This window comes from Zingiber officinale, chromosome 10B (assembly GCF_018446385.1).
Source record: "Zingiber officinale cultivar Zhangliang chromosome 10B, Zo_v1.1, whole genome shotgun sequence".
NCBI lineage: Eukaryota > Viridiplantae > Streptophyta > Magnoliopsida > Zingiberales > Zingiberaceae > Zingiber > Zingiber officinale.
Window position 1 is genome coordinate 79525634 of NC_056005.1, and position 144179 is coordinate 79669812.

At 39.1% G+C, this 144179-nt stretch overlaps 2 protein-coding genes and 1 non-coding gene across 3 annotated transcripts; 1 reads left to right on the plus strand and 2 right to left on the minus strand.

Moving 5' to 3' along the window:
• Positions 1-53966: 53966 nt before the first annotated feature.
• LOC122029208 lies at positions 53967-88273 on the minus strand. The gene is made up of 3 exons (XM_042588147.1): positions 87752-88273; positions 56623-57053; positions 53967-53970 (listed from the first exon to the last, which is right to left on the minus strand). The coding sequence occupies exons 1-3, from the start codon at positions 88271-88273 to the stop codon at positions 53967-53969; spliced, it is 957 nt and encodes a 318-aa protein (XP_042444081.1).
• On the plus strand, positions 79178-79283 carry LOC122030757. Its single transcript, XR_006125595.1, has one exon. It is a non-coding gene; the product is annotated as a small nucleolar RNA R71 (small nucleolar RNA).
• Positions 88274-120296: 32023 nt separating the features above from the next.
• Positions 120297-123686, minus strand: LOC122029491 (probable endo-1,3(4)-beta-glucanase ARB_01444). Its single transcript, XM_042588493.1, has 2 exons — positions 121198-123686; positions 120297-120561 (listed from the first exon to the last, which is right to left on the minus strand). Exon 1 carries the CDS (start codon positions 123446-123448, stop codon positions 121214-121216), a length of 2235 nt encoding a protein of 744 aa, XP_042444427.1. The 5' UTR covers positions 123449-123686; the 3' UTR covers positions 120297-120561; positions 121198-121213.
• Positions 123687-144179: the final 20493 nt, after the last annotated feature.

A 144179-nucleotide genomic window follows, 5' to 3' on the forward strand; every position in this document is an offset into this window, starting at 1 on the left:
GTGCTAACTGCTCAATAGAGTAGGATGTTTTGATTGCTAGGAAATGAATAGACTTGGTCAATCTATCTACTATTACCCAGATAGCATCATAACCATTCGTAGTTCTGGGTAATCCTACTATAAAGTCCATAGATATATCTTCCCACTTCCACTCCAGAATCTGGATCGGCTGTAGAACTTCGCCTGGTCTTTGATGTTCTGCTTTAACCCTTTGACACATCAGACAGGTACTGACGTATCTAGCAACCTCTCTCTTTATTCCAGACCACCAGAAGAGTTCCTTTAAATCTTGGTACATCGTGGTGGAACCAGGATGCATTGCATAGGGTGTTCCATGGGCTTCTTCTAGAATCTTCTTTCACAGTTCTTCTTGATTAGGGACACAGAGACGATTACCATAATATAATATCCCACGGTCTGATATTTGAAACTCCCCATTTTCTCCTTCTTGTATTCCCTGCTTGATCTTCTGAATATTAGGATCTTCATCCTGTCCTTTTTGTATATCGTCAAGCAAGGTTGACACTAGTGTCAAAGTGGAGAGATGCCCAGTAATAATTTCTAGCCCAAAGTTTACTACTTCCTTCTGTAGGGGTTGGGACATAGAAGATATGGATAATAAAGTTGAGCAAGATTTTTTACTTAGTGCATCTGCCACTTTATTCGCCTTCCCTGAGTGGTAGAGGATTTCACAGTCATAATCTTTGACTAACTCAAGCCATCTCCACTGTCTCATGTTCAGGTTTTTCTGAGTGAAGAAATACTTCAAACTCTGGTGATCTATGTAAATCTTGCACTGAGCTCCATATAAGTAATGCCTCCAGACTTTGAGAGTGAAGACTACTGCTGCTAACTCAAGGTCATGAATAGGATAGTTCTTCTCATAATCTTTGAGTTGTCTCGAGGCGTAGGCAATGACTCTACCATTCTTCATCAGTACAGCTCCGAGCCCCAATTTAGAAGCATCGCTATACATATCGAAACTCTCGCCATTTTCTGGAAGAGTCAAGATTGGAGCACTGGTCAGTCTTCTTTTTAGTTCAATGAAACTCTTCTCACAATCCTCTATCCACTCAAATTTTCTATTCCTTCTGGTAAGTGCTGTCAATGGAGAGGCAATCCTTGAGAAGTTCTCAACAAATTTCCTATAATAGCCTGCTAATCCAAGGAAGCTTCTAATTTCACTGGCATTCCTGGGTCTATTCCAGTTACTCACAGCTTCTATTTTTGTCGGGTCTACCATAACCCCATCTTTGGAAATAATGTGACCCAGAAAGGACACTTGATCAAGCCAGAACTCGCACTTAGAGAACTTTGCGTACAACTGGCTCCGCTTAAGAATTTGTAACACTGTCCTCAGATGTTTTGCATGTTCTTCATGGGTTCTGGAGTAGATAAGGATGTCATCTATGAAGATGATCACAAACTTATCCAAATACTCTTTGAGCACTCTATTCATTAGGTCCATACACGTAGCCGGAGCATTCGTCACTCCAAAAGGCATGACTACGAACTCGTAGTGTCCATACCTCGTCCAAAATGTTGTCTTCGGTGCATCATCAGCCTTCACTTTCACTTGATGATATCCAGACCGCAAGTCTATCTTGGAAAAGGTTGTGGCCCCCTTTAACTGATCAAATAGGTCATTAATTCTTGGCAAGGGATATCGATTCTTAATTGTCACCTTATTCAGCGCTCAGTAGTCCACGCACATTCGCATGGACCCGTCCTTCTTATTTAGGAACAACACCGGAGTTCCCCATGGTGAGTGACTAGGACGAATGCAGCCCTTGTCCAGTGGCTCTTGTAATTGTCCCTGAAGTTCTTTCAATTCTGCCGGAGCCATTCGGTAGGGTGCCTTTGAGATTGGATGGGTACCAGGAATGAGTTCAATCTCAAATTCAATTTCCCTATCTGGAGCTAACCTTGGCAACTCTTCCGGAAACACTCCTGGATAGTCACATACAACTCTAACTTCCTCTACCTCGTGATCTCTTTCTTGCTGGGTATTAACCACATGAGCTAGAAATTCAGTACATCTATCGGCTAACATTTTCTGGGTCTTCATGGCCGATAAAAATTTCTGGGTTCTCTTCTTTGAATCCCCGATGAACTCAAACATAGACTCTGCCTCAGGTTGGAATAGAACCCTTCGCTTATGGCACTTGATGGAAGCACCATACTTGCTCAGGAAGTCCATCCCAAAAATAACATCATAATCAGACATGTTCAGCAAGATTAGATCACTATACAGTTCTCTGTCTGAAATTTTGACTGGCACAGCTCGCAGCTAGTGCGTAGATGTCATTATCTCTCCCGAGGGTAGTGTCGTCAAGAATTGTTCGCTTAGGACCTCCGGGGGTATACCTATTCTTTCAGCAAATACTATGGAGACAAACGAATGGGTTGCCCCAGTATCAAATAGCACAGTTGCATATTGATTAAAAATGCATATCTAACTTGTGACAACGGTGAAGGCGTTTACTACCTCCTCTTTGGTAAGGGAGAAAACTCGAGCGTTTGTAAAACTTGGTGGAGCTTCCAGTCTACCTTGGCTAATATGAGGACCCTCCAACGCAGCCTGCATCTGGTGTAGCTATGCCTGCTTGCCTCCATATTGCACATGTTGTGCAGGAGGAAGGTTGATCTTGGTTGGGCAATTTTTGGCCATATGCCCCTCTTAGCCACATGTATAATAGCCACTCATGCCCTTGCAACAGATTCCAGGATGCATCTTTCTGAAGATGGAGCATGTAGCATACTTAGCCTGCTTGCTTACGGATCCTCCCTTCTTATTACTCCACTGCTTCCTCTTGGAGTTCCCATTCTAGGTTGACCCATGTCTCTGGGGTTTCTGAGTACTCAAACCCTTGACTTTTATTCTCCATTAGTGTTGGCTTCTGCTGCTTGATACTGTTCATATAATGCTCTGTGATCAGGGCACTACTAATCAACTCTTCTACAGTATGCGGTCTATTAATTCTGTCAGCTACATTCAGAGCTATCTCAGGCCTCAGCATCTTGAGCATTAGTCTTACCCTTTCTCTTTCTGTGCTAACCAGCATGGAACATAGGCGAGCCAACCTATTGATGTTCTTCACGGTTTCATCTACTGATAAACTTCCTTGTCGGAATTACGTGAACTCATCATAATGTTTGTTCGTGACTCGCATATGAAAGAATTCTTCGAAGAACTCAGTCTCGAAGTCAGACCAGGTCATTTGATCTACTTTTCATTTTTCCTTGACACGTTCCCACCACATTCTTGCATCACCAGTAAAACAGAAGGAAGCGCATTTTATCTTTTCTACTTCCGGCCAGTCCAGTAGCTCCATTATGCTCTCCAGGGTCTTGAACCATGCTGAGCATCCCATGGTTCATTGGTGTTAGAGAAGTTCTCTGGTTTCAGTTTTTCCCACTGGATGAGGTATGCTTCTTGCCTCACCACCTTTGCTGGGGCTACAGGTGTAACGGATGGTACTTCAGTTATAGTAGGTGTTACCATATTGACTTCCGGTGGAACCATAGGGGAAGCTTGCTGGTTAGCAGTTAGGGCGGCAATAACTTGCTGTTGCTCAGCCACTTGTCTCTGAAGATGAGCTACTACTTCTAACAGGTTGGGTTGTGGTGCAGACTCATTTTCCCCTAGTTGGGGTTCATTAACCCTCGACTGTCTAGCTGGTCACCCTCTAGTCATTCTACATATCATAAGTCAAAACCAGTGAAAATATGAGTCAGCCACTCCTCCTTCCTACTTATTATAATTACTACTTTCATCTATAAGCATGTTGAATATTAATAAGAATTTTTTTACTAATCATAACAAAAATAAAATGCATAAAAGTTGTGAGCAGATACTTTCTTACTTGGAAGCTACAGGATCAATACTTGATGTGTGTGTGGCGGAAGAGTGGAACTGGCTCTGATACCAAACTATAACGACCGCCTTTCTGAGTTCCCTAACTTAGGGCATGGACGTTACTTTTTATTTTACTTTTTTTTTCATCTTCGTCTTCCTATGGGAAGATTGGGAGGTCTACTCCTTACTTGTTCCTATTGGGAGGTCCACTCTATGCTTGTTCTGAGTGATAGGGTGCTATTTCGAGCCAACACAAGTCCTTAATGGAGTCTGGAGCTTTTCGAGTGCCTCGACCGTGTGGCACACACGGCTGGGTAGCCTTACCCGAGAAGGGAAAGGACATGGCCGTGTGTGGCACATGGTCGTTCAACCTTTCCAGAGGCTAAGCCTTGCAGGGCTGTGTGTGGCACATGGACGCACAAGCTTTCCAGAGGCTAAGCCTTGCATGGTCGTGTGTGGCACACGGTTGTGCAACCTTTCCCGAGGCTAAGCCTTACATGGCCGTGTGTAGCACACGACCGTGCAACCTTTCCAGAGGCTAAGTCTTGCATGGTCGTGTGTGGCACATGGCCGTGAAACCTTTCCCGAGGCTAAGCCTCGCAAGGTCGTGTGTAGCACACGGTCGTGCAACCTCTCCAGAGGCTAAGCCTCGCATGGCTGTGTGTAGCACACGGTCGTGCAACCAGGGCCAAGAGGGAGAGAGTTGGGGCCGTGTGACTCCACACGATCATGTTACGGGCCATGTGGGGGTCACACCCTACACCCCAAAAGGCTCAATCTCTCCTTTTTACTCATCCTTGGCTACTACACAATCCCCTCACTTGAGGGAGAGTTTTTTTTGACATACTAATTACTATCAAACTGAAAATTCATCATAAGAAATTCTTAGTGGCATTACTTGCATAGTCAAGAGGTAGGAAAGTACACACTAAAACCAGGTTTAACACATTTCTTTGCACTAACAAGTTCCAGGATCTTCTTCCATGGTTCCGTCACAAACACACCACCAAGCACTGCCCATGCCGCCTCCTCTTACTCGAGCTTTCCTTTACCTTTATCTGCCATATAAGGAAATGCAAACTATAAGCCAAATGCTTAGTAAGTACCGTCTACTCACAAAAAAATGCATTAAGAAGAGTACATGTTTTTCAAACTGCTTGCGGAAATACAAAACATGCATTTAACAATCAATCATGCTAAAACCCATATCTCGGGAATATGTATATGACATGCATTTTTAAATCAGTTGATCGTGCAAAACATCCACTTAAAACCATGCTCGTAACATCAACATGCAAGGGAAAACATAAAACATGCTATGCTATAGAGATCAAACACTGCACTCTCTAATGCTAGTTCTCAACTCAACTATGTTTCCACTTAACCAAATCAATAAGCTTTGAAAACTTTATAATACATACTAGTGAAAATAATAGTCAACTTGCTTTGGGCCCGGCATTGTACCACTTTGTGTGCATCCTTAATAAAGTCCGAAGTAGCTAGTGCCGAACCTATTAAGGTACTACTAGGCGATCTAGGGGCCTAGGGGCGTTTTAGGAGCCCACCCATGGACCTTGTGTCCAGTACATGCCAATTAAAAGTAAAATACTTTCTTTTACTTATTACTTTCTTATAATTGCACTTGTTTGTCATTTTGACAAACACCTTATGTGCACTTAATCCCCCACACTTATAGGAAAGCATCTTAGGGCACTTGATTATGCTTCTTAGTCCCAAAAACTTAATGGGAAGCAAATCAAAGTACTCATATGCTCTTAATTCCCGAAACTTAGGGGGCATCTCACATATCATAACATGTATCTTCATAACATGTATAAAACATATCATAGCATGTATTTTCTTTAGCATGCAAAAATTATTCTAAAACTACCACAAGGAAGTTTTCACATACATAATCGTAACAACTCATATTGCAGGTGAGTAGTACTTACTTCCTTTCTCTATATCCTACTATTCTAGATGTAGAGAAGACAACCTCCCTTATACGCTTCAATCTCAGGATACCTTTCCCCGCGCGAACTTCCTCCTTGCGGGAGACCTTCCCTTTGGATTCTCCCCTTGAAAATCTTTACAACTTGAAGCCCTAGGGTTCTTGGCCGAACTTGCAAGGAGGGATAGGAAGAATTCAGCTAGAGAGGAAAAGAGGGTGATAAAATCTAGGTTTTGATCTCATTCATCCCTTTTTATACTAAGTGAAAGTTGAAGCATCTCTTTACCCAAAAGATCTACTTATAATCAATTATTTTCTATTGCCAATGTGATGTTTTACCACCACCCTAATGGCAACTTCAACTAATCTTAAATAACAGGTCTTGGGTTCAATCCTGCCTAAGGCCATTTTTAAATCTATTATTTTTATTTCTTTTATCTTCTATTTCTTTTTACTCTTTTGCAATAGAGAAAATTTAAGGGTGTTACAACATTTATGCAGAAAAGATGGAGTTTGTTACTTATCACTTACAAGTCTAGGGCGCCACTTGGTGGAAATGTGGGGTATGGCAATTGGGGGAATAAAGGATCACTTAGTGATTATTTCGAGAGGCTTTTTAGAAATATAACTTCTCTACCTCCTTTTTGTATAGCTCATCCTTAGGAGTTCCTTAATCTTAAGTAGAGCAGTCATAACATAATGGATATCAAGGCAGAGTTTAGTTAACTCATCGAATGTGAGCCCCACGTAATAGCTCAAGACTATGTACTCTTGAGGAAAACCTAGTTACAAAAGACCTGATCACGGAAGCAAATTGATCATGATTCATGGTTCATCCAGGAGGTACTTATATGCATCAAGACCTGAAATGCTCCTACCAGTGGAATGATATGAAGAAGGGCCTTGCAAACTTTACTGCTCGTCAACAAGCGAAGACATAACATCAGAGAGATGCAGTATAAGTGTTGTTGGCCATAACCCACAAACAGCATCAGAGACTAGCAGGTTTCCTTTGGAAGATTTTTGTACCTAAGTGGAAAGAGAATCATAGTATGATGGATTTTGGAGGGTGTATGATTCAAATTGGGTCATCGTTGATCGATTAACTAAGTTTAATCATTTTCTACTAACACACTAGACTGATTCTTTGGATCACTTGGTGGTGTTTCCAACGAGTCATGTGTACATAACTTTATTTTTGTGTAGAATTTTAGACAGACAAATAGATGGAATGTACCATTCACTAATTGGAGGACTTACTTCAACCATACAAGATGGACATTAAAGGCAACTATAAAATCATTTATACTTAATGGATTCTACCCACAAAAGGTAGTTAGACGATAATGTGGGTGTAGTAGAAGTATGGTGGGCTCATAACTCAGAAAGTAGTGATAACCTACTTTATAATAGATCATTATATAGTTATAAGGAAATCATATTCCCTAATATTTAGGACCTCCCATGGTATTAGAATGGACTAGTATAAGGGTGTCCTTCTTAGTTGTTACACTTAGATGATAATACCTTAGTATTACAATTTGAGTAGTAAATTTGGTGACCAAATTTTTATTAGTGAGAGAGAATATAAGATATCCAAAAATATATCTATAATAATGACTTAAAATAATTAAAATTGGAACTAAATGAATTGATTTAGGAAAAAATAATAATACAAAATGGATAATTAATCTAGAAATAGGTTTATATGAATTTATAGAATTTTTGAGATTTTTTTTAGATTTAAAATGAATCTATTTTATATTCTATGGGAATAAATGGATAATATATATGCCTTGTTTAGAATACATATTTAAAGTTGGAGTTGATTAAAAAAAACCTAAACCCTAAGTCTAAACTCGGCCACTATTCACCTCTGCTCATGTCATTCTCCTTCACGCAAGTGCACGCCCGCCCGTGAGGATGACAACGTCGTCTCTGCTTGCTGTCCACGGCTTTGTGTCCCTCTCCTCCATCACCATCGCTCGCCTTCTGATCGCCTTAATTGTGGGTTGCCGCCCCTCTCTTCTCCGACCCTCACCCCACGCAAGTAGTGTTGTCCACCTCAATAAAGACTGTCATCGCTCCCTACACACTGACAGTTGGCACCACTACTCCATCTATGCAAGTGGCTAACACTAGCACCAAGTCCTTTTCCTCCCCTGACCATAGACGTTGCTTGGTCTTTGGTCGGGTTATCTCCCTCGCGAGTGCCATTTTTACCCAGTCTTCGGCCAACCGGGACCAATGCCGCAACCGCCGCTAGCCACTGCCTCTACTGGGCCACCGTAAACCCATGCAAGCCACCGTGATTAGACCTCCCCTGTTGTCCACACGTGCGCGCATGGCTGCTACTCTCAACGCAAACTAGCTACCACCACCGCTATCTCGGCTATCGAGACGGTTAAGATTGGTAACAACCTTACTATCCTTAAAAGTGAAATACGAATAAGATGAAATTAAATAAAACAAGTATACCGACAATCTTAAGTTGTAGACTTCTGCATGTTTCTTAGAGTTGAGTCTCGGCGTAGCATTGGCATTTTGGGAGTGAGACCGCAGTTGGAGCACTTGGAAGATGTTAGAAAATGTTTTCTAAGCTCTTGGATGAAGGATCTTTATATAGGTTGACTCTAGGTGCCAAGAATAGCTCCAAGTGCCTCCACTAAGGCCTATCTGATCCCCTTTCGTGCTAACTTATCCATATCCAGGCGTTGGGCCACCTCAGGGCGCCTAAACTACAGATGTGGTTGCATAAGGGAAAAGCTATATCTGAGTTGCCTCTATCCCTTCCCAAGTGCTCAAATCCCAACTCAGCTGCATGCCTAGCTGGATTCAGGTATATCTAAGAACTTAGACCTCCATGTTGGAGCAATTTCCATTGGTCAAGGTTGACCAATTTGACTAAGCTTGAGTTGGCTCAAGCTTGAGTTTTGATGTTTAACAATATATAGAGATTGTAGATGCAATTATCCATTTGGGGAGATTGTTAGTGTAATTCTCCTCTTGTCAAGGTTTGACCATTTTGATATGAAGAAGAGTCAAGTAGGTCAATGTTAACCAAATACTTGACTAGGAAGTCCTAACTAGAGGTTAGGAAAGGAAAGACCAACAAGAAGTTTTATAAAAGAAGAAAATCTAAGTGAGTCAATGTTGATTAGACACTTGATGTGAAAGTCCTGGTGAGTGAAGTCGAGTAGTTGAAAATGTTGGTGCAGGAAGTACCAGATGATCTAACATGGGTTTTGATTATGTCAAAGGGTCCAAAGTTAAGTTGTCTAGGGATCTAATAAGGTTGATTGAGCTTGCAGAAAAGTTCTAAGTTGTCTTAGGAAAAAGTCCTAGTGAATTCTAGGCAGGTGGAAAACCCTAAGAGGAGGTAACCCTAGGTCCTAGGGAGCGGTAACCCTAAGTGATGGAAAGTCCTAGCTGCGGTTAGGTAGGTGGAAACCCGTAGGGGGAGGTAAGCCTAGGTCCTAGGGGTGGTAACCCTAGGTTATGGAAAACCCTAGGGGGAGGTAACCCTAAGTCCTAGGGGGTGGTAACCCTAGGTTATGAAAAATCCTAGGGGGTGATAACCTTAGGTCGTAGGGGGTGGTAACCCTAGGCGGAAAGTCCAGTTGGTCTGGAGGACCGGTCTGGCAACAGGTAACTTCTCCTGAGAGGAGTAGGTGAGGACGTGTTCCCTGTTTAGGAAATAGTAGGCGTCGGACCTAGGGTTTCAAGAGGAAATCCAAAGTCAGAACCAGATAGTCTGAAGGCTATCAGGTTAATGATTTATATATTATCTGCTATGTGCTAACTCTATTTTGCAAGAGACTAACACTTTGTGCAGGGTTAGATTTGATTGGGATCAGTCGACCAAACGTTCGGTTCAATCGACCGATCCTCCAAGCAGCAAGATCAGAGTTCCAATGAGTGGACCGGGTTTAACCAAGGGATTGGTCGACCGAACCTCGGGTTCAGTCGACCGAACCTCGGGTTCAGTCGACCGAACCTCGGATAAGCGACAATTGGATCAAGCCAGGTTGATTGGGACAAAGATATCGGTCGATCGATCAACTGAATGGTGGGATCAGTCAACCGAACGAAGGCTTACCCGAACTGGTAAAATCTAGATGGGAAGCGGGTCTGATCCAGGAGGGATCAGCCCACCGATCAGCGATGAGTCAAACTTAATCCTGAGATTAGTGGATCTGGATTAGGTCTAGGTTGATTATAAAAGGAGAGCTCGACCAATTGCTTCAATAAAACTAACAACACAATTTCCGAGATCAAGAACGAACAACTACTACTCCGACGCTACTTCGACAATCGACGAAAGACTTATATATCTATTGTTGTCGGTAACTTTATTGTATTGCAATTGTACTTAATATTTGTACCTATTTGTGGATCTATAGTGATTGCCCAACGTAAGCGATCAATGATCACAACCCTTGGAGTAGTAGTCACCACAGGCTCTAAACCAAGTAAAAGAAACTGTGTTAGCATTGCTTTTGTCTTGTTCTTTATTCCACTGTGTTACTTTGAGTTTTCTGAAACGAGTGAAAATGCAACGAGTGCTATTCACCCCCCTCTAGCACGTCATCGATCCTACAATTAGTACAAAAGCAAGGCCACTCTGATTTGGTGAAACCACCAATCGAGCAGGGGGTTCTTCTTTGAAAAACAAAATCATATATCATTTTTTCTTAAAAAAAGATTTTTACGTCTTTCGTTTTTTCCCTCCAAAATTATTTTTGAAAAATTTATTTTCATCTTTTCACCATTGGTCAATATTAGCAAAATATCACAGCTACCAAAATCTATAATAATATATTTTTAATATTTTATTAATATTTTATTATTTTTTCGAAATTAGTGAATTACTATTTTTTCTTTCTCTCGCACCACTAATGGCCCACCAAGAAGGTTACAACACAGCTCGCCTACCTCTTTTCTCTAGTGAAGATTTTGGGTATCGGAAAGGTCGAATGAAGTATCACCTCAAGACGTAGGTGGAAATGTGGATAATTATCCAGACAGGGTTCACATTTCCCACCGAAGATAGCGTCCTTGTCCCCTACGACAAATGGGGTGCACCAACCTGCAAGAAAATTGAAGCTGATGCCAAAGCAACGCAAACTCTTCAATGCGGCCTAACCAAAGAAGAGCTGAACCGGGTTGGTCCCTTCCACAGTGCAAAGGAGTTGTGGGAAAAATTGATCAAGCTACGCGAGGGCACTTCCGACACAAAGGTAAGTAAATGAGACTTAATATTAAATAAACTATATAATATAAAAATGCAGGAAGGTGAGCCAGCGAGATAGCTACATGCTCACATATAAGATCTTCTGAACGGACTCAACGTGATCGGACAGAAAGTAGAGAACTGCAACATCATAAGGTACGCACTGAATGCTTTTCCGAGGAACACCTTGTGGGCATCAATGGTAGATGCTTACAAGGTATCTAAGGACCTTTCCTCAATTAGACTTGATGAAATCTTTTTAGAATTTGAACTTCATGAACAGACTAATGCGTGCTCGGCCGAGCAAGGTATTGCTTTGATTGAAAGTACAAGTAGAAAGAGGGAACCAAAAATCAAGCGTCCAACTGAACCCGAATCCGAAGATGAATCGGATCTCGAAGACGATATCACCATCGAACTAGTCAAACTAGTTTGAAAAGCACTTAAGAAGAAGAAGGTGACTCAATCGAACTCGAAAACCAAGTCTAGAGTTATCTGCTACAGCTGCAACCAGAAGGGATACTACAAGCTTGACTATCCAAACCAGAAGCAAGGAAAAAGGAAGGCATTGAAGGCAATGTGGTCTGAGTCATTGGAAGAGTCGGACGAAGAAGAACACAAGCAAACAAGCTTCCTTATCCTACTGATACAAGCGTACATTGCCAAAATCGAGTCTGAGTCTGAGGTCGAAATTGAGAGCAAATTGGAAACCAAATTTGAGAGAAGCCACGAATCCATATCCATTTCCGAAGGGCTAAACAACAATGTAAGATCCCTAATTTCTGGTACTCAGATAGATGACTTACAAAATTTAGTTGCATATTTATTTAAAAAGTTAGCCAAATCCAACATCCGGATCAAGTCACTCCAAAAGGAGGTAACAACCCTTAAGGAAGCGACTAATTCGAGCTCTTTGACTGAGCAAGTTCAGGAAGAGAATTCCAATTTAAAAACTCAGGTCAAAGAACTCAATGACTCATTGGAACGGTTTACTTTGGGTTCCAAGAACCTTGATCTGATTCTTGGAAAACAAAGAGCTGTTTATAATCGATCTGGACTTGGATATAAGGTTAATCGTAAGTTTAGATCTGATCTATCGCTTGTTAATCGAACATATAGAAGAACAGTCCAAGCATGGGTCCAAAGTCTAATCTGACTAATCAAGTTGGACATGGTCAATATTGGATTCCCAAGTATCAAATTCATTACCTTGATAGACCTTATCGAGGCTATGATCCATGGGGAGCCAACAAAAAGACCATCTTTATCATAAAATAGAATTATCTGATGGTTGCTTTATTATTTTTCATTATACATGCTTAGACAAGGGTAGATAAGGACTTAGGATTGATTAACACTTGATTAGTTAGACCTAGGATTTTTAGAAAGGGAATTAAATATTTAATTTCTTTAAAAAGCTTTGTCTAGAAGTGGTGGATGATCTCATACCTAAAAAGGCCTAGTGCCTCGCCACGGCCTGGGAGTCAATTATTGAAATAAATATTTAATTGACTAACCTTAGTCTAACTCAAATGTTGATCAATCCTTAGATTAACATTTAAATTAAAGATTAAATTAACCATTTCACAAAATAATTAAGGTTCCCTGATTGAAAATTTAGAAAAGGGTGAGATGGATTTAGGTTTAAAATGTAACGACCCAATTTTCCTCATTAGGAGTTCTAAAAGTTCTTAAAAATATTTAGAAATACTTTAGAAAAATTCTAGAGATTTTTAGGAATTTATAGAGTATTTCTATGCAATTTTTGGAGTTCGTTTGATATTTTTATCAAGAAGGAGAAGTTTAAAAAAAAAAGAAGAAAGAAAAATGTTGAAGTTGGGTTTTGAACCCAAGACCTCGGGCTTGACCCGAGTCTTAACCGAAGTCAGCCAACCAACTGAGCTAAGCAAGTTTTGTTTATTATATGGAACAAATGGTATTTAAAGAATTAAAGAATAGTTGGTAGCAGAAAAATAATTAAAAGGGGGAAAAAGTGCGCAGCGGAGGATTCGAAACCGCAACCCTTGATTTGGTCCAAACATGGCTGACCAACTGTTCCGCGGTTATTTCGTGAATAGATAAGAACATGTAATATTGTTAAGTTATAAAAGGACAAGTTAAGAGGGGGTTAAGTTATTTTCTTTTCTCTCCCGTAACCTCCTTCTCGCGACAGCGCTGTTCGGGCGACGGCGTCGGCGATCTTCGTGAGCGAAAACGAAGCCGAGGAAGCTAGGGCTTCTCCGACGAGCACCCCTCTCCGTGGAGTCTTCGTACCATCGGGCTCCTCTCGTCAAGAAGGAAGTCGGGAGCACGAAGAAGAGCCGGGATTGGGAGCTCACCCGAACCCTAGAAGCACTAGGAGGTTTCTCCTTTGGCTGTGAGTCAAGGAAACGAAGGTAAGTCGCTACTCACCTGCAGTAGGATAGCTCCGGACTTCTATTTCTTTGGTGTTCCAAATTTGTTCTGAGAAGAAGGTTAGATTAGGGTTGCTGCCGTGACCTTCAAAGGAAGATTAGATTGTGTTTTTGTGTGGAGCACTATCTGGATTTCAATTGAAGTTCTTATGAATTTCATGTATGCCCTATGGTTTATGGGGAGTTTATTTTCCTTGTTTTCTTCATGCGAGTAAAGTTATAGATTAATTAGAGTTCCTTTATTTGTTATGGGAAGGATTCTGTGCAGGGATTTTAGTTAAAGGATGGTTGGTGTTACTTGCTGTTTGTATTCCTTATGATAGATTGTGAACAGAGTGGATTTTGAAATATTTTGAGCACGTTCCAACTATGACCTCTTAGTTGCTAGTATTTTCTATCTGGTTTACATACTGATTTGTGGGTGTTTTTAATTTAGTTTATTGGGTTATTAGTTCAGACATGGTGAGCATATCACTAAGGTTTCACTATACTGGGCGTGCACAAAATGAGGACTCAAATGATGACATATATGTTTAATTTTGAGCTCCTAATGTCTTTATACAAGTTTAGTTTTAAGTTCATATGCTTTGTTTGCATGAGCTATAGACTTGACCGTATAGTTCCTTGTTCTAAACTAATGCTGCACATGTAATGCTGTAGATAAGTATTTGAGACGAATAGCCTTAGTTTTAGTTTCTTTTTACAGCGTGAAATTCAACATTCTGCATTTTAGTTTGTTTTTGTGTTGAATTGTTGAGCAGGAATAAATCCTTTCGAAGATATTATGCGGGTTAGATTAGGTCAAGAAAGGAGATTAGATTTTATAAGGATAGTATGCAGATTTTATAAGTATAGCATGCAGATTTTTATAAGTATAGCATGCAGATTTTTATAAGTATAGTATGCAGATTTTAGATAAGCTTAATATGCAGATTTTAGTTAAGCTTAGCATGTAGATTCATGTTAAGCTTTGTATGCAGATTTTTGTTTAAGCATTTTTAGAATTTGTTTAAACATTTCAGTTTTGTAAGAAGCATTCTTTTATAAGAAAAGTATAAGAAAGATAAAGAAGAGAAAGAAAAGGCCGAGGCCTTAAGTAGATCCTAAAGTCGAGACTTTAGGGATTTTTAGCACACAAGGTGCCTATTAAAATGCCAAGGCATTTAAAGAAGAAGTAATTAAGATTATAAGTATTTTACTTTTAAGAAGAGGCTAGTACCCGACATCCAAGAGCTTGTCGTTAAACAAATCCAGGTGTCCAATTCCGAGGTCTTGGCCCTGGTAGACCGAGGTCTGCTCTTTTAGGATTGGTGGCTCGCTACCCCAACCTATTAGGGAACGCGCATAAGATGGTACTATGCCTGGGCCCAAGAAGAAGTTGATTATTATTTTGAAGTATTATAAGTATAAGCTTTTGAACTAATAAAACAATGTGTTTACAAAAGTTTACAAGTATTAAAGAATAAGTTTAAATAAGTGAAATAAAAGAATAAGTTTTTAAGTAAGTTTAATAAGAATCAGAAAGTGTTTAGAATTCAGAAAGTTAAATTCTTTATGCTAGCATGATAGTATAGACTTGTCTTACATGTTTAGCCTTTCAGTATGTTTCTTTACTATTAGAAGAGCATGAGTTAGCTTACTGTTATTTGCTATTTATGAGAATGAGTAGCTTTACATGTTAGCATTCAGTTTTAGCATGTTTTCATTTATATACATGCACATCGAGTTTTTGTGAGTTAGATAGCGCTTACTAAGCAAATTTTGCTTATAGACTACACTTCCTCTTACTGCAGATACAGGAAAGGAAAAGATATAGAAAGGAAGGCGACAAGGAGGTGTTCGAGGGATGTGTGATGCCAAGACTATGGAAGCCTTGGGACTTAGTTTAAGAATTTATTAAGAATGTATTAGATGAGTCATTTAGTCTTCCGCTGTTAGTTAACTGTATGTTTTTATTTTGTTTCCGCTATTTATTACTTGCATGCTTTGATTTCATTAAACTGCGTGGTGATTTTATTTCTTTGTGTGATTGATATGTGTTCCAGCCGCATGTGGCTGAGTATATATATTGCATGTATTGTTGAATAAGGTCACCGGTACAGGGGAGATTCTGCCGGAATTTTTCGGTAGGGTTTCCATGTGATTTTTAATCATACCGGTTAAGTAGAGTTAGTAGTTAAGTAACGGTCATCCTTAGAGAGTAGTAGTAGTAAGAAGGGTGGTCGTTACATAAAATAGAAAGTAGCTAACCAAACCCAAATTAATTAAACTCAATTAAGTTAACTAAAAATTAATTCAATTAAACTAAATCATTTTAATTAATAATTAATTTCAAAATCATAATTAATTTTAAAATCATAATTAATTTTAAAATCATAATTAATTTTAAAATCATAATTAATTCCAAAATCTTAACTATTTTCAAATAATTTTCAAAATCTTAATTATTTTCAAATGTTCAATTAATATTCAAATTTTAATTATATTTTAAAATTCAAACTTATATTTTAAAAACTCAATTTCTATATTTTTAAAATCCAAATTTAACTTAAATTATTTTTGAAATATACTTCAATATCATAAATATTTTTTAAAGTTAAAGATAAAATCAACTTAACTTAGCTCCATATCACACACACTCATAAGCTAAACATACTTGATAACATAGTATGAGTGAGATGGGAAATCAGGAAAATAAATAATAAATAATAACTTGAATGTTTTTTACTTACATGGTTGGACTCTAGGACCCTCAAACATTTTTGTCATTAATTAAGGGGGAATGAAAGGAAGGTTAAGACATTAATTTTTATTTTGTTAAACATTAGTTTTAAAAGTTAAACTTTTCAAAAGTTCAAAATACTTTTGAAAGAGGAAGTTTAATTTTTTAAAATATTTTTGAAAATAAATTATTTTTGAAAAAATAGAAACTAAGTTTTGGACAAAATATTTTAAAGTATTTTTCAAAGAAATCATTTACTTAGCTAAGTATTTTTATCAAAATATTATTAAAGCTAAGGTTTTATCAAAATATTTTTAAAGCTAAAGTTTTTATCAAAATATTTTTAAAGCTAAGTTTTTTTAAAAGTGTTTATCAAAATATTTTTAAAACTAAGTGTTTATCAAAATATTTTTAAAGCTAAGTACTTAATTCAATTTTTATTAAATTCTTTTAACTAAGCCTATTTCAAAACCTCTATAAAGCTAAGTATTAAAGCTAAGTTTTTATCAACTTCTTTTTAAAGCTAAGTACTTGACAAAACAATTATTTTCAAACCTTTAGCTAAGTTTTTTTTGGAAAAAGCTAAGATCGTTTCAAAACTTAAGGTTAGCTAAGTTTTTTTTTTTAGCTAAGTAATTTTCAAAGCTTAAGTTTAGCTAAGTCTTTGTTGAAAAAGCTAAGTATTTTCAAAGTATTTCTAATTTAGCTAAGTATTTTCAAAGCTAAATTTAGTTAAGTTTTTTTTTAAGTACTACCCTTCAGGGGGAGCTTCAAATTAAGCAACGTAAAAAAATAAATTGTCAAACAACCTTCTCTCCTTTTTGATATATGTCAAAGGGGGAGAGAAAAGTTAAAAGTTAAGAGTGTAGCGACCACCCTTCTTACTACTACTCTCTAAGGGCGACCGTTACCTAACTACTACTCTACTTACTAGTGTCACTTATGTTATTATTAGTAACACTTAAATTTATCACGGCCCTAGAGGAATTCCTACCAAAAAATTTCGGCAGAGTCTCCCCTGTACCGGTGACCAAATCAACAATACAAACAATCTATACTCAGCCACAGGCGGCTGGAACATATATTTTCACAACCACGCAGTAATAATACACACTATAACTAAAAGAAAGCTATTCTAGCAATAGTAACCAAACATAACTCCAACAGTAGGACATATCAAGCTACAAATATGAATTAAACTCCATTACAATCTCAACTTTATAATAGCATTTAAGAAGAAAACTAAAAACATAAACTGAAACTCTAAACAAGTAGGTTCTGAAAATTTGCTAGCAAACTCTAGATCTCTCCATAGTCCAGTCATCACACACCTTCATCACCACCACCTTATCGCCTTCCTTTCATACTTTAGCTTTTCCTTTATCTGCAGTAGGAGGAAAAAGAAATCTATAAGCGAAACGCTTAGTAAGTACTAATCTATCTTACAAAAACTCGAGGTGCATAAAAATGCATACGATACTAAAACTAAAATGCTAAAAGAAAAGCTACCTGTACTCATCTAATAGCAAAATACTCATGGTATACAGGAATAAAACTGAATACTGGAAATAAAACTAATCATGTTCACTAAATTGATAAGAAAATAATGAAACTAATGTTGTATGCTTAGAATTAAAGAAACTAAACTTTTGTTGATTCTAAACATAGATGATACTTGTTTCATTTTCTTATAGCTTTATACTAGAAATTAATCTTTTAATTTCACATTTACTTTCTTCTTCTTTTTCTTTTACTCTTTCTTTCTTTTTCTTTTACTCTTTCTTCCTTTTTCTTTTACTCTTTCTTTCTTCTTCTTTTTCTTTGGGCCCAGGCTTAGTACCATCTTATGCGCGCTCTCTAATAGTGACTGAGGTAGCGAGCCTCCAGTCCTATGAGGACAAAGACCTCAGACTTACCAGGGCCAAGACCTCGGAATTGGTCACCTGGATTTGTTTAACGACAACCTCGGAAGTCAGGTACTAGCCTCTTACTTTAAATTACTTGTTATCTTTTCTAATTAGACCTTGGTCTTTTCTCTACTCATAACTTCTCATAATCCCCTAATAGAGCTTACTAGAACACTGTAAGTATATCTATCAAGTAGGGAATTGCAACTAACTAAGCATGCTATAAAAATAAAGCAAAGCCAATCAAACTACAAGATAAGCTTAATAGCTGTTATGTTCAAGAAACCCAATAAACTAACACTACATGCTTTAAATAAAGGTTGTTCTTGCCCCTTTGAGTAGCAAGGACAATGCTAAACTCATTCTAACTACAATACCTATAAAAATCTGCATGTCATACTCATCAAAATCTAGTAACAAGGAAAATACAAACTGCATGCTTAAATAACAAAGGTTATTCATGTTCAAAAACATGGAAATCCAAGGCTAAAATACTAAACTTTAAACTAATCATGTGCATGGAGTTAGCAAGGAAGAACTAAGCTACAATGCAAAATTCTACATATATGAATCTGCACATATGGATACTAAAAATCTGTAACGACCACCCTTCTTACTACTACTATTACTCTCTAAGAGTGACCGTTACTTAACTACTAACTCTACTTAGCCAGTATGATTAAAAATCACATGGAAACCCTACCGAAAAATTTCGGCAGAGTCTCCCCTATACCGGTGACCAAATCAACAATACAAATAATATATACTCAGCCACAGGTGGCTGGAACACATTTTTCCACAACCACGCAGTAATAATAACACAATAACTCAAAGGAAACTATTCTAGCAATAGTAAACAAATATAAAACTCCAACAATAGGACATATCAGCCTACAAGTACGGAATAAACTCAATTACAGTCCCAACTTCATAATAGCGTTTAAGGAAAACCAAAAAGAACTCTAAACAGAAAGGTCTTGACAATTCCTTAGCAAACTCTTGATCTCCCCATAGTCCAGCCATCACACACCTTCATCACCACCACCTTGTCGCCTTCCTTGCTAAATCTTTTCCTTTCCTTTATCTGCAATAGGAGAAAATGCAGTCTATAAGCATAAAGCTTAGTGAGCGCTATCTACTCACAAAAACTCGATATGCATGTATATAAATAAAAACATGCTAAAACTGAATGCTAACATGTAAAGCTACTCATGCTCATAAATAGCAAAGGAATCATACTAACTGAAATACTAAACATGTATAGCTAATCATGCTTATAAACCAATAAAGGAATCATACTAACTGAAATACTAAACATGTATAGCTAATCATGCTCATAAATAGCAAATAACAATAAGCTAACTCATGCTCTTCTATCAGTAAAGAAACATACTGAAATACTAAACATGTAAGGCAAGTCTATACTATCATGCTTGCATAAAGAACTTAACTTACTGAATTCTAAACACCTTCTGTATCTTATTTCACTTGCTTAAAGACTTATTCTTTATTACTTATGTGAAACTTATTTTTTAATACTTTTGTACTGATGTGAAACTTATTTTTCTTGTTCAAAAGCTTATACTTTTAATACTTCAAAATAATAATCAACTTCTCTTGGGCCCAGGCATAGTACCATCTTATGCGCGTTCCCTAATAGGTTGGGGTAGCGAGCCACCAATCCTAAAAGAGCAGACCTCGGTCTACCAGGGCCAAGACCTCGGAATTGGACACCTGGATTTGTTTAACGACAACCTTGTGAAGTCGGGTACTAGCCTCTTCTTAAAAGTAAAATACTTATAATCTTAATTACTTCTTCTTTAAATGCCTTGGCATTTTAATAGACACCTTGTGTGCCAAAAATCCCTAAAGTCTTGACTTTGGGATCTACTTAAGGCCTTGGCCTTTTCTTTCTTTTCTTTATCTTTCTTATACTTTCCTTAAACCCAAAATACTGTTAGGGTATCTTTCGTATGCATCTATGAGTGAAACTAACTATGTAACACATAATCATGCATAGAATACAAAAGAAATCTACACATACAATACTTATCAAAAATCTGCATTAATGCTTAATAGAAATCTGCATACTAGCTTAATAAAAATCTGCATAATAGCTTAACAGAAATCTGCATACTAGCTTAACAAAATCTGCATACTAAACTTAACTAAAATCTGCATATTAAGCTTATCTAAAATCTACCTACCTACTTAACCATAAATCTAGAATTCATAATGAGCTGCTCATGCTTATAGAATAACAAAGAAACTAAGTTTGCAATGGTATTAAATAGACTTGATCACGTTTAATATATATCAAGAAAGCTCACACTATGTACTTGGTTTAAGGGTTGTTCGTGCCCAACTAACAACAAGTGAAAGCTAGAAAATCTGCCTATGCATATCCAATAGCAAATGGAAGCTACTGTGTTCAGCTAATAGAAACCGAACCTAAGGTTGTTCATGTTATTCAAGAGAAGCAAGAAACTAACACTACACTAAGAAGGAATTTAAATCTGTGTCAAAGAATTAATAACACAAAGTCTAGCAACATGATAAGGATTAATAACACTAAGTCTAGCAGCATGTTAAGGATTAATAACACCACCGAACCTGCACAGCAAGCTCCCCAACTCAAGCTAAAACCTGCTGGGATAGGGTCATATGGAAGGGTGTACTTTGCAATTCTGGACAATGAAAAGCATGTTTCTGTGAAGAAGCTTGATGCTTCTGAAGATGGCTCAAATGATATCCAGATTGAAGCATGAAAATTTTGTTGAGATTCTAGGATACTGTGTAGAAGGAAATATGCATCCGTTGCCTATAAGTTTGCAACTAAAGGCTCTTTACATGATGTTTTGCATGGTATGGCTATGGCATTTATCTGCCACTTCGTGAACAACAACAGAAATACATATAACATAACCCAATTTCATCTAACAACCAATCCTAATTCATGAATGACTAACTAACAAATTTCCTACAACAAATCAACAGGAGAGCAAACCTCTTCATAGATTAGATGAATGTTAACTATAAGGCTGTAGAATCTAAAACACAACTTATACGTTCATCTAACATCTCGGCTAGGCATTTATGCAAACAGAGAACGTTCAGAGAGCTCGCAAAGAAACCTTGAAGAGAATCAAAAATCCACCGAGCATAAACCCAATTCAAAACCAAAACCAAGTCGCGAACGACTCCTACTGCAGGTGAGAAGCAACTCACCTTCGGTTCTTGGACTTACAACCGACGGAGACGACCTCTAGGGCTTCGGAGATGTGGCTGTTTCGGCTCTTCCTTGTGCCCGCGCGCTCTCCTTGCCGAGAGAAACTCGGACTTGTGAAGAATCCGTGGAGAAGGGAGCTCGCCGGCCGTCGAAAAACAATCCCTAGCCGTTGCTGCGTTTCCGCCCGAGAGAGAAGGAGCCGTCGCGAGGGAGGAGGAGAGGTTCGGGTGAGAAACGTTTAGGGTTCGGGAAAAACTTAAACCCTTTCTTATAACTAAGATTTTTATTAATTACCATACCTTAAATATAATCCATTCTTTCCTTAATTAACAAAACTCGCTGGCACAGCTGGTCAACCGAGTTTTAACCAAGTCAAAGGTCTCGGCTTCAATCCCTCAGTCGCGCACTTTTTCCCAATTTATTCCCTAATCATTAACTATGCTATAAACTTAGTTCTCACCATATAAGGTTAACAAAACCGTGTAACTCAGCTGGTTGGGCCGATTTTGCTTAGGTCAGTCCGACCCGAGGTTGTGGGTTCGAATCTCACCTTCAACGTTTTTTTTTTAAAACTTCTTTCTTTTTGTAACCCTACTAAACGACCTCCAAAAATTACGTAAAAATACTCTAAAAATTCCTAAAAATCTCTAGAATATTTTAAAAGTATTTCCAAATATTCAACGTTTTTTTTTTAAAACTTCTTTCTTTTTGTAACCCTACTAAACGACCTCCAAAAATTACGTAAAAATACTCTAAAAATTCCTAAAAATCTCTAGAATATTTTAAAAGTATTTCCAAATATTTTTATGGACTTTTAGAACTTGAAATAGGGAAAATTGGGTCGTTACAAAATCTGCACATATGAATACTAAAAATCTGCACATGTGAACAACAAAAATCTGCACACGTGAAACATTAAAAATCTGCAAATAAAACAGAATTAAGAACTAATACTGCTCATGTTATTTCAGTAGCAAATGAAACCTAGTAATAAAGGAATAAATGTTGCACATACCCAATAGAATATCATGCTAACAAAATAACAAAGGCTGAATTTGAAATGCTATTAAATAGGCTGATCATATTTATTAAATAGCAAAGAACTAACACTTTGTATTGAGAATAAGGTCGTTCATATTCAAGAATAGCACCAAAACTAATATGGCCACTTAGACAACCTGCTGATCATGCCTACTTATTATCTAGGATTAGCTAACTCAAAATGCTAAAGGTCAAGGGATGTTTATGCTCATCTGTGTGGCCCAAAAAGGAAAACAACTTGCTGGAAAATATGAGCAGTAAGTAGATGTACACAGACACTACACTGAAATGCTACAGGCATGCTGGAAACATGAACAACATGCTGGAATTAAGGTTGTCCGGCTGTACCCATTTATGCAGGCTTAAAACGTGAGCTAGGTGCCAGAATTGGAGGCTGTTCGAACTGATACAATCGAGGCATATTAATCACAAAAGACTCAAACTTCCCACGCTAATAGGTATAGCTATTCAGCTTGACAAAACCAAGTAAGGAAAGGAAAACTCTAGCATATAATCCTACCCGGCACAGGAAAATCCGAAAGCAAGGAAAGTAAATCGAAGCTAGCAACTCCTACCACAGGTGAGTAGTACTTATCGGGATTTGCTTGGACTTACAACCGAGAAGAGAAGAGGCTTCTAGGGTTCCGGCGAGACTCGAAATCGCAGCGCCTTCTTCGCGTCTACGTGCTCTCCACGTCGAGAAGATCACGAGAATGTGAAGGATTCTCGGAGACAACCCTCCGCCGACCGCCGGAGAAGAAACTAGGGTTTCTTCGGTTTCGCCCGAGAAGAAACGGCGCACGCGAGGAGGAGAAGAAATGAGATTTTCCGGATTCGGGAAAAATTTGATCTTCTTAAACTAGGGTTTCCATTATACTATACCTTAAACCTATTTCTCCTCATACTTGGTTAACAAAGTGTGCGCAGCCCAGTTGGTTGGTTGTGTCCGGTTAGGTCGGGTTCGGCCGGAGGTCTTGGGTTCGAGTCTCACCTTCAACAATTTTTTTGGTCAAAACTTCTTTCTTTTTTGTAAACATACTAAACGACCTCCAAAAATTACGTAAAAATACTCTAAAAATTCCTAAAAATCTCTAGAATATTTTAAAAGTATTTCCAAATATTTTTATGGACTTTTAGAACTTGAAATAGGGAAAAATTGGGTCGTTACAAAGAGTTAAACATAATTTTTATAAAATGGGGAGCATAAGGGAGTTTTTTACAAATTATTATTCATGTTTAAAATTCCTTTATTTATTGTTATGTTTTACTTAACTTTGAACCAAGTTGTCATAATCAAAAAGGGGGAGATTGTTGGTGTAGGAAGCACTAGACGATCGAACCTGGGTTTTGATTATGTCAAAGGGTCCAAAGTTAAGTTATCTAGTGATCTAACAAGGTTGATTGAGCTTGCAGGAAAGTCCTAAGTTGTCTTAGAAAAAAGTCCTAGTGAATTCTAGGCAGGGGAAAAACCCCAGGGGGAGGTAGCCCTAAGTCCTAGAGGGGTAACCCTAAGTGATGGAAAGTCCTAGCTGTGGTTAGACAGGTGGAAAATCTTAGGGGGAGGTAACCCTAGGTCCTAGGGGTGGTAACCCTAGGTAGAAATTCCAGTTAGTCTGGAGGACCGGTCTGGCAACAGGCAACTTCTTCTGAGAGGAGTAGGTGAGGACGCGTTTCCCGTTGAGGGAATAGTAGGTGTCAGTTCGACCTAGGGTTTCCGGAGGAAATCCAAAGTCAGAACTGGACAGTCTGAAGGGTGGCAGGTTAATGATTTATAAATTATCTACTATGTGCTAACTTTATTTTGCAGGAGACTAACACTTTGTACAGGGTTAGATTCGACTGGGATCAGTTGACTAAACGTTCAGTTCAGTCGACCGATCCTCCAAGTAGCAAGATCAGAGTTCCAGCAAGTGGACCGGGTTTGACCAGGGGATCAGTCGACCGAACCAAGGATAAGCGATGACTGGATCAGGCCAGGTTGATCGAGATGGAGATCATCAACTAATCGTGATCGAACAGCAGGATCGGTCGACCGAACGAAGGATTATCCGAAGCAACAAAATTTGGACAGGAAGCGAGGCTGATCTAGGCGGGATTGGTCGACCGAACCTAGGAATCGGTCGACTGATCAACGATGAGTCAAACTTGATCCCGAGATCAGTGGATCTGGATTAGGTCTGGGTTGGCTATAAAAGGAAGGCTTAACCAGTTGCGTCAATAACACTAACAACATAATTTCCAAAATCAAGAACGAACAACTGCTACTCCGACACTGCTCCGACAATCGACGAAAGACTTATATTTCTATTGTGGTTGGTAACTTTATTGTATTGCAATTGTACTTAATATTTGTACCTATTTATAGATCTATAGCGATTGCCCAACGTAAGCGATCAACTATCGCGGGCCTTGGAATAGGAGTCGCCACAGACTCTGAACTAAGTAAAAGAAACTATGCTAGCATTGCTTTTATCTTGTTCTTTATTCCGCTGTGTTACTTTGAGTTTTCCGAAACGAGTGAAAAAGCAACGAGTGATATTCACCCCCCCCCCCTCTAGCATGCCATCGATCCTACAGAAAAGTCCTAGAAAGTGAAGCTAAACAGATGGAAAATCCTAGTGAGTGAAGCTAGGTGAAAAGCCCTAGTGAGTGAAGCTAGGGAGTTGAAATATCCTGGTGAGTGAAGCCAGGTGAAAAGACCTAGTAAGTGAAGCTAGGCAGTTGAAAAATCCTGGTGAGTGAAGCTAGGTGAAAAGCCCTAGTGAGTGAATCTAAGTAGATGAAAACCTTAGTGAGTGAAGCTAGGCATGAAGAAAGTCCTGGTGAGTGAAGCCAGGTGACAAGCCTTAGTGAGTGAAGCTAGGCAAATGGAAATCCTGGTGAGTGAAGCTAGGTGATGAAAAATCATGGTGAGTGAAGTTAGGTGAAAATTCCTAGTGAGTAAAGCTAAGCAGTGATGAAGTCATGGTAAGTGAAGCCATGCAGTTGAAAATCCAGGTAGATCAAAGATTAACAGGACACCTGGTGATTGGAAGTCCAGGTCGACCAGACACTTAGCATAAGGTAGAAAGTCTAAGTGGGTTAAAGTATTGACCAAACACTTGGCAGGAGATGGAAGTCCAAGTGGGTCAAGATTGACCAGATACTTAGCACAAGGAGAAAAGACCAAGTGAGGTAAAGGATTGACCAAACACTTAGTGAAAAAGTCCCAGTATGTCAAGGTTGACTGGATGCTAGACAAGGAGGAGTCTCAATAGTGATGATTGATCGAATATTGGGTAAAGGAACCCTAGACTTATGTTTGAAAGTTAGGGTTTGATAATCGATTAGGCTAATCGGTTGCCATAGCTTAAGCGATTACCCTAATCACTTAAGTCGTTTGATCATGAAAATAAAATGGAGCTAAATTGATTGGGGTAATCGATTTAGTAAGTCTTAATTGATTAGGTCAATCGATTAATGTTGATTATATGGGAAACAGAATGTTTGGTAAGTGATTAAGTAGGGAGGCTTAATCACTTACAGGGTTTCTCGCGATCGAATAGAAAGGTTCTTAATCGATTTAGCTAATCGATTAAGAACACTTAAGCAATTAGAGTAATTGCTTAAGGTTGAAAATATAGTCATTCTGAGTAGGTTGCAGAGGCATAAGCTCTTAAGGGAAATTCTTAATCGATTAAGGTGCCAACGGTAACCCTAGAAAAGGGTTTTTCATGACCGTTTCACTTAGAGCTCACGCGACAAATTCTCTCCGCTTCACTCCATCTTCTCCGCCAGTTCTTAGAAGCTTTGGGTTGAAGTGTTGTCACACTTCCAAATTTATACGAGGCATTCACAAGCAACAAGAAGATTTTTCATTTATATTTGTGTATTTACTTCTTGTTTCGAGTTGTATTTCTTGTTCTTGAGTTGTAGAGGTTTCTCCACCTCCATATTGTTCCGAGAAGGAGTGTATTTCATAGTGGAGAGTGTTCTCAATAATGAAACTTTAGATTAGTCACCTCTTCTTGAGGTGGATACTAAGGAAATCTTGGCATTAGCATTGCTTCGAGTTCATTCAGCTGCATATCATCATCGAAGCGAAGCGAAGCGAGCGAGCTATTCACCCCCCCCCCTCTTGCTCCAAAGTGTCCCGATATGTGGTATCAGAGCAAGGTTGCTCTTTACCATACTCATCACCAAAAAGGGCAACGAGTTAGAGGAAGAAAAAAAAGTTGAAGCTCCAAATTTCAACAAGGCAAGACTATCATCAAGGGAGCTCAACTTGAAGATGAATTTTCGAGATGGACTCGGATATGATACAAGAGAACCTCCACCATTCGTATCTACATGCTTCGATCTTTGCAAAACAAGGATCAAAAACTTTTTAATGATGGAGATAGAGTAATGGTTTACTCTAATGGAGAGATTTGAAGCTCTAATGGATTCAAAAGGCAAACTCATTAAGCGAAGCAAATGGAGCAAGGAGCAAATTCAAAGAAGCGAGGAAAATGACAAAGTGACCAAATTATTAGTCAATTATTGCCAAGCAATATTTTGGACAAAATTGGAGACTATGAAGATGCTAAGGAGCTTTGGGGTAAGTTGGCAAAGATCCAAGAAGATTTATCCTCAATGGAGTGCAACGACAAAGGCAAAGAGAGAAACTCTTTATTTTATGTACATGAAGACTCAGAGGTTGAAAGACATTCAACATCCGAAGAGGATGAAGATGAAGAGGCCTCCACCTCTAGAATTGAGAGGGAGCACCATTCATTGACACTGGAGCAAGAAGAGGCTTCTACTTCTGGATCAAATGGAGAGGAAGATGTTTCCACCTCCATAAGTCAAGAAAAATCAAATGGAGGATCATGTGTCATCCCTACAAGCAAAGAAGGTATAACTATTTCAATTTACAATAATAAAAGTCACATTATTTGCTTTGATTATAGGGAAAAAGGACATTACAAGAGTAAGTATCCTAAATTGATAAGGAAGAAGGCTCAAGTGGAACCCAAGAAAAAGGAGAAATCAAAGAAGACGCAAGCCTTGGTACGTAAAGGCAAGGAGCACATTGTATGCTTCTCATGCAAACAAAAGGGTCACTACCGGAATCAATATCCAAGGGGGAGGATTCCAATCAAGAGCCAAGAAGGAAGCTCAAATCGAGAGGAAGCTTCTAAGAACAACCTTAAGGTACTATTTGTTAATGGTATTTCTTCAATTCATAATAAAAAGAATGTTAAAAATAATCTTTATCATTTTAATAGAATTTATCATGAAAATAGAAAACATGATAGGGTTAAAGAAAAATATGTAGCACATCATGCTAAGACTACCTCACCTAAGGTTAGGAAGGTAGATAATAATTTAGACAAGAACTCTAAGGATTTTAGGTATATACCTAAAAATAAAAATGCCCAAGCGAATCAAGAAAAATCTAAATATAAGGATTTAAGAATGGAAAATCAAGTCTTAAGGTCAAGACTTGATAAGTTAGAAAAGACCATAAAATGGATGAAAAATATCTTTAAAAGGTCAAATGAACAAAATCTAGGAATAGATAGGCAAGAGTCATTCAATGGCCATAGAGGTTTGGGTTACAAACATAAAGCCAAAAAGAATGTGCCCTCATACCATAGAGTTTCATATAGTCATGGAACCAACCCTAGGCCAAGTGATCAAGTCAAGGCTACAAGGGAGGTCTTCCCTAGAGTTAACATTTCAAAAACCAATGTGACTAAGGCTTCAAAGAAGCTTAACAAAATCACTAAGAAGGTCACAAGGGAAGTTGTCCCTAGAGTTGACTGGGAGAAAAAAGTATGACCAAGGCTTCAAAGAAGCCTAGGAAGGTCATTAGGAAGGTATCAAGGGAAGTTATCTCTAGTGAATACTTAGAACACCCAAGGAGCATCAATCAGTTTTGGATTCCTAGGAGTGTGTTCTCTACACCCTAGATGGGTCTAGAGAGTGTCAACTCAAATTGGAAAAATAGTTAACCTAATCTTAAAGAAGTTGACACTTAGAGGGCATTTTCAGGATATTGTTATGCCTTGAAAATGAGAAGGATTAATTGTTTACTCTTTAGAAGAGTAAAGTGTGCAAAATTTAAAGATTTGAGCTTAATTAAATTGGCGCAATAAGGATAAAGGTAAAAGAAATATCAAGTTAGGATTTTGGTATTTTCTTAGGAAAACAAGAACAACTTAGGATTGATTTTAGCTTAGCAATTAATTTAGAATACTTTTATAGATATAATCTAAATATATTCTTTATGTTAAATTATCATGTTTTGTTTTCCCATCATATGTCATGGCATCATATTTTAAATTCATATTTGTTATAAAAAGTAAAAAAAATACCATGTCATGTCATACATACATCATGTAGTTATAGTAGATTTTCTTTTTGAAAATACTCATTTTGATGTTTACTATAAATCATCATGCATTATTTTAATTTCTTGTAAAGTAAGGGCAATGACATTAATCAACAAGTGACATCCTAGGTGGATGATCAATTTTAAAATACCTAGATAGAAATGCATGATCCCTTAGTTTAGGGAAAAATCAAAATTACATCTCACAAAGACCATAAGTTGACTCGTGTGTGTTTTGGTACACATTAGATACAAGTGAGATGTTAGAAGGATGAACAGAACTCAAGATGTTGATTTAGTGCATCTTTTTGAGCTTTAGTTTCATCAAAACACATACTTATATGTTATTCAATGATTTGGAAAGCTAGTGTACAAGTCATGTGCATTTATCCTAAGGAATATAGTCAGCAATTAGTTTTGAAAATGATTTTAAAAATATTTTAGAAAACCTTGGTGAAGACTATCTTTTAATAGGAATCACCATTGTATAGTTAGACAAAAATTTGGAAGAAACATTGAAATTTTCAAGAGTTTTCAACTTTGTATCAATATTTGAAAATAGGATATATTTTCTTAAAAATTATTTTTCCATGATAGTTTATAACATAAATAATATCTACATGAATTTTCATAATTTTTAAAATTTTATAGAATTATTTATGCATTTCTAAAATTCGGTTGAAATTGATTTCAGAAATTTAAAAATCATAATCAATTAGGGCAATCGATTACAACACTTTAATCGATTAGGTCATTCGATTAAGGTGAATTCCCGTGAGCACAATGGCTCACGGAATCGATCACTGTGATCAATTAAATGTCTTAATCGATTATAGCAACTTTAATTGATTAAGGCTAGTTTTAAGCGATTAAGAGCTTTATTTAATCGCTTAAGGCCTTGATTTTAGCTTAAATAAGTTTATTTAAGTTAATTAAGTCATGTTTAGTCGTGTTAACCATTCTTAATCCTATGAAATTTGTTTATGAATATTTAAGGATAGTTTTCTTGTTGAAACAAGAAAGGATTGGTTAAAAGAAGACTAAGTTAGAGTTTAGGATGAGGTTTAATTTCAAAGTTGAATTTTGAACCTTAAAACTTCAAATTTTAGGTTTTCTAAAACTTTACCAAACTTTTCTTCGAATTGATCTTTGGTCTATACAACCTGGTTTAGTTGACCAATCATGGTGTTCGGACGATCAATAACTTCAGTTCCTACAAAATAGAGTTAAAACAAATACTCTTGTAAAATAAAGTTAACATAGTGATAATATATAATGCATGAGTAGTAATTGATAGTAAAACTGTCTTGATCTCAACTTGAAAATCTTTCTGGTTTCTTCAGTTGGATCAACGATCTAACGTTATTCCTTTCCGGAGGATGATCTCACCGTCGCTCCTCTCCAATTGCTTACCTCAACCTACCTACCAAATATTGATCCTCCAGACTTGTTTGGACTTTCTCTGCTCAGTGTATGATCCCTGATCCATTAAGACATTTCTTGTAATACTACATTAGTCAATAGTAATATAGAACACTATAGTAAAACTAAACTTAGATTTACCAAGGTCCGCTAATCTAGTAGACCACGAGCGGTTGACCAAAAACCATCCGATCAACTTTCCTTGGAGTTCACTCCTCCAAGACTTCTCGTTACCTAAGGTTATTTCCCCCTAGGATTTTCTCCATCTAGCTTCACTCACCAGAACCTAGACTTACCTCCCTCTAGGGTTTTCTCCATCTGGCTTCACTCACTAGGACTCAGCATCGGATCGGCCCATCAGGGATTCGATATTGGGTCCTTCAGACCTACTGAATCCTTCTACCTGGCTTCTAAGATCTACCAAGATTTCCCTTGCTTAGCTACAACTAGGATTTTTTTTGCCTAACTGCAGTTAGGACTAGTCACACGGTAGACTTCTCACCCATGCCTAGCCATGACTAGCACTTCCCTTGATCAAGCTCCATTAAACATATTTGTCAGACATTAAAACATTAGATGTTGATTTCACCAACACAAGTCATTGTTGGTGTAATGACAGAAGGTTGGAGCATGTTTTGAGTGGGAGCTACTCCTTAAAGACATGATTTAGATTTTTTTTTTCACTAAACAATTGAAGGTTAGAAACCTTCATTGTTATGAATGCTCTAGGATGAGCATATAATTAATACTCAAGGGTGAGCATTGGGCACAATGAAGGGTATGAGACCTTCATTGTGGTGTTGTGAACAATAAGTGAGGTTGTGAATAACATGAGATAACTCTTAAGGAGAAGAGTTTTTGATGTGTGCCAAAGGGGGAGAATGTAAAGTTTAAGTTAGGAATTTCTCCATATTCACAGGCGGAGATTATGAACCCCTTATGTTATGGGGGAGAATGAAGGAACCCCTCATTCATACTTTAGTATGAAGAAGAAGTTGAGGCTATCAAATTAGCCTAACTTAAACGTATTATCAAATATCAAAAAGGGGTAGTTGTTGGTGTAATTTTCTTAGGTCAAGGTTGACTAGTTTGATTAAGCTTGAGTTAGCTCAAGCTTGAGTCTTGATGTTTAAGTTTTAATGTTTGACAATATATAGAGATTGCAGATGCAATTATATGTTTGGGGAGATTGTTAGTGTAATTCCCCTCTGATCAAGGTTTGACCAGTTTGATGTGAAGAAGAGTCAAGTAGGTCAACATTGACCGAATACTTGACTAAGAATTCCTAATTGGAGGTTAGCCATGGGTAAGACCAATGGAAAGGTTGGCAAAATTAAAAAATAAATCCAAGTGGGTCAATGTTGACTAGACACTTGGTGTAAAGTCCTGGTGAGTAAAGCTAGGTAGTTGAAAAGTCCTAGTGAGTAAAGCTAGGCAGATGAAAAATCTTGGTGAGTGAAGCCAGGTGAAACACCATAGTGAGTGAAGCTAGACAGTTGGAAAATTCTGGTCAGCGAAGCCATGTGAAAAGTTTTAGTAAGTGAAACTAGGAAGATGAAAGCCCCAGTGAGTGAAGCTAAGCATGAAGAAAGTTCTAGTGAGTTAAGCCAGGTGAAAAGCCCTAATGAGTGAAGCTAGGCAGATGAAAATCCTAGTGAGCAAAGCTAGGTGATGAAAAGTCCTAGTAAGTGAAGTTAGGTGAAAAGCCCTAGTGAGTGAAGTTAGGCAATGAGGAAGTCCTGATGAGTGAAGCCAGGCAGTTGAAAATCCATGTGGGTCAAAGGTTAATCAGACACCTGGTGATTGGAAGTCCAAGTGGGTCAAGGCTGACCAGACACTTGGCACAAGGTGAAAAGTCCAAGTGGATCAAAGGATTGACCGGACACTTGACACGAGATGGTAAATCCAAGTGGGTCAATATTGATTGGACACTTGACACGATGAAAAAAGTCCAAGTGGGTCAAAGAATTAACTGGACACTTGGTGAAGAAATCCCAGTAGGTCAAGGTTGACCAGATATTAGGCAAGGAGGAGTCCAAATAGGTCACAATTGACCAAATATTGGGTAAAGGAATCCTAGACTTTGGTTTAGTTGTTAGGATTTGGTAATCAATTAGGCTAATCGATTACTATAGTTTAAGCGATTACCCTAATCACTTAAACCATTTGATCATGGAAACAAAATGGTGCTGAAATGATTGGGGTAATCGATTCAGCAAGCCTTAATTGATTAGACCAATCGATTAAGGTTGATTCTGTGGGAAATAGAATGTTTGGTAAGCGATTAAGCAGGGAGGCTTAATCGCTATGGGGTTTCTTGTGATCGAACAGAATGGTTTTTAATCGATTTGGCTAATTGATTAAGAACACTTAAGGGATTAGAGTAATCACTAAGCTTAAAAATATAGTCGTTTTAAGCAAATTGCAGAGGTGTAAGCGCTTAAGGAAAATTCTTAATTGATTAAGGCTATAAGATACTATAATAAATAATAATAAAATAATAATCATTATTTGAGAAATAATCTTACAGAATTTTCTAGAATTTGTTTTAAAAAAATCAAGATTTAAATGGAGTCCGTATGGCACGTTTAAGGAAATGAATCGATTAAGCTTAGTGAAAGCCTGTTTGGATATCCCATTTAAGCTAGGAGTTGATTGGATTAATAAACCTAAGTTTCGTACTTAAACCTAGGATTTATTTTGCAGTTTTTTCCTTCTCTGCCGAATCCCCAAATTCTTGAACCCTTCTCCTTCGCGTCACCACTGACGTCCCCTCTTGATCAATCGTTGTTTAACGCTCTTCACGTGAAGCCAGGTCGACAACGTCGAATCCTCACGCCAACTGTCAGAAGCATCATCTAGCAGGCCATATGTGATCCACTCTTTGCCATCCTCTCTTCTTCCTCCCGATAGCTCTCTCTCCCTATCGCGTGACTGTCGACTCACACCGTGTCGATCTGTCGCCGCCGTCTTCCTCTTGCACCGTCGAAGCACCCTTCGCTTGGCATCACAGAAGATGCTGTCACGGAAGGTGACACCATCGGTCGTTGCGAGAGCCATGAATTTCCTAGCCACTGCCCTCTTCATACTTGCTCGTCACCGCAGTAGCTGTCGCAAGTCTTCTTCCGATCTAGTTGCCAGTTGGGGAACCATTGTTGATCACCCTTTGACTATGCCAGGCTCAGCGATCCATCATTGCTCTCCTTGCCTATGACTGTGGCCATTCCAGAGAGTTATCACTGGAGTCCCTATGACCATGAAGGGCAGTTGTTCCACTGACTACTATGGAGGAGGACACCGGAGAAGAAGAAGTTTGGGTGACAAAATCCCCTTTTCTTCCTTGGCTTGGCTCTTTCAATTAACATGAAAATTTATCTTTGTGGATGTGAATGAAACTATTAGCCAATTTGGTAGGGAGCTAATGGCCTAATTGTATTTTCCAGCTCTAGAGCTCCAGCCATCTTCTTCGATCATTCATCGCCTCCAACTGTGCGCCACTGGTGACCACAACATATCTTAGTGAGTTTTGGATGATGAAACATGGGTTAAACCCTAATGTAGTTAGGGTATGGAATGGATTAGGGTTAGCTTAAACCTAATCTAATTACATGAATGAATTAGATTAAGGTTAATGACATAATTAGAACCCTAACCTAATTAATTGGATGGATTATCATGTGATTAAGTCATTGATAAATGAGTTTGAATAGGATTACCCTAACTGGATTTAGAGATTTGATTTAGCTATTTATTTCCTATATAATTAGCTAAATAACTTATGATGATGTAGGACTCTAGTAGAGACGAGCTTCTTATCATGGGGAGTTATCTTACATGAGCTACATTTAAGGCAGGTACTTCTTGGTTTGTTTCTTTAGATCTTTGATCTTGGTGAATGATTTATTTTATTGATTTGGCAGTATTTATTTGCTTAATTTGACTCTACTTTTGATTGATTCCTGAGATTGATACTTATTTTGCTTGCCTGTATGTTTAATCTATTTGATATCTATATAGTATTCTTTGTTTACATGCATGTATTGTATGAGTATTATCGTAGTATAGTTATAAATTTATGTTCGAACATTTACACCATATCGTGATGCACTTAGACTTGTAACCATTTGTTAACGATATTATAGTATAGTTGTATACTATATAAGTGCATATATGTTAGTGAGATTATATCTATTTATACGAGATAGATATCGGCCCCTAGCAGAATGATAGAGTATTCGACAGGGTTATCAACTTTGGACCGACCCCCATGGCTACTTGATTTCAAATCTATTCATGATGATGCAAGGGAGTTAGATAAGATATTATGATAGGTTGACTAGTATTTTGGGAGCGTGATTGTTTGTGTTAGACACATGATTATACCATACAGTAGAATATCAAGTATTCTACCAGAAATTTGTTTGTTATGTAGGCTCATGTCTATACATTAGTAAGATGATATTGTAGTATAGAATATCAAGTATCCTACTAGACCTTTGATTTTTATATAGGCTCATGCCTATATGCTAGCAGGATTAGACCGTAGGGTAGCTTGAAAATCATTATCCTTGGATAAATTGTTACTGCTTATTTTGTTGTTATGGCATGGTGAAGGCGCTGGAATTCCGTTCTGTTTCAATTTCCCTGTACAAAAAAAATTATACAAGAACAAAACTTTTCCTAGCAACCTGCATGTTCGATCAAACATGTGTTTGATCAATCAAGCAAGTTCTTGAAAGATCAAAGCACACCTTGATCAAAGTACAAGATCGCTGGCCTCTTGTATTGATATTCCAAAAATGATACAAAGAAAACAAAACTAGATACGCAGTGGAATTAAAGAACTAGTTGTACCTTTTCTTTGTAGCTAAAGACCTCTTGACTTTTTGCTGTATTCCTCTCCTCTTCTTGGATGTTATGTGGACGACGATCTACCAAGATAAGACCACCCTCCTTCTCTTCTCGATTTCCAAACCACCGGCTACAAAAGGAGGATCTAGGATGGGGCACCTTCTAATCTTCTTCCTCTTCTTCCTCTTCTTCAAGCCGCCAGCCACCAATGGATTGCTAGGAAGGGGCGCCAGCCCAAGCTAGGAGAGGAAGGGGGGCACTAGCCCTAAGCAAGGAGAGGAGGGGCGACCCTTGCAAGATGAGGAAGGGGCAGCCCTAGCAAGGTGAGGAGGGGTGTCGGCCCTAGGAAAGGAAGAGGGGTGCCAGCCACAAGGAGAGAAGAGGATTGTGGAGAATTAAAAAATTAGGTTTTAGGAGCCACCACCTACTTCTTTTTATAGGCTTGTCGTTGGTTACAAACAAAGAAAAATAACAGAATCCTGTATAGAAAAATCTCTCTTTCTATAATCGAATTCTGTTTAGAAAAAATCTCTCTTTCTATAACCAAGTTAAACCAAACCAAGTTAAGTTAAACCAAACCAAGTTAAGTTAAACCAAACTAAGTTAAGTTAAACTAAACCAAGTTAAACCAAATCCAGTTAAACTAAACCAAGTTATGGATGGGTGGATGTGAGGCTTTATATAGAGGCTACAACAGGCACCTAGAGGAGGAATTGGTTTAAGCCTCCTTATGGGCTTGGGCTTCCTGTGTTTGGCCCGAACACCCAACCCAAGTCTATCAATAATAACTCATACCACTAAAGTGTTATTATTGAACTACCGTACCAATCTCATATTACAATATGGGCTCCTTCTTAACATGAGTGTGTTAATCTCCCCGTGTTTAAGATATCATATGTCCGTTAATTAAATGAGTTACTGATAGCTCAATTAATTAACATTTGATTTCAAGAGTAGTACCACTCAACTTTATTATCATGTCAGACTAAGTCCACCTGTAGGGTTTACATGATAATCCTTATGAGCTCCTCAAGGGGACATCATCAACCTAAATAATTAGGACACAAATTCCTTCTATCATCAACAACGCACCATATAAATAGTACTATTTCCCAACTCATCGGGCCTATTGATTTAACGAATAAATCTCGCCCATTGATATGTTAAAGAAATAAATACTAAGTATACGTGCTTGTTATTATATAGGGATTAAGAGGATGCACATCCATAATAACAAAGGTTCTGTTCTTTTACGTAGTTAGTACAAATCGAACAACCTCAAACAGTCCTATTCAATACACGCATAGTGTACTAGTGTAATTTTATAGTCAAGACAAACTAATATCAAATTACACTACAACCGTTCCAATGGTTTGTCCCAATCCATCTTGGTTGTGAGCTACTATCTATAATTGATAAAGAACCGATAACATGATATTCTGTGTGGCACCACCCACCATGTTATCTACAATATAAATTAAATAGACAACTACATTGACATATATGCAAATATAAAATGCAGACATTTGACCAAAGTGATTCTCATTTCAAAATATTTCAAAACAGATGTTCATACAAAAGCTAGGATTATAGTATGCATCCCAACAATCTCCCACTTATATTAAAAGACTATGTTGCCATAAATGCTGCCATACATATGATTCTCATCCCTTCAACATGCCTATCAAAAGTTCTCGCCGGAAAGGCCTTAGTGAAAGGATCTGCCAGGTTATCTGCTGATGTAATCTTGGCAACAATAATCTCTCCTCGTTTTATGATGTCTCGTATCAGGTGGTACTTACGCTCAATATGTTTACTTGCCTTATGGGCTCATGGTTCCTTCGAGTTTGCTACTGCACCACTGTTGTCACAATAAATTGTGATAACTTTGGACAAACCAGGAATCACATCTAAGTCCATCAAGAAGTTTCTAAGCCATACAGCTTCTTTGGCTACCTCAGAGGCTGCCACATACTCAGCTTCCATGGTGGAGTCTGAAACGTATTTTTTCTTAACACTCCTCCATGCTATGGCTCCACCTCCCAAAGTAAACACAAACTCCGAGGTTGATTTACTGTTGTCCCTATCTGATTGGAAGTCTGAATCCGTGTATCCCACGGGGAGCAAATCATCTGCCTAGTAAACCAGCATATAATCTCTAGTCCTTTCAGGTACTTTAATATATGCTTTACGGCAGTCCAATGTCCCGGTCCTGGGTTACTTTGATATCTTCTAACCATGCCCACGGTAAAATAGATATACGGTCTCGTACATAGCATCGTATACATTAGGCTTCCTATAGCCGAAGCATAAGGAACTACCTTCATCTCCTCTATCTCCTTTGATGTTTTAGGACACATCTCTTTAGATAAAGGTACTCCATGCCGAAAAGGTAGAAAACCTTTCTTGGAGTTTTGCATGCTAAAACGAGCTTGGGATAAGCACAACATCATTTTCTTATGATCCCTTATTACTTTGATCGCAAGAATATGTCCACATTCTCCCAAGTCCTTCATATCAAACTACTTGGGCATCCATACCCTTACGTTTGACAACACTTTGATATTGTTGCTAATGAGTAAAATATCATTTACGTATAGTACAAGAAATATCACCACATTTTCATCACTTTTCTCGTATACACAAGACTCATCCGGATACTGAATGAATCCATAAGACTGGATCACTTCATCAAACTAGATGTGCCAAGATCTCGAAGCTTGCTTCAGTCCATAAATGGACCGATTGAGCTTACATACAAAATGCTCTTTTCCCTTCGAAATGAATCCCTCTGGTTGCTTCATATAGATGTTTTCTTCAAGACTTTCGTTAACAAAAGCTGTCTTGACATCCATTTGCCAAACCTCATAATCCATATGAGTAGCAATAGATAAAAGAATCTGGATAGACTTAAACATGGCTACTAGCGAAAAAGTTTTCTCATAATCGATTCTGTAACACCCACGAAATGCTAAGCTATACCTAGGAGTATTTTTCTTTAAAATAGAAGAATAAAAGGAAAGAAAGAGAAAAATGGAAAAATAGAAACCAAAATAAAAAGAGGTGAGGTCAAGGATTGAACCTTGAATCTCCCACAAATGATAGAGTTAAATTGGTGCATAGAACCACTAGAGTAATGAATGATATGTGAATAGAAAAGAATAGAAATATTAGTTAAAGGTGAGAGGATGGTTAAGTAAAGGAACAAGAGAAAACCAAGTAGCTTACTTTCTCTTCCTCTTGGTTAAGAAAAGAAGCAAGCAAAAGACAAGTTGCTTGCTTCCCTCCTGTTGGTTGCTACTCGGAAAACCTATAGGTTCCACTGTACAAAAATTTTGTACACAGGTCTGAACCTTTTCCTAGCTACCATGTGTTCTTTTAAGTTAAATTTTGGATCGCCTGCGGAACTTAACACGTTTGATCCAAAACTTAATCTATTTGTTCTTTTAGGTTTTGACTTGGATCTCCTGCGGAACTTTACACGTTCGACCCAAGTCTCCTTAAGTTATTAATTCCATTAAATATTAATTTCCATAATTGGTTCCCAGTACTGACGTGGCGAGGCACATGACCTTCTTGGATATGGGAGCAACCACCACCGACTAGACAAAACCTTTTATAGAAAGCTAATATTTAATTTCCTAAAATAACTTTAGGTTAACCAAAGAGAACAATCAAATCACAAGGAAAAGAAAAAACAAAAGAACACAGCATCGAAAAAAACATATTCGAAATTCTAGAACGTAAGCCTCTTGTATTTGGTATTATTTCCATAAATAACTAGCATGATGCGGAAATAAAAATTACTAGTTATACCTTGTAGAAAAACCTCTTGATCTTCTACCGTATTCCTCTTCTAACCTCGGACGTTGTGTGGGCAACGATCTACCGAGATGAGAAACCACCAACCACCTTCTTCTCCTCCAAGCAAGGTTCGGCCACAAAGGAAAAACTCCACCAAGGAGAAAAACCAAAATACTAACCAAGCTCCAAGAGATGCTAGCTTTCTCTCCTTCTTCTTCTTCTTCTCCAAGTAGTATCCGGCCACCACAAGAGCTCCAAGGGGAAGAGAGAGGTTCAGCCACCACAAGAGGAAGAGAAGGAGAGGATGGCCGGCCACACCAAGGAACAAAAGAGGGAGAGAAATAATAGATGTTGTGTCTCTTGAAGGCACCCTCACCCCTTCTTTTATATTCCTTGGCCTAGGCAAATTAGGAAATTTAATTACAATAAAATTTTCTTAATTTCCTTGACATGATTTAATTGAGAAAAATAAAATAAAATTTCCCCAATTAAAATCAAGTGGCCGGCCACATCAATGAAAACAAAATTGGACAAGTTTCAATCAACAATTAGAACTTCCTAATTTGTTTCCGGAAATTTTAAAAAATAAAATTTCTCTTCAAATCTCTTCATGGTTGATAAAAAGGAAATTTCTATAATTTTAATTTTACAATATGTGAATAATTTTTAAAGAGAAAATAAATATCTCACCAATCTACAAATAAGGAAAGATATCTAATCTCTTTCTTTAATCTTTTGTAGATCTTTTACAAGAGAGATATTTTAATTTTAATTCTCTTTAATAAATTATATCTTCCACATAATAAAAATTAAAATTAAATTTCTTTTTTAATTTAATTTGGCCGGCCCTACTAGCTTGGGTTCAAGCTAGGGCCGGCCACCCAATCTTATACCTAGGTCGGCCTAGCTTGTTCCCAAGCTAGCTTGGCCGGCCCCTATTGGGTGGGTATAGAAGGTGGGTATAGGTGGGTATAGAACTCTATAAATAAGAGGCTACGATAGGGACCGAGAGAAGGAATTGGTTTTGGTCTCCCGATAAAATTAAGCATCCCGTGTTCGCCCCCGAACACACAACTTAATTTTATCAATAATAATTCATTCCACTAGAGAACTATTATTGAACTACCGCGCCAATCCCAAATTACATTTTTGGGCTCCTTCTTATTATGAGTGTGTTAGTCTCCCTGTGTTTAAGATATCGAATGTCCACTAATTAAGTGAGTTACTGACAACTCATTTAATTAATATCTTAGTCCAAGAGTAGTACCACTCAACCTTATTGTCATGTCGGACTAAGTCCACCTGTAGGGTTTAACATGACAATCCTTATGAGCTCCTCTTGGGGACATTCTCAACCTAGTATCTCTAGGACACAGTTTCCTTCTATAATCAACAACACACACTATAAGTGATACCATTTCCCAACTTATCGGGCTTATTGATTCATCGAACTAAATCTCACCCATTGATAAACTAAAGAAATAAATATCAAATATATGTGCTTGTTATTATATTAGGATTAAGAGCACACACTTCCATAATAACCGAGGTCTTTGTTTCTTTATAAAATCAGTATAAAAGAAACGACCTCAAATGGTCCTACTCAATACACTCTAAGTGTACTAGTGTAATTATACAGTCAAGATAAACTGATACCTAATTACACTACGACCTTCTAATGGTTTGTTCCTTTCCATTTTGGTCGTGAGCTACTGTTTATAATTTATAAGGTACTGATAACATTATCTTCTGCATATGACACCACATGCTATGTTATCTACAATATAAATTAATTGAACAACTACAAACAAATATAGATAATATGACCAAATGTGATTCTTTATTCAAGACAAATGTTTACAAAAGCTTAGGCTTTCAGTATACACTCCAACAATCTCCCACTTATACTAATGACTAAGCTGCTATATCTTCTACCATACATCTGATTCTCATTCCCTCCACATGCCGATCAAAAGCTTTCGCCGGAAGGGCCTTAGTGAAAGGATCTGCCAGGTTATCCGCTGATGCAATCTTGGCGATGACAACTTCTCCTCGCTTCACGATATCTCGTATCAGGTGGTACTTGCGCTCTATATGTTTACTTGCCTTATGAGCTCGTGGTTCCTTCGAGTTTGCAACTGCACCGCTATTATCACAAAAAATTGTGATAATTTTGGGCAAACCAGGAATCACATCTAAGTCCATTAGAAAGTTCCTGAGCCATACTGCTTCTTTAGCTGCCTCGGAGGCTGCTACATACTCAGCTTCCATGGTTGAGTCCGATACGCATTTCTGCTTAACACTCCTGCATGAAATGGCTCCACCTCCTAAAGTAAACACATAGCCTGATGTAGACTTACTATTGTCCCTATCTGATTGGAAATCAAAAACAGGGATTAAATCGTCTGCTTGGTAAATTAGCATATAATCTCTAGTCCTTCTCAGGTACTTTAATATATGCTTTACCGCAGTCCAATGTCCTTGTCCAGGGTTACTCTGATATCTGCTGACCATGCCCACGGCAAAACAAATATCAGGTCTCGTACATAGCATTGCATACATAAGGCTTCCTACAGCCGAAGCATAAGGAACTGCTTTCATGTCTTCTATCTCCTTTGATGTCTTCGGAGACATCTCTTTAGATAGAGCTATTCCATGCCTAAAAGGTAAGAAACCTTTCTTGGAATCCTGCATACTAAAACGAGCAAGGATTGTATCTATATATGAAGCTTGGGACAGACACAACATTCTTTTCTTGCGATCCCTTATCACTTTGATCCCAAGAATGTGTGCACACTCTCCTAAGTCCTTCATATCAAATTGTTTGGACAACCATACCCTTACGTCTGATAATACCTTGACATTGTTGTCAATTAACAAAATATCATCTACGTATAGTACAAGAAATACCACCACGTTTCCGTTACACTTCTTGTATACACAAGACTCATCCGGACACTGAATAAATCCATACGACTGGATTACTTCATTAAACCAGATGTTCCAAGACCTTGAAGCTTGCTTCAGTCCATAAATGGACCGATTGAGCTTGCACACTAGATGCTCTTTGCCTTTTTCAATGAACCCTTCTGGTTGCTTCATATGGATGTTCTCTTCAAGACTTCCATTAAGGAAAGCTGTCTTGACATCCATTTGCCAAATCTCATAATCCATATGAGCAGCAATGGATAAGAGTATCCGGATAGACTTAAGCATGGCTACCGGTGAAAAGGTCTCCTCATAATCGATTCCCTCTTTCTGAGTGTACCCTTTCGCAACAAGCCTAGCTTTGAAGGTCTCTACCTTCCCGTCTGTCCCTCTTTTCCTTTTGTAGATCCACTTGCATCCAACGGCTTTTACACCATCAGGTGGTTCTACAAGCTCCCAGACTTTATTAGAGTACATAGACTCTATTTCAGAATTCATTGCCTTTTGCCAAGATGCTGCATCTATATCTTGGAGTGATTCGTCGTATGTTTGTGGATCAGGTTCATGTTTACCGGGGATCAAGTCCGAAGACTCTCCCAAAAATATGAATCTTTCAGGCTGCCTTACAACCCTCCCACTACGACGAGACACTGTCTGTGGTTGTGTACCATGTGTGACACGTGTTGCAGTCTCTTGTGGTACTTCATCTTGTACTGTTGGTACTGAAGTAGACATGTCCTCTCTAAGTTCTTCTAAAACAACTTTGCTACTGGGCTTGTGATCCATTATATAGTCTTCTTCTAAAAACTGGGCATTGGTGCTAACAATGACCTTCTGGTCTTTAGGACTATAAAATAAACCACCTTTCGTTCCTTTGGGATATCCTACAAACACGCGAACTTCTGTACGGGATTCTAACTTATCAGCATCTGGTTTCAGCACATGTGGTGGACTACCCCAAATCCGAATATGTCTTAGGCTGGGCCCATTCCATAATTCTATGGGAGTAGAAGAAACTGATTTAGAAGGTACTAAGTTCGGAACGTCACTGCTGTTTCCAGATATCCCCAAAACGAATTTGGTAATCGAATAACTCATCATTGATCTAACCATCTCCATAAGAGTCCTATTCCTTCGTTACGCTACACCATTCTGCTGGGGTGTTCCAGTGCGAACAATTGGGATTGAATCCCGGCCTTCGATAAGTAATTCCTAAACTCTCCTAAGAGGTATTCGCCACCACGATCGTCGTAGTGTTTTGATACTTTTACCTAGTCGTTTCTCCACATCGCCTTGTATTCTTTGAACTTATCAAAGCACTTGGACTTGGCGCATTAGGTAAATGTATCCATATCTTGAATAATCGTCCATGAAAGAGACAAAATATTCAAAACCTCCTCTTGCACGGATGGACATAGGACCACACAAATCGAATGAACCAATTCTAACACTTCTTTGGCTCTATACCCTTGGCCTTGAACGGTCTCTTGGTCATTTTACCTTCAGCAAGATTCACAAGTTGGAAAATTTTCCAACTCAAATGAACTCAAAAGTCCATCGGCTATAAGCCTCTGAATCCTACTTAAGTTAATATGACCAAGCCTTAGATGCCAAAGATATGCTTGGTTCATCTCCGAAGGTTCTTTTCTCTTATTAGAGTTAGAAGATGAGTTATAAATTTCCATGTTTTGCTTTGTGGAAGAAATTGGATTTAAAGTATACAAATTGCCAACTAATGCACCAGAACAGATAATCACTTTATTTCTTTTAATAACTACATCGTTACTGAAAGAAACTGAATATCCATCTAAAAACAGTTTAGAAACTGAAATTAAATTCTTTCTAAAACTGGGTACATAAAGACAATTTCTTAAAATCAAATTTCTATTTCTACTAAAAGATAAGTAGATGTCTCCCACTGCAACAGCTGCCACCTTAGTAGCATTGCCCATGTAGACGGTAATTTCTCCTTCAGATAGTCGTCGGGTTTCCTGGAACCCCTGCAAGGAATTGCAGACATGATCAGTGGCTCCCGTATCTACACACCAGGTGCTGGTAGATAACACCGCTAAACATGTTTCAACAACTAGAGTATGAGATATACCTTTGTTTTGGTTCCTACGAGGACAGTCCGCCTTCCCTGCTTACAGATGAAGCACTTGCCCTTCGGCTTCTTCATTCCAGCTTTAAATCCCGTACTCTGAGATTTATTCACTTTCTTTGCTGAACTAGCTTGTTTCTTCTTCTTCTTTCCTTTCGGTTTAGAAGTAGAACCATTTTCAGCATAGTGAATTTGAGCATTGTGACGAAATAATCCTTCTGCTGCTTGAAGTTCTGTCAGTAGTTCTGCTAATGAATAAATCCTCTTATTCATATTATAGTTCAGGCGAAACTGCTCAAAACTTCTAGGTAGCGTTTGGAGGATCATATCGACCTGGGTTTCCCCATCAATTTCTCCTCCAAGGATTTATATCTCGTTCAGATAAGTCATCATCTTTAGGATATGATCCCTTACAGGAGTACCCTCTTGCATGGTGGCTGTCATTATCTTTCTCATGGCTTCTTGCCTAGAAGCCCTATCCTGATAACCAAAGAGTTCCTTGAGATTGTTCATAATATCATATGCTGTTGGTAAATTTTGATGCTGATGTTGCAATACATTTGACATTGAAGCCAAAATGTAACACCGTGCCATCTCATCTGCTTTTACCCATTTCCTATGATATTCAATCTCCTCTTGGGTAGATTCACCAGTAGGTGCATCAGGGCATTGCTCAGTCAGTACATATTTATAGCTTTCAGCAGTAAGAACAATGTCCAGGTTTCTTTTCCAATCTATGTAGTTTGGTCCAGTAAGTCTATTCTGTTGAAGTATGATGGACAGTGGGTTGAAAGACATCCTAAGAATCACAAATAACTTTTGGTCAGAACTCTAAATTTAGAATAATATTGATTCCTCAAACGATACTATTTTAAATTAACCAACACCTCAAAACACCGTGAATTTTGTATGCCACGTTAGTGTGGACGTATACAAATTCAACATTTGTAAAAAGAGGGTTTTATCCCATTAATTTTATTATCTTGTCAACCTAACTTTTTGACAAATAAAATTAATAGTTGGTGTCTTTTGGTCACACAAATAATAGTAGTGACTCCGATGGGGAGGATACTATTAGATGTGTCTAAGTGTATACCATTACTTGACACTAAGTTCATTAATAAGATTATGCCCCTTCCGTTGGGGAAGATCACACGCTCTTAATTAACTTCCTATAGTCATCCAAAAATGGAAGTCTGTTCTAGTGATCCACAAACAAGCTCATCCGTTATGGAGGAAGGCACTCAGAGCCAACGCGCAAGCTTGTTTGCATCACTTACAAACCAGTAATGGAGACCATGGGATTTATTTAAAAATCCCTCTCCCACTTAGTTATTTATAAATGAGGAATTTTAACTATGCTAGCCTACTAAGCATGTAAACTAACACATACACACAGCACAATATAAAAGCAATAAATAGAAAATCTAATTTTCAACTATTATGGCTTTTATCTCTAGTTGTCCTCCGTGTGTTGTCATCCCAAGCTGCTGCCATATTTGGCCACCGCCACCAGGTCTAGCTGTCGCATCCATCTTGCTCCTAGTTCCGTTGCGCCTCTGGTCCTTGGAAGGTTCCACGCTTTGCAAGATTTGATCCGCGACATAAATAGAATTTTACATTTTTGATCCTATATTCCATAAAAGGAATGTACATGTATCTAGATCAAAAATAAAATCCTAATAAAACTAAATACAGCTCCTGCTGTATTTTAATACAATCATGCACACACATATAAATGCCCTTGACATGTCCAAGGGTCCAATCACACACATAATAACTAAAAGCCATAATAGTTGGATCCTGCATCCACAAAGTTAGCACATCCTACTATTAACCTGCCTAAATTATGTATGACATGTGCATAATTAAACTAATACCAAATACACAGAGGCAAAACCCTAGCTCTGATACCAATTGTTGGTTGCTACTCGGAAAACCTATAGGTTCCACTGTACAAAAATTTTGTACACAGGTCTGAACCTTTTCCTAGCTACCATGTGTTCTTTTAAATTAAATTTTGGATCGCCTGTGGAACTTAACACGTTTGATCCAAAACTTAATCTATTTGTTCTTTTAGGTTTTGACTTGGATCTCCTGCGGAACTTTACACGTTCGACCCAAGTCTCCTTAAGTTATTAATTCCATTAAATATTAATTTCCATAATTGGTTCCCAGTACTGACGTGGCGTGGCACATGACCTTCTTGGATATGGGAGCAACCACCACCGACTAGACAAAACTTTTTATAGAAAGCTAATATTTAATTTCCTAAAATAACTTTAGGTTAACCAAAGAGAACAATCAAATCACAAGGAAAAGAAAAAACAAAAGAACACAGCATCGAAAAAAACATATTCGAAATTCTAGAACGTAAGCCTCTTGTATTTGGTATTATTTCCATAAATAACTAGCATGATGCGGAAATAAAAATTACTAGTTATACCTTGTAGAAAAACCTCTTGATCTTCTACCGTATTCCTCTTCTAACCTCGGACGTTGTGTGGGCAACGATCTACCGAGATGAGAAACCACCAACCACCTTCTTCTCCTCCAAGCAAGGTTCGGCCACAAAGGAAAACTTCACCAAGGAGAAAAACCAAAATACTAACCAAGCTCCAAGAGATGCTAGCTTTCTCTCCTTCTTCTTCTTCTTCTCCAAGTAGTATCCGGCCACCACAAGAGCTCCAAGGGGAAGAGAGAGGTTCAGCCACCACAAGAGGAAGAGAAGGAGAGGATGGCCGGCCACACCAAGGAACAAAAGAGGGAGAGAAATAATAGATGTTGTGTCTCTTGAAGGCACCCTCACCCCTTCTTTTATATTCCTTGGCCTAGGCAAATTAGGAAATTTAATTACAATAAAATTTCCTTAATTTCCTTGACATGATTTAATTGAGAAAAATAAAATAAAATTTCCCCAATTAAAATCAAGTGGCCGGCCACATCAATGAAAACAAAATTGGACAAGTTTCAATCAACAATTAAAACTTCCTAATTTGTTTCCGGAAATTTTAAAAAATAAAATTTCTCTTCAAATCTCTTCATGGTTGATAAAATGGAAATTTCTATAATTTTAATTTTACAATATGTGAATAATTTTTAAAGAGAAAATAAAATATCTCACCAATCTACAAATAAGGAAAGATATCTAATCTCTTTCTTTAATCTTTTGTAGATCTTTTACAAGAGAGATATTTTAATTTTAATTCTCTTTAATAAATTATATCTTCCACATAATAAAAATTAAAATTAAATTTCTTTTTTAATTTAATTTGGCCGGCCCTACTAGCTTGGGTTCAAGCTAGGGCCGGCCACCCAATCTTATACCTAGGCCGGCCCTAGCTTGTTCCCAAGCTAGCTTGGCCGGCCCCTATTGGGTGGGTATAGAAGGTGGGTATAGGTGGGTATAGAACTCTATAAATAAGAGTCTACGATAGGGACCGAGAGAAGGAATTGGTTTTGGTCTCCCGATAAAATTAAGCATCCCGTGTTCGCCCCGAACACACAACTTAATTTTATCAATAATAATTCATTCTACTAGAGAACTATTATTGAACTACCGCACCAATCCCAAATTACATTTTTGGGCTCCTTCTTATTATGAGTGTGTTAGTCTCCCTGTGTTTAAGATATCGAATGTCCACTAATTAAGTGAGTTACTGACAACTCATTTAATTAATATCTTAGTCCAAGAGTAGTACCACTCAACCTTATTGTCATGTCGGACTAAGTCCACCTGCAGGGTTTAATATGACAATCCTTATGAGCTCCTCTTGGGGACATTCTCAACCTAGTATCTCTAGGACACAGTTTCCTTCTATAATCAACAACACACACTATAAGTGATACCATTTCCCAACTTATCGGGCTTATTGATTCATCGAACTAAATCTCACCCATTGATAAACTAAAGAAATAAATATCAAATATATGTGCTTGTTATTACATTAGGATTAAGAGCACACACTTCCATAATAACCGAGGTCTTTGTTTCTTTATAAAATCAGTATAAAAGAAATGACCTCAAATGGTCCTACTCAATACACTCTAAGTGTACTAGTGTAATTATACAGTCAAGATAAACTGATACCTAATTACACTACGACCTTCTAATGGTTTGTTCCTTTCCATTTTGGTCGTGAGCTACTGTTTATAATTTATAAGGTACTGATAACATTATCTTCTGCATATGACACCACATGCTATGTTATCTACAATATAAATTAATTGAACAACTACAAACAAATGTAGATAATTTGACCAAATGTGATTCTTTATTCAAGACAAATGTTTACAAAAGCTTAGGCTTTCAGTATACACTCCAACACCTCCTTCTCTCTATTTTCGTGGAATTAAAAGAGTGAAGAAAATAGGAGGGCTAAGGGGGATGAATGAAGGTATGTTCATTACATAGGAAATAAATAGGATGGAAAGAAGAAAAGACAAGTGATTAATCCTTTCTTCTTCTTCCTCCTTCCCTCTCCTTCTTCATTCTCCACCGAAACCAAAAGCTCTCCCTATCCTCATTTCCAAAAGCTAAGCTAAGGTTCCTCTCTAAGAAAACTAATTTACAAGAAAGAGCCTTCAAGGTCTACCCCTTCCAAGCAAGAGAAATCAAAGGGAGTGCTAGAAGAAGAAGCTCTCTTCTTCCTCTTCACCTAGAGTATCTTTCCTTAAGAAAAACCACAAGCGAAAGGATGTAAGTATCCCCTCACCTGTGGTACAAGTTGCTTTTGTTTTTACATAGGAGTAGAATGCTTAAAACCTAGGGTCACAAGTTGGAACTTTCGGCCAAGTATAAAATAAAAAGAAAGATTTGGGTAGATCATGTTGGACCCCGTGGTAGTTTTGATGTGATCAACCAAGTTGGTTAGGTCCTGCTGTGTTTGATCCCTGTGTCTGAGTGTGCAGGAGCTTAGGAACACAGGAAGTCGAGCGGAAGACGCAGCTAGCGAGAAGAACGACACGGGAAGGGAGCCGACGGGCTCGGTGCGTCCGAAGGACTAGAGAGCTGCGGAAGAGTACTCCGGTGGGCGTGAAGAGCGTGCGTGGCGTTCGAGGGACGTTAAGCAGAGACGGAAGGCTGCTCGAGGAGAAGGCCGGAAATTGAGTTCGGGTGAGCCCTATTTCGGTTGGCCACAATCACCCAAAAGATCGGAGCATCGGAAGTCGCAACAAGCTGGAAACGAAGTCAAAGGAGCTGAGCTGCCAGCTTGGAGGCGCCTCCAACCTGACTGGAGGTGCCTCCATCTTGAAGGCGCCTTCAACCAGTCAAAGTGACTGTTCTACGCGCGAATAAAGTTTTATCCGCTGACCGAGCTGGAGGCGCCTTAAACCTTGTTAGAGGCGCCTTGGACCCTCGGGATAGACTTTCCAGGAGCTATAAAAAGGCCCCTGGAGCTAGGAATTCAACAATAACTCAAGCATTCAATCTGTAGTGTTTCCTAGCAATAGTTCTGAGCTTTTGAAAGTGTAAAAGTCTTCTCCGCCTTCAGCAAAGGAGATTTTTTTTACTGCGCTTTTTCTACTGCCCTGGATTAACAACCTCCTTGGTTGTAACCAGGTTAATTCTTCTGTGTCTTTCTTTTACTGTTTTATATTACTATTGCTGCATTTATTTCTGAGTTGAAATCCGAGGAGGGTATTTTTATTTTGTGTTTTCAGCAATTCACCCCTCTCTTGCCGGCCTCCGCTGCACCAACAGATCAAGATCTAAATAAAGCATGTTCATTATGTTCTTATGATAAGTACCCTAGTATAAGAAGCTAGTTAATGTTCTAATGTTGTATGTTGACTTAAAACCTAGATTTTTAAACATGAACTTTCGGCCAAGTATAGACGAAGGACCTAGGAAAGCTTAAGACCTAAACTAACCATGTTTACTACATCCTTATGATATGTATGCTATGTTAATGGATTGGGTTGGTTTTTCTTATGCTTGAATGTTGCTTAAAGTTAGCTTTTCCCTTCATGTATGTTTCGGCCAAGAACAAAACTAGGGCTTAGAGAAGCTAAAAAGTTAACCTAGCATGCTCATGTATCTCTTAATAATATGATATGAATTTAGTTAGGTGATTATGCTTATATGTTGATTTAAAACCTAGTTTTCCCTTCATGTATGTTTCGGCCAAGAACTAAACTAGGGCTTAGAGAAGCTAAAAAGTTAACCTAGCATGCTCATGTATCTCTTGATAATATGATATGAATTTAGCTAGGTGTTTATGTTTACATGTTGTTTAAAGCTTAATTTCCCTTCATGTAAGGTTCGGCCAAGAACCAAACTATGGCTTAGAAAAGCTAAAAAGTTAACCTAGCATGCTCATGTACCTCTTGATGATATGATATGCATTTAGCTAGGTGTTTATGTTTACATGTTGTTAAAAAAAACTTACCTTCTCTTCATGTATGTTTCGGCCAAGAACCAAATTAGGGTTTAGAGAAGCTAAAAAGTTAACCTAGCATGCTCATATACCTCTTGATAATATGATATGAATTTAGCTAGGTGTTCACACTTGCATGTTGCCTATAGCTTGGTTTTCTCCTTATGAGTGGTTCGGCCATTATGAGTTTAAAAGTGTAGATATGCCTCACATGATGTGTTATGAATTAGGAAATGTTATTTACTGATGCTATGCATGATTGTGCCTTTTATGATGTGCTATGTGCCCAAAGATGCATGTTTTATGATATGATAGATGACATGTTCATTATGTATGCTTATGATCCATGCATGTGCTTTGTGCCCAATTATGCATGTTTTATGATATGATAAATGACATGTTCATTATGTATGCTTATGATCCATGCATGTGATGTGTGCCCAAATATGCATGTTTTATGATATGATAAATGACATGTTCATTATGTATGCTTATGATCCATGCATGCGCTGTGTGTCCAAATATGCATGCTTTATGATATGACAAATGACATGCTCATTATGTATGTTTATGATCCATGCATGTGCTATGTGCCCAAATATGCATGCTTTACTCCCCATGATATGATAAGATAAGATGTGAACCATGATATGATATTTTACTTTGTATGGCTTGTACCAAGGGTGGGCTCCATAAGCGCCCCTAGGCCGATGGACTATGAACGGGTCTAGTAAAGGGATGAGCTCCTTAGTACGCCCCTAGGTCGACGGACTATGAACGGACCTAGATCCCTAGTAGGTTCGGGGCTAGCTACCCTGTCCTAGGGATTGCGCGCATTTATGTATGTATGTGGTACAAGCCGGGCCCTCATGATGATTTTATGTTCAAGTACTATATGCTATGTTTTAAAACATCTTGCATATGACATGACATATGTTTTAAAAGACATCTTGCATGATATGATTTATGATTTATAGGACATGATGATTTATGATATGATATAGCATGATGTTATTTATGAGCTGATATGATATGATTTACGATATGACATGCTATGCTCTTATGATATTTGGATTTATGATATGATATAGCATGATGTTATTTATGAGCTGATATGATATGATTTACGAGATGGCATGCTATGCTCTTATGATATTTTGATTTATGATATGATATAGCATGATGTTCCTTATGATTTATGATATGACATGCTATGCCCTTATGATGTTAGATGATCATATTTTTATGGTTGTATGCTTATGTGTTTATGCATTGATATATGGATTTTGTGAGTAGGAAAGGATCTTACTAAGCCTGTGTGCTTATAGCTTACTTTCCTTGTACCACAGATAAGGGCAAAGAATGGATGACCTAAGGGAGCTGCAGGAGAGGCAAGGAGATGTGTGTGGTGGTGGCTCGGCTAAGGCAAATAAAGACCTGCTTAAGTTATTTGGTTATGTTAACATGGACTAAGTGTGTTATGTTATTGTTCGTATGACTTCAAGATATTCTTAAGTGTTTTATTTTCGAAAGAAATTTTAATATGCATATATGCTTCCGCAAATAGAAATGGTTAAGTATGTAACCCCGTACCCTACTAGCAGGAGGGGCGGGCGTTACAGATTCCCTCTTTCTGAGTATATCCCTTCGTAACAAGCCTCGCTTTAAAGGTTTCCACCTTCCCGTCTATTCCTATTTCCTTTTGTAGACTCATTTATATCTAATGGCTTTTACACCATTTGGTAGTTCTACATGCTCCTAGACCTGATTAGAATGCATAGATTCTATTTCAGAGTTCATCACACTTTGCCAAGATGTTGCATCTTTATCTTGGAGTGCTTCATCATATGTCTAGGGACCAGCTTCATGTTCACCAGGGATCAAGTTTGAAGACTCTCTCAAAAACATGAATCTATCAGGTTGCCTAACAACCCTCCCACTACGACGAGGCACTACCTATAATTGTGCATCATTTATGATACGTGTTGCAGTTACTTGTGGTATCGGTATCTATTCTTGTACCGTTAGTACTAAAGTGGAAGCATCCTCTCTTATTTCCTCAAGAATAATTTTACTCATAGGCTTATGGTTCATTACATAATCCTCTTCTAAAATCGAGCACTGGTGCTAACAATAATCTTCTGATCTTTAAGACTATAAAACAAACCACCTTTCCTTCCTCTAGGATATCCCATGAACAAGTGAACTTCTGTACGTGATTTCAACTTATCAGCATCTCCGTTCAGCACATGTGCTGGATTACCCTAAATCCGAATATGTTTCAAACTAGGCTTACACTCATTCCATAATTTTATGGGAGTAGAGGGTACTGACTTAGAAGGTACCAGGTTCAGAATGTACGCCGTCATTTCCAGAGCATATCCTCAAAACGAATTTGGTAATTCTAAATAACTCATAATTGATCTAACAATTTCCATAAGAGTCTTATTCCTTTGTTATACCACACCATTTTGTTAGGGTGTACCAGGTGCAGATAGTTGGGATTGAATCCTGGCCTTTGATAAGTAACTCCTAAACTCTCCTAAGAGCTACTCGCCACCACGATCAGACCGTAGTGTCTTGATACTTTTACCATAACGTTTCTCCATATCAGCCTTGTACTCTTTAAACTTATCAAAGCACTCGGACTCTTGGTCATTTTTCCTTCCTCACAGGTCGAAAAGTTTTCCACTACCAATGAACCCAAAGGTCCATCGGCTATTAACTTTTGAATCCTACTCAAGTTAATATGACCCAACCTTAGATGCCAAAGATATGTTTGGTTCATTTCCGAAGGTTTCTTTCTCATATTAGAATTAGAAGATGTGTTATTAATTTTCATTTATTGCATCATTAGAGTTATTGGATTAAGATTATACAAATTACCAACCAATGTACCAGAACAGATAATCACCCTATTTCTTGGCAACCACTTTATCATCAAAAGAAATAGAATATCCATCCATAAATAATTTAGAAACTGAAATCAAGTTCTTTCTAAAATATGGTACGTAAAGACAATTTTTTAAAATCAAAGTTTAATTCCCATCAAAAGATAAATAAACATCTTGTTGGATCGAGAAGCGCTAGAGGAGGGGTGAATAGCGCTCGTGCCTTTCACGCATTTCGGATTCGTAATGAGTAAATGGACAGTGGAATAAGAAAACAAACAAGACAAAGAATAAAGACACCAAGATTTACTTGGTTCAGAGCCTTGGGCGACTCCTACCCAAGGCTCGTGATCGTTGATCGCTTTCAGTGGGCAATCACTATCAATCTGTAAATCTTTTACACCTTTAAAATACAAGTGCTGAAGTAAAGAACTATTATATCGACAATACAAAAGATGAAGAGAATAGTCGTCAGTTGTCAGAGTAGCAAAGCGCAGTTGAGGCATTCAGACCAGCGTACAAGGGAACAAGTTGTTCTGTTTGAGTTCATGTCCGAAGCTGCTTCTCGAGGCTCCTTTTATAGGCTTTGCAAGACTGAATTAGATCCTCGAAACTCGAGATCATGTTTGACCCAAAGCGGATCGGTCAACCGATCCCCACGTTCGGTCGACCGATTAGATGATCTCCTCCTCATCCGATCCACTCGCTCCGCTTCGATCTGGTTAACTCCTATCCTTGGATAGGTCGACCGATCCCAAGGTTCAGTCGACCGATCCCCAGGTCGAACTCGGTCTGCAGTCTGGAAATCTGATGTTGTTGCTTGGAGGTTAGGTCGACCGATCCCGGTCTATTCTAACCTTGCACACAAATGTTAGTCACCTGCAAAACAGAGTTAGAACATATAATATATAAGTTGACAGCCTTCGGACTGTCCGGTTCTAATTTTGGATTTCCTTCCGGAAACCCTAGGTCAAACCGACGCCTACTGTTCCCACTTCCGGAGAACGCGTCCTCACCTACTCCACTTAGGAGAAGTTACCTTTTTCCAGTTCGGTCCTCCAGACCGACTAACTTTTGCTCAGCGTCCGATGCTTCTGGTCTTCATGCTGGACGTCCGGTCCATGACCCGTCCATACTTCCACCTAGTTCGCGATACCAGGATTTCAACCTAGGGTTACCACCCCCTAGGATTTTTGCCCGAAGCTTCGACCCACCAAGACTTTCCACCTAGGGTTACCACCACCTAGGACCTAGGGTTACCACCCCCTAGGACCTAGGGTTACCACCCCCTATGATTTTCCACTTGCCTAACCGCAGTTGGGCTTTTACCTAAGAAACCTTAGGACTTTCTTGCAAAGCTTATTCAACATATCAGATAACAAAACACCTTAACTTTGAACCATTTGACATAATCAAAACATAGGTTCGATCGTCGAATCTTCCTACACCAACAATCTCCGCCTTTTTTATTATGACAACACGGTTCAAAGTTAAGTAAGAATATGACTAGAATATAAGGAATTTTAAGCATAAGAATAAATGTAATGAAGTAAAACAAACTTCCTTATGCTAAAAAAAAAAATCTTATATCCCCCCTTACTTAACTTTGACTTTTCTGTCCCCCTTTGACATAACTCAAAAAGAATAAGTAGAGAGAAAAAATAGAAGAATATTTTATTTAAATCTAAGCTCCCCCTGAAGGGTAGAACTTAGCTAAATTTTTTGTTTTGAAAATAATTGATTTTGAGAAAACTTAGTTAAGTACTTAGCTTAGTGGGATTTTTCATAAAAGCATAGTTAAGTACTTTTTTTTAAAAAAAAAACTTGACTTGAATAACATAACATTTTCAAAAGTATTTTGATTTTTCAAAGAAACTTAGCCAAATTTTGAAGATAATTAAAAATTTAATAATTTTGAAATTTAAATAAGATTTTTAAATTATAATTTTATAAATAATGATTTTTAACTATGATTTGAAAATTATAGTTTTGTAGATAATGATTTTGAAAATTGAAATTTTTATGATTTGAAAATAATTATTATTTAAGATATTGAATAAAACAATATCATTTGATATTTTGAAATATAATTTAAAAGATTTAAAAGAAAAGGATTTTAAAATAGTTTTTAAAGAATTTTTAAAATAAAAATAATTTTAAAGTAATTTTTAAATGATTTTAAAAGAATTTTTTAAAGTATTTTAAAATAATTTTTAAAGTAATATTTAAATGATTTTTAAAGAATTTTTAAAATGATTTTAAAATAATTTTTTAAAGTAATTTTTAAATGATTTTTTTAAAGAATTTTAAAAATATTTTAAAATAATTTTTAAAGTAATTTTTAAAGGATTTTTTAAAGATTTTTTCAAAGGATTTTAAAATAAAGTAATTTTTAAATGATTTTTTAAAGAATTTTTAAAAGGTTTTAAAAGGTTTTTAAAATAATTTTTAAAATATTTTTAAAAGATTTTAAAAGGTTTTAGAATAGTTTTTAAAAGATTTTTAATTCAGTTAAATAAATTTGATTAAGTTAATTTAATTAAGTTGATTAATTTAACTAAATCCATTCTAGATCCATCTCACCCGTTTTTAAGTTATCAATCAGGGAATCTTAAGTAGTTTTGTGAGATGGTTATCTTTAAGTTAGATTTTTTCTAAGGATTAATTTATATTTGAGTTAAACTTAGGTTTTCAATTAGTCAATTAAATACACATTTCAAGGATTGGCTCCTAGGCTGTGTCAAGACACTAGGCCTTCTTGGGTATAAGATCATCCACCACTTCTAGACAGAGTCTTTCAAAGAAAATATATATTTAATTTTCCTTTTGAAACCCCTAGGTTTAACTAAACAAGTGTGAATTACGCCTAGGTCCTTAAACTATCCTAATCTAAGCATGCTTATTACAAGAAAAAATAAACAAGCATCAAGCAATTTTATCTATTTATTAAGATAGTTTTTCTATTGGCTCCCCCTGGATCATAGTCTCGATATGGTCTATCAAGGTAATGTACTTGATCCTTGGGGACCCAATATTGGCCAAGTCCAACTTGATTGACCAAGTTGGACTTAGGTACTCATGCTTGGACTATCTTTCTACTATTTCTATTAACTAGGGATAAATATGATTTGTACTTTCTTTTAGTTTTAAATCCAAGTCCGGTTTTGTTGTACACGCTCGCTGTTTTCCAAGAATCAGATCAAGATTCTTGGAATCCAAGGTGAATTGTTCCAACGTGTCCTTGAGTTCTCTAACTTGAGTTTTCAAATTAGAATTTTCTTCCTCAAGTTGTTGGACTTGAGTTGAACTTCCAATTTGAACTGGTTGAGTCAAAGAATTTGATTTAGTCGCTTCCTTAAGGGTTTTACCTCCTTTTGGAGTGACTTGACTTAGACGTTGGATTTATCCAATTTCTTTAACAAATAAGGAGTTAATTTTTGTAAATCGTCTAATTTAGTCTCGGCGAGTAGAGAACTTATAGCGGGGTTAGGTCCTTCGGAAACGGATACAGATCCGTGGCTTCACTCAGACTCAGTTTCTGATTCGCTCTCGGATTCTGAATCAGACTCAGTTTCAGCAATGTATGCTTGCACTGTTAAACCGAGGAAGCTCCTCGGTTCTTCTTCATCGGTCTTGGATTCATCTGATGACTCGGACCAAGTTGCCTTTAACGCCTTCTTTCTTCGTTGCTTCTGATTTGGACAATCTGGTTTGTAGTGCCCCTTCTGGTTACAACCATAGGAGGTGACTCCATTCTTGACTTTCGTGATTGTTTGAGTCGCCTTTTTCTTTCTGCATATCTTTCGTACAAGCCTTACTAGCTCGGAAATCACCTTGTCGTCATTTTCTGATTCCGACTCATCTTTGGATTCGGGTTTGGTTTTGTGCTTTGTTTTAGCTTCCCGAGTTCTGCTTGTACCTGCAATCAAGGAAATACCCTTCTTGACTGGACGTGCATTAGTCTGTTCATGCAATTCAAATTTGGAAAAAAGTTCATCTAGTTTAATTAAAGATAAATCCTTGGAAACTTTGTAAGCATCAACCATGGATGCCCACAAAGTGTTCCTAAGGAAAAGTGTTAAGCGCGTACCTTATTACGTCGTGGTTTTCTATTCTCTAGTCGATTGCGTGAAGCCCGTTCAGCAGGTCTTGGATGCACGCGTGAAGTTGGCTCGCCGTCTCTCCTTCCTGCATCTTTATGTTATATAATTTGTTTAAAATTAAATCACACTTTCTTACCTTAGTGTCGGAGGTGCCCTCGTGCAGCTCGATCAATTTTTTCCACAACTCTTTAGCACTTGAGAAGGGTCCAACTCTATTCAGTTCTTCTTTTGATAACCCGTATTGTAGCATACAGGTTGCTTTGGCATCAGCTTCAACTTTCTTCATTATGCTAGCATCCCAGTTGATGCATGAGACTAATTCTCCAATTCTGTCACGTGGAAGCTCGAGACCGGCCTAGATAATGATCCACATCTCGACTTGTGTCTTGAGGTGCTATTCCATCTTATTCTTCCAATAGCTAAAGTCCTCGCTGGAAAAGAGTGGCGAGCGGACTGTACTGTAGCCTTCTTGATGGGCCATTTGAAAAATGAATATCTCTCACACACGGAAAATAAAAAAAAAACTTGACCCAGGACTTAATCCTAGATTAGTAGTGCAGTTTAAAAGAATATTACGCGATCTTGAGTGGTGTTGCACCAACCTCGAGACAAATCTGATTACGAAAGAAAACTAGATCGGAAGACGGCAAGAATACCGATTTCGATCGACTCCGAAAAGCTTAAAAAACACCACAAAAAAGTGCTTGATTGGTGGTTGCACCAAATCGAGGCTACCCCGCTCTGATACCAATTTTTCGATCGAGAAGCACTAGAGGGGGGTGAATAGCACTCATGGCTTTCACGCATTTCGGATTTGTAACGAGTAAATGCACAGTGGAATAAGAAAACAAGCAAGACAAAGAATAAAGACACCAAGATTTACTTGGTTCGGAGCCTTGGGCGACTCCCACTCCAAGGCCCGCGATCGTTGATCGCTTACGGTGGGCAATCACTATCAATTTGTAAATCTTTTACACCTTTAAAATACAAGTGCTGAAGTAGAGAACTATTGTACCAACAATACAAAAGATGAAGAGAATGGTCATCAGTTGTCGGAGTAGCAAAGCGCAGTTGAGGCGTTCAGAGCAGTGTACAAGAGCACAAGTTGTTCTGTTCGAATTCATGTCCGAAGTTGCTTCTCGAGGCTCCTTTTATAGGCTCCGCAAGATTGATCCAGGTCCTCGAAACTTGGGATCAGGTTTGACCTGAAGTGGATCGGTCGACCGATCCCCACGTTCGATCGACCGATCAGATGATCTCCTCCTCATCAGATCCGCTCGCTCCGCTTCGATCTTGTCAACTCCTATCCTTGGATCGGTCGACTGATCCCAAGGTTTAGTCGACTGATCCCCTGGTCGAACCCGGTCTATAGTCTGGAAATCTGATGTTGCTGCTTAGAGGTTAGGTCGATCGATCAAGACGTTCGGTCGACCGATCCCGATCGATTCTAACCTTGCACATAAATATTAGTCTCCTGCAAAACAGAGTTAGAACATATAATATATAAGTTGACAGCCTTCGGACTATCCAATTCTGACTTCGAATTTCCTTTCGGAAATCCTAGGTCGAACCGACGCCTACTGTTCCCACTTCCTAGGAACGCGTCCTCACCTACTCCACTCAGGAGAAGTTACCTTTTGCCAGTTCGGTCCTCCAGACCGCCTGGGCTTTTGCTCAGTGTCTGATGCTTCCTGTCTTCATGCTGGATGTCTGGTCCATGACCCGTTCAGACTTCCACCTAGTTCGCGACACCAGGATTTCAACCTAGGGTTACCACCCCCTAGGATTTTTGCCTGAAGCTCCGACCCGCCATGACTTTCCGCCTAGAGTTACCACCCCCAAAGACCTAGGGTTACCGCCCCCTAGGGTTTTTCGCTTGCCTAACCGCAGCTAGGACTTTTGCCTAAGAAACCTTAGGACTTTCCTACAAAGCTCATTCAACATATCAGATAACAAAACATCTTAACTTTGAACCCTTTAACATAATCAAAACATAGGTTCGATTGTCGGATGTTTCCTGCATCAACGTATCTCCCACTGCAACAGCCGCCACTCTCGTAGCATTGCTCATGTAGACGGTGATTTCCCCTTTATGTAGTCGTCGAGTTTCCTGGAACCCCTGCAATGAATTACAGACATGATCATTAGATGTCATATCTACACACCAGATACCGGTAGATAACACTGCTAAACATGTTTCAACAACTAATGAATAAGATACACCTTTATTATTCTCCTACCTAACAGCCCGATTCTAGTGTCCGAAGAGTTCCTTGAAATTGAGCATCATGTCATAGGCAGTGGGTAGGGCCTGATGCTGATGTTGCAGCACATTTGACATAGAAGCCAAAATGTAACACCACACCATCTCATCTGTCTTGACCCATTTCCTATGTCTCTCTATCTCCTCTTCACTAGAATCCTTATCAGGCATGCTAAGATAGACCTCAAGAAGTATGAACTTGTATTATTCAGTAGTTAAGATAATGTCCAAGTTTCATTTCCAATCAATATAATTTGGACCAGTAAGCTTATTTTCTTTTAAAATAACAGCAAGAGGATTGAAAGCCATTTTGAAATCCTGAGAGTCACAAAATAAAATGGTCAAAACTTTAGAATTTAAAATAATATTGATTCCTCAAACAATATAATTTAAATTCACCAACACCTTAAAACACCATGAATTTCGTATGCCACGATAGTGTGGACGTATACTAATTCAAACATTTGTAAGAGGAGGTTTTACCCATTAATTTTATTATCTTGTCAACCTAACTTTATGACAAATAAAATTAATAGTTGGTTCATCTTTGGCCACACAAATAATAGCAGTGACTCCGATGGGGAGGATATTATTAAATGTTTCTAAGTATATACCATTACTTGATACTTAGTCCATTAATTAGGATTGTGCCCCTTCAGATGGAGAAGATCACACAAACCTAAATAATTTTCTATAATCATCCATAGAGGAAGTTTGATCTAGTGACCCGCAAACAAACTCATCCGATATGGAGGAAGGCACTTAAAGCCAACACTCAAGTTTGAATGCATCACTTACAAACTAGTAATGGAGACCGTGGAATTTATTTAAATAATCTCTCTCCTACTTACTTATTTAAATTAAGGAATTTTAACATGCACACACATCATAGCACACATCACAACAAATAAAACAGCATATAAAGGCAATCAATATAAAAAAAAAATCCAACTATTATGGCCTCATCCAACGTTGTCCTCCAAGATGCCGCTAATGGATCAATGCCCTCTAAGGTGCCGCCAATGGATCAAGTCGTCGTGTCTATCTCGCTTCTTTCTCCGCCGCACCTCCGATCCTCAAAATAGCACCACGCATAGCAAGGATACAAGCCGTATCAAAAAAAATAAAAATTTACATTTATTGATCCTATATTCTACAAAGGAATTTACATGTAATCTAGATCGAATAGAATGTAAAAAATAATAATAATACAAAATCGGCCGTATTTAATTATTACAATCATGTACACACAAACAACCTTGATATGCCCGAGGGTTCAAATCACACACAAACACACAAAAGTCATAATAGTTGGACTTAGGACGCCTGTAACCACAGAGTTAATCTTTCTTACACATCCTACTATTATCCGGCCTAAACTTATGTATGAGCAGTGCATAATTTAACCGAAAACAAATCACACAGAACCAGAAAACTTGCTCTGATACCACTTGAAGGCGCTGGAATTCCGTTCTATTTCAATTTCTCTATACAAAAAAATTGTACAAGAATAGAACTTTTTCTGGCAACCCTCATGTTCGATCAAACATGTGTTTGATCAATCAAGCAAGTTCTTGAATGATCAAAGCACACCTTGATCGAACTACAAGATCGCTGGTCTCTTGTGTTGGTATTCCAAAAATGATACAAAGAAAACAAAACTAGATATACAGCGGAATTAAAGAACTAGTTGTACCTTTTATTTGTAGCTAAAGACCTCTTGATCTCTCCTCTTCTTGGACGTCATGTGGGCGACGATCTACCAAGACAACGCCACACTCCTTCTCTTCTCGGTTTCCAAACCGTCGGCTACAAAAGGAGGCTCTAAGATGGGGCACCTTCTAATCTTCTTCCTCTTCTTCAAGCCGTCGGCCACCAATGGATTGCTAGGAAGAGGCGCCGACCCTAGCTAGGAGAGGAAAGGGGGTGCCAACCCTAAGCAAGGAGAGGAGGGGGGAGGCCCTTGCAAGGTGAGGAAAGGGAGGCCCTAGCAAGGTGAGGAGGGGTGCCGACCCTAGCAAAGGAAGAGGGGCGCTAGGCACAAGGAGAGAAGAGGATTGTGAAGAATTAGAAAATTAGGTTTTATGACCCACCACCTACTTCTTTTTATAGGCTTGCCGTCGGTTACAAAGAAATAAAAATAACAGAATTCTATTTAGAAAAAATCTCTCTTTCTATAACCAAATTCTGTTTAGAAAAAAATCTCTCTTTCTATAACCAAGTTAAACCAAACCAAGTTAAGTTAAACCAAACCAAGTTAAGTTAAATCAAATCAAGTTAAGTTAAACCAAACCAAGTTAAGTTAAATTAAACCAAGTTAAACCAAATCCAATTAAACCAAACCAAGTTATGGTTGGTGGATGCGAGGCTTTATATAGAGGCTACAACAACGACCTAGAGGAGGAATTGGTTTAGGCCTCCTGATGGGATTGGGCTTCCTGTGTTCGGCCCGAACACCCAACCCAAGTCCATCAATAATAATCCATACCACTAAAGGGTTATTATTGAACTACCGCACCAATCCCATATTACAATATGGGCTCCTTCTTATCATGAGTGTGTTAATCTCCCTGTGTTTAAGATATCGTATGTCCATTAATTAAATGAGTTACTGACAACTTAATTAATTAACATCTGATTCCAAGAGTAGTACCACTCAACTTTATTATCATATCGGACTAAGTCCACCTGCAGGGTTTACATGATAATCCTTATGAGCTCCTCAAGGGGACATCATCAACCTAAATAATTAGGACATAGATTCCTTCTATAATCAACAACGCACCATGTAAATAGTACTATTTCCCAACTCATCGGGCATATTGATTTAACAAATAAATCTCGCCCATTGATAAGTTAAAGAAATAAATACTAAGTATACGTGCTTGTTATTATATAAGGATTAAGAGGATGCACATCCATAATAACAGAGGTTCTGTTCTTTTACGTAATCAGTACAAATCGAACAACCTCAAATGGTCCTACTCAACACACACATAGTGTACTAGTGTAATTTTATAGTCAAGACAGACTAATACCAAACTACACTACAATTGTTCCAATGGTTTGTCCGAATCCATCTTAGTTGTGAGATACTATTTATAATTTATAAGGAACCAATAGCATGATCTTCTGTGTGGCACCACACACCATGTTATCTACAATATAAATTAAATAGACAACTGCATTGACAAATATGTAAATATAAAATGCAGACATTTGACCAAAGTGATTCTCATTTCAAAATATTGCAAAATAAATGTTCAAACAAAAGCTAGGCTTATAGTATACATCCCAACACTTGGTATATGTATATACTCTGTCTGTCCATGAGACCATCTGTGGTAGAGTGTTATCTATTACAAAGCCGCAAGTGCACGGCTACTTCATCAGTAATAAAAATATCGATCTTATAGGGACTGTTGATTAAACACTAGCTGATTTCATACAGTAAATTCCCTAAACAAATGAAAGGTTGGTTGAAAAAGAAGAGTAAGAGAAAGATTAAGGAGAAGGAGAGAGAAGAAATAAGAGATGATCTTGAAAGGGGATAGATGATAGATGCTAGGATTTCAGTTTCGTTACGATACTAGTTAATGTCCCGATACATTATTCATCTACCTAACTTCATTCTTACACTCGTGTAGGGATTCTAACTACAGCCTAGCACAACCCTCGCATAGGTTGCATTAGAGAGTCTACCCAAGTTCTAATGCCATTAAGTAGAGAGATAACATAGGAAGTCGGGTTAATAGGGAATCCCTGTCACTAGGACCCCCAGTCATACGTTCCTAGATTACATGGTCACTTCCTAATGGTAGCACAGGAGAATCCACTTCAATTAGAATACCCTAATAAGAATTAGTCCCTATGTTAAGATCTTTTAACTCTAGAAAGTGGATAAGTATCGATGCCCTCAGTCACTAAGGGCATAATATATCTGATTGAATGGATATCCTCTGTCACTAAGAATCCCCTAGTTATCCAGTCTAGTAGCAACCTTAACATAGAGACAAACCTCTCATGTCTACATATTTATACCATTCACACATTTCTCCAAACACATAAAAGGTATAACACATAGAACAAGTAGTAAACACATCATTGCATAGGAAAATGTCCAAATACAAGTTTATACATCAATATCACAACATAACTACTTCCTACATCCTAAATCTAGAGATGTACTCCAATACAAGGGAGTTGCAAGATAAATATAGCATCTACAACTCAAAACATGGATTGAGAGAAAAGAGGATGCTTATCCTTGAAGTGTGGCATCCTTGGAGGTGTTTCCTTGCTCCGGAGGTGGATGGATTGGTGAAGATCAACAAGGATGAAGCCTAGGGCTCTCCCAAGGGGGAGAACCTTTCACCAAGATCCCAAGATGAGTGAAAAGGGGAGAAAAACCCCCTTAAATAGGGCTAGGCATGGGCCTAGCATGACCCCTGCCATGGTCGTGCCCCTTAGGCATGGCCAAAGTCTGTTGCTTGCTGGAATTAGTGCAAGGCCATGTGGAATCCACACAGCTTGAGTAAAATTGGTACTTGGAGGTGAGACACGATCATGCCAAAAGGCACAACCCCGCTCCAATTGAGTTCTAAAAAATCCACATGGTCGTGTGGATTCACACGGCCATGGCATGGTTGTGCTCTCATAGAAACACCTTTTAGACCATCTAGGAATCATTTTCTCTGGTTGAAGTCTTTAGTAAAGTTATAGATCTTGAAGTTATCTATATTTTGATATAAAGAATAGCCTTATAACTCCAACCAACCAAAAAGTTATGATAGTTTTACTTTCAGTCGTAGTGTAGAAAATTCCACACGTCCCTGACATGACCATGGCATGGCCATGTGAATCCATACGGCCAAAGCATGGAAAAAACTTGATCTTCACATGGGCGTGCATCATAGGCATGACCCAGACCTGTTGGAGGCTCTAGATTTCCTTTGAACTTTGTTTTCTATCAAATTTCTTCCATAGGATCATGCACGTATCAAGAAATATGGCTAGAGTGTATTCCTTGACTAAATATCTAATTTGAAGGTATTTTAAAAGCCTTTTCCTTCATGTATATTTCGTGTGAGCATGCTCCTTCCTTTAACTTCAAGTTTTAAGCCTTTTTTACTTCATTTTTACTCCAAAAACACGTCCTATCAATTAAAATAAGCAAAGAGCAGATCTCCGAATAAAAGGAGTGAAAATATAATATTATATTGAAATAGGGTACAATAACATAGATTATGCTCATGAAATATAAGTAGATGTGTGTCAAAACATGCATAAAAGTGTATATAATCTATGCACATCACACCCTCAAACTTAAACCTTTGCTTGTCCTCAAATAAAACTCACAATCTAGATTTATGTGTGTAGATAGCATGTAATAATCCCTAATGAATCAATATAAACCTATTATATAGTTTCATTGATGAGCATGATACAAAAATTATTTGAGTGTGGCCTAAGTAGAAATTCTCCATGTTCAGTGTGATGAGTGGCTTAACTTTCTCAAGTATCAATCTCTAAGCCTAATCAATTTTTTATTTAACCGTATTCCTTATACTTCCGGCGGTAGGCACTTACCTACCACATGCAAAGTTTGTCCCCCATTAAAAACGCTATGCATTGTCTACATAAGGTCACAAAGGAATACTTAGTATTAAGAAAAATATAGCATTCATTTCCCCAGTAACCTAACTTGGTCTCAAAAGGGTGAATTACTAGTTTCCACTCATGATAACTATTTTTTTATCCCTTATTATATATTTTTTTCTGAATGTTTGCAAAGTATCAAACTTGAACAAACCTTCACTTTTTTTTTTGGGATTGATTTTTTCAAATGAGCTTGCATAATCTGAGTTCATCCAGTAACCAAAATGTAGTTGAGAGTTTACCATAGAAGCAAGAGTACTAGTCTGGTTCTATGAATAATGACTATTTTCAAAAATATTTACCATCAAAGTCAAGTATAATGTGAAGAGATCCTAAAACTCGACCAACATTCTGTTGGGTTTTTCGGGCTGCGAAAATCACTTTTTCGCGTTGCGGAAACCCCAAAACCCCCGCCACCGGATCCGTGCGAAGATAAAAAAACTTTCGAAAAACTTACGAGTACGAGTTTCTAAACCTTGATCTATAGTAGATCTACAAATAAGAAAGGTTATACCCTTGATGCGAAGCCCATCGCAATCCCGCTCATCCTCGGTTCACCGGATCTCGAAAGTGTCAAAGTAGACACTTCTCTATGTGTATCCACACAAGCAAGAGATGGAGAAAAATCTCTAAGGATGTGCTAGCAACCTTAGAGATCAGTAATGGAGGAGAGGGAGAGCAAGAAGAAAGCTAGAGAGGGAGAAGATGGGAGTTACCACAAAAAAATGAAACTCTCCACATGAAATCAAAGTGGTCGGCCACTTTAGTGGAGGTTGTAACCTCCATGGGATACCAAGAGTCACAACTCTTGGTAACTCCCATGAGGTGGCATCTCACTTAAGTAACCATGATGATGTGGAGCATCATCATTGGCCCACTTAATGCCAACTCACCAATGAGGTGGCATAAAGTCAAGTGAAACTTGACTCTTCATCTTCCTCTCAAGTCAAGTCAAATTTGACCACTTCTCTCTCATGGTTGATCAAATCTAACCATTGGTTTAAGTCAATTTTAATTTAATGAATCTCTATTCATTGAATTAAATTGATTCAATGAGTCTAAGTCCAAATTAGACTCACTTAACACATGAACCAAATTGAGTCCAACTCAATTAGCATAATTTGGATTACTCTTAATCCAATTTGGTTCATCACATGAACCTAATCCTTTAGGTTCATCAAATGAACATAATCTCCATCTAATTTCCCTTTGTCTGTGACCCTATAGGTTCTTATAACGTTGGCAATGCTCCTAAACCCATTTAGAAGCATAAGTAACGAGCGGTATCTAGCAACACATCATTACTACCCAAGTTATAAGAATGTTAAGATCCAACATCACCTTGTGACTACTAATTGTGACTCCTCACAATATATGACAAGTGTCCTTCTATCCAAGACATCTAGATTAATCAATGTGAGGCATAGACCGTGTCATTCTCTATTCAATCTAAATCTTAAACTCCAAGTAGACTCACTAAATCAAATGAGCTCAATATCTCATATTGACTCATTTGGGCATGGCCATGCACTTCGTGGTCTCACTCTATCAAGAATATCGATGTCGCTCCCGTCGTATAGGAGAGATAGATCCCATCTACATCACTCACATCCCTCTGCATAATTCGTTACATACCCAGTAATCGCCTTTATAGTCCACCCAGTTACGGGTGACGTTTGACGAAACCAAAGTACATAACTCCATATGTAGGGATCCATGGTGACTTCAGGTCTAAGGACTAGTAGTCATACTAATAGCCACATGAGAAAGTATATGACACTCATATAACGATTCATGATAATTTCTCATGGCAGATCATTCAGTATACATTCTCTAATGCATACCCATGTGTCAACTTGATATCTCTATATCCATAACTTGTGAGATCAAGTCATCGAGTTGACCTACATGCTAGTCTTATTGCATTAACATTGTCCCTGAATGTTAATACTCGACTAGGAATGATTAAGAGTAGTGTTCCCTATATCATCTCACTATCGGTTCAACTAACCGATTGATATAGGTAAGAACTCTCTACTCAAGGACGCTATTATACTTAGTTTATTTGGCACCAACACAAGTAAGTATAATAACCAAAAACAAATGCCTTTATTTATATAAGAATATGATACAACAAGTCTATAATACAATCATCAAATGATTGGCTCTAGGGCTCTAACTAATAATCTCCCACTAGCACTAGTGTCAATCAGTGTAGGCTCTAGGCCCCAATGACCTAGTGTGACCATCATGCTTCCTCTGTGCCAAAGTCTTGGTAAAGGGATCTGCGATGTTAGCCTCTATAGGTACTCTGCATATCTTCACATCTCCTCTCTCAATAATCTCTCGAATGAGATGGAAGCGCCGTAGTATGTGTTTGGTCCGCTGGTGTAAGCGAGGTTCCTTCGCCTATGCTATAGCTCCATTGTTGTCACAATAGAGTTCAATAGGGTCAGCGATACTGGGAACCACCCCAAGTTCAGTGATGAACTTGCGGATCCAAACTGCCTCCTTTGCTGCCTCTGATGCAGCAATGTACTCGACCTCTGTCGTAGAATCAGCTACTGTGTCCTACTTCGAACTCTTCCAGCTCACAACACCACCATTTATGCAAAATACGAACCCTGACTGCGATCGATAGTCATCATGGTCGGTCTGGAAGCTGGCATCACTATAACCCTTTATAGCTAGCTCCTCATTGCCTCCATATATCAAGAAATATTCTTTAGTCCTTCTTAAATACTTAAGAATATTCTTGACCGCTATCCAGTGACTTTCACCTGGATCTGACTGGTATCTGCTCGTCATGCTCAAAGCATATGAGACATCAGGTCGAGTACATAGCATGGCGTACATGATAGATCCTATGGCTGAGGCATAAGGGATCTGATCCATGCGGTCTCTCCTCTCTAGAAGAGGGACCTTGAGTCTTCGAAAGACTCACGCCATGTGACATTGGCAGAAATCCCTTCTTGGAGTTCTGCATGACAAACCGAAGGAGTACCTTGTCAATATATGTACTCTGACTTAGGCTAAGCAATCTCTTAGATCTATCTCTATAGATCTGTATCCCCAGAATGCGGGATGCCTCACCTAAGTCCTTCATTGAGAAGCAACTCCCTAGCCAGGTCTTGACAGACTGAAGCAAAGGGATGTCCTTCCCTAATGAGTAGTATGTCATCCACATACAATATGAGGAAGACAACTATATCCCCTACAACCTTCTTGTAGACACAAGGTTCATCTTCATTCTTGATGAAACCAAACTATTTGATCGCATCATCGAATCGAAGATTCCAGCTCCGAGAAGCTTGCTTTAGTCCATAAATGGACCTATGCAGCTTGCATACTTTGCTAGTATGCTGTGGATCTACAAAACCCTCAGGTTGTGTCATGTACACATCCTCGAGCAGGTTTCCATTCAGAAATGTGATTTTGACATCCATTTGCCATATCTCATAGTCATGGTAAGCTGCAATAGCAAGCATGATCCGAATGGACTTAAACATCGCTACTGGAGAAAAGGTTTCATCATAGTCAATACCATGAATCTGCTTGAAACCTTTAGCTACCAAGCGACCCTTATAGATAAGTCCATCCATGTCAGTCTTTCTCTTAAAGACCCACTTACACCCAATGGGTTTTACCCCTTCAGGTGGATCAACCAAAGTCCATACTTGGTTGGTGTACATGGATTACATCTCGGATCTCATGGCTTCAAGCCATTTCTCGGAATCTGGTCTCATCACAGCTTCCTGATAGGTGGTAGGCTCATTCTCTATGAGCACAACGTCATCATGGTCAGACAAGAGAAATGAATATCTCTCAGGTATCAGACCTGCGAAGAGGTATGTCTACTTGAACTGGTTGTTGTTCCTCAACTCCTTGTGGAACAACATCATCCATAACACTTTGTGGTTCCAGTTCAACTTCCATCGAGGCTTCAGTGCTATGGTCCACATCTTGAACTTCTTCAAGATCGAACGTACTCCCACTAGTCTTTCTAGAAACAAAGTCCCTTTCTAGAAAGACTCCAGTCTTTGCCACAACTACCTTGTGCTGATTGGGAATGTAGAAGTAATATCCCTTAGTTTCCTTGGGATATCCAATAAAGTAGCACTTGTCAGATTTGGATCCTAATTTTTCTGAGACTTGACGTCTAACGTAAGCCTCACAACCCCAAATCCTCATAAAAGACACCTGGGCATCTCTCCCAGTCCATATCCTATATGGTGTCTTTATCACGACCTTGGATGGAACTCGGTTGAGTATAAAAACTGCCGTGTCTAGAGCATAGCCCCAAAGGTATGTCGAAAGATCTGTGTGACTCATCATAGATCGTACCATATCTAATAGGGTACGATTCCTCCTTTCGGATACACCATTCCACTGTGGTGTTCCAGGAGGAGTGAGTTGGGATAAAATCTCACACTCAACTAGATAGTCACGAAACTCATGGCTAAGGTATTCTCCACCTCGATCTGATCGAAGTATCTTAAAACTCTTGTCAAGCTGGTTCTGTACTTCATTCTTGAATTCTTTGAACTTTTCAAAGGATTCTGACTTATGTGTCATCAAGTACACATAATCATATCTACTGAAGTCATCAGTAAATGTGATGAAGTACCTATAACCGCCTCTAGCAGCGATATTGAAAGGGCCACATACATCACTATGTATGAGTCCTAACAAATCAGTCGCTCTTTCGCTGTGCCCACTAAATGGAGTCTTGGTCATCTTGCCTAGTAGGCATGACTCGCACGTATCATAAGATTCAAAATCAAATGAGTCCAGCAAATCATCCTTATGGAGCTGGGATAAGCGCTTGTCATTTATATGACCTAAGCGACAGTGCCAGAGATAGGTTTGGTTTAGGTCATTTGACTTGAACATCTTGGTATTTATGTTATAGATAGGGCTTTCAAGATCTAGAATGTAGAGTCCGTTCATCAGAGGTGCACTACAATAGAACATATCTTTTAAATAAATAGAACAACATTTGTCCTTTATAATAAAAGAGAAACCTTTATTGTCCAAACAAGAAACTGAAATTATGTTCTTAGTTAATGCAGGCACATAACAACAATCATCCAACTCTAATACAAGCCCAGAGGGCAGAGATAGAAAATAAGTCCCTACAACAACAACAGCAACTCGTGCTCCATTGCCTACGCGTAGGTCCACCTCGCCCTTCGCTAATGCCCTACTATTTCTCAGCGCCTGCACATTAGTACAAATGTGAGATGCACATCCGGTATCTAATACCCATGATGAAGAAATAGATAGATTGACTTCTATAACATATATACCTGAAGTGGAAGTCTCACTTCGCTTCTTCTTAAGATCTTCCAGGTACACCTTGCAGTTCCTCTTCCAATGACTGGTCTGACCACAGTGAAAGCAGGTAGCATCCTTGGCGACCCCTCCTTTAGGCTTCAGTGCCTTGCCTTTGCCCTTGGCTTGGGACTTTCCTTTGCCTTTGGGCTTGCCCTTGCCCTTGTGTTTCTGAACCATCAGAACAGAGTGGGGCTTTGCCTTCTTAAGGTTCAGCTCAGCAGTTCTTAACATGCTAAGCAGCTCGGGCAGTGGCTTGTCAATTTCGTTCATATTGTAGTTTAGAACGAACTGACTATAGCTATCCGGCAAGGATTGCAAGATCAGGTCAGTGGCCAGCTCTTGGCCAAGCGGGAATCCCAACCTCTGTAGGTTTTCTATGTACCCAATCATTTTGAGTACATATGGGCCTACGGGAGCCCCATCTGACATCTTGCACTGAAACAGTGCCCTTGAGATCTCAAATCTCTCATGCCGCGCTTGTCCTTGATATAGTTGACGAAGATGTTCAACCATATCGTAAGCGCCCATTAACTCGTGTTGCTTCTGAAGCTCAGAGTTCATGGTTGCGAGCATTAGACAGGAAACATCTAATGCGTCATCTTGATGCTTCTTGTAAGCATCTTTGTCAGCTCGCGGGGCATTGGCAGGAAGAGCCTCCGGAATGGGCTGCTCCAGAACGTACAGTTTACGTTCCTGGGTGAGAACTATTCTCAAGTTCCTGTACCAGTCCAGGAAATTTGCTCCATTGAGCTTGTCCTTCTCAAGGACAGAACGTAGGGAGAAGGAGTTCATATTCGACGTCATGGTTATCTACAACAGAAAAATGCAGAAAATAAATATCATATTCTTTTAAATCATTTAATTAGGCATTTAACTAAATGATGCTCCCACTGAATTCTATAATTCATGTGGGAAAAGATCCACATCATATTAACCCTTGAGTTAGCTTTGGCTAATACGCCCAAGATTTAGTATGATCGGTAGGTAACGATTTACCAATTACATCTTTATGCAACTCTTGGTTTATAGGATCATTATCCGCAGTTATATTAAAACTTGAGTTAGCTTTGGCTAATACACCCAAGAATTAATATAAATGTGATTTATGTCCTATCTTTCCAACCATTGAAAGAATGCCTATAGTTGTACTCGATCCAACCGAGTTAACTAGGAATACTCAATCTAATTGAGTTTGTATTCGCCCATGCATTGATAAGCGGGACCAAGATTGTCCCTCCGTACCCTACCAAGATAATATGTGTTGCTCTGCTTTGGCAGATTCAACAACACATGTGATCGAGGTAGTGATAGGTATCACGACACGGTAGGCATTAGAGTTGACGTGATTTAGATCTAATCTAAACGATGATGCGTATCATATACTCGATAGATCTAATCTAATTGAAAGGGTGCATCATGTGCATGACTTAGATCTAATCTAATCGTTAGGCACTAATTAATTACTTAATCATGCATCACATATATACAAGCAATTAATTAAATTAATTTGTGATTAGTCATAGCCCTACGACGATCTTCTCAAGCCAATGAAAAGATCAGATGGTCAACCTAGGGTCAACAGCTTCTTAAGCTCCTCCCTTTGACCACCTTGTGTTGCTCGCGCCCTTTTCGTAACTCCGTCGCGAGTGGACCTTCCACCGCTCCAATTTTGTACATTACAATTTTGAAACTCGAGTTACATTCGAGTCTAAACTAATTTACAATAAGAATAAATAGAGAAAGGCATGACGCGTAGGTCGCATATCAAACAATACAGCACACACAATCACATGACGGCACGCAGGCCGTATTATGAATTACACACAAAATATACCAATCCAATTGGGTCTTTTGGGCCATGACTATCACAAATTATACATAATTCTAAATTATGTATTTTTCTATAATTTTCTGTAATTTTAATTCTAATTTTTATAATTTTTACGAGTAAAATTTCCCGGCGGTCCCATTTAGCAGTTTTCGGGCGCAATCGCGGAACGAATCCCCTTGCGGGGCTAGGAGAAGCGCCCCTACCCACGATCTAACCATCGCGAGGGTTCCTTAGCGATCCTACAGTGCCTTAGCCCGCTGTCCCAAAAAGTTTTGGGGCGAAACCTTGCCGTTTCGGAAAAACCTTCTCGGTAGTCGAAGCCTACAAGTGTCGAAACACTTGTGCTTCGCTTCTACGAGAAAAATACCCATAAAACCTATAAAAATCAGAAATTTACAGAATGTTACAGTACTACATTTTTGTCATTAAAACAAAAACTAAACTCGTACAAGCTTCGCACGTGACTCTGATACCACTGTTGGATTTTTCGGGCCGCGAAAACCGTTTTTTCGCGTCGCGGAAACCCCGAAACCCCCGCCACCGGATCCATGCGAAGATAAAAAATGTTCGAAAAACTTACGAGTACGAGTTTCTAAACCTCGATCTACAGTAGATCTACAAAGAAGAAAGGTTATACCCTTGATGCGAAGCCCTTCGCAATCCCGCTCGTCCTCGGTTCGCCGGATCTCGAAAGTGTCAAAGTAGACACTTCTCTATGTGTATCCACACTGTTGGTTGCTACTCAGAAAACCTATAGGTTCCACTGTACAAAAATTTTGTACAAAGGTCTGAACCTTTTCCTAGCTACCATGTGTTCTTTTAAATTAAATTTTGGATCGCCTGCGGAACTTAACACGTTTGATCCAAAACTTAATCTATTTGTTCTTTTAGGTTTTGACTTGGATCTCCTGCGGAACTTTACACGTTCGACCCAAGTCTCCTTAAGTTATTAATTCCATTAAATATTAATTTCCATAATTGGTTCCCAGTACTGACGTGGCGAGGCACATGGCCTTCTTGGATATGGGAGCAACCACCACCGACTAGACAAAACCTTTTATAGAAAGCTAATATTTAATTTCCTAAAATAACTTTAGGTTAACCAAAAAGAACAATCAAATCACAAGGAAAAATAAAACAAAAGAACACAACTTCGAAAAACATATTCGAAATACTAGAACGTAAGCCTCTTGTATTTGGCATTATTTCCATAAATAACTAGTATGATGCGGAAATAAAAATTACTAGTTATACCTTGTAGAAAAACCTCTTGATCTTCTATCGTATTCCTCTTCTAACCTCGGACGTTGTGTGGGCAACGATCTACCGAGATGAGAAACCACCAACCACCTTCTTCTCCTCCAAGCAAGGTTCGGCCACAAAGGAAGAACTTCACCAAAGAAGAAAACCAAAATACTAACCAAGCTCCAAGAGATGCTAACTTTCTCTCCTTCTTCTTCTTCTTCTCCAAGTAGTATCCGGCCACCACAAGAACTCCAAGAGGGATGTAGTATTCGGCCACCACAAGAGGAAGAGAGGGAGAGGATGATGGCCGGCCACAACACCAAGGAAAAGAGGGAGAGAAAACAATAGAGGTTAGTTCCATGAAGCCACCCTCACCCCTTCTTTTATATTCCTTGTCCTAGGCAAATTAGGAAATTTAATTACAATAAAATTTCCTCAATTTCCTTGTCATGATTTAATTGAGAAAAAATAAAATAAAATTTCCCCAATTACAATCTCATGGCCGGCCACATCATTGGAGAACAAATTGGACAAGTTTTAATCAACAATTAAAACTTCCTAATTTGTTTCCGAAAATTTTAAAAAATAAAATTTCTCTTTAAAAATCTCTACATGGTTAATAAAAAGAAATTTCCATAATTTTAATTTTACAATATGTGAATAATTTTTAAAGAGAAAATAAAATATCTCACCAATCTACAAATAAGGAAAGAGATCAAATCTCTTTCTTTAATCTTTTGTAAATTTTACAAGAGAGATAATTTTAATTTAAATTCTCTTTAATAAATTATTTCTTCCACATAATAAAAATTAAAATTAAAAATTCTTTTTAATTTTATTTTGGCCGGCCCTACTAGCTTGGGTTCAAGCTAGGGCCGGCCACCCAATCTTATACCTAGGCCGGCCCTAGCTTGTTCCCAAGCTAGCTTGGCCGGCCCCTATTGGATGGGTATAGAAGGTGGGTATAGGTGGGTATAGAACTCTATAAATAAGAGGCTACGATAGGGACCGAGAGGAGGAATTGGTTTTGGTCTCCCGATAAAATTAAGCATCCCGTGTTCGCCCCGAACACACAACTTAATTTTATCAATGATAATTCATTCCACTAGAGAACTATCATTGAACTACCGCACCGATCCCAAATTATATTTTTGGGCTCCTTCTTATTATGAGTGTGTTAGTCTCCCTGTGTTTAAGATATCGAATGTCCACTAATTAAGTGAGTTACTGACAACTCATTTAATTAATATCTAAGTCCAAGAGTAGTACCACTCAACCTTATCGTCATGTCGGACTAAGTCCACCTGCAGGGTTTAACATGACAATCCTTATGAGCTCCTCTTGGGGACATTATCAACCTAGTATCTCTAGGACACAGTTTCCTTCTATAATAAACAACACACACTATAAGTGATACCATTTCCCAACTTATCGGGCTTATTGATTCATCGAACTAAACCTCACCCATTGATAAATTAAAGAAATAAATATCAAATATATGTGCTTGTTATTATATCAGGATTAAGAGCACACACTTCCATAATAACCGAGGTCTTTGTTTCTTTATAAAGTCAGTATAAAAGAAACGACCTCAAATGGTCCTACTCAATACACACTAAGTGTACTAGTGTAATTATACAGTCAAGATAAACTGATACCTAATTACACTACGACCTTCTAATGGTTTGTTCCTTTCCATTTTGGTCGTGAGCTACTGTTTATAATTTATAAGGTACTGATAATATCATCTTCTGTATGTGACACCACATACTATATTATCTACAATATAAATTAATTGAACAACTACAACTAAATGTAGAAAATTTGACCAAATGTGACTCTTTATTCATAATGAATGTTTACAAAGCTTAGGCTTTCAGTATACACTCCAACACACACAAGCAAGAGATGGAGAAAAATCTCTAAGGATGTGCTAGCAACCTTAGAGATCAGTAATGGAGGAGAGGGAGAGCAAGGAGAAAGCTAGAGAGGAAGAAGATGGGAGTTACCACAAAAAAATGAAACTCTCTACATGAGATCAAAGTGGTCGGCCACTTTAGTGGAGGTTGTAACCTCCATGGGATACCAAGAGCCACAACTCTTGGTAACTCCCATGAGGTGGCATCTCACTTAAGTAACCATGATGATGTGGAGCATCATCATTGGCCCACTCAATGCCAACTCACCAATGACGTGGCATAAAGTCAAGTCAAACTTGACTCTTCATCTTCCTCTCAAGTTAAGTCAAACTTGACCACTTCTCTCCCATGGTTGATCAAATCTAACCATTGGTTCAAGTCAATTTTAATTTAATGAATCTCTATTCATTGAATTAAATTGATTCAATGAGTCTAAGTCCAAATTAGACTCACTTAACACATGAACCAAATTGAGTCCAACCCAATTAACATAATTTGGATTACTCTTAATCCAATTTGGTTCATAACATGAACCTAATCCTTTAGGTTCATCAAATGAACCTAATCTCCATCTAATTGCCCTTTGTCTGTGACCCTATAGGTTCTTATAACGTTGGCAATGCTCCTAAACCCATTTAGAAGAATAAGTAATGAGCGGTATCTAGCAACACATCATTACTACCCAAGTTATAAGAATGTTGAGATCCAACATCACCTTGTGACTACTAATTGTGACTCCTCACAATATATGACAAGTGTCCTTCTATCCAAGACATCTAGATTGATCAATGTGAGGCATAGACCGTGTCATCCTCTAATCAATCTAAATCTTGAACTCCAAGTAGACTCACTAAATCAAATGAGCTCAATATCTCATATTGACTCATTTGGGCATGGCCATGCACTTCGTGGTCTCACTCTATCAAGAATATCGATGTCGCTCCCGTCATATAGGAGGGATAGATCCAATCTACATCACTCACATCCCTCTGCATAATTCGTTACATACCCAGTAATCGCCTTTATAGTCCACCCAGTTACGGGTGACGTTTGACGAAACCAAAGTACATAACTTCTTATGTAGGGATCCATGGTGACTTCAGGTATAAGGACTAGTAGTCATACTAATAGCCACATGAGAAAGTATATGACACTCATATAACGATTCATGATAATTTCTCATGGCAGATCATTCAGTATACATTCTCTAATGCATACCCATGTGTCAACTTGATATCTCTATATCCATAACTTGTGAGATCAAGTCATCGAGTTGACCTACATGCTAGTCTTATTGCATTAACATTATCCCTGAATATTAATACTCGACTAGGAATGATTAAGAGTAGTGTTCCCTATATCATCTCACTATCGGTTCAACTAACCGATTGATATAGGTAAGAACTCTCTACTCAAGGACGCTATTAAACTTAGTTTATTTGGCACCAATACAAGTAAGTATAATAACCAAAAACAAATACTTTTATTTATATAAGAATATGATACAACAAGTCCATAATACAATCATCAAATGATTGGCTCTAGGGCTCTAACTAACACATTCAAATTCTTCTAGTAATAACAATGCTCACTTCATGCTGCTATAGATAGGAAAACATAGATCAATAGACATGCTAGCATACTAAATCACATAGCATAAATATCTAGATGAAACATGCTAGCAATTTACTATGAGGAACAAACAACATTGACATGATGAGTGATGCAGCTAACAAAAATTTTATTATGCAATAGGAAATGTGCAAAGACTAAAGAATATGACAAAAACTAAACTAAACCCAACACATCCCCCTAGACTTAAATTTTCATTGTCCAAATGAAAACTAGAAATAAAATATGGAGGAGATTTTTGAAATTAAAGAAGTTACCAAGTGATAAACTCCAAATGGTTGACATTCATGTGCTTGAAGATACTCCTCTATCTAATGCTCACATTCTTCCACAACTTTGAATCCTAGAAAAAGAAGATAGACAAGAAAAATTAAATAGAAGATATGAGTTATTATGTATAAAGAAAAGAAACTAAAAAGAAACCAAATGAAAACAAGATTGAACTTGGGTTGCCTCCGAAGAAGCGCTTATTTTAGATCATTAGCTTGACCACCTCATTAGACTCATCAAAATCTCACTCTTGAAGGGTTAAGATATTTTAAAACCCTCTTACCAAGGGCTCTTATTATGCAGAGAGCTTTCATGACAGGAGATATAAAGTGAAGTATCGCTCTCTCCATCTTCGTCTTCTTAAATGTTCTTTCAAGTGGTCAAAGACGGTTCAGAGTGAGCTTCCAATTTTTTGCCCAAGGGAAATCTACACATGCAAAAGAAAAATATACCTCCCACAAACATGTAATATAAGAAAGAACTAGAATCATATTAAATATAACAAAGCATGAATGAAAAAATGAATCTCATCCTACAAAATCGATTATAGGTACTTTTATGAAATTTTCTAAAGGATCACTAGAAATACTAACCTTACATTGTTGAGAGGTACCTGAAAGTACTAAACAAGTGGATGTAACTTCTTCTAAATCAAATGATGGTTCTAGCTCTAGCTCAAGCGGTATTTTAACTAAAGGTTGTGATTTTTGAGACTCTGCTATTTTTGCATAAGTCCCTATACATTAATCCACAATATGTTCAATTATTACAACTCTCATAAACTTAAAGGTTATGTGGACAAAGGAGGTAATTCTTGAGATGCTTCTTCCACAACATAGCTCCTTACACTTCCTTCCATATCGCTAACATCATCACATACACTGCTGAACAATGCACCGAGATCAATATCATCTATAGGAGAATCAACAACTTCAATTAGCTTGTAGTCTTAAATTGATCTACCTCATCACAATCATCATTTGAAAATTCTATTCCACTACAATGCCTTGTAAACCAAGGAGGTAGATCTAAAAACATGTTGACTACTTCAATATCATTACACTCCTCATCTGAAGAGACCTCATATTTATACATATCAAGAAATTTGTACTCAACTATATTGATATCATAGAATTTGCCAAAATCTTCATCTTTATTGCCCCCCCCCCCAACTAGCCTTTGTGGAAAATGAATCCATAGTGGAGGTCTTTGGAAGGATTGCTTTTTCTTTTTCTCATATTTCCTTTGAACTTGTGGCAGAGGTCCAACTTGCTTGTCTAGTGATGGTGTGATTAATCATTGAGGGAAAGGTACTTGTAGCCTTTGGACACTTTTTGGAGTAATGAAACTGAGTTTTTGTAATTTTCTATTGTTCTTCTCCTCAATTCTATACAAGTCCTTCTCTAGAAGTTCTTCATGATTCTTGCCACTTCTCAACTTAAAATCATTACAATGTTCATTAGACCTTGTTTGGGTAGGAGGGAGGTCATGTTTGAACCATTTTGAAATTATGCTATCAATCTTTGCTTCCAATTGTTCGAACCCCTCATTTTGTGACTTGAGATTTTCAAAACTCTTGGATGGTTGAATTGTATTTTATTTAGCAAGCTTGTTTCCCTTCATGGCTTGCACTTCTGAAGTTCTCGAGGAAAATTTCATCCAACTTTTATCTAACCATTCATGAAGGTTCAATGTCACTTGATTAATTAATATGAATGCTTCGTCCACACTTTTGTTTATCAAAGAACCTCCAACAGATGAATCCAATAATGACTTATCTGAAAAAGAAATCTCCATATAGAATATGTGCAATTACAACCATCTTTCTAAACCATGGTGGGGGCACTGTTAAAATAAACCTTTGAATCTGTCCCATGCTTCAAATAATGATTCTCCATCTGCCTGAGCAAAATTTGTAATGCAATTCCTCGTGTAAACAGTTATGTTTAGAGGGAAAAAGTGATTCAAAAATCTCTACTCTAATTGTTTCCAACTTGTAATGCTTTGAGGATGGAGAGAATGTAATCAAGCCTTTGCTTTATCCTTGATACTGAAGGGAAATATCATCAATCAAACTGCTTCCACTGACACTCTTTCATAGCTTACTATATTGCAATATTCAAGAAAATTTTCAAGGTACAAGTATGGATTTTATGATACTTTTCCTCCAAATTTGTGACATTGTATCATGATAATTAACTTTGGGTGTAGTTAGAAACTTTTTACTTCAATCTGAGGCTGCACAATAGGAGATATAATCTAGCAGAAATGAGTACAGAAAATTCTCTTAAAAGCCTGCTTGATATATTAGTGCTTAAGGATATCTAAATCAAATTATGATGAAAAATAAAAATGCAGAATTAAGAATAAGTAAGAAAATGTAGAAATTAGGAAAAGGAAAAAAATTGAACTATAAACTAATGACAAGAAAAATAAATGCAAAAATAAAAACAAAAAAGGAAATAAAAATTCTATTAACAAGTCTAGAGTAACTCATATGTTAATCAACTAATGTTAATGTGAATAGTCCCGGACAATGGCACCAAAAACTTGTTACGAACGCAAGTGCACGGCTACATCGTTAGTAATAAAAATATTGATCTCACAGGGACTGTTGATTAAGCATTAGTTGATTTTGCACAGAAAATTCCCTAGACAAATGAAAGGTTGGTTGGAAAAGGGAGAGTAAGAGAAAGATTAAGGAGAAGTAGAGAGAGAAGGAATAAGAGATGATCTTGGAAGGAGATGGATGATAGATGCTAGGATTTCGATTTCATTATAATGCTAGTTAATGTCTCTATGCATTGTTCATCTACTTAACTCCAAGCTTACACTCGTGTAGGGATTCTAACTAAAGTCTAGCACAACTCCTGCATAGGTTGCACCAGAGAGTCTACCCAAGTTCTAACGCTATTAAGTAGAGAGGTAACTTAGAAAGTCCAAGGGAATCCTTATCACTAGGGCCTCCTGATCATATGTTCCTAGATTAAATAGTCACTTCCTAACAGTAGCACTGGAAAATCCACTTCAACTATAATACTCTAATAAGAATTAGTCCCTATGTTAAGATCGTTTTACTCTAGAAAGTGAGTAAGTATCGATGTCCTTTGTCATTAAGGGCATAATATGTCTAATTGAATGGGTATCCTCTGTCACTAAGGATCCCTCGATTATCTAGTCTAGTAGCAACCTTAACATAGAGACAAACCTTTGACGTCTACATGTTTATATCATTCACACATTTTGTCAAACACATAAAAGGCATAACACATAGGACAAGTAGTAAACACATCATTGCATAGGAAAATATCTAAATACAAGTTCATACATCAACATCACAACATAATTACTTCCTATATCCCAGATCTAGAGATCTACTCCATTGTAAAGGAGTTACAACGAAGAGATGAAAAATATAACATCTACAACTCAAAACATGGATTGAGAGAGAAGAGGATGCTTATCCTTAAAGCATGGCGTCCTTGGAGGCATTCTCTTGCTCCGTAGGTGGACGGATCGGTGAAGATCAGCGAGGATGAAGGCTAGGGCTCCCTAAAGGGAGAGAGCCCTTCCCCAAGATCTCAAGATGAGTGAAAATGAGAGAAAACCCCTTAAATAGGGATGGACATGGGCCTGGCACAGCCCCTGCCACAGTTGTGCCCCTTGGGCACGGCTAAAGCCTCTTGGCTGCTGGAACTAGCGCACGGCCGTATGGAATCTACACAGCATGAATAAAGTTGGTCCTTGGAGGTGAGACACGGCCTTGTCAAAAGGCATGGCCTCACTGCAATTGAGCTCTGGAAAATCCACAGTCGTGTGGATTCACACAGTTGTGGCATAGCCTTGCATGGCTATATTTTCATGGAAATGCCTTTTAGACCATCTAGATGTTGTTTTATCTGGTTGAAGTTTCAATAAAGTTGTAGATCTTGAAGTTATCTACATTTTGATATAAAAAACAGCCAATAAATCCAACCTAACAAAGAGTTATGGTTATTTTACTTTTAATCTATAGTGTAGAAAATTCTACATGGGCCTGACACTGCCATGACACGGCCGTTTAAATCCACACAGCTAAAGCATGGAGAAAACTTGATCTTCACATGGTTGTGCCTTATAGGCACGACCCAGACCTTTTGGAGACTCTAGACTCTGTTTGAGCTTCATTTTCCATTAAATTTCTTCCATAGGATCATGCATGTGTCAAGGAACATGGCTAGAGTGTATTTCTTGACTAAATCTCCAATTTGAAAGTCTTTTCCTTTATGTATGTTTCGTGTGAGCATGCTTTTTCCTTTGACTTCAAGTTTTAAGCCTTTTTCCTCCATTTTTTCTCTGAAAACACGTCCTATCAATTAAAATAACAAAGAGTAGATCTCTAAACAAAAGGAGTAGAAATATGATATTATAATAAAATAGGGTATGATAAATATAGATTATGCTCATAAAATACAAGTAGATGTGTGTCAAAATATGCATAAAAGTGTATATAATCTACGCACATCATTCTCCCACAGGCAGTAGCCACTTATGTATCCTATTTGCCCATGGGACCATTCGTGGTAGAGTCTTCTCCTGTAAACGGTGACTATTTATATACCCTAACTACCCATGGCACCATCCGTGGTAGAGCGTTCTCCCACAGTCAGTAGCTGAGAAGCTAGATAGCTATCTCATGTTGTCCGCCTACGGGATCATTTGTGGTAGAACATTCTCCGGCAAATAATGACTATTTGTATACCTTCACCACCCATAAGACCATTCATGATCGTATATTGTTGCGCTAGTCATGACTAGTTATATGCTTGTTATATGGCGGTTATGTATTTGTTCGTGCAGGTTTGGATGTACAGTATGTACTCCTGGGATATTGGTTATACTTTATTGAGCAAGTTAGTGGAGTATTTTATTCTTGGTTATGTATTTAGTTAGCAGACGATTATATCAGCGCTATTACTTTTATAGTAAGTATTTTACATGAAACTGCATTCTTTGATCTCCTCACATTATATTAATCATGCAGTATCTATCTTATACGTGCTGAGTGTTTTGTACTCACCGCCCCTTTTACTATTTTTCTCTCCATAAATAGCAAATAGAGGATTTATAGAGTCGCTTGGAGTTTCTGTCCGCCAAACCCACGACTCATCGGGATTTTTCGCTTTATTTTTTCTATTGTGTTTACCTATGCTTTAGCATTGGATTTGTTAGCGTAATAATTGGTCTTGTAGTGTATTTTGATCTTGGTTATGATACGTGTTGTATTTAAGCTGTGTTGGCACGCAAGTAGTCATTTTATGATTTACGTAGTTATCTTATGTCTTCCATTGTGTTTGTTTCCAACTGTATAGGATGTAGTTATTATATTTATACAGCCTTGTGGCAATATACCTAGGTTTCACACATTGTCATAAGAGGGGAGATGTTGTTCATTTATCGGACAGGCACACCCCCAGGGCATTACAAAGGCGCCAACGGTAACCCTAGAAAAGGATTTTTTATGACCATTTCACTTAGAGCTCACACAACAAATTCTCTCCACTTCTCTCCATCTTCTCCACCAGTTCTTGGAAGCTTAGGGCTGAAGTGTTGCTGTAGTTGCAAGCTTACAAGAGGCATTCACAAGCAACAAGAGATCAAGCAAGAAGGTTTGTCATTTCTATTTGTGTATTTACTTCTTGTTTCAAGTTGTATTTCTTGTTCTTGAGTTGTAGAAGTTTCTCCACCTCTGGATTGTTCTAAGAAGGAGTGTATTTCATAGTGGAAAGTGTGTTCTATTGGTTGATACTCGGAATATCGTACCGGTTTCCCTGTACAAAAATTTTGTACAAGTCCTGAACCATTCCTAACAACCTATTGTGTTCTTTAGAAATTTAATTAGGAATCACAAGCGGAACTTAACATTATTGATTCCAAATTTAACTTATCTGTTCTTAGAGGTTTAGACTTGGATCGTAAACGATACTTAACATTATTGATCCAAATCCACCCATGTTATAAATTCAATTAAATATTAATTTCAGATATTGGCTTCCAGGTTAAACATGGTGAGGCACTAGGCCTTATTGGGTATGGGAGCATCCACCACTTCCTAGATAAAGCCTTTCAATGAAATTTAATATTTAATTTACTTATGGTAACCCTAGGTTTAACTAAAAGGAGCAATCGAATCACAAGATTGGAAAAAAAAATAAAAGAACACAAACTCGAATCACAAATTTGAAACCTAGAATCATATGCCTCTTGTGTTTGGTATTTCAAAAACTATATAAAGAAAACTAGCATGATGTGGAATAGAATTACTAATTATACCTTTCTTTGTAAGCAACAACCTCTTGATCTTCTATCGTATTCCTCTTCTTATCTCGGGCGCCGTGTGGGCGACAATCTACCAAGACGAGAACCACCCAAGCTTCCTTCTTCTCCAACAAGTTTCGTCCACCACAAGAACTCCAAGAGAAAATGAGGTTCGACTACCACCACCAAGCTCCAAGGAATGCTAGAAACAAAGCCTCCTATCTCTCATTCTTTTTCTAACAATATCTGGCCACCAACAAAAACTCCTTGAGATGAAGATGTCACCGACCAAGGAAGAAGAATAGGAGATGGAGAGGAAGAGAGGGGCCGACCACCAACCAAGGAAGAGAGGAACTAATAGAAGAGATATTGTTATGAGGTGAGGTACCTCTACCCTCTCTTTTATATTCCTTGGTCTTGGCAAATAAAGAAAGTTTTATTAAAACTTCCTTATTCTCTTTGCCAATGAAAGGAAAGTTTAATAAAATTTCCCTTTCAAACTTTATATGGTCGGCCACCTTAATCCCTCCAAATAAGGAAAGTTTTAAACACAAAATTAAAACTTCTTATTTTGTTTCCGGAAATTTTTAAATAAAAATTTATCTTTAAAAAATTCCCTTCATGGTTGGTCATAAAAGGAAACTTTTATAAATTAAAATCTCTCTATTAAAACATGTGGATGATTTACAAAAGGAATGTTTTCTCTAAAATTAAAATCCTCATTTCAATCTATAAATAAGGAAAGATATCAAATCTTTTCTTAATCTTTTGTAGAAACTATAAAAGGAAAGATTAAATTTTAAAACTCTCTTTTAAATCATGAGAATAGTTACAAAAAAGGAAAGTTTTATCAAAAATTAAAATCTTCCTTTTAACTACAAATAAGGAAAGATATCAAACCTTTCACTTAATCTTTTGTAGAAAGCTATAAAAGAAAAGATTTAAATTTTAAACTCTCTTTTAAAACCATGGCTTCCACATAAGAAAGATTTTTAAAAAAATAAAATCCTTTTTAATTTAATGTGGCCGACCACACCAAGCTTGGGTTCAAGCTAGGGTCGGCCACCTAATGAAACCAACTCACCTTGGTTTGGCCGGCCCTAGCTTGGGCTCCAAGCTTGGCTTGGCCGACCACCTTAAGATGGGTAAGAAGGTGGGTATGGGTGGATATAATACTTTATAAATAAGATACTATGATAGGAACCGAGAGGAGAAATTAGTTTTGGTCTCCCGATAAAATTAAGCTTCCCGTATTCGCCCCGAACACCGAACTTAATTTCATCAATAATAATTCATACCACTAAAGAATTATTATTGAACTACCGCACCAATCCTAAATTACATTTTGGGCTCCTTCTTATCATGAGTGTGTTAATCTCCCTGTGTTTAAGATATCGAATGTCCACTAATTAAATGAGTTACTGACAACTCACTTAATTAATATCTAGCTCCAAGAATAGTACCACTCAACCTTATCGTCATGTCGGACTAAGTCCACCTGCAGGGTTTACATGACAATCCTTATGAGCTCCTCTTGGGGGCATCATCAACCTAGATTACTATGACACAGTTTTCTTCTATAATCAACAACACACATTATAAATAATATCATTTCTCAACTTATCGGACCTATTGATTTATCGAACTAAATCGCACCCTTTGATAAGTCAAAGAAATAAATACTAGATATATGTACTTGTTATTATATCAGGATTAAGAGCACACACTTCCATAATAACAAAGGTCTTGTTCTTTTATGAAGTTAGTATAAAAAGAACTTACCTTAAATGGTCCTGCTCAATACACTCAGAGTGTACTAGTGTAATTTTATAGTTAAGATAAACTAATACCAAATTACACTACGACTTTTCCAATGGTTTGTTTCTTTCCATCTTAGTCGTGAGCTACTGTTTATAATTTATAAGGAATTGATAACATGATCTTTTGTGTGTGACACCACACACCTTGTTATCTACAATATAAATTAATTAAACAACTACACTTAGCATATAGGCTCGTGGTTCCTTCGAGTTTGCTACTACACCATTTATTATTACAATATACTGTAATAATTTTGGTCACACCAGGAATCACATCTAAGTCCATCATGAAGTTTCTGAGTCATTCAGCTTTTATGATTGTCTCAGATGCTGCCACATACTTAGCTTCTATGGTGGAGTCCGAAAAAGCATCTCTGCTTAACACTCCTCCATTGTTATGACTTTACCTTCTAAAGTAAACACAAAACCCCCGAGGTTGACTTACTATTTGTCCCTATCTGATTGGAAGTCAGAATCCATGTAACCCACAGGGAGCAAATCATCTGCTTGGTAAACCAGCATATAATCTCTAGTCCTTCTCAGGTACTTTAATATATGCTTTACAGCAGTCCAATATCCTTGTCCAGGGTTACTTTGATATTTTCTAACCATGCCCATAGTAAAACAGATATCCGGTCTCGTGCACAACATAGCATACATTAGGCTTCCGATAGCTGAAGCATAAGGAACTGCCTTCATGTCATCTATCTCTTTTGATGTCTTCGGAGACATCTCTTTAGATAAAGCTACTCCATGCCTAAAAGGTAGAAAACCTTTCTTGGAGTCTTGCATGCTAAAACAAGCTAGGATTGTATCAATATATGAAGCTTGGGACAAGCACAGTATCCTTTTCTTGCGATCCGTTATTACTTTGATCCCAAAAATATGTGCGCATTCTCCTAAGTCCTTCATATCGAATTGCTTGGACAACTATACCCTTACTTCCGAAAACACTTTGATATTGTTTCCAACTAACAAAATGTCATCTACGTATAGTACAAGAAATACCACCACGTTTTCATCACATTTCTTGTATACACAAAACTCATCCGGACACTGAATAAATCCATATGATTGGATTACTTCATTAAACCGGATATTCCAAGATCTTGAAGCTTGCTTCAATCCATAAATCGACCGTTTTAGCTTGCGCACTAGATGCTCTTTACCTTTTTCAATGAACCCCTCTGGTTGCTTCATATGGATGTTTTCTTCAAGACTTCCGTTAAGGAAAGTTGTCTTGACATCCATTTACCAAACCTCATAATCCATATGAGCGGTAATGGATAAGAGTATCCGGATAGACTTAAGCATGACCACCGGTAAAAAAGTTTCCTCATAATCGATTCCCTCTTTCTGAGTGTACCCTTTCGCTACAAGCCTTGCTTTGAAGGTTTCCACCTTCCCATCTACCCCTCTTTTTCTTTTGTAGATCCACTTACATCCAATGGCTTTTACACCATTTGGTGGTTCTACAAACTCCCAGACCTTATTAGAATCATAGATTCTATTTCAGAATTCATCGCTCTTTGCCAAAATGCTTCATCTATATCTTGGAGTGCTTCGTCATATGTTCTGGGATCAGGTTCATGTTTACCTAGGACCAAGTTCGAAGACTCTCCCAAAAACATGAATTTTTTAGATTGCCTAACAATCCTCGCACTATGACGAGACACTGTCTGTTGTTGTGTATCATTTGTGATACGTGTTGCAGTTTCTTGTGATATTTCATCTTGCACTGTTGGTACTAAATTAGGCGTGTCCTCTCTAATTTCTTCTAGAACAATTTCACTCATGGGCTTATGGTTCATTATATAATCTTCTTCTAAAAATCGAGCATTGGTGCCACTACAAGAAAAACCCTCATAGACATCGGTGGAACAATAATAGTTTTAAGCAAAAACCGATGTCTTTGAGTATTTTACACCAGTTTTTCCAAAAATCGGTGTCTATGAGCGCAGATTTTCGCTCATAGACATCGGTTTTTTAGCCGATGTCTATGCGCGCCTTTTTTTTTGTTAATAGACACCGATTTTAACAGTGGTTTTTAAAACCCGGTGTTAATGAACCAAAAAAAATAATTTAATTTTTCCACCAACCAAAATTTACAACACTTCACAAAGTTCCTCCAAACCTAAACTAATATCGCGCCGCTTCTCTCAGCCTAAACCTAAACCTAAACCTCTTGACCATCTCTCTTAGCCTCATCTCCCTCTTCCCCTTCCTGGATCTCTTCCCCTTCTTGGATCGATGCCCCTTCCTCCCCCGATTAGGATCAAAACCACCTGCTTCTTCTCCACGCTCGCTGGCACGATCTGGCCGGGCCAGTCCAGCAGCTCCGACCTCACCGGCACCCACGGGGGCTCCGTTGAAGGCTCTTGCTTGCTCAACGACAGCGGTGAGCTCATGTTGAGGCAAAAGGAAGTAGAGAACAGGGATGTGTCTCCTCCATTTCCTTGTTGCTGCTGAAGCTCGAGAATCGATTCCTCCAACCTCTGAGCAAACTCCTCCACATTATCCTCCTCCGCCCGACCATCATCGACGCCGCCAGAAGGGAAGCACTCGGTCCTGGCGCCGAAGGCGCGGCGGCGTAAAAAGCCATGTCCAAGCGGCTGCCTTCCTCTGCCTCCCCCAACCTCCATCGACCGAGTCTGCAGTAGCCTGGTCGATTCGCCAGCCCCAAGGAACGTGCAGCCCACGATGCCCTTCCTCTTGCCGGCCCCAATGATGGAGACAACTACAGCGAAGACGGCGGCCTGCGACGGCGTCGTGGAGGCGAACCATGTCCCAGCGACCTGAACACCCATCTCCTCTTGACATCTCCTCCGCCTCTGTGCTTTCAATGAAGTTAAACCTTACCTTTCGTGATTGAAAACGTAGGCCTCCTCTCACCTACCCGCCCATGGAAAGTGTTCATCAAGAACAATACTAAAACCGGACACTATCGCATGGTCTGGCACCAAGGAGTTCATGGAGGCACTCCAAGCCGGCGTGGATGTGAGCATGATTGGTCAATTTGGTGTCGGTTTCTACTCTGATCTCGTGAGATATCTCGCTTCGAGTTGCAAGCCCAAGGAGAAATGGAGGTATATACTCTTCATCTGGCTTTTCTGCTATGCCTGCTAGTCCTTCCTGGGATCGTTGGTGGATAAATATGGATTGCCTCTGATCATGCATTTGGTGTACAGAAGTTTATACAGGATCTCTATTGATGTGATTTTGTTTCTCCTTTCCAATTATTATGTTTTTTTTAAGTTTTCTTTGAATGATTAGTATATGGAATTCTGTAGGAACTAAATACATATCCTGTTAATTATCTAAGTCAAGGAAGACTTGGATGGTTGTATTAGTTACTGTCCTAGTATCCTTGTGAAGTACAGGATCAAAGAAGATTTTTTTCCTTCGTATTAATATTGCAAATTAATCTTGTCCATTTATTGTACCCTGAATAAACTGCTTTATTTCCTTATTTAAGGCTCCTTGTTTATGAACTTGTTTTTTTTCCATTCATTTCCATGTATAGAGGTCAATGTTGAGAAAAGATCCATGGAGCTGGCCTCTAGGAATCAATAGTTTATCGATGTTGTTTCTTATGAAAATTTGTAACGACCCACCTCCTACTAACTAGGCTGTGAGGCCGATCGTTACATTAATCTGTGCTAAACTATTCCCTGACCACCATTAAATCTAGGTGCGGAAACTGTACTAACTGAAATTTTGCTAAACTACTAACATTTCTTGGTTCTATACATGCTAAGGGGTGTAAACTAACTATTCATGACATGTTTTACCTTCCCCATGGTCAAGGAACTGAACTTAAACATTTTCCCGCTGATATCAGACCTCCCAATCGATCCAATAATCGATTGGAATGTCGGATCGATCCGGTGATCGATCCAGCACTCTACTGTGCTCGAGCAATATTCTGGATCGATCGGCTGATCGATCCAGACTGGTCAATCGATCCAGTGATCGATCCCAGTGCCTTCTGTTCGCGACGAAATTGGCTGGATCGATCGGCTGATCGATCCAGACGCCTACTGTTCGCGAGACGAGTTGCCCAGTCGATCAATCGATCAATTGGAAACTCTCGAATCGATCGGCTGATCGATTCGAGTTTCTGATTTCGTGCAAATGATCTGATTTCAGCACTGTCTCGTGCCAAATCACACATAATGATTCCAAAAATGACTAAGAACATCCTAACAATAATAACTAACATTCTAACATCATTAAAATAGTGTTCTAAGCATAATAGAGTGCATGGTTAACTAATTCATAGCAATTAACATATTAAAGTGCAAAATGCTAAAACATTGAAAAGTTCTAATGTTTAAACCAAGCTTGCTAAAGTTCCCTAAGATCTCTATTCCAAGTTCCTGCCCACACACATCTTCATCGCATTGCCCTCCAGCCTCCACTAGTCCATCTTTCCTTTACCTTTATCTGCAGTATACGGAAAAAGTATCTGTAAGCTTTCGCTTAGTAAGAAACCATCTACCTCACTAAAACATGCATACGATGCAATTCATGATTTTAAAACATGCTATTTGAAATACAAATTGAATATGCTAAACATGGCATGGCATACAACACATAGAAAGCTAACTAATCATGGCAATTAGAGCTAATCATAAACTATCATGTTGTATGAACAGAAACTACACTGTTACAAAAGCTGAACTGAGCTAATTCCAGCTAATGCTAATGCTGTACTGAATTCACCTAACTATCTTGTGAGAGTTTGAAAACTTAATATATATAATAGGTGAATATACATAATCATGCTGCTGTTTGGGCCTGGCAACTGTACTTGCTATGCGCGCGTCCCTAACTAGACCCGGGTTTGCAAGTCCCGAATTTAGTAGGGCTACTAGGTTATCTGAACCTAGGGACGACTGTGGGAGCCCAACCCAATGAATATCTAATCCAGTATAGTGCCACTGAAAAGTAAAATACTGAACATAAGCTAATAAATTCTTGTCTTGCTTTTACTAGGTTGTCTAAACCTAGAACTAGGTTATCTAAACCTAGAGGCGACTGTGGGAGCCCACCCATTGGACATCTAGTCCTGTAAGAGCTGGAGCAAGACTAAATAAGCTATAAAATGCTTCTATTGCATTTATCTAAGTTAATAAAATGCCTAAGTTGCATTTTTCTGTGCTAACTATTCAATCGAACACTTGGTATGCGCTAATTCGCATCCTTTGTGTCGATAGTCTACATATTACTCAACTAAGACATGAAATTCACACGAAAGCTACTTATACTGCAGGTGAGGGGTTTCTTACCTCCTGTTCAGATTTTCTTACGATTCTAATCGCTAGATTTCCGGAGGAGACGATCCTTTCGACGATCTTCTCGCGTCTAAGCATTCCTCTCGCGGAGGGGAGCGTCCTCGTATCCAAGATGTCGCTGGAAAGTCCTCCTATGGCCCTAGGGGACGGAACCCTAGCCTTGGCTTGTGGTTGGCGCCGAGAGAAGAAGAAGGAAGGGAGGTGGGTGGCGGTGAGGGTTTGAGGGAGAGGAGAAGTTACGTTAAAATAACTCTTCACCTATTAATTCCCTATTTATATTAAGTGGGTAATTCCGCCCAACTCTAATATAAATTTAATTGTTTCCCATTCCTTTCAGCACAGCCCTGCTGGGTTCACTTGGTTACCATGGTTCACCATAAGTCATAGGACCCATAGGTCTCGGGTTCAATTCCCGCTTAAGCTATTTTCATTTTCTATTTATTTTTGCTACTTCCGCCACTCTAAAAATTCCATAAAAATATTCTAAAATTCCAGAAAAATCATAGAATATTTCTAAAAATAGTTTTGAGAATTTTCGGGCATTACAATCTCCCATACCTTATAAAAAGTTCATCCTCAAATTTAGAATAACTCTGGGTACTTCTGTCTCATGCTAGCTTCCGTCTCCCAAGTTGCCTCTTCTACTGTGTGACTGTGCCAAATGACTTTGACTAATGGTACTTCCTTGTTCCATAATTTCTTAACTGCTCGGTCTATTATCTGAATAGGCCGACTGTCATAGCTGAGGTCTTCGCGGATCTGTACCGACTGGGGCTCAATCACCTGGGTGGCATCTGGGGCATGCTTCTTCAGCATAGAGACATGAAATACGTTGTGGACAGCTGACATTTCCTGGGGTAGCTCTAGCTCATATGCTACCTTGCCCACTCTTCTGCTGATGAGGTATGGTCCCACATATCTGGGACTTAGCTTGCCCTTCTTCCCAAAACGCATTACTCCCTTCATGGGAGCTACTCTGAGGAACACTGAATCCCCAACTGAAAACTCTAAAGGTCTGTGCCGTGTATCAGCATAGCTTTTCTCTATCCTCTGGCAGATCTGCTGTATAGCTGCTGTGGTATCTGTCACTAGATCTGTCTGAAGTTCTAGTTCTTTCTGTTCACCATTCTCATACCAGCAGATTGGAGATCTACACCTCCGCCCATAGAGAGCCTCATAAGGTGTCATACCGATAGTGGCCTGATAGCTGTTGTTGTATGCAAATTCTGCTAGACTCAGATATTTGCACCAACTTCCCTTGAAATCTAGGGCACATGCTCAGAGCATATCTTCGAGTACCTGATTTACTCGCTCTGTCTGTCCATTTGTCTGAGGATGGAAAGTTGTGCTGAACTTTAACTTTGTGCCCAAAGCTGACTGTACACACTCCCAGAAGTGTGACGTGAACCTACTGTCTCTGTCTGAAATAATGGTTCGTGGGACTCCATGTAATCTAACGATCTCCTTGAGATACAACTGTGCTAGCTGTTCCATGGAGTAGGATATCCTGATAGCTAAGAAGTGGGCTGATTTAGTCAACCTGTTGACTATTACCCAGATGGCATCAAAACCATTCGTGGTTCTGGGTAATCCCACTATGAAGTCCATAGAAATGTCTTCCCACTTCCATTCTGGAATCTGGATAGGCTGCAAAACTCCTCCTGGTCTCTGATGTTCTGCCTTGACCCTCCGACAGGTCAGACAGGTGCTAACATATCTAGCGATGTCTCTTTTCATCCCAGGCCACCAAAAACGTTTCTTCAAGTCCTGATACATTTTAGTGGAGCCCGGATGCATCGCATAAGGAGTCTTGTGAGCCTCATCTAAAATCTTTCTTCGTAGTTCCTCCTGATCTGGAACACATAATCTGTCGCCAAAGTACAACACCCCGCTAGCGGACACTCTGAATTCTCCACTTTCTGTTTTTGCTAATCCTTGCTTGATTTTCTGAATTTCAGGATCCTGCTCCTGAGCTGTCTGGAGATCACCAAGCAAGGTAGACTCTAATGTCATAGTAGAGAGCTGTCCAACTATGAGTTCAAGACCGAAATCTGTGATCTCTTTCTGTAGGGGCGGTGACATGGCTGCTAGAGATAATAGGGCAGCACTGGACTTTCTGCTAAGGGCGTCTGCTACCCTATTTGCTTTTCCTGGGTGGTAGAGGATGTCTATATCATAGTCTTTGACCAGCTCTAGCCATCTGCGCTGTCGCATATTCAGATCCTTCTGAGTGAAGAAGTATTTCAGACTCTGATGATCTGTATACACTCTGCACTGAGCTCCATACAAGTAATGTCTCCAAATCTTGAGACCGAACACCACTGCTGCAAGCTCAAGGTCATGAGTAGGATAGTTCTTCTCATAATCCTTGAGTTGTCTGGAGGCGTAGGCGATTACCTTACCATTTTGCATCAGCACTGCTCCTAGTCCCAACTTAGAGGCATCACTATATATATCAAAGCTATCTGCGTTCTCTGGTAGAGTCAGAATAGGTGCACTGGTCAACCTCCTCTTCAGCTCGCTAAAACAGTTCTCACAGTCCTCTGTCCACTGAAACTTTCTGTTCTTCTTGGTGAGAGCTGTCAGTGGGGAGGCTATCCTGGAGAAGTCCTCTACGAATTTTCTGTAATAGCCTGCTAATCCCAAAAAGCTTCTAATCTCGCTGGCGTTCTTGGGTCTTTTCCAGTTACTCACAGCTTCTATCTTACTGTGGTCTACCATAATGCCATCCTTTGAGATGATGTGACCCAGGAAGGACACCTGATCTAACCAAAATTCACATTTTGTGAACTTGGCGTACAGCTGATTCTGCTGAAGTGTCTGCAATACTATTTTCAGGTGCTCTGCGTGTTCTTCCTGAGTTCCTGAATAGATAAGAATGTCATCGATGAATACGATAACGAACTTATCTAAGTATTCTCTGAATACTCTGTTCATGAGGTCCATGAAAGTAGCTGGAGCATTTGTCACGCCAAAGGGCATGACTACGAACTCATAATGTCCGTATCTAGTCCTGAATGCTGTCTTGGGTATATCCCCTTCTTTAACTTTCACCTGATGATAACCTGATCTGAGGTCTATCTTAGAGAACACTGCTGCTCCCTTTAGCTGATCGAACAGGTCATCTATTCTGGGAAGAGGATACCTATTCTTGATCGTGACTTGGTTCAGTGCCCTGTAGTCTATGCATAAGCGCATGCTCCCGTCCTTCTTCTTCACGAACAGTACAGGCGCTCCCCATGGTGAGTGACTAGGGCGTATGAAGCCTTTGTCAAGCAGCTCCTGTAGTTGCTCATGAAGTTCCTTCAGTTCTGCTGGAGCCATGCGGTACGGCGCTTTGGAAATAGGATTTGTACCGGGAATGAGCTCTATCTCAAATTCAATCTCCCTGTCTGGTGCCAAGCCTGGTAACTCTTCAGGGAAGACTGCTGGGTAGTCACATATGACTCGAACCTCTGCTAGCTGTTGGTCCTTGCCCTGACTGGTACTGACTACATGTGCTAAAAATCCCGTATATCCTGAATCCAGTAATCTCTGTGCCTTCATAGCTGAGAGAAACTTCTTAGCCTTTCTCTTGGGTTCTCCAATGAACTCGAACTGTGCTTCTGCTTCAGGTTGGAATACGACTTTCTGCTTACGGCACTCGATGGAGGCACAGTATCTGATCAAGAAGTCCATTCCAAATATGACATCGTAGTCAGTCATATTTAGCACTATCAGATCACAAAAGAGTTCACTGTCTGCTATAATGACTGGCACTGCTCTGAGCCAGTGCGTGGATGCCATAATTGTTAGGACCGAAAAGTAGCTAGAGGGGGGGTGAATAGCTTCGCGTGTGCTCGTCGCTCGGCGTTGCTTGTTTCTTCAAAGTGATGCGCAGCGGAATACAAAGAAGCAAACTACAACAATGCTAACAATAGGATTTTACTTGGTATCCACCTCCAAGGGAGGTGATTAATCCAAGGATCCACACAACGCACGCACCCTCCACTAATGAAACTCTCCTTTATGGTAACTACCAAGGGCGGAGAAGCCCTACAAGACTCAAAACAAGAAGAAGAAAGGGTAGTAAAGAAATACAAGCTTACAATGAGTGCACAAACCCTAACCCTAGTTTCTTCTTCTTGCTTTGATCCGCCTCTTGACTTGGAAGAGCCTCCAAGAACTTTCAAAAACTGGCGATCTCGAGCTTGAGAAGAGTTGTGGAGGAGCTGGTAAAGATCTGAAATGAATCTGTGAAGTGATACCGAAGACAACGCTCGCCTGCGGCTCAAATACGACGCAACGGTCGGATCCCAATCGATTCGATTATTCCCAATCGATCGGGGAGGCTTTGGATCGATCGACGGATCGATCCAGAGCGCCTCTGTGCTCTGGAAAAATGCCTGGATCGATCCACGGATCGATCCAGCGCTTATCGCGCGAAGCAGCAGCGTCCCAATCGATCCACTGATCGATTGGGACCTCTGGATCAATCCACTGATCGATCCAGAGGCTTTATGTTCGCTGGGAAAGGTCTGGATCGATCCACTGATCGATCCAGAGCTTGGTTTTTGCCCAAAACCAAGTCCCAAACCTCCCAAACCAACATCTGGTCAAACTTAACCTGTTGGTACGTCATGCCTAGCATCTAGTCACTCCCTTGACCTGCTAGGACTCCCTCACCAAGTGTCCGGTCAATCCCTTTGACCCACTTGGACTTTTCTTTCATGCCAAGTATCCGGTCACTCTCTTGACCTACTTGGACTTTCACCTAGCTTCACTCACTAGGGTTTTCAATCTGCCTAGCTTCACTCACTAGGTCTTTCAATCTGCCTAGCTTCACTCACTAGGTCTTTCACCTGGCTTCACTCACCAGGATTTTCATACTACCTAGCTTCACTCACCAGGACTTTCACCTGGCTTCACTCACCAGGATTTCCATCTACCTAGCTTCACTCACTAGGACTTTCACCTGGCTTCACTCACCAGGATTTCCATCTGCCTAGCTTCACTCACTAGGACTTTCACCTGGCTTCACTCACCAGGATTTCCATCCAGTCAGGTATACCTACTTGACTCTTCTTCATTCACACTGATCAGTCCCTGATCAGAATCTCCCCATATGAACAACTGCACCTGCATTGTCCATGTGTCTACATGTATTGTCAAACATCGAAACTATGACCAAGACTCAAGCTTGGTCAAACCAGTCAACCTTGACCTAAGGGATATTGCACCAACAATCTCCCCCTTTTTGATGTTTGACAATACCTTTAAGTTTGGACCATTCTGAGTTAAGCTAATCCCATAGCCTTAACTCCATTCATGCCAAGGTATGAATGTTGGTTCCCTTCATTCTCCCCCTATGACCTCCCCCATAGGTAATGAAGGTCTAACTTAAACCACACATTCTCCCCCTATTGGCACACATCAACCCATCTTTGAGCACACATCAACCCGTGCCTCAATTTTGGGCACTCTTCAACAAATGCCCCATTGTTGAAAACTCTCCCCCTGAAGAGTTGCTCATCGTTGTTCACAATTTCACTCGTTGTGACCAACACGATAATGAAGGACCCATTCCCTTCATTTTCAAATAATGCTCGCTCTGGAGCATTAACATGGTCTAATGACCCAAATGAAGGTCCCATACCCTTCATTTATCCTTAACCCTACATTCTTCCTCAATGTAGACAAATGCCCATCCTTGAGCATTATCCACTTAACGGAAAGTTAACCACCTTCCAAGGTTTATGAAAAATAATTTTCATGCCTTTAAAGAGTCCCTCCCCCTAAAAACATGGTGGTAACTTCTGTCATTGACCTGGATTCCCTAAAACTTTAGGAAACCCTATTATAGAAGTTTTGAGTTTCAAATATTCAAAATCTGAAACAAACCTCAACCTAAACTTCAACTTAGCCTTCCTTAACCAATCCATCCTTGTTTTCACATGAAAACACCCTTTTTATGTATACACATGTATTTTTAGGGGTTTGGAAAGGTTATCTAGACTAAATTAGGTTTAAAGATGCTCAAATCAGGCTTTCCCAGCCAAAATCAGCAACTTGGATCGATTTGAGTTGGGTTCCAATCGATTGAACCTTTCTGAATCGATCCACTGATCGATTCAGACTTCCTGGATTAATCGGCTGATCGATCCAGCGAGCTTCTGCTCGCGGGAGACTTGCCTTCTGAATCGATCCACGGATCGATTCAGGCACTCCAATCGATCCATGGATCGATCGGAGCTCTGATAGTAGCTGAATTTCAAAATCAGCCAACTTCAGAAACCCCTAGAAAATTCTACAAAAATCTAAAAATCATGAAATTTCATGTAGGCATTATTTAGGGCATATACTATCAAGGAAAAATAGTTTTCTATAAAAATACTTCATATTTTCAAAGATTTACACAAACTTGAAAATTTGTAAAAACTTTAGTATTTTCTTCAAGATTGTGTCTAACTATTCAATGGTGATTACTATCAAAAGATAGCCTTCACCAAGGTTTTCCAAAATCATTTTGAAAACATTTTCAAACCAATATCCCACCATGTTCTTTGGGCTTAATGCACATGACTTGTACATTAGCTTTCCCAATGATGGGAAAACACATAACTATGTGTTTTGATGAACTTAAAAACTCAAACGAATGCACTAAATCAACATCTTGAGTTTTGTTCATCATCATAACATCTCACTTGTATTTAATGTGCACTAAAACACATACAAGTCACCTTATCATCCTTGTGAGATGTGAGATTTTAGTTTTGCCCTATTCTAGGGATCATGCATATCTATCTAGGCATTTTAGAGATATTAGACATCCACCTAGGATGTCACTTGTTAATAAGTGTTGTTAAATGCCATTTGTCCTTAATTACAAGGAATTAAACTTAATGCATGATTATGTTATGGCATACATCAAAAGGAAATAATTTTTCAAAAGAAAATATCATATAGCTACATGATGTATGAATGTCATGACATGGTATTTTTTTTTTTCATAATAAAAACATGAATGCAAAAATAGACATGATGTCATGGCATATGATGGGCAAACAATCATGGCAAGGTTTAGCATAAATAAAATATACCTAGATTACCTATCTAAATATCCTTAACCACTTAGCTAAATCGAAAAGCATAAACCCTAGATCGCCCAATTTCCTTAAGAAAATGCCAAAACCCAACTTTACATTTCTTTAATCTCTTGATTTGTTTATGCCACTTAAAAATTAAGCATATCCTCAAATGTTGGCATATTCTATTTTTCCTCAAGAGTAAAAACGTAAATCAAGGCCTGGATTGCCTTAAATTTCTAAGAGAATACCAAAATCTCAACTTGGTATTTCTCTAGGTTCTCTCAATTTATGCCATTTAAGATAAAATCAATTTTTCCACATTAGGCATATTTTACTCTTCCAAAGAGTAAATGATAATTCCATTTCATTTTCAAAGGTTAACAAAAACCTTGAAAATACTCCTTTAGTGTCAATTTCTTCAAAGTTAGGTTAACTACCCTTCTTCTTAGAGTTGACACTCTCTAACCCATCTATGGGGTAGAGAAGATGCTTCTAGGAACCCAACACCTATTGGTGCTCCTTGGATGCTCTAGGTACTCACTAGGGATAACTTCCCTAGATACCTTCCTAATGACCTTGTTGGGCTTCTTAGAAGCCTTGGTCACATTTTCTATGTCAACTCTAGGGATAGCCTCCCTTGTGACCTTGTTAGTGACTTTCTTAGACTTCTTAGAAGTCTTAGTCACATTTTTCGCAAAAATACTCTTAGGGATAACTTCCCTAGTATTCTTGGCTTGACCACTGGACCTAGGGTTTGTTCCATAACTATATGGAACTTTATGGTACGAGGGCACATCCTTCTTAGCCTTTGGTTTGTATCCCAACCCTCTATGGCCATTGGATGGCTTTGATTTTCCTAGCTCTAGGTATTTCTCATTTTGCCCTTGTAGGATATTTTCCATCCTCTTTAGGGTCTTTTCCATTTTATCAAGTCTTGACCTCAAGACTTGATTTTCTATCATTAAATCCTTAGGTTTTGGTCCATGAGCATTTTTGTTCTTGGGCATGTATCTATTATCCTTAGTGTTCCCGCCCAAGTGTCTATCTACCTTCCTAACCTTAGGTTGGGTAGTTTTGGCATGTAGGGCCACATACTTTTCCTTAAAGCCCTCATGCTTTCTATTCTTATGGTAAATTACATTAAAATGATAAAAATTTGAACTATCATGTTTTTTACCATAATGTAAAGGGGTAGGCTCAATAAATGTTACCTTCTTCTTTACCTTGGAGGCTTCCCCTTGACTAATGCCTCCTTGAGCCTTGACCATCTTCTTCCCCTTGGGGTATTGACTTCGGTAATGCCCCTTTTGGTTGCACAGGAAGCACACAATGCGCTCCTTGCTCCTTTTTGTTCCAGGGATGGTCTCCTTGAGCTTCTCCTTACCTTTTTGTGCCATTTGGCCCTTTTTCTTGGCAAATTTGGGGCACTTGCTCTTGTAGTGCCCATGTTCCCTACATTCAAAGCATATAATATGATTTTTATTATTAATTGAAATATTTATACCTTTTCTTGTAAGGGTGGCATCTTTTCCTCCATTTGATATGAATGTAGAGGCTTCCTCTTGATCCGAAATCGATTTCCCTCCAATTGATTCATCTTGACTTGTGGAGGTGGAAGCTTCTTCACCCTCTTCTTCTCTTGACCCGGATGTGGAGGATTCTCCTTCTTCTTGATCCGGTGTCACCAAGAGTTGCTCCCCCTCAATCCTAGAGGTGGAGGCTTCATCATCTTGAATATGAAACAAGGAGTATGCTCCCTCCTTGTTCCCTTCGATGCATTCCCTTGAGGATGAAACTTCTTCTTGGACTTCTTCTTCGGAGGTTGAGCATCTCTCAACCTTGGAGTCCTCCTCTTGGTCTTGCTCCAAAGAGTCACCCTCGCTGGATACTTCTTGCTCTTGTACAGTGGAGGGGATCTCTTCATGAAGCTTGGCCAATTTGCTCCATAAATCCTTTGCATCTTCAAATTCTCCAATTTTGCAAAGGATGGTGCTTGGCAATAAATTTACCAAAAGCTTGGTCACTTTGTCATTGGCCTCGCACCTTTGGACTTGCTCCGAGCTCCATTTGCTTTTCTTGAGAAGCTTGCCCTTGGAATTTGTTGGAGCTTCAAATCCTTCCATTAGATCAAACCATTGCTCTATCTCCATCATAAGAAAGTTTTCGATTCTTGATTTCCAAGAATCGAAACTCGTGGAAGTGTATGGTGGAGCCACCCTCGTGTCGAATCCGAGCCCATCTCGGAATTCCATTGTAGAAGTTGAGCTTTTGAATTTCTTTGACTTTGACAATTTTGCTTAAACTTCTTCACCCTCTAGCTCTTCTTGTTATGCTTGACCCTTCCGGCGATGATTCCGGTGAAGAGAGGCCTCGCTCTGATACCACTTGTTAGGACCGAAAAGTAGCTAGAGGGGGGTGAATAGCTTCGCGTGTGCTCGTCGCTCGGCGTTGCTTGTTTCTTCAAAGTGATGCACAGCGGAATACAAAGAAGCAAACTACAACAATGCTAACAATAGGATTTTACTTGGTATCCACCTCCAAGGGAGGTGACTAATCCAAGGATCCACACAATGCACGCACCCTCCACTAATGAAACTCTCCTTTATGGTAACTACCAAGGGCGGAGAAGCCCTACAAGACTCAATACAAGAAGAAGAAAGGGTAGTAAAGAAATACAAGCTTACAATGAGTGCACAAACCCTAACCCTAGTTTCTTCTTCTTGCTTTGATCAACCTCTTGACTTGGAAGAGCCTCCAAGAACCTTCAAAAGGCGATCTTGAGCTTGAGAAGAGTTGTGGAGGAGGCGGTATCTGAAATGAATACGTGATCTCAAATACGACGCAACGGTCGGATCCCAATCGATTCGATTATTCCCAATCGATCGGGAAGGCTTGATCGATCCACGGATCGATCCAGGCGCTTTTCCGGAAAATGCGGATCGATCCACGGATCGATCCGGCGCTTATCGCGCGAAGCAGCAATCCACCGATCGATTGGGACCTCTGATCGATCCACCGATCGATCCACGGATCGATTGGAAAGGTCGGATCGATCCACCGATCGATCCATGGTTTTTTGCCCAAACCAAGTCCCAAACCTCCCAAACCAACATCCGGTCAAACTTAACCCGTTGGTATGTCATGCCTAGCATCTAGTCACTCCCTTGACCTGCAGGACTCCCTCACCAAGTGTCCGGTCAATCCTTTGACCCACTTGACTTTTCTTTCATGCCAAGTATCCGATCACTCTCTTGACCTACTTGGACTTTCACCCAGCTTCACTCACTAGGGTTTTCAATCCGCCTAGCTTCACTCACTAGGTCTTTCAATCCCTAGCTTCACTCACCAGGACTTTTACCTAGCTTCACTCACCAGGACTTTCACCTGGCTTTACTCACCAGGATTTCCATCTGCCTAGCTTCACTCACTAGGACTTTCACCTGGCTTCACTCACCAGGATTTCCATCTGCCTAGCTTCACTCACTAGGACTTTCACCTGGCTTCACTCACCAGGATTTCCATCTGCCTAGCTTCACTCACTAGGACTTTCACCTGGCTTCACTCACCAGGATTTCCATCCAGTCAGGTATACCTACTTGACTCTTCTTCATTCACATTGATCAGTCCCTGATCAGAATCTCCCCATATGAACAACTACACCTGCATTGTCCATGTGTCTACATGTATTGTCAAACATCGAAACTATGACCAAGACTCAAGCTTGGTCAAACCAGTCAACCTTGACCTAAGGGATATTGCACCAACAAGTGAATTTGTTGATGTGTGCCCAAAAATGGGGCATGGTTTGATGTGTGTCAATAGGGGGAGAATGAAGGGCTTAACTTATGTATTCATTACCTAGTGACATGTAGAAGGTTTAGGCTATGGGATTAGCCTAACTTACATGTGGTATTGTAAGTGATAGTGTTGGTATTGTCAAACATCAAAAAGGGGGAGATTGTTGGTGCAACATCCCTTAGGTCAAGGTTGACTGGTTTGACCAAGCTTGAGTCTTAGTCATAGTTTCGATGTTTGACAATACATGTAGACACATGGACAATGCAGGTACAGTTGTTCATATGGGGAGATTCTGATCAGGGACTGATCAGTGTGAATGAAGAAAGGTTAAGTAGGTATACCTGACTGGATGGAAATCCTGGTGAGTGAAGCCAGGTGAAAGTCCTAGTGAGTGAAGCTAGGCAGATGAAAATCCTGGTGTGTGAAGTCAGGTGAAAGTCCTAGTGAGTGAAGCTAGGCAGATGGAAATCCTGGTGAGTGAAGCCAGGTGAAAGTCCTGGTGAGTGAAGCTAGGCAGTATGAAAATCCTGGTGAGTGAAGCCAAGTGAAAGACCTAGTGAGTGAAGCTAGGCAGATTGAAAGACCTAGTGAGTGAAGCTAGGCAGATTGAAAACCCTAGTGAGTGAAGCTAGGTGAAAGTCCAAGTAGGTCAAGAGAGTGACCGGATACTTGGCATGAAAGAAAAGTCCAAGTGGGTCAAAGGGATTGACCGGACACTTGGTGAGGGAGTCCTAGCAGATCAAGGGAGTGACTAGATGCTAGGCATGACGTACCAACAGGTTAAGTTTGACCGGATGTTGGTTTGGGAGGTTTGGGACTTGGTTTTGGGCAAAAACCAAGCTCTGGATCGATCAGTGGATCGATCCAGACCTTTCCAATAGATCCTCGATCGCGCGATCGATCCAGAGGTCCCAATCGATCAGTGGATCGATTGGGACGCTGCTGCTTCACGCGATAAGCGCTGGATGGATCCGTGGATCGATCCGGGCATTTTTCCAGAGCACAGAGGTGCTCTGGATCGATCCGTGGATCGATCCAAAGCCTCCCCGATTGATTGGGAATAATCGAAACGATTGGGATCCGACCGTTGCGTCGTATTTGAGCCGCAGGCGAGCGTTGTCTTCGGTATCACTTCACAGATTCATTTCAGATCTTTACCAGCTCCTCCACAACTCTTCTCAAGCTCGAGATCACCAGTTCTTAAAGGTTCTTGGAGGCTCTTCCAAGTCAAGAGGTGGATCAAAGCAAGAAGAAGAAACTAGGGTTAGGGTTTGTGCACTCATTGTAAGCTTGTAAGCTTGTATTTCTTTACTACCCTTTCTTCTTCTTGTATTGAGTCTTGTAGGGCTTCTCCGCCCTTGGTAGTTACCATAAAGGAGAGTTTCATTAATGGAGGGTGCGTGCGTTGTGTGGATCCTTGGATTAGTCACCTCCCTTGGAGGTGGATACCAAGTAAAATTCTATTGTTAGCATTGTTGTAGTTTGTTTCTTTGTATTCCGCTGCGCATCACTTTGAAGAAACAAGCAACGCTGAGCGACGATCACACGCGAAGCTATTCCCCCCCCCCCCCCCCCTCTAGCTACTTTTCGTTCCTAACAATAATTTCCCCTGAAGGTAACGTCGTCAGAAACTGACTACAGAGTACCTCTGGAGGTATTGCTAACTTCCCAGCAAATGCCCTGGATATATATGAATGGGTTGCCCCAGTATCGAATAAGACAGTTGTACTTTGCTGTAAAATACTAATATGACCTGTGACAACTGTCGAGGCATTTGCTACGTCCTCTCTGGTTAGTGAGTAGATCCTCGCATTCGTCATAGCTGGAGGGGCTTCTAGTTTGCCCTGGCTGATGTGTGGACCATCTAGAGCGGCCTGCATCTGATGTAGCTGTGCTGGCTGGCCTCCATACTGTATCGGCTGTGGTTGAGGAAGACTTGTCTTGTTCGGGCATTGCTTAGCCATATGCCCTTCTTGTCCACATTCAAAGCATCCTCGTGTGCCCTTACGACAAACTCCTGGGTGGAATTTCCCACAAGTAGCACACTTGGGATAACTAGGCTGTTTACTAGCTGGTCCTCCTTTTGGGTAACTCCCTGGTTTGCGCTTGTTGCTGGAGTTCCCTTTCCAGTTAGAGCCTTGGGAGCTGTGACCCTGCTGTTTCTGAGTACCTAAGCCTCCTTGACCTTTAGATTCTGAGAGAACTTGCTTCTGCTGCTTGATGCTATTCTGGTAATGCTCAGTGGTCAGGGCGCTGCTAACTAGTTCTTCAGTGGTTTGCGGCCTAAGAATGCCGCCAGCCACGTTCATTGCTATTTCCGGCTTCAGCATCTTGAGCATCAACCGAACTCGTTCTTTTTCTGTACTGACTAGTTTGGGGCATAGACGAGCCAGTCTATTGAATTTCTTCATGGCTTCTTCCACTGATAGGTTGCCCTGACGAAACTCAGTGAACTCATCATAGTGGCGGTTTGTGACCCGCATGTGAAAGAATTCCTCAAAGAACTCCTTCTCGAAGTCATCCCATGTCATCTGGTTTACTGGGCGCTTCGCTCTAATTCTCTCCCACCACATACGTGCATCTCCTGTCAGACAGAAGGAGGCGCACTTCACCTTCTCATGTTCTGGCCAGTCCAGAAGCTCCATCGTACTCTCCAGTGTTTTGAACCAGGCTTGAGCATCCCATGGTTCACTGGTGCCTGAGAAGTTCTCGGGCTTGACTCTCTGCCACTGGATCAGATAGGCTTCTCTCTTTGCCTCTGCTGCTGGGGCTACTGGTGCTGTAGGCTGGACTGGGGGAACCTCTAAGACTACTGGCGTTGCTAGGTTTGGTTCCGGGGTGACTGTGGGAGTATTCTGCTGATTAGCCTTTAAGGTGGCTATCTCCTGTTGCTGTTCAGCTAGCTGCTGCTGTAACTGAGCCACTAATGCTGTAAGGTCTGGGGGAGGCACTGAACTGCCTGCCTCATGCTGGGGCTCAGTAGCTGGTGCCCTTCTAGCTAGGCATCCTCGTGCCATTGCTAAAGACATAGAGGATATACATAACTAAGGCAATCATGTTTATATAACTACTATCACTATCAGGTTAGGTACTATCATCAATCAACATGCTACATTATTTATAAACATGAAAGAAAGAACATAACAAAGAGAGAGACGTTTCTTACTTGGAAGCTGCAGGTTCAATGCTGATGTGTGTATAGGAAGTATGGAACCTACTCTGATACCACTCTGTAACGACCCACCTCCTACTAACTAGGCTGTGAGGCCGATCGTTACATTAATCTGTGCTAAACTATTCCGTGACCACCATTAAATCTAGGTGCGGAAACTGTACTAACTGAAATTTTGCTAAACTACTAATATTTCTTAGTTCTATACATGCTAAGGGGTGTAAACTAACTATTCATGACATGTTTTACCTTCCCCATGGTTAAGGAACTGAACTTAAACATTTTCCCACTGATATCAGACCTCCCAATCGATCCATTGATCGATTGGAATGTCGGATCGATCCGGTGATCGATCCAGCACGCTACTGTGCTCGGGCAATATTCTGGATTGATCGGCTGATCGATCCAGACTGGTCAATCGATCCAGTGATCGATCCCAGTGCCTTCTGTTCGCGACGGAATTGGCTGGATCGATCGGCTGATCGATCCAGACGCCTACTGTTCGCGAGACGAGTTGCCCAGTCGATCAATCGATCGATTGGAAACTCTCGAATCGATCGGCTGATCGATTCGAGTTTCTGATTTCGTGCCAATGATCTGATTTTAGCACTGTCTCGTGCCAAATCACACATAATGATTCCAAAAATGACTAAGAACATCCTAACAATAATAACTAACATTCTAACATCATAAAAATAGTGTTCTAAGCATAATAAAGTGCATGGTTAACTAATTCATAGCAATTAACATATTAAAGTGCAAAATGCTAAAACATTGAAAAGTTCTAATGTTTAAACCAAGCTTGCTAAAGTTCCCTAAGATCTCTATTCCAAGTTCCTGCCCACACACATCCTCATCGCATTGCCCTCCAGTCTCCGCTAGTACATCTTTCCTTTACCTTTATCTGCAGTATAAGGAAAAAGTATCTGTAAGCTTTCGCTTAGTAAGAAATCATCTACCTCACTAAAACATGTATACGATGCAATTCATGATTTTAAAACATGCTATTTGAAATACAAATTGAATATGCTAAACATGGCATGACATACAACACATAGAAAGCTAACTAATCATGGCAATGAGAGCTAATCATAAACTATCATGTTGTATGAACAGAAACTACACTGTTACAAAAGCTGAACTGAGCTAATTCCAGCTAATGCTAATGCTGTACTGAATTCACCTAACTATCTTGTGAGAGTTTGAAAACTTAATACATATAATAGGTGAATATACATAATCATGCTGCTGTTTGGGCCCGGAAACTGTACTTGCTATGCGCGCGTCCCTAACTAGACCTGGGTTTGCAAGTCCCGAATTTAGTAGGGCTACTAGGTTATCTGAACCTAGGGACGACTGTGGGAGCCCAACCCAATGGATATCAAATCCAGTACAGTGCCACTGAAAAGTAAAATACTGAACATAAACTAATAAATTCTTGTCTTGCTTTTACTAGGTTGTCTAAACCTAGAACTAGGTTATCTAAACCTAGAGGCGACTGTGGGAGCCCACCCATTGGACATCTAGTCCTGTAAGAGCTGGAGCAAGACTAAATAAGCTATAAAATGCTTCTATTGCATTTATCTAAGTTAATAAAATGCCTAAGTTGCATTTTTCTGTGCTAACTATTCAATCGAACACTTGGTATGCGCTAATTCGCATCCTTTGTGTCGATAGTCTACATATTACTCAACTAAGACATGAAATTCACACGAAAGCTACTTATACTGCAGGTGAGGGGTTTCTTACCTCCTATTCGGATTTTCTTACGATTCTAATCGCTAGATTTCCGGAGGAGACGATCCTTTCGACGATCTTCTCGCGTCTAAGCGTTCCTCTCGCGGAGGGGAGCGTCCTCGTATCCAAGATGTCGCTGGAAAGTCCTCCTATGGCCCTAGGGGACAGAACCCTAGCCTTGGCTTGTGGTTGGCGCCGAGAGAAGAAGAAGGAAGGGAGGTGGGCGGCGGTGAGGGTTTGAGGGAGAGGAGAAGTTACGTTAAAATAACTCTTCACCTATTAATTCCCTATTTATATTAAGTGGGTAATTCCGTCCAACTCTAATATAAATTTAATTGTTTCTCATTCCTTTCAGCATGGCCCTGCTGGGTTCACTTGGTTACCATGGTTCACCATAAGTCATAGGACCCATAGGTCTCGGGTTCAATTCCCGCTTAAGCTATTTTCGTTTTCTATTTATTTTTGCTACTTCCGCTACTCTAAAAATTCCATAAAAGTATTCTAAAATTCCAGAAAAATCATAGAATATTTATAAAAATAGTTTTGAGAATTTTCGGGCTTTACAAAATTAATTTCCTTGTACTTATTGAATTGTTTCATTTTTTCTATTCCATATGGAAGGGATGCCTCTTTGTTTATCTTTGAAGTTTAAAGAGACGTTTCACTCTCGTTGGTCATATTGTTATGATGACTTGTATGTTTTTTTTGCTGAAACAGAATTGGTACTGAACATGAAAAGTTTGGTTTTGAAGTTGATACTTTGCGCCCAATGAATTATGAGTAGATCGCAGACTTGCTAAATGGTTTGGCAGAGAGGTTTGATTGGGATAAAGTCGTGGAAGAGAATTACATTATTGGTCTCAAATAGGTGATAAAATGTTTCTCTTTTAAGTGTTTAAGATTGCATAGTATGGCTTTGGGTTACTTCTATGATCAGGTTCGGCTCTATATATTTATCATGTATGGCTTTGGGTTCCTTCCTCCTCGTGTTATAACATTTGAGCAACAACATCAACGTTTTAGTGAGTCATCATCCTGTGTATCTTGGGCATGTTCAATTATGCAGCGATTTTATTATTACATGTATTTCTGCACATAACTATTTTTTTGCTTTACATTTCATCTCACTTATTTTAACAACTAAATTGTGTACAACTTTGTTGGACCAGCATGTACCTTCTGCGTCAGAAGTTTCATGATTTAAATCTATTCCTCATATGCTAGTCTTCCTAATCATTCGTGTTTTGGTGAACTTCTTGATGCTAATTATGAAGCCATTTCTGTTGGACTAACTACAATTTAACAACTTTCATTATGCACTTAGTATGTGTATGATATGAGTTACTTATGAAGTATACAATAGTCTTTTGTAGAGTATTTTGTTCTTCTTGAAAAACTTTAAGATACTGTAAAGTGCAATTGAATGTCTTTTCTGCATAATGCAGCAAGTTTTCTATAGTAAATCCAACATATATGAAAAGTTGATTAACTTATTTTAACCTTCCCGATCAACTTGTTTCAATTAGACATAATAGGGTTTAGTCTATAATGTTTCTAAACTATTGAAAAGTTATAACTGTTGTACTGATATTTTCTAGCTAGGTTTTTTTTCCTTATGTGGACTTTCTGCATGTGGCCTTTTTTTTCCCTTCTATTTTAGATGATGAGTATTAGAATGATAAATTCATCTAGAAATGGGACATGCTTCAAGCATAATTAATCTATTCTAGGAAACACTACTGAATTAGTCAATACCATGCCACATTTGTGTACATGATCATATGGCCGTGTTTGCAAAATTTGTCCAGATTGTCAGGTTCAACCGGTAAAAATTGAAACCCAAAGTCATACTGATCCAAAGATTATTGATTAAATTACATTATTGATTAAATTATTGATTAAACTGGGTAAGAGAATTACATTATTGATTAAATTTGAAATATCTTTTATGGTTACTTCTATGATCAGGTTCGGCTCTATCTTGACTTATAAAGATTGTAGGCATATTGAACCTGAATTTTGTTTATGCCACCTCAGTTGACCTAGATTCTCCTTTGTATCACAGACTCGAGTTTACTTGATACTGGAATATGAAGCTAAACGTGAACTCTACAAGGAACTACAGAAGTCCAAATGCTTCAGTGAGAGGCGAACTGCTACAGTGAGTTATTTACAAACACACACTAACAGTTATCAATGTATGAGCTTTTATCTATTATTGCCAATGAAGGACTAACACTCTAATCATGTACCCATAGAATTTGCAGTTCCTTTCTCACTGTATGTACAAGTGTTGTGCATTTGCAAATTTAATGAGGCTAGTGTGTCTGCAAACTTGAACAAACGTTCCGATATTCTTCTTCTCTGAACTTGGGATAAAAGCTATTGAGGTTCCTACACAATTGGGAGACTTTGCAAAACCAAAGTAACTAATTTATTAGGTTGAAATGATAGATAGATGAGTGATCTCAGTCTTGGCATGGCTAACATTTTTTTTTTAATTTTTTTATGTTCGAAACCTTTCATTTTGTTTTGTATGGTTCTCTCTAAGAGAATGGACCTAGTTATCTTTTGACAGCTGAATATGATTCTTTTACTTTATTTGTAACTACAAATTCAACTTTCTGATACCTTGTGAACCACTGAAGATCCTTATTGCAAGCATTGAAATAAGCATGCCTTGTTTACTTGTGCTACTTGAAAAACTATCAACATGATCACTAACCGAAGGTAACAAATTGTTTGATTCTTTTCAATTATCAGGTGATTGAAGAGTTTACTAAGAGTCCATGTTTGGAGCACTACAAGAACCTTGGAGCAACTTAACATTTCGAATAAGATGTAGTAGGAGCATATAGAGTCTGCGTTGTGTTCTCTCTATAGAAAAAAGTTCTACTCTTAATTTCCCTTAATACTGGATATATGATGTAGTAAACTAAATTCTTGAGTAAATAAAAAAAATATTTAAGTACTAATGAAGTGCAGCTGGTTTGATATATTCTGAAGAAGACATTTGCACGAATGTTCCTATGATATATTGGAATTAACATGATATGGGAATCCATAAATGTAAGTAGCATGATACTTTCTTGTGTGATGCATTTTTTTATTTTCTTTTATTTATTTACTTATATATATGGTTGCATCTATATATGGTTGAAATTCATGTTGACTAGTTAGCATTTTAGCTATTTTCCCCTTGAAATAAAAATTTGTTTTGATGTTTTTGTATCATTGGAAATCATATAAATGAATTGATGTTACTCATCTTTATTACTATTGAGGAATTTATTTACTTTTCATGTACTCTTAGTGATAAATAGTTATGTCATTTGGGTCGACTACTAATGAATTGAATTTTCATGTACTCTTAGTGATAAACAGTTCTCAGGAATGATAGATCTATCACTATATGATGTGGTTGAGATAATTGATGAATGTTTCTCTTTTTAAGCATTCCAATTAGTCATCTTGTTACCTGGTACTCTTACTGCTTTTTCAACTATGATTTTTAGTCTTGGTTTACTAATATATTATTTATGTATTTTTACAGTTTACAAATCTCAAGTACTCCAGAGTTGAAATTGATGAAGTGCGGTTCAAGTGGGCTGAATGCATGCTAGATTACATTTGAAGTGCGGTTCTACCTTGATGTGTTGTTAAAAGAATGTTCTACCTTGATTATGATATCTATTAGCTTTTGATGTAAAAAGAATGTTTGTGTATTTTATGGATAGTGTTGTAAGAAGAATATTTATGTAATTTGTGAATATTTGTGTATTTTATGGATAATGTTGAATGAAGAATATTTGTGTAATTTGTGAATATTTGTGTATTTGTTTGGTTACTGTTTCGGAAATCAAATTTGTACTGTTAAAAAATACTAATATTACATCGGTTTTCCACCGCTATAAAATCGGTGTTATTAACTAATATTACATCGATTTTACACCGTTGATAAAACAGTATCGTTAAGTGATACTACACCAGTTAATAACCGATTCGAACACCGGTGTCATTAAGTGATAGTACACCAGTTTTAAACCGATGTCTAAAATGACAGACTTTTTACATCGCCTTCATAGACATCGGTCGAAAATGTAATAGACACCGGTGGAAAACCGATGTCTATGTGGGTTTTTGTTGTAGTGTGCTTATAATGATCTTCTGATTTTTAGGATTATAAAACAAACCACCTTTCATTCTCTTAGGATATCCCACAAACAGACAAACTTCTGTACGTGATTTCAACTTGTCAATATCTCCCTTCAGCACATGTGCTGGACTACCCCATATTCGGATATGACTTAGACTAGGCTTACACTCATTCCATAATTCTATGGGAGTAGAGGGTACTGACTTAGAAGGTACCATATTCAGAATGTACACCGCTGTTTCCATAGCATATTCCCAAAATGAATTTGGTAATTCTGAATAACTCATCATTTATCTAACTATTTCCATAAGAGTCCTATACATTCATTTTACCACACCATTCTGTTAGGGTGTATCAAGTGCAGTCAATTGGGATTGAATTCCGACTTCTGATAAGTGACTCCTAAGAGGTACTTGCCACTACGATCTCACCGTAGAGTCTTGATACTTTTACCTTGACGTTTCTCCACACCAGTCTTGTACTCTTTGAACTTATCAAAGCACTTAGACTTGTGGCGTATCAAGTAAATGTACTCATATCTCGAATAGTCATCTATAAAAAAGATAAAATATTCGAAACCACCTCTTGCCTGGATAGACATAGGACCACATAAATCAGAATGAACTAGTTCCAACATATCTTTGGCTCCATACCCCTTCGACTTAAAAGCTTCTTGGTTATTTTTCCTTCCAAGTAAGACTCGTAGGTTGGAAAGTTTTCCACTACCAATGAACCCAAAAGTTCATCGGCTATTATCCTTTGAATCCTACTCAAGTTAATATAACCTAGCCTTAGATGCCAAATATATGATTGGTTCATTTCCGAAGATTGCTTTCTCTTAATAGAGTTAGAAGATGTGCTATTAATTTCCATTTGTTTAGACAGAATATCCATCCTTGTATTATTTAGAAACTGAAATCAAGTTCTTTCTAAAACTTGGTACGTAAAGATAATTTCTTAAAACCAATATTTTATTCCTATAAACATCTCCTACTGCAACAACTGCTACTTTTATAGCATTGCCCATGTAGACAGTGATTTCTCCTTCATGTAGTTGTCGGGTTTCCTGGAACCCCTGCAATGATTTGCAGACATGATCAGTGGTTATCATATCTACATGTCAGGTACCGATAGATAACACCACTAATCATGTTCCAACTACTAGAGAATAAGATATACCTATATTGTTCTCTTCCTACGAGGACAGTCCGCCTACAAATGGTCAGACTGCTTGCAAATGAAACACTTGCCTTTTGGCTTCTTCATTCCTGCTTTTAGTCCAGTACCTAGAGATCATACAGTCTTGCCTGTCAGCCTGATTCTAGTGTCCGAAGAGTTCCTTGAGATTGTACATCATGTCTTGGCCAATAGGCATGGTCTGATGCTGATGTTGCAGCATATTTGATATAAAAGCCAAATGTAACTCCGCGTCATCTCATCTGCCTTGACCCATTTCCTATGATACTCAATCTCCTCTTCACTAGAATCATTATTAGGCACATTAGAGCAGACCTCTAACAGTACAAACTAATAGCCTTTAGCAGTTAGAACAATGTCTAGGTTTCTTTTCCAATCTATGTAGTTTGGACCAGTAAGTTTGTTCTCTTTCAGTATAATGGCCAATTGGTTGAAAGTCATCCTAAGAATCACAAAATAAAATTTGGTCAAGACTCTAAATTTAGAATAATATTGATTCCTCATATTTAAATTTATCAACACCTCAAACACCGTGAATTTTGCATGTCATGATAGTGTGGACGTATACAAAATCAAACATTTGAAAGAGGAGGTTTTGCCCATTAATTTTATTCTTGTCAACCTAACTTTATGGCAAATAAAATTAATAGTTGGTTTTTCCTTCGGCCGCACAAATAATAACAGTGACTCCGATGGGGAGAATACTATTTAATGTGTCTAAGTATATACCATTACTTGATACTTAGTCCATTAAATAGGATTGTGCCCCTTCAGATAGAAAAGATCACACGCTCCTAAATAATTTCCTATAACCATCCATAAAGAAAGTTTGATCTAGTGATCTGCAAACAAACTCATCCGATGGGGAGGGAGGCACTCAGAGCCAACACGCAAGTTTGTTGCATCACTTACAAACCAGTAATGGAGACCGTGGAATTTATTTACTAATCCCTCTTCCACTTAGTTATTTAAGGTGAGGAATTTTAACTATACAAGCACACATCACATGCACACACACATCACAGTAAATAAAAGCAATAAATATAGAAATTAATTTTCCAACTATTATAGCTTCTTCCATCACTGTCCTCCGTGTGCTGTCAACCCTAGCTGCTGCCATCTTTAGCCACCGTAATCGGGTCTAGTCGCCGCATCTATCTTGCTTCTTTTTCCACTGCACCTCTGGTCCACAAATAATACCACGCCTCGCAAGGATACGATCCGCGATAAAAATAGAATTTTACATATTTCGATCCTATATTCCACAAAGGAATGTACATGTAATCTAAATCGAAACAAAAATGTTAAATCCTTAAAACTAATACAGCTCCTACTGTATTTAATACATACAATCATGCACACAAAAAAATGCCCTTGACATGTGCAAGGGTCCAATCACACACAATATCTATAAGCCATAATAGTTGGAGCCTGCAACCACAAAATTAGCACATCCTACTATTATTCTGCCTAAATTATGTATGGCATGTGCATAATTAAACTGAAAACCAAACAGACAGAGGCAAACCCTAGCTCTGATACCAATTGTTGGTTGATACTCGGAATATTGTACCAGTTCCCCTGTACAAAAAATTTATACAAGTCCTGAACCATTCCTAACAACATATTGTGTTCTTTAGAAATTAAATTAGGAATCGCAAGCGGAACTTAACATTATTGATTCCAAATTTAACTTATCTGTTCTTAGAGGTTTAGACTTGGATCGTAAACGATATTTAACATTATTGATCCAAATCCACCCATGTTACAAATTCAATTAAATATTAATTTCAGAGATTGGCATCCAGGTTAAACATGGTGAGGCACTAGGCCTTCTTGGGTATGGGAGCATCCACCACTTCCTAGACAAAGTCTTTCAACAAAATTTAATATTTAATTTCCTTATAGTAACCCTAGGTTTAACCAAAATGAGCAATAAAATCACAAGATCGGAAAAAAAAACAAAAGAACACAAACTCGACTCACAAATTCGAAACCTAGAATCATACGCCTCTTGTGTTTGGTATTTCAAAAACTATACAATGAAAACTAGTATGATGCCGAATAGAATTACTAGTTATACTTTTCTTTGTAAGCAACAACCTCATGATCTTCTATCGTATTCCTCTTCTTATCTCGGACGTCGTGTGAGCGATGATCTACCGAGACGAGAACTACCCAAGCTTCCTTCTTATCTAACAAGTTTCGGCCACCACAAGAACTCCAAGAGAATATGAGGTTTGGCCACCACCACCAAGCTCCAAGGGATGCTAGAAACAAAGTCTCCTATCTCTTCTTCTTCCTCTAACAATATCCTACCACCAACAAAAACTCCTTGAGATGAAGATGTCGTCGGCCAAGGAAGAAGAATAGGAGATGGAGAGGAAGAGAGGGGCCGGCCACCAACCAAGGAAGAGAGGAACTAATAGAAGAGATATTGTTATGAGGTGAGGTACCTCTGCCCTCTCTTTTATATTTCTTGGTCTTGGCAAATAAGGAAAGCTTTATTAAAACTTCCTTATTCTCTTTGCTAATGAAAGGAAAGTTTACTAAAATTTCCCTTTCAAACTTTATATGGTCGGTCACCTTAATCTCTTTAAAAAATTCCCTTCATGGTTGGTCATAAAAGGAAACTTTTATAAATTAAAATCCCTCTATTAAAACATGTGGATGATTTACAAAAGTAAAGTTTTCTCTAAAATTAAAATCCTCCTTTCAATCTACAAATAAGGAAAGATATCAAATCTTTTCTTAATATTTTGTAGAAATTATAAAAGGAAAGATTTAATTTTAAAACTCTCTTTTAAATCATGAAGATGGTTAAAAAAGGAAAGTTTTATCAAAACTTAAAATCTTCCTTTTAACTACAAATAAGGAAAGATATCAAACCTTTCACTTAATCTTTTGTAGAAAGCTATAAAAGAAAAGATTTAAATTTTAAACTCTCTTTTAAAACCATGGCTTCCACATAAGAAAGATTTTTAAAAAATAAAATCCTTTTTAATTTAATGTGGCTGGCCACACCAAGCTTGGGTTCAACCTAGGGCCGGCCACCTAATGAAACCAACTCACCTTGGTTTGGCCGTCCTTAGCTTGGGCTCCAAGCTTGGCTTGGCCGACCACCTTAAGATGGGTAAGAAGGTGGGTATGGGTGGGTATAATACTTTATAAATAAGATGCTATGATAGGAACCGAGAGGAGAAATTAGTTTTAGTCTCCCGATAAAATTAAGCTTCCCGTATTCGCCCCGAACACCGAACTTAATTTCATCAATAATAATTCATACCACTAAAGAATTATTATTGAACTACCGCACCAATCCTAAATTACATTTTGGGCTCCTTCTTATCATGAGTGTGTTAATCTCCCTGTGTTTAAGATATCGAATGTCCACTAATTAAATGAGTTACTGACAACTCACTTAATTAATATCTAGCTCCAAGAATAGTACCACTCAACCTTATCGTCATGTCGGACTAAGTCCACCTGCAGGGTTTACATGACAATCCTTATGAGCTCCTCTTGGGGGCATCATCAACCTAGATTACTAGGACACAGTTTTCTTCTATAATCAACAACACACATTATAAATAATATCATTTCTCAACTTATCGGGCCTATTGATTTATCGAACTAAATCGCACTCTTTGATAAGTCAAAGAAATAAATACTAGATATATGTACTTGTTATTATATCAGGATTAAGAGCACACACTTCCATAATAACAAAGGTCTTTTTCTTTTATGAAGTCAGTATAAAAAGAACTTACCTTAAATAGTCCTGCTCAATACACTCAGAGTGTACTAGTGTAATTTTATAGTTAAGATAAACTAATACCAAATTACACTACGACTTTTCCAATGGTTTGTTCCTTTCCATCTTAGTCGTGAGCTACTGTTTATAATTTATAAGGAATTAATAACATGATCTTCTGTATGTGACACCACACACCTTGTTATCTACAATATAAATTAATTGAACAACTACACTTAGCATATAAATGTAGACATTTGACTAATGTGATTCTTTATTTCAAAAATAAATGTTTACAAAAAGTTAGGCTTTTAGTATACACTCTAACATGTTCGACATGGATCCTTGGATTGGTCACCTCTTCTTGAGATGGATACTAAGTAAATCTTGGCATTAACATTACTTCGAGTTCATTCCACTACATATCATCATCGAGGCGAAGCGAGCGAGCTATTCATCCCCCCACCCCTAGCTCCGAAGTGTCCCGACACTCCGATCGCCTGGATCCACTCCAGGTGCCCGGAAGTCTTTTTTCAACCAACTTCCAACTTTTATTTCCTGCATCATAGAATAACAAAAATAGGCATAATATAAGATATAAATGATTCGATAGTCTCAGGACTATCCAGTCCTGATTTTGGATTTCGTTAAAACCCTAGGTCAGATCGACACTTACTGTTCGATTGAATGGAATGCGTCCTCACCTACTCCTCTCATAAGAGTTTACCTGACTTGTTAAACATTCAGTCCTCCATATCTGTTTGGACTTCCTGCTAGACATTCGATCCTCTGACCCCAGGACTTCCTCTCTATGTCTGGTCCTCTAGACCCATCGAACTGCTAGACGTCCGGTCCTCCAGCTCATCTAGAGTTCTCACATAGTGTACTCGATCTACCAAGTCTTCCTTCTCAATCTCATTGACCAAGACTTTCTTACCTAATTGCAACTAGGACTTTCTCTGTCTAGTGTCCATTAGGACTTTAGTATTCAATCAACTTGATCTACTAAAACTTTTTGGTTGAATTACCTACACTTCGTCAATCTCATTAGATCATAATAAAATTTAACTTTAAATGTTTACCAATATCAAACCCCGATTACTCGTATTGTATGCACCAACATAATATATAATATATATAGAAATATTTATAATAATTAATTTTATAATGGCTAATTTTATAGCGATTAATGTGTAACGTTTTTTTTTAAAATCGGCTGGTTTAAAATTGCAAGAAAAAAAAGACCAGGAATAAAAAATCGAATGGTGGGCCATAGTTTAAAAAAAAACAACAACAATTTTTTTTTCTATGATTACCGTTGTTTTTGATTTTTTTTTTTCCTTGCCGTTTTTGTTTTTTTCCTTGTCGCTTTTTTTTCCTACATTTCCTGATGTTTTTTCCTGCCATTTTAAATTAATAGTAAAAGATTATTTTTTATAAATTATTTATAATAATTTATTATTTAATATTATATTTCTTCATTTTAAATTTATAAAATTTTAACTCCATACCAAATAATTGAGGTTTTTGTTATAAAATATGTAAATTATTGAATATAGGACCGGAACAAAAAAAAAAAGAAAAAAAAATTATATGGAGGTTTTTTCTTATGGGGAGAAAAGTGAGATTTTTTTAGTTTTGGTGTGATAATGATATGATACATAGAAAATATAAAACCTCATTTTTGAGGTTTTTCAATTGGAGATGTCTTAAGGCTCTGAATGTGTCTTTCCTTTTTCGATAATTTATCGAAAGACATACTTATATTTTTGAATTGATCAAAAGACACTTGCTATTGTGGTATTTATCAAAGGATATATCTTTTTAAGTACATTTTTCATTCTATTCTCTTGATAAATCTGACTTTTGCTGTTGTTTTTCTTTTATCTATCATTTTTCTCTCTCTTTTCTTTCCTCTCTTCTCTCTCCTATCCCATATGCATGTAGTTTCTCTTAATTTTCTTCTCTTCTCTTCTCTTTCTTCTTTTATTTTGCATGCAAATATATTATGCCCACAACATTTAGGGTGTGTTTGGTTGGAGTTATTGCTTATAACCTTAGAGCATCCACATCAGTTTTCCTATCACTATATCTAATATTTAGAGTAAATAACTCACTTTATTACATTTAGACAATCATTTTTCACTACACACTAAATTAATTACCTTAAAATTTATATTATCTTTAATTTTTTATTATTTTCTTCTATTTTTTATTATTATATTTATGGAATAAGTGGAAGGAGAGAGATTGAAAAGAATGAGTGAAAAGAAAAAGATTGAAAAGAAATATTATTTTACTTTTAGGGTAAGTTTCATTCCCTAAATTTAGATAATCACTATTCATCAAATTTAAATTTAGAGAATAGATAGGGCAGCTGAAGCAAAAAAAATTTAACTACCCTATCCAAAATTTAGGATAAAATCTTTTAATATGATAGGTGATGTGGATGCTCTTAGTAGATTATCAACGACAACCTTATTTGATTTAAGTAATCAGTGATCCTGATAATGCAACATTCCCACCATGTCAGCAATCAAGGAATATAACTCGAAATCAAAAAATGTTGGAAAACTTTAGATTTTCCATAGTTCTAGGGTTATGAATATTTTTTTCAAAATTACCCTTCGAGATGAACAAGAGATAAGCAGGAGCAAATTATGAGGGGCGTCGATCGCGACGTCACTATTGTCAGCCCTTATCTTCTCCCCTCCGAGTTTCTCCATGAGATCTTCTTCCATCTCGCCCTCCCGAAGCTTCTCCGTGTCTGATCCATCGCCAAGGCACTCTCCTTTCTCGTATCCACTCATGGCTTCCGCTACCTCAGTGAGGGACGCCCCAATCGTAGCAGCGAATGTCTCTTCATCTACAAGAAGAGGCCCCTTAGGGTGCGTTTGGTTCAAGTCATCCTGTATAACCTTGGTTATATGATTAACAAGTAATCACATAACCAAGGTTATAGGGAATAAAACATAACCAAATGTTGTTTGGTTCAACTTAGGTAATGCAACAAAAACTTGTTTGTTTGAAGGTTTTAATGAATACCCTAGTTTAATATTTTACCGTATTACCCTCAGTTACAAAACCAACTATACATATTATTATTATTATTATTTATTTTTTAATTTTTTTTTTACTTTTCTTTTTCCTTGTATATTTTTTTACTTTTTTATGTGTTTTTTAATTTTTTTATTGTTTTTATATTTTTATATTATTTATATTTATATTTTTTTTATTTTTTTACATTTTTTTACATTTTTTAAATTTTAATTTTAATTTTTTTAATTTTTAAAATTTTTATAATTTTTTTATTTTTTAAAAAATTTTAAATTTTTATAAATTTCTTTAAAATTTTTTAAAAAAATTTTAACATTTTTAAAATTTTTAAATTTTTTAAAAAATTTTTAACATTTTTAAATTTTTTTTTTATTTTAAATTTTTTTATTTTTTATTTTTTAAATTTTTATTTTTTTATTTTTTAAAATTATTTATTTTTTAAAATTATTTATTTTTTTAAAAAATAAATTTTTAAATTTTTTATAACATTTTTTTTATTTTTTTTACTTTTTTAAATATTTTTTTTACATTTTTTCTTTTTTTTCATGTTTTTTCTTATCGGAGGGTATTTTTGGTAAAAAAAATTTGTTAACCCCGGAATCAACAAAAACCTTAGTTTTCTGAGGTTTTCCGATTCCGGGCTGCATGACCCTTTTGCTGACGTGTTGGGCATGGAACATTACTTGAGAATCATCGAATACCTAAACCAAACAAGGTTTTTGTTGATAACCTTGGATGGATAACCAAGGTTATCAAGAATAACCCCGAACCAAACGTACCCTTAGGGATTTCGTACTACGGGGATTCAATAACCACTTCAACCAGTGGTTCATGATCCTCATCATAAGCACGATCATCACCCCCGGCGAGGATCTCTACTTCCTCACTGCCTCCGGGGGTGTCTTCCTTTTTGCCTTCAACAACCTCCGTGCGACGTGGTCAACCTCGTCACGCACTTCGTGCGGAGAATCTTGCCTAGCCCCATGGGGTTGCACGGCACCACATCGTGGAGGAGATCGGGGTTGAAGTTTATCATCGATCCCTCTGGCATCGATCAATTTCACTTCCTCTTCGCGGAGATGGTTCAAAATTATTCCATGCTCTTCGAGTATCGATCGGAACTAACTCATGGTGCGTCAACAGCTTACAGAAGAGGCAGCATTGTTGCGTTGGAGATGATGTCAGCATGAAAAAATCGACCATGATGGAGAAACATAGTAAAAAGGGAGAACCAAATAAGATTAAGATTATATTTTATTTCTCGTAATCTTGGTTATGTGATTATCAGGTAATCATATAACCAAAGTTACACGATAACTTGAATCAAACGTACCATTAAAGTTTAATTAATTTTTAATAACATTTTAATATATTTAGAAGAGAAAAAAATAAACAATAAATAGCATAATTAAACTCTTTGCAACATCAAAAACTAATGGTAATCCAATTATAAATTCTTTCATGCTATGAATCATATTGTGAATATTAATAAATGAATTTAAGATTCAATCATGAGAGAATGTGCACTCAAATATAAATTTATTTATCCAGTAAATGGTACATTTCATAAAATGATTGTCTTAGAACACCTCTCAAATATAATAATATATACTGTTGTTGTTAGACGAAGTTTCTTGTAATTTATTTTCCTTTCAGACAGTAAGATATCACCTTAGAGGCACGACCCTAATAACGATTTCATTTTTTCTTTTAATAAAAAAAATAATTAACCAAGTTGGATAACGTCGAACCTGGAGTGGTAGACCCAACCCCATAGAAGTTTCTCAGCAGCCACCAGGATAAATCGAGAAGCATTCACAGCGGGTAACTCAGGAGCCTAGTATTTTTTAGTAACATGTCCTATTTGAAAAAAAAATTTCAATAAATTCATCATAGTTGGGACTCGAAGATGTCATAAATATACTATTATCTAACTGAACACACAAAAGAGACATCAATCATGTCAATTATAATGCGAATAATGCTTTTGTAGATTATAACAATCATATCACACACATAAAAGAAAGAAATAAAATGACAGTGTCACTGTATCAAGGAAAGAAGAAATCAACTGCGGCAGGTTTGCAATCTTCTGATCTTCATCTTCTCATCGATTCTATAACGAAAAGAAAGCATGCAGGAAGCATTTAACATCTTACCAAACAGCCACTGTCCCGTAATTTATTTTCCTTTCAGACGATAAGATACCATAACCCAGTGTCGATTTCACTTTTTCTTTTAATAAGCTCGTAGATATACTATTATCTAACTGAGCACACAAAAGAGTCATCAATCATCTCAATTATAATGCGAATAATCCTTTTGTAGATTATAACAATCATATCACACACATAAAAGAAAGAAATAAAATGACATAGTATCACTGTATCAAGCAAAGAAGAAATCAACTGCGGAAGGTTTGCAATCTTCTGATCTTCATGTTCTCATCGATTCTATAACGAAAAGAAAGCATGCAGCAAGCATTTAACATCTTACCAAAGTGCCACTCTCATCAATGGCAGTAATGGCCAAACCAACCATCTCTAACCCATCCGAAGCTGCTTTGCTCAGCGGCACTGGCATCCCTACTGTAAAGCCACCAGAGCAAATTAGAAAGGGAGTTGCCGTCGTCGTGCCCAGTTAGCATTCTCGTCTTCTCCAACGCCGTCTCTCTATCGTACATGCCTTCCAGAGCATAGACAAACCCTTTCCAACCTTGGCCAACTCCTTCCCTTGCCAAAGCAGGCACAGTCCATTTGACTAGTTCCTTTACGAATCTAACGTCGCGGAACAGGACTTCGGTGATGGGCAGCAGCGGCAAGACCTGAATCCCCAGCCTGCATTCTCTCCATTCAGCAGGAGCAAACCACAAGCCACTGTCCCTCTTGTTGTTCCACAGCACTCCCACCACTCTATTCTCCCTGCTGAAGTCGTCCTCATAGATGCCTTCCCCCTCCCTCACATGCCACCACATCTCTGCGGCTTTAATCTCAAAGGCGGTGAGCGTCGAGCCGATTGCCACCAGGTGGGCGTCCCCGAAGCTCAGTCCCATGAGAACTGCTGAATAGTAGGCGTTCACAGCCTCGCTGGTGCTCTCTTGATTACGGCCGTCTGCGAATTCGGTGAGCCCTCCTGCCCAGGAATGCAGCTTCCAGGGATCGAAGCACCGGAGCCGGGTGTAGTTGGCATGTTGCTTCCGGGACAGGGTCATGAAATCAGCCATCATGGAGTAGGCCTGAGGCCTGTATTTCCTGCCCCATGCCGGATCAAGCTTGGCGAGCACGGCAATCGCATAGAGGAAGTAGCCCAGATGGTAATGGTGATCGTTAAAGATTCCGAAACCGAAATCGGCACCCGAGTCGGTGGATCCCTGCCTGGTGACAATTCCTCCCCATTTTGTGTCATACAGGAATCCGTTGCCGTTGAAGCTGCCGTCCAGCCATGGAGTGATGGTTTGCTTCAAGAACTGTCGCACGAAGGGAATGACGTCTGGGAAACCAACTTCCTCTGCGATCAAGGCTAAACGAGCGGCACGGGCGATCGCCTTGCCGTAGAAGTAGGAGGAGGTGGTGGTGATGGGAGCAGAAGCCAGACTGTCGACATCCTTAGAGAGGGCGGAGATAATCTCGGCATAGCCTTCCTCATTCAGGCCTTTTGTCGAATGCCAGGCGAGCGAGATGGCGTCGGTCTTGAGAGTCCACGAATCGCCGACGACCCCTACGAGTTCGCCGTCGATGCTATTGTACTTGAAATCGTCGAGCACGGTGACGCGGCAGTCGTCGGAGGAGAGGAGGCGGAGGTGGAGGGGATGGGCGAGGAGAAGCAGGTCGCCCCATCCCTTTTTCTCCCACATGTACTCCACAGAGAAGGGACGGGCGAAGGAGGCTTCGCCGGAGACCGGATAGCAGGCGCTGAACCGATCGAGGACGGGCTCATAGGCGGGATCAGGGAGAGCTGCGAGGCGCACGACACCGGCGAAGCCTGGGGCGGAGAGGAGGGAGTTGCCCTGCTGCGCGAGGCGCATCGGCGCGGAGGAGTAGCAGAGGAAGGTCTGGCCGCTGTTGAGGCGGAGAGTGTGCTTGGTGAAGGAGCCGTTGGCGGAGACATCGATGAAGGCGTTGACGGAGGAGATGGAAATCGTGGTGGTGGTAGTGGTAGAGCAGGTGACGAAGGGGCTTCCGCGGACGAGAAAGAAGCGGAGCGAAGGGGGGAAATCGAGGGTGACACTGAGGTCGTCGAAGGCGGAGACGACGTGGCGGGCACCGCCATCTGCGGCGCCGATGGTGAGATCGGGGGTGAAGGACTGGTAAACGTAGGCGGGGATATGGAAGCGAGAAGGATAGCAGAAGGTGAGGGAGGAGGAGGAGGGTTTGATGAGGTAGGGGTGGATGTATTCCGCCTGATCCCCGTTGTTGAGGACGAAGTTCTGGAAGAAGGAGTTGGTGGGGAGAGGGGAGCAGAGGAGGGAGGGGGAGAAGAAGGCGGATGGATCAGGAAGGACGGTGGAGTTGGCTCTCGGGAAGAGGAAGGGGGCGGTGGGGAGCGGTGCGGTGGACGGAGGGTGATGGTGGTGGCGGTGGTGGAATGGCATGTTGGCTGCAGGTGGCGGCGGCGGCGGCGGCGGCGGCGGTGGTGGAGGAGAAGGTGAGGATGGTTTCTTCTTGTCGGCGTTAAAATAAGAACTGAGAGATTGAGAAAGGATGACGGACGAGACTCTGCTAATTTTCCTTCGCACTTTTCTCATCATCTGCGCTATTTATTGTTAATTTTCTAAATGTATGATGGAAATTAGGGTAATTTCGGGGTTCGCTTTTGGGTTTAGGGTTGACTCGCAGCAGGAACGCGAGCTGTTTGCATGGGTTTGAATTTGGCGTGGATGATTCATCAGAGGAAGAGGGAGGAGAGGAAGAGGGGGAGAAATTGGGTTCTTGCTTGGTTTGCAAGGGAAACAAAGTGGCGCTTTCTTGGCTTGTAATTAGGATCCTGAAGACATGAACGGGGGAATGAGACAGATGGATTCTTTTGTCTCGTCTGGGCTTTGGATTGCGTTTACGAGAAAGGGATTTACATGGCTTCGCTGGATGTTCTCCTCCAAGGAAGGAAGATAATAGTATTTTGCTTTTCAAAACACCTCTTATCTCGTGGGGATCTGAGTAGATTAGATAATGTCGATAACTTAAAAATTAATTTACTTATTATTGCACAAGTTAATCGACTATTTGTCGAATGAGAAAATGATTGCATTGGATAGCATTAAGACATGCCAACCACTACGCGCTTGTAATACGCGTGATAATCCTACGAGATGCCGACTTTTTTTTTTTCTAATATAGGCTAGCAATTTTAACAAATTTAAAAATCCAGTCAAATCTAAACGAGACATATTAAGTCGGTTGAAATTGTTATTTGATTTTGACTTGATTTGTTTTATGAACACTTGATTCATTTGGGTTTTATGAGTTTCAACTTTGATTCTTTACGATTTTGATATTTTTAAGATTTTTTATTGGTTTTTGAGTTTGATATTATGCTTATAATTTCTTCGTTTTGATTTTTTTTATTTATTTATTTATAAATTGAACTTTATTAATGCAAATTCTGTTTATGAATATTATTAATAAATAATTTGATAAAAATGGTGATTCATAAGATGAATGATGGGTAATATTAGATAGTGATGAATAAATAAAAGTAAGAGGTCAAATGGATTATCAGATGAGGTGGATAGAATATTGACTGAATCACTATGGCTCGAAGGGGGATATACTGAGATAGCTTCTATATTGATCAAGTCGTTAGAAATCCTCCGGTCAACGCTACCGGCAGTAAGTGACCGGGTCGTCCTGGTCCCTGGTACCCTAATGTTCGAGGCAGATCTAACGAATATATAAGGAACAGACTAATAGTAGAATAATGAAATGAATGTAAAGTGAGTACGATAACATACCCTGGCCCAGGGGTGCCCTCTGGTGGATTGGTGAGCCGGTCGGGATGTTGCTCGCGTTGCCCTTACCCAGAAGAATAGATGACTCTGAACAGGCTAGAGAATGGATCTGACGACGCGAAGCCGGACGCGGTGACACGAAATCGGATGTGACCTTGGCACGTAGGCTGAGATAAGACAAACAAACTTGATCGAGGTTGGAACACAACGCACACGCCTGATCGGCGTGGAGGCCGGAACATCACGGAAGCGGAAAGATTGGTGACCTACGACAATTGTGAGTCCTAAGGGCGACGACCACCGCCGGAGATGGCATATGAAGACGGCTACTGCAGTGAGGTTGTGCCGACGATGGTCAACTATGAACGGAGGGGCTAGCGTGGTAGCTTACTGCGATAGCGGCAGTCTGCGAAGGCAACGAGAGGGAAACGACTGCGGCGTACGCCGCGAAGCGATGGGGGAGGCGTCGCCCTCATAGAACTGCTGCTTGCGCGAGGTGGGTGACGTCAAGTCTATCCTGTAACGGTGGTTGCGTAAAGAGGAGGAGAACAAGAAGAGGAGGTGGCCCACAGCAAAGGTGGTCGGGCGAGCGACGACAAGGGAAGTGGGTTGTCGGCGTGCTGACAAGCTCAGGAAGAGGCTACTGTAGGTGAAGTCGAAGGCCTCCCAGGCCGGCAACGGTGCTCTCCGGCAGTGTTGGCCTGGAGAGGGAAGCGCGGTGTGAGCGAGGAAGAGGAAGGAGAGCTCGGCGGCTTGCGTCAGGCCTCATGCGTGAGAGCGAGGGGTTACCGCCAGCGTCGGAGGCAGCGAAGGTGTCGTGGCGCCATGATGCTAGTGGCGGCATGAACGAAATGTGGCACCAGTCCGGAAGCCTTGGCGGATATGAGGCACTAGCGTTGGCGCTGGTGGGTAGGCGACAAGGCGGTTGAGGCCTAGCTGTTGTGGTGGTGGCACCCGAAACCAGCCCCCCCCCCCCCCCCCTCCCCTGTGCGTGAGGAGTCGAAGGAGGCATTGGCGGGCATGGCTGCGGTGGCCACTGAGGAGAGAGTAAGAAAGGAGAGACTAGAGGAGTAAGCGAGTGGTGAATCGCCGGCGACAAGGGAGAAGGCGACGTCGATAGCAGTGTCGTCTATCCTGGATTGCGGTGGCCTGGAGCTGGAAAGAGATGGCGGCTTGAAGGCAGTCGCCGCCGGCAGGCGTCACTCGCTGGTGGTGGCGAGAGACGAAGAAGAAGCCCTCTCCCTCCCCTCTTCGTGGCGGCGGCAACGTGAAAACGCGAAAGAAGAGAACGTGCCCCCCCCCCACCCCCCCCAATCCCTTTACATGAGCAATGCCCTAATAAAATGGGCTCACATTAAATGGCTAGAATGCCCCCTCATCTCTACTTATCACATCACAAGCCTCCCCTTCAAGTCTAATTGAAGGAAGCGCAAATCCGACTGACTAGACCAAACCTAACATAAAGTGTAATCTCTCCTGAATGTAGAGTCAGATCGCTAGGCTTGTTGTATAACGTCGAACGAGTAGTTATGACAATGCCGAGTTGAACAGGAAATAGAAAGCCGAGCAGGTGACCGAGCGAATGCTTAAGGGGCGATTAATCAAATAAAGGTGTGTCAAGCTGAGCGACGTAAGGAATGTTAAGCTGAGTGATGTAAGAAATAATACCAAATGTATGCCAAGTAAACGATTGGTCGAATGCCGAGGGAAACCGAGTGATATCGAGAAGACGGTCGGGCGATGCTGAACAGAGCGATCATGCGATTATGCAGATGCAAGTAAGAAGTAAAAAATAGATGTTGTCCGAGCAACGAATGCGGGGCAAAGCGATGAGTGAGACGCGAGCGGTGAGTGCCGGGCAAAGCGGCGAGTGAGATACGAGCAGTGAGTGTCGGGCAGAGTAGTATGTGAAATGCACACGGTGAGTGTAAGATAGAACGACTATTAAGATAGGTACCTATCATGGGATTTACCCCAACCAGGGAAACAATCAATGGGTCGTATGAGCAATGCACGCTTATAACTCGCTTTCGGGTGAGAGTTTGGGAACTCGACCCAGAGAGTACCAAAAGGCCAGTCGAATGGAACGGAACAATTGCAAAGAAGACAGGTGAGCAAAGTCTAGCGAATGACCGAGAAAATGCTAGTCAGGCAATAGGGAGCATGCCAAGCGGGTGGAAAGATGATGAACAAGCGGTGCCAAGCACACGACTGAGAAAATACTGACCAGGCAATCGGGAGAACATCGAGCGAGTGGAAAGACGATGAACTAGTGGTGCTGAGCGAGTGACTGAGAAAATACCGACCGAGCAATCGGGAGAACACTGAGCGAGTGGAAAGACGACAAACAAGCGGTGTCGAGCGCGCGACTGAGAAAATACCGATCGGGTAATGGGGAGAATGCCAAGCGGATGGAAAGATGATGGGCGAGCAGTGTCGAGCATACTATCGAGAAAATGTCAACTGAGAAATCAGGAGAACACCAAGCAGGTGGAAAGAAGATGGGTGAGCAGTGCCGAGCACGCGACCGAGAAAATGTCGACCGAACAATTAGGAGATCGCCGAGCAGGTGGAAAGACGATGGGCGAGCAGTGTCTAGCGTGCGACCGAGAGAGTATCGATCGAGCAATCGGGAGAATGTCGAGTGGTTGGAAAGATGATGGGCGAGCGGTGTCGAGCATGCGACCGAGAAAATATCGACCAAGCAATCGGGAGAACACCGAGCAGGTAGAAAGACGATGGGCGAGTGGGGTCGAGCGTGCGATCGAGAAAATATTGACCGAGAGACAGTAAACTACGATTGAAAAATGATAACCCAACGACCATAAAATGTGACCGGATGATTGCAAGGATGGCAAGTAGGTGCAAATCCTATATGCTTAGCTAGCTGAGTCAAGCGCAGATCCCGAGGGATCGAAAGGCATAACGTCGCTGCACCGAATGGCCGTGAAGCCCATGAGATCAAAGGCGAATGCAAGAGGGGGCAAAGCCGTGGAGCCGAGTGGGCGCAAACCTCGTGAGCCTAGCGGCGAGTGGGGCGAGTGCTAACTGAGCGACAAGTGTCAAGCAGAGTAGCGAGTGAAATGTGAATGGTGAGTGCTAGGCAGAGGAGCAAAACTCGACCAACTAGTCGTTGCGCCTGATCGAGAGGTCGTTAGTTGCAAGAGCATGCTCGCTTATAACTCGCACTAGGGTGAGAGTCTGGAGAACCGACCGGGAGGTCGCTGGTCGCGAGAGCATGCTCACTTATAACTCGTACTGGGGCGAGAAGCTAGAACACTGACTGAGAGGTCATTGGTCGCGAGAGCATGCTCGCTTATAACTCGTGCAGGAGAGAGAGTCTGGAACGTTAACCGAGAGTTTGTTGGTCATGAGAGCATGCTCTCTTATAACTCGTGTTGGGGCGAAAGTCTGGAGAGTCGACTAGGAGGTCGTTGGTCGTAAGAGCATGCTCGCTTATAACTTGTGCTGGGGCTAGAGTTTAGAACACCGATCGAGAGGTCGTTGGTGGCGAGAGCATGCTTGTTTATAACTCAACCTGGGTTGAGAGTCTAGAACACTGGCCGAAAGGTCGTTGGTTGCGAGTGCATGCTTGCTTATAACTCATACTGGGGCGAGAGTCTGGAACACCGACTGAAAGGTCGTTGGTCACGAGAGCATGCTCGCTTATAACTTGCGCTAGGGTGAGAGTCTAGAATGCCGACCGAGAGGTGGTTGGTCGCGAGAGCATGTTCTCTTATAACTCACGCTAGGGCGAGTCTGGAACACTGACCGAGAGGTCATTGGTCGCGAGAGCATGCTCGATTATAACTCGCGCTGGGACAAGATTCTGGAACGCCGACCAAGATATTATTGGTCACGAGAGCATGCTCGCTTATAACTTATGTTGGGGCAAGAGTTTGGAACGCCGACCAAGAGGTCGTTGGTCGCGAGAGTATGCTCTCTTATAACTAGCGCTTGGGCGAGAGTCTAGAACACCGGCCAAGAGGTCGTTGGTCACGAGAGCATGCTAGCTTATAACTCGCGTTGGTGTGAGAGTCTGGTGTTGGATCATGAAGAATCGATAGAGGGGGGCGGGGTGAATATCTATAACAAAAATTTTGAAGCGAGTTAAGCAGCGGAAAATAATAAGAAAAAAATTGCAAGGCTAACACAAGTTCTTTTTACTTGGTTCGAAGCCTTTGATGACTCATACTCCAAGGTCCACACACAAGGGTGCTTTCGATGGGCAATTCACTAATAATTCGAAAAATGATTACAAGAATTGAGTACAGGAATTATAAAAAAAATACCGACAGAAAGTAAGAACTGAAAAGGAAAGCGCGTTGTCGGAGAGCTTCGTAGCGTCGCAGGAGCAAAGGAGAGCGAATTCTGAGTTATATTGGAGCTTCCGCCTTGACCCTCCTTATATAAGAGGTTCGGGGGCACCTGGAACCTTCAGGGTGCCCCGGTGTGACGTAGCTGACCCAATCAGGAGCCTCCATGTGGCGTTGACGCGAAGGGGATAAAATCTTGCCTCCAGGCACCCGGGTACCTCCCGGGCACTCGGACCTCCGGGCGCCTAGGTACCTCCTGGGCGCCCGGACCCAAGTTTTTCAGCATACTCCTTCCTGCAAGAAATACGTTAGTTCGAGGCAATTATACCTTGCAAAACATATTATTAGCACAATTCATCGTTTAACAGAAAAAGAGTATGACTTAGATTCCATCTTTTCGGGACCGGAATCTAGTCACGATCTTGACTAAGAGTTCCGAAATTGTTCTAAGTCGGATTGGCACCTAAGTTCCCTTCCCGAGAACGCGTCCTTCTAGTTACTCAACTCCAGTGACTTACCTTTACTTACCTGTCAGACGTCCGGTCAGCCCTTCGACCCGTCTGGACTTCGCGCCAGCTATCCGGTTAGCCCGTTGACCTAGCTGGACTTCGTGCCAAATGTCTGGTCAGCCCTTCGACCCATTTGGACTTCGTATCAACTATCCGGTCGGCCCGTCGACCTAGCTGGGCTTCGTGCCAGACATCCTGTCAGCCCGTCGACCTGTCTGGACTTTGCCTGCACACTTGGTCAGAGTGTTAAATCAACAACAAAACTAACTTAACCTAATTTATTGTTCATCAAAACCCAAGTTAGATCGTTAGTGCTAACCGCACCAACAATCTCCCCCTTTTTGATGGAATGACAACTTGGTTAAGTTAGTGTAAAAAACAAGTAAAAAAGTATTAACAGATTTTTATGTTAGTTTTTTATTTTCAATTTGTTTTAGCTAACTTAACCACCTAACCCTCCTCCTTTGGCATTCATCAAATGTAAACAAGGATTAAATAAACATAAAAAATTTAAAAGTGTAAACACTAACCAGATTGACTAGGGGAGTTTAATTAAACATTTTACTCTAAAAGTATCTCTTTAACCTTTTCAAAAGTAGCTAAACATGTTAAGTTAGAAAGATAGCGTTGAAAGATTTTAAAAGCTTTTCAAAATAGCTAGATTTTGAAAAAATGATTAAGTTAAAAAGATAATTTAGTAACTTTTTATAATATATTTTTAAAGATAAAATTTAAAAAGTTAACCAAATTTTCAAAACCTTTAAAACATGAGTTTTATAGAGATCAATTTTCAAAATAATTTTGTAAGTTGACACGATTCTAGTTTTAAGGAAAACTATTTTGAAGGAAAACTTAATTTATAACTTTAAACTCAAGTTTACAAAATCCAACTAAGTAAAATTAGGTTTTGAAAAATCTAATTTTAAAAAGAACTAACTTTGTAGAACCAAATTTTCAATATTAAGTAAATTCTATTTTTAATTCCAATTTTCAAACACTGAGTTAAAAGTAATTTTTTAAATTTCAATTTCCAAAAACTTAGTTCACAAAATTTAACTGAGGTAGATCCAATTTTCAAGTTTAATTTAAAACCAAAAAAAACTTTTTAGAAGAAAACGAGCTAAATTTTGTAAAAGTTAGTTTCAAAATATTTTTAAGAAAATTTTTAAATAAAAAGGATTAATTTCTCCCCCTGAACCTGATATACAACATCTGTCTAACTAGTTAGTTACTTACTGACTATTCAGAGGATAGCAGCTTTCACTTGGTTAGTCAAATTAAGTCTAAGTATCAGTTAGTGTTTGACTACACTGAATGGCTTAATTTGATTAATATCTGTTTGGTATTTAACGCCCAGACTTATGTCGATGCACTGAAATAAGCATCTTAAGTCCAAACAATCTGCCTATGCAGATCACCCATTTCTATGTTTGGTAATCACAAACAAGGGAATCCTAGGGTGTTGGTGAGATGCTTAAATACTAGTCTTAGGTGAACATGATTTCTAAGGAATTATTCTAGTCTAAGGCTAAAAGTGTTTTAAAATTCTAAAAATAGGAAATTTTGAAAACATAAAAGTATTTTACCGTAGAATTTGAAAATAACCACTTTTTGAAGACAGTTTTGAAATTCCTAATCTATTAGGCGCATTCCTAGTTTTCTACGTAGATTGCTAAATTCACTCTCAGGGAGTAGTTTGATGAAAATGTTAGCTAAATTTGACTTAGACTCAATGTATTTGAGTTCAATGTCATCTTTAGTAACGTGATCCCTGATAAAGTGGTGCCTAATTTCAATGTGTTTGGTTCTTGAATGATGCACGGGATTTTTTGTTAAATTAATTGAGCTAATGTTGTCAATTAAAACTTTTATATTTGTAAGGTTTAAGTTAAAATCTTTTAGGGTGTGTATCATCCATAGTAGTTGTGCAACGCACTCTCCTATAGCTATATATTCTGACTCAATTGTAAATAAGGCAACATAATGTTGCTTTCTACTAAACCAACTGACAAGTGATGGACCTAGTAGTTGACATCTACCACTTGTGCTTTTGCGGTCTAACTTGCACCCGACATAATCTGAGTCAGAATATCCTATTAATTCAAAGTTGTTGGTCCTAGGATGTAACGCCCTGCCTTCTACCGGCTAAGCTGTAAGGCCGGGGGTTACATTATGCTGTTGCTAAACTATTCTTAATATGCGAAAAACTGATCTAATTAAAGATTTCTTTATGCTAATGCAATTTCTTTGTTCTACGTGCGCTAAGGGATGGGATTGAAGGTATACAGGACATATCTTTCATCCCCCATGGTCAAAGAGCTACCACCAAAGGTTTCTAGTCAAGATCCAGCTTCCCGATCGATTGAGCTTATCACTCAATCGATTGGAACTATTGAATCGATCCACTGATCGATTCAGCGTGCTACTGTGCATGGAAGAATTTATGGATCGATCGGTTGATCGATCCAACTTAATCAATCGATCCAGTGATTGATTCCAGAGCTCTCTATTCGCGACAGAATGCTACCGGATCGATCGGCTGATCGATCCAGGAGCTTACTGTTCACGGAACAAGTTGCCCCAATCGATCCGCTGATCGATTGAGGAGCCTCCATTCAATCGGCTGATCGATTAGGGTTTCTGATTTCGTATCAAAAGCCTGATTTCAGCACTGTTTCGTGCTCACACCACATATATCAACTCTATAAGCAAAAACCAAGCTACTAGACCTATCATTACTCATGGCTAGCTGTCTAATATCATGCCAACTAACAATCTAAGCATCACTTTCATAAATTAAGATACTTAAAGAGCCAAGAGTGCAGAAAAGTAACAACATAAAGAAATGCTAAGTTCTTAAATTTGCTAGTTTCTCCAATATCTTTATTCCAAGTTCCCCTCCACACACATCTTCATCGCATTGTCCTCCAGCCTCCACTAATCCATCTTTCCTTTACCCTTATCTGCAGTATAAGGAAAAGAAGTATCTGTAAGCTTGGGAGCTTAGTAAGAAATCATCTACCTCACAAAACATGCATACGATGCAATTTATGTTTTTAAAAACATGCTATTTGAAATATATACTAGACATGTTAGAACATGGCATGGCATACTATCATCTAAACATAGAAATCAAAACTGATCATGGCAATATTTTCTAGTATCAACAAGGTAGAACTAAACTGATACAACAGCTAATCAAACTAATGCTAAGCTGATACAAATTCTGAACTATAATCACATAACTAAATTGTGAAGATTTGAAAAACTATTTATCATATATAGATGAAAATACTAATCATGTTGCTGATGGGCCCGACAACTGTACTTGCTATGCGCGCATCTCTAACTAGACCCGGGGTTGCAAGTCCCGAATTTAATAGAGTTACTAGGTTATCTAAACCTAGGGACGACTATGGGAGCCCAGCCCAAGGACCACTGAAGTCCAGTACAGTGTCACTGAAAAGTAAAATACTAGTTTGTAGCTAATATACCTTACCTTGCTCTTATTAGATTATCTGAACCTAGTACTAGGTTATCTGAACCTAGAGGCGACTATGGGAGCCCACCCATTGGACTGTAGTCCCATATAAGCTGAAGCAAGTCTAAATATGCTATCTTAAATGCTTCTACTGCATTTACTGAGCTATTAAAATGCCTATTGTAGCATTTTACTAAGCTAAACATTTTATCAACCACTTGGTGTGCACTAGGACACACCCTACGTACTGAAAATCTGCATACGCCTAAACTAATGCATAAAAACATATGAATAGCTACTTATACTGCAGGTGAGGGGTTTCTTACATCCTGCGCTAGATTTCCTTACGATCTGGTCGCTAAGTTTTCCGGAAGGACGATCTTCTCTATGATGCTCCTACGTTTACGTGCTCTTCTCGCGGAGAGGAGCGTCCTCGTGCCGGAGTTGTCGTCGGAAGGTGATCCTATAGCCCTTGGGACGGAACCCTAGCCCCTTTGGCTTGGTGCGCCGAGAGAAGAAGAGAAGGAAGAGGGGGCGGGGTGTGAGGGTTTGAGGAGAGAAAGTTGTGCTAAAACAATTCCCCACTTAATAATTTTCCTATTTATATTAAGTGGTTTATTCGGCCAACTTAAACTTAAATATAATTGATTCTCTCTTCTTTCAGCACACCCCTGCTGGGGCCTCCTGGTTACTAGAGTTGTCTATAAGACATAGGGTGTCATAGATCTCGGGTTCAATTCCCGCTTAGGCTATTTTACGTTCCTATTTATTTTTGTTACTTCCACTACTCTAAAAATTCCATAAAAATATCCTAAAATTCCAGAAAAATAATAGAATATCTCTAAAGTCTTTTTGAGAATATTCGGGCATTACAATCCCCCATACCTTATAAAAAGTTCGTCCTCGAACTTAGAATAACTCTGGGTACTTCTGTCTCATACTGGCTTCTGTTTCCCAAGTTGCCTCTTCTGCTGTGTGACTTTGCCAAATAACTTTTACTAATGGTACTTCTTTGTTCCGAAATTTCTTAACTGCTCGGTCTATTATCTGAATAGGCCGACTGTCATAGCTGAGGTCTTCGCGGACTTGTACCGACTGGGGCTCAATCACCTGGGTGGCATCTAGGATATGCTTCTTCAGCATAGAGACATGAAATACGTTATGGATAGCTGACATCTCCTGGGGTAGCTCTAGTTCATATGCTACATTGCCAACTCTTCTGGTGATAAGGTATGGTCCCACATATCTGGGACTTAATTTGCCCTTCTTCCCAAAACGCATTACTCCCTTCATGGGAGCCACTCGGAGAAAGACTATATCCCCAACTGAAAACTCTAAGGGTCTGCGCCGTGTATCAGCATAGCTTTTCTGACGACTCTGAGCTGTCTCTATCCTCTAGCGGATCTGCTGTATGGCTGCTGTGGTATCTGCTACTAGATCTGTCTGAAGCTCTAGTTCTTTCTGTTCACCACCCTCATACCAGCAGATTGGAGATCTACACCTCCACCCATAGAGAGCCTCGTAGGGTGCCATACCGATAGTGTCTTGATAGCTATTGTTGTATGCAAATTCTGCTAAACGCAGATATTTGCACCAACTTCCCTTGAAGTCCAGGGCACACGCTCGGAGCATATCTTCGAGTACCTGATTCACTCGCTCCGTCTGACCATCTGTCTGAGGATGGAAAGTTGTGCTAAATTTTAACTTGGTGCCCAACACTGCCTGTACACACTCCCAGAAGTGTGATGTGAACCTACTGTCTCTGTCTGAAATAATGGTCCGTGGAACTCCATGCAGTCTAACAATCTCCTTGAGATACAACTGAGCTAGCTGCTCCATGGAGTAGGATATTCTGATAGCTAAGAAGTGGGTTGATTTAGTCAATCTGTCGACTATTACCCAAATGGCATCAAAACCATTCGTGGTTCTGAGTAGTCCCACTACGAAGTCCATGGAAATATCCTCCCACTTCCATTCTAGAATCTGGATAGGCTGCAGAACTCCTCCTGGTCTCTGGTGTTCTGCCTTGACCCTCTGGCAGGTCAGACAGGTACTGACATACCTAGCGATGTCTCTTTTCATCCCCGGCCACCAAAAGCGTTTCTTTAGGTCTTGATACATCTTGGTGGAGCCAGGATGCATCGCATAAGGAGTCCTATGAGCCTCGTCTAGGATTTTCCTTCGTAGTTCCTCCCGATCTGGAACACAAAGTCTGTCACCACAATATAATGCCCCACTATCAGATATTCTGAACTCTCGACCTTCTGATCCTGCTAGACCTTGCTTGATTTTCTGAATTTCAGGGTCCTGACCCTGAGCTGCCTGGATGTCACCAAGCAAGGTGGATTCTAACGTCATAGTAGAGAGCTGTCCCACTATAAGTTCGAGACCGAAATCTATGATCTCCTTCTGCAGGGGCGGTGACATGGTTGCTAGGGATAGTAAGGTAACACTGGACTTCCTGCTAAGTGCATCTGCCACCTTATTGACTTTTCCTGGATGGTAGAGGATGTATATGTCGTAATCTTTGACCAGCTCGAGCCATCTGCGCTGTCGCATATTCAGATCCTTCTGAGTGAAGAAATATTTCAGGCTCTGATGATCTGTATATACTCTACACTGAGCTCCGTACAAGTAATGTCTCTAAATTTTGAGGGCGAAGACGACTGCTACAAGCTCAAGATAATAAGTAGGGTAGTTCCTCTCATAGTCCTTGAGTTGTCTAGAGGCGTAGGCGATCACCTTGCCATTTTGCATCAGTACCGCTCGTAGTCCCAATTTAGAGGCATCGCTATAAATATCAAAGTTGTCTGTGTTTTCTGGCAGAGTTAGAATGAGTGCACTGGTCAATCTTCTTTTGAGCTCCATGAAACTATTCTCACAGTCCTCTATCCACTGAAATTTTCTGTTCTTTCTGGTGAGAGCTGTCAGTGGGGAGGCTATCCTGGAGAAATCCTCTACGAACTTCCTGTAATAACCTGCTAGTCCCAAAAAGCTTCTGATTTCACTGGCGTTCTTGGGTCTTTTCCAGTTACTCATAGCCTCTATTTTACTGGGGTCTACCATAATACCATCCTTGGAGATGATGTGACCCAGGAAGGCTACCTGATCGAGCCAGATTCACATTTCGTGAACTTGGCGTACAACTGGTTCTGCTGAAGGATCTGCAGTACTATCTTCAGGTGCTCTGCGTGTTCTTCCTGAGTTCTGGAATAGATAAGGATGTCATCGATGAATACGATAACGAACTTATCTAAGTATTCTCTGAATACCCTGTTCATGAGGTCCATGAAAGTAGCTGGAGTATTTGTCACGCTAAAGGGCATGACTACGAACTCATAATGTCCGTATCTGGTCCTGAAAGTCGTCTTTGGTATATCACCTTCTTTGACTTTAACCTGGTGATATCCCGATCTGAGATCTATCTTAGAGAACACTGCTGCTTCCTTTAGCTGATCAAATAGGTCATCTATTCTGGGAAGAGGATACCTGTTCTTAATCGTGACTTGGTTTAGTGCCCGGTAGTCTATACACAGGCGCATGCTCCCGTCCTTCTTCTTCACGAACAATACAGGCACTCCCCATGGGGAGTGACTAGAGCATATGAATCCCTTGTCGAGCAGCTCCTGTAGTTGCCCATGAAGTTCCTTCAATTCTGCTGGAGCCATGCGGTAGGGTGCTTTGGAGATGGAATTTGTACCAGGAATAAGTTCTATCTCAAATTCAATCTCCCTGTCTGGTGCTAGGCTTGGTAACTCCTCAGGGAAGGCTGCTGGGTAGTCACATACGACTCGGACCTCCTCTAGCTTTCGGTCCTTGTCCTGGCTGGTACTGACTACATGTGCTAGGAATCCTGTACATCCCGAATCCAGTAGTTTCTGTGCTTTCAGAGCTGAGAGGAATTTCTTAGCCTTCCTCTTTGGATCCCCGATGTACCCAAACTGCATTCCTACTTCAGGTTGGAATACAACTCTTTGTTTACGACACTCTATGGAGGCGCCGTACTTCATCAGAAAGTCCATTCCCAAGATGACGTCGTAGTCGGCCATATCTAATACTATCAGATCACCAAAAAGTTCTCTGTCTGCTATAATGACCGGCACTGCTCGGAGCCAGTGCTTGGATGCCATAACTTCTCCCGAAGGTAGCGTCGTCAAAAACTGACCACTGAATACCTCTGGGGGTATTGCTATCTTTTCGGCGAATGCCCTGGATATATAAGAATGGGTTGCCCCGGTATCGAATAAGACAGTTGCACTTTGCTGTAAAATACTGATCTGACCTGTAACAACTGTCGAGGCATTCACTACGGCTTCTCTGGTTAGTGAGTAGATCCTTGCATTTGTCATGACTGAGGGGGCTTCTAGTCTGCCCTGGCTGATGTGTGGACAATCTATAGCAGCCTGCATCTGATGTAACTGGGCTGGTTTGTCTCCGTACTGAATCAGCTGTGGTGGAGGAAGACTGGTCTTGTTCGGGCATTGCTTAGCCATATGCCCTTCTTGGCCACATTTAAAGCATCCTCGCATGCCCTTGCGACAAACTCCTGGGTGGAATTTCCCACAAGTGGAACACTTGGGATAGCTGGGTTGTTTACTAGCTGGTCCTCCTTTTGGGTAACTCCCTGGTTTGTATTTGTTGCTGGAGTTCCCTTTCTAGTTAGAGCCGTAGGAGCTGTGGCCCTGGTGTTTCTGAGCACCTGAGCCTCCTTGGCCTTTCGACTCTGAGAGGGCTTGCTTCTGCTGTTTGATACTGTTCTGATAATGCTCGGTGGTTAAAGCACTGCTCACTAGTTCTTCCGTAATTTGTGGCCTACGGACACCGCTGACCACATTTATTGCTATTTCTGGCCTTAACATCCTGAGCATCAACCGGACTCGCTCTCTTTCAGTGCTGACTAGTTCAGGGCATAGACGAGCCAATCTGTTGAATTTCCTCACGGCCTCCTCAACTGAAAGGCTGCCCTGACGAAATTCAGTGAACTCGTCGTAGTGGCGGTTTGTGACCCGCATGTGGAAGAACTCTTCGAAGAATTCCCTTTCGAAGTCACCCCATGTCATCTGATTCACTGGGCGCTTCGCTTTAATTTTCTCCCACCACATACGTGCATCTCCTGTCAGACAGAAAGAGGCGCACTTCACCTTCTCCTTTTCTGGCCAATCCAAAAGCTCCATCGTACTTTCCAGCGTTTTGAACCAGGCTTGAGCATCCCATGGTTCACTGGTGCCTGAGAAATTCTCTGGCTTGATCTTCTACCACTAGATCAGATAGGCTTCCCTCATTGCCCCTGCTGCTGGAGCTACTGGTGCTGCAGGTTGGACTGGTGGAACCTTTATCACTACTGGAGTTGCTAAGTTAGGCTCTGGGGTGACAGTGGAAGTGTTCTGCTAGTTAACCCTTAAAGTGGCTATCTCCTGTTGCTGCTCAGCTAGTTGCTTCTGTAACTGAGCCACTACCTCTGCAAGGTCTGGAGGAGGCACTGAGCTGCCTGCCTCATGCTGGGGCTCAGTAGCTGGTGTCTTTCTAGCTGGGCGTCCTCGTACCATTTTCTAAAGAAAAAGAGGGCATACATAACTAATAGGATCATATTGCATAACTATTGTTATCATGTTAGGTACTATCATACATATATAAGCATGCTTTAGTTATCTAGGAATATGAAAACAAGCAAAACATAAATAAAGTGAGAGATGTTCTTACTTGGAAGCTGTAGGTTCAATGCTGATGTGTGTGTGAGGAAGTATGGAACTAGCTCTGATACCACTCTGTAACACCCCGCCTTCTACCGGCTAAGCTGTAAGGCCGGGGGTTACATTATGCTGTTGCTAAACTATTCTTAATATGCGAAAAACTGATCTAATTTAAGATTTCTTTATGCTAATGCAATTTCTTTGTTCTACGTGTGCTAAGGGATGGGATTGAATGTATACAGGACATATCTTTCATCCCCCATAGTCAAAGAGCTACCACCAAAGGTTTCTAGTCAAGATCCAGCTTCCTGATCGATTGAGCTTATCACTGAATTGATTGGAACTATTGAATCGATCCACTGATCGATTCAGCGTGCTACTGTGCACGGAAGAATTTATGGATCGATCGGTTGATCGATTCCAGAGCTCTCTGTTCGCGACAGAACGCTACCGGATCGATCGGCTGATCGATCCAGGAGCTTACTGTTCGCGGAACAAGTTGCCCCAATCGATCCGCTGATCGATTGAGGAGCCTCCAATCGATCGGCTGATCGATTAGGGTTTCTGATTTCGTATCAGAAGCCTGATTTCAACACTGTTTCGTGCTCACACCATATATATCAACTCTATAAGCAAAAACCAAGCTACTAGACCTATCATTACTCATGGCTAGCTGTCTAATATCATGCCAACTAACAATCTAAGCATCACTTTCATAAATTAAGACACTTAAAGAGCCAAGAGTGCAGAAAAGTAACAACATAAAGAAATGCTAAGTTCTTAAATTTGCTAGTTTCTCCAAGATCTTTATTCCAAGTTCCCCTCCACACGCATCCTCATCGCATTGTCCTCTAGCCTCCACTAATCCATCTTTCCTTTACCCTTATCTGCAGTATAAGGAAAAGAAGTATCTATAAGCTTGGGAGCTTAGTAAGAAACCATCTACCTCACAAAACATGCATATGATGCAATTTATGTTTTTAAAAACATGTTATTTGAAATATATACTGGACATGTTAGAGCATGGCATGGCATACTATCATCCAAACTTAGAAATCAAAACTGATCATGGCAATATCTTCTAGTATCAACAAGGTAGAACTAAACTGACACAACAGCTAATCAAACTAATGCTAAGCTGATACAAATTCTGAACTGTAATCACATAACTAAATTGTGAAGATTTGAAAAACTATTTATCATAAATAGATGAAAATACTAATCATGCTGCTGATGGGCCCCGCAACTGTACTTGCTATGCGCGCATCCCTAACTAGACCCGGGGTTGCAAGTCCCGAATTTAATAGAGTTACTAGGTTATCTAAACCTATGGACAACTATGGGAGCCCAGCCCAAGGACCACTAAAGTCCAGTACAGTGCCACTGAAAAGTAAAATACTAGTTTGTAGCTAATATATCTTACCTTGCTCTTATTAGATTATCTGAACCTAGTACTAGGTTATCTGAACCTAGAGGTGACTATGGGAGCCCACCCATTGGACCGTAGTCCCATATAAGCTGAAGCAAGGTTAAATATGCTATCTTAAATGCTTCTACTTCATTTACTGAGCTATTAAAATGCCTATTGTAGCATTTTACTGAGCTAAACATTTTATCAACCACTTGGTGTGCACTAGGACACACCCTACGTACTGAAAATCTGCATATGCCTAAACTAATGCATAAAAACATACGAATAGCTACTTATACTGCAGGTGAGGGGTTTCTTACATCCTGCGCTAGATTTCCTTACGATCTGGTCGCTAAGTTTTCCGGAAGGACGATCTTCTCTACGATCCTCCTACGTTTACGTGCTCTTCTCGCGGAGAGGAGCGTCCTCGTGCCGGAGTTGTCGCCGGAAGGTGATCCTATAGCCCTTGGGACGGAACCCTAGCCCCTTTGGCTTGGTGCGCCGAGAGAAGAAGAGAAGGAAGAGGGGGCGGCGTGTGAGGGTTTGAGGAGAGAAAGTTGCGTTAAAACAATTCCCCACTTAATAATTTTTCCTATTTATATTAAGTGGTTTATTCGGCCAACTTAAACTTAAATATAATTGCTTCTCTCTTCTTTCAGCACACCCCTGCTGGGGCCTCCTGGTTACTAGAGTTGTCTATAAGACATAGGGTCTCATAGATCTCGGGTTCAATTCCCGCTTAGACTATTTTACGTTCCTATTTATTTTTGCTACTTCCACTACTCTAAAAATTCCATTAAAATATCCTAAAATTCCAGAAAAATAATAGAATATCTCTAAAAGTCTTTTTGAGAATTTTCGAGTGTTACATAGGATACCAAATTCCTATATTTGTTGTTCCTTTAATGTATCTAAAGATTCTTTTGACTTGAGTCAAATGAGATTCTTTAGCATAGGTTTGGTATCTAGCACACATACTAACTGCAAATAAAATATCTGGTCAACTTGCAGTTAAGTATAGTAGGCTGCCTATGACACTTCTATAATATTTTAAGTCAACCGATTTTTCATTTGGGTCATTATCTAGGATTGTGTTCACAGCCATAGGCGTTTTTATTTCTTTAGTATTTTCCATTCCGAATTTTTTAAGTAATTCTTTAGTGTATTTTTGTTGATAAATATAGTTTCCTTCATTTGTTTGTTTGATTTGTAAACCTAAAAAATAAGTTAGCTTTCCCACTAGACTCATTTCAAATTCTTGTTCCATTAGACTTGTGAATTCATCTAAAAATTTTGAATTTGTTGACCCAAAGATAATATCATCTACATAGATTTGGGCTATGAAAATATCTTTTTGTATTGACTTAACAAATAGGGTTGGGTCAATTTGACCTTGGTTGAACCCTTTAGAAATTAGGTATGAAGTAAGTCTTTCATACCATGCCCTAGGAGCTTGCTTAAGTCCATATAAAGCCTTTTTCAATTTAAAGACATAATCAGGGTGTTCTAAATTTTCAAACCCAAGTGGTTGTCCTACATAGACTTCTTTTTTTATTAGTCCATTTAGGAAGGATGACTTAACATCCAATTGGTAGAGTCTAAATCCTTTGTGGGATGCATAACTAAGTAGCATTCTAATGGACTCTAGTCTAGCCACTGGGGCATAAGTTTCATCGTAGTCAAGTCCCTCTACTTGACTGAACCCTTTAGCAACTAGTCTAGCTTTATTTCTTGTGATTTCCCCAGTTTCACTTAATTTATTTTTAAATACCCATTTTGTTTCTATTATCTTTTTATCTTTGGGTGGTGGCACTAAATTCCAAACTTTATTTCTTTCAAATTGAGCTAGTTCTTCTTGCATCGCAATTATCCAGTCTGGGTCAAGTAATGATTCAGCCACTGTTTTAGGTTCAATTTTTGAAATTAATAAGATTTGACTTAGGTTTCTAAAGGATGACCTAGTCTGAACCCTTAGGTCTGGATCACCAAGTATTTGGCTAGTTGAGTGATTTAGGTTGACTCTAATAGTTCTAGGAGGTTGATTCTCTTGAGGTTGTTCTTCCTCTTCATGATTTAGAGATTGATTGGTTCCTTCAGAATTGGTATTTTCTTGAACAAATTCAATTGGTTGAAGTTGGGTTAATTCTACGTTTTGTTTGGATTCTTCAAACTTTATATTAGTAGTTTCTTCAATTTTTAAGGTAACTTTATTATAGACTCTGTAACCTCTACTATTTAAGGAGTAGCCTACAAAGATTTCATTTTCTACTTTAGAGGTAAATTTTTCTAAGTGTTCTCTTGTGTTTATGATGAAGGTTGGACATCCAAATACTTTAAAATATTTTATATTGGGTTGTTTATTATAATAAAGCTCGAAAAAGGTTTTATTATGTGTTTTATTTAGTGTTATTCTATTTTATACGTAGCAAGTTGTACTAACTGCTTCTGTCTAAAAGTATTTAGGTAGGTTGTATTCATTTAGCATTATCCTAGATGCTTCAAGTAGAGTTCTATTTTTTCTTTCTAAAATTCCATTTTATTGGGGAGTTTTAGGACATGAAAATTCGTGATGATAGTCATTTTCAAGGCAAAATTTATTAAAGTTATGATTTTTAAATTCTTCCCCGTTGTCACTTCTAATTCTTTTAATTTTAATGTCTTTTTCATTTTTAACTTGTTTACAAAAGTTTGTAAATCTTTCAAAAGTTTCATCTTTATTTTTTAAGAATTTGACCCATGAGAACCTGGAGTAGTCATCTATTATGACTAGGCAGTATAGACTTCCATTTATTGATTTGACTCCATGGGAGTCAAATAGGTCTAGGTGTAGAAGTTCTAATATTGAGTTTGTTTGTGATTGATTAGTTGGTTTGTGAGTAGATTTTGTCTGTTTACCATTTTGACAAGCATTACATATGGTTGAGTTTAAGTTAGGTAATTTTGGTAAGCCTCTAACTAATCCATTTAGGGGTGAGCATTCGGTTAATTCAGTTAAATCGGTTAATTTAATATTAATTTTATATAAATTCTTTTTATTGTTATTTTAAATAAATTTAGTTAATTTGGTGTTAACTGAAATAATTAATTCGGTTAATTCAGTTTTAGTAAAATTTTAATTTGATTCAGTTAGCCAACACTAAATCGGTTTTCGGTTAATTCGGTTAATTTATGGACCGAATTAACCGAATGCTCACCCCTAAATCCATTTAATTTGTTTATGTTTCTGAAATTTGTGTGTGACATTCTTCTATGTCATAACCAAGTTTCTTCTTTTTGTGTTAAATTACACTTAATTGAAGAAGTGGTTAAGTTGATTGCATAGATGTTGTCTTTTCTAAATCCTTTTAGACTGATGGTAGGATTATCTAAGTGTTTGATTAAGCATTCTGTAGATAAGAATTTAACCTTATACCTAGTATCACACAATTGACTTATACTTAGAAGATTATATTTAAAATTTTCAACAAGTAAAACATTTGTAATAATGAAATCTATTTTTAATTCAATGTTACTATACTGATTACCTTGAGTTTGTCATTGTTTTCAAAGGCAACTGTTCCTAGACTTTTGTAGGTAAGTTGGGAGAACTTGGTGTGATCTCCAGTCATATGCTTAGAGCAACCACTATCCAAAATCTACCTGGTTTCCTACAATAGGTAGGAGTTGAAGTTAGTCTAATTTTATTCTTTTAAAATCATTTTTAAGGTTGATTATTTTATGTGAGAGTGTGATTTAATTTTCACGCACACAAAAGTTAAGATAATTTTTTTTTAAAAAAAATATTTTTTTTAAAAGACATTTAAGTTAATTTTTAAATAAATTTTTAAGTTTAAAAAAATTTTAAAATGAATTTTTAAATTAAGACAAATTTAATTTTAGAATGAATTCTTAAGTTAAAAAATAAGTTTAATGAAAAAAAAATTAATTTTAAAATGAATTTAAAAAATTTTAATTTTAAAATGATTTTTTAAAAAAATAAGTTTAATTTTTAAAAAAATTTAATTTTAAAATGATTTTTTTAAAAAGAATTTTATTTTATTTTAAAAAAAATATTTTTAAAATGAAATAAAAATTTTAAGTTTAACTTTTAAAAAAATTTAATTTAAAAAAAAATTAAGTTTAATTTT

What these genes read in the sequence shown, in the direction of transcription:
- LOC122029208 (XM_042588147.1), bottom strand. Translation starts at nt 88,273, where the DNA reads ATGGGTGTTCAGGTCGCTGGGACATGGTTCGCCTCCACGACGCCGTCG. An exon ending in CGAGCGTGGAGAAGAAGCAG is followed by an intron (nt 57,054 to 87,751) that starts GTGGTTTTGATC and finishes TTGCATGAACAG; the next exon opens with ACTAATGCACGTCCAGTCAA.
- LOC122029491 (XM_042588493.1), bottom strand. Translation starts at nt 123,448, where the DNA reads ATGATGAGAAAAGTGCGAAGGAAAATTAGCAGAGTCTCGTCCGTCATC.